Source organism: Polyodon spathula, chromosome 9, assembly GCF_017654505.1.
Source record: "Polyodon spathula isolate WHYD16114869_AA chromosome 9, ASM1765450v1, whole genome shotgun sequence".
In the NCBI taxonomy this organism is placed as follows: domain Eukaryota; kingdom Metazoa; phylum Chordata; class Actinopteri; order Acipenseriformes; family Polyodontidae; genus Polyodon; species Polyodon spathula.
Genome location: NC_054542.1, coordinates 9,186,906 through 9,331,084, shown reverse-complemented (window position 1 = coordinate 9,331,084; position 144,179 = coordinate 9,186,906). Strand labels below are relative to the sequence as shown.

The following is a 144,179-nucleotide window of genomic DNA, read 5'->3' as shown; positions in this document are numbered from 1 at the left end:
TTGAAGTAGCTATGCAGTAAGATGTGGCACTGTTTGAGAGGTCGGAAATTAAAATCAAGTTTAGAAGTGTGAGACCTTACAGTGCTGCCATCTGAAAATACAACTCCCTGAGTTTGCTGTTTGAAATATGTACCACATTTAAGACATAGCAATATTTCCTTAGCATCCCCCACCCGCCTCTTTATTCAGAGCAATAAAATCAAGATCAGCAGTTTTACACAACTCATTTAAATGTCTGAATTAGATTACTAAGTTCACGGTCACTTTTTTGGTCTGTACACAGTAGTCATTCCCATTTATTTATACCTGAACGGTATGGGCAACTGCTAACTCCTGAATGGTTCCATCGATTCCTTTATTACATTTCAAGGTAGCTAACAATTAGTAGGTACTGTATAACTATAAACCAGCCTAAATACTAATGTACAATCTCTGTTCCTGAAATACCAGCCAATAACTACGTGTAAAAATGCTATAATTCTATATCAGTGATGTTTGAGCAGTAATTATTTATATGCTCCTAGATTTATTCTTTGGCTGTTAGCGATTCATTGTGCAGATTGAGACAGGAGTTGTTTGAGGTCAATACATAACCTAAAGCTAACAGATAGATGTGACAGTCTGCTGAGCCTACTTGAAGCCTTGCACTATAAATGTTTACTGATTAACCAATACAGTTGAACACAAAATAAATTGCTAGCGATTATGGACTGGACTGGTAAATAGCGAGTCAAAGTGGTTTATAATTCCTGATAATTTCTAACATAGAGTGTCAGTCTTTATGTAAGTGGCTGCACATTTTTGACATAGTCAGACAGACCGATACCTTCACATGTTTTAAGAAGGATACTTACTTTTGCTCTTGCTTCTCGTGATGCCTCAGCTTCAGCAGCCATTGCTCTCTGCATAGACTGTGGGAGTTTGACATCCTTTAGCTCGACTCTCTCCACTTTGATGCCCCACTCCTTTGATGCATCATATAACACATGCTGGATTGGAAAAACAAACGGTGTTACATAGGTCAGTTGCGTAGACACAAAATACATGCATAAGGCAGAATGTCTTTGTGTGAGCCCTATACTACCATGCTATATTCCCTTATATCCCTGTGAGATTGATTGGTCCTGGACTCAGGCGGTTCTGAAGATTTGAACATTAAAAACTTTTTGAATTTCGGTTTTCACCTCCATCTGGTCAGCCATCTCCTCTCTTTCTGTAAGGATCTCCGAGAGGTTATTTGTTCCCAGCATGTTTCTTAGTGTTGTTTGAGCAAGCATTTGTGTGGCCATGTCAGCATTCTCCACCTTTGTGATGGCAACTGTGGGATTGAAAGTGCGGTACTACATCACACCATCCACCATTATAGTAACAGAGTCTCTTGTTAAAACCTATGAAAAAAACAAGCAAACAAAACACTGTTAGAAAAGCAGTTTCATTACACTCAAACATTTGTATCTTTCCATTTCCACCAAGTTAATTTATCCTGTATGCCACAAGAGGGTGCTCATGCCCTGCAAGACAGGATTTTTAATTTTTTTTTTTTTTTTTTTTTATTTGCCAATAGTAAACCTATGTGTGATTCTCCGAAAAATAATCTGAGGGGAAACATTAGAAGTCTATATTAGTCTAATTTTGTGTTGTGTTTATTAAGACATATATTCCCCAAATGCTTGTTTGAGTGACTGTAGAAAACAATATTGTCATCAATATACAGTGGCAAAAAGTTTTGTGGTCTGACGAAACTAAAATGGAACTTTATGGCCTAAATGCAAAGTGTTTTGTTTCATGCAAACCTAACACAGCACATCACCCAGGTAACACCATCTCTACTGTGAAGCATGGTGGTGGCAGCATCATGTTATGGGGATGTTTCTCATAGGCAGGGACTGGGGCACTTATCAGGATAGAAGGGAAAATGAATGGAGCAAAGTATATAGAAGTCCTTGAGGAAAACCTGCTGCCCTCTGCAAGAAAGCTGAAACTGGGACAGAAGTTCACCTTTCAGCATGACAATGACCCAAAGCACACAGCCAAAGCTGCAATGGGGTGGCTAAAGAAATAAAAAGTAAATGTCCTTGAGTGGCCCAGTCAGAGCCCCGACCTAAATCTAATCGAAAAGTTGTGGCTTGAAGATTGCTGTCCATCAACACTCCCCAACTTGACAGAGCTTGAACAGTTTTGTAAAGAAGGATGGTCAAATATTGCCAAATCTAGGTGTACAAAGTTGACACAACAAATTGAGAAAAAATTTAAAGGGGGTGTAGACTTTCTATAGGCATATATATATATATATATATATATATATATATATATATATATATATATATATATATATATATATATATATATATATTTTTTTTTTTTTTTTTTTTTTTTTTTTCTGTTAATTGCTTTTGTTAAAAAAAATATTTCAAGAAATTAGATGGTGGAAAACTACAAGTCTGTTCTCCGGAATGAAACAAGCACCTGCCAAACAGTTTTCACATTTTATTTTATAGAAAAATCATGATTATCTGACTTTACAATAAACATGATTTTTAAAGGTATGAAGAAAAAAAAATCATGCGAGTCAAAGTGTTTGAGTAAAATTCTCAGTTATGACTCACACATTTTCAATGTGTTTGCGTTCATTCTCAGAAGTGCAAGATTGAAATAACCACAGCTATTTTTTGTTTACTAACTACTATGGAAAAAAAAAATACCATCAGCAATACAAGTTTACCACAATGTGATCATCTTGCGTATAGGAAAATGCAATACACATTAGGGAAATATAATGGAATTATTTTGTTAGTTCTCTCTAATACATATTTATGACCTGAAACCTTCATAAGTGATTTCCCATTCCAGAAAAAAAAATGGTGGAAATGACACTATAAAAAATACCCTGTCTTAATGTTCTACCTGTTACTTCTCTTAAAAGACATGAATGTAACTATTTTATATGAATGGAAATAAAAAAAAAGCTTACTTCCTGAGGAGGTATATTAAATGACACTGTCCTCAAGTCAACACGACGGAATGTGTCTATGCAAGGAATGATCCAGAAGATACCTAAAAGGGATATAAATATAAACTACACGTTTTTAATAATTCAAGAACATATTGAAGAAAATATTTTGTTGTTGTTTATAAATCATGTTGTCATCATTCTAGCCTTGACCCATATGTGAAGGGCTGGAGCATATAACATAATTTAAACCAAGACTTTTTACCGGATAAAAGCAATATATATGGTGTTCAGTTGAAAATGCAGACGTTAGGCAGTTAAGCAGGAGTGATGATGTGAGCCTCACCTGTTTGTTGAGCCTCACCTATGTTTGTAGGTTTTAATGTTCTGTGCCTCTCTTGCTTCAAGCTATATTTAACAAAATAGTCGTTTTTAAAAAAAATGTGGCCATTTATAAAATGCATACCTGTCCTTTTGCTCCCCCTTTACTAATACGCCCAAGGTGAAAGATGACAGCTCTCTCATACTCCTGTACAACCTGAGAGGAAAAACAAAAGAATGTAAGTCAACTAACACAATACTTGGCAAATGCAATTGCTATTATAATGAGACATTACAAGTACAGTACAATCGAATCTGCTATTTGTACAAGAACCAAACTATCTTACTAAGATTGCATTAATCCAAGGGGTCCCAAGTGGCTCGCCTAGTATTTATGGGAAGACTAGGTTGAGTCATGAGAGCATGGCTTAAATCATGTGGTTCCCTTCTGTGTATGGAAGACAAACTATCTGTTGATATTGTGCTATGTGATGGCTTGGGCTGCTTTGCAGCATCTGGCTCAAGTGTATGACTACAGTATTACAACAGGCAGAGCTGGTATTCTGTATTCATCCAAATTGCAATGCCAAAATCAGTGTAAGCCATGTTCATGTGGAGTCTCCAAAAGCTGTGTGTCACCTCTATGTGTCACTTATGCTGAATTACAGTCCATATGTCACCTATTTCACATTACAATCTGATTATATTTTATTAAACTAAACTATAATAATGTATATATAATTTATATTTTTGAGCTGTAACTAAGAAATTTACAATCTAAAACTCGTTTTGAGTGCTTCCGCAAAAAAGCCCTTATTTAGAATCTTGACATCTGTGACGTCACTGGGTGAAAACAAGAACCATAAACTATATCACTATAATTGCCAGATATAAATGGTAAAACAAACCAAATCCAGAAATACACATTTTTGTTTGTTTTATTGCCGTAAATGAACTGCTAGCCGGGGTTAATTACAAGACCAATATTCAGAATTGCCGACCCGCAGGCAAGGGGGTGTGTCGCTTGCATTCCTCATGCCAGCGTGGTTATTTTCTTCTGCTGGAGGTTCAAAACAGTTCGGAATCGGGCCTCAAATCACTTATTCTTCCTCCCCACACTTTCTTTTTTTTTTTTTTTTTTTTTTTTTACAGACTACTCAAAATGCCGGAGAAATTCGTAATGATGGATTTCACAGTCTGACGCCATGTGTATCTCTCAGTTGTTCCTGGTATGTGTTCCCCTAGTAACGTCACGTCCCCTAGTAAACTTTGTGCATCTCGGGGGCAATGTCGGTATTTTCCGTAATTATTGATAGTTTTACGTCTCTCACTGCTCTAAAATTGATCATGGAGATTTAAAGTAAAGTAAACCAAGTACAACCCGAAAGCCAAAAAATGATTTTCTACGTGAGACATGGATTTAATGTATGTGGATTAAAACTGGAAACAGTACTTGACATCTGTGACTACTGTAGAAAAACAAATGTACAGTCACCTTCACCATAGCAGTTTTGTCTTGCTTTAGAGCAGGTGTAATTTAACTGAATGTGACTCACAATGTAGAAGGTGCAATTATGTTCCCTCACCACAGCAATTCCTAGAGCAGGTTACAAAACCCTGGTCAGTAGTCGCTGGTAGTGTGTGATACTACACCAATCTGCACAAGTGCCAATGCAACTTTCCCTGTGGAATCCCCACTTCTTAACTATTTGTAGCATTGTGATAATGACCTCCATTTGCCCAGCCTTTATCCACAGAATCATTCTGAGAATTAATCTACAGTTGTTTTGCAAGGATAAACTAGTTCTTCAGTTTGAATGTTGGAAATAGGAAGCAAAATGCTCTTACCTTAAAACAGAAGAAGATGGATATGGGGAAAGTCACGAGGATCATTAACATGGAAAAGATTACCAGGATCCATCCACAGCAGTCTACACCCCCACCAGTATCTGCTGTATAAAATAAAAAAGCAAACTATCGTGTTTACATGTTTACACTAGCTACAGGACAAAATTACACCATGAGTATGTCTGAAAAAGTTTAAACATTAAACAACAAATTAAAAAACAAACCATTTACTATTGCAACGATTAACCAGAAAATTCATCTCACACACACTCGCTCACACAAAAAATGTATATAAATCTACAGATATACTGTCAATTGAAAAGGTATTAACAACACAGAAATGTTAGGAATGCTGGATATGCCGAGTAAAAGTTCTTATTTATACAAATATTAAGGTTCATTATGAAAAGAATACAGTAGCATTCTACTGTTTTCTCAAACTACTGTTTAATATGTGTGTTTGTTTGGTATTAATACTGTAATATTAATGGCACAGGACATGTCTTACACTTTTGTGGAAAGCTTGTGAATAGGACATTGGTGTGATGAAACAGGTTTTAAGTAAAGTTGTAAATAGCGCACAGTAAAGTTAAAAAAAAACTTGGAGGTATATTTTGAACCAAGCTGACAGAAAAAAACATGATGCAACAGAAAAAAATAAAAAATAGAAAACACTGTTCTAGTTTTGTATGAGCTCCTCACAAGACGTGTAGGTACTTGTGACAGAAATATATATGAGTTTGACCTGTGAGGGTGCTAAGTAGCGAAAGGGGAAGTCTTTGGATGGGCTGGTTAGGAAGTCGGTCAGCCTGGAAGAAGACGAGACTCCGTTGGAGGAACGTATTGACCTGGAGGGTAAACGAGGTAGCAGCTGCAAGTAATAAAGGCAGCTGCAATCGCTTACCAAGGGGTCACCCGTGATAACATAAAAGGGCCGTAAATCTTTTCCTTCGCTTGTTTCAGAGATACAAGGAACTGGAAGGACCGGGAGAGTTTGTGAGAAAAAGAGTTTGTGAGGGTTTTGTTTGTTTTGTCGCTGTTAGTAGTTGTCTTTTGTTTTTGTAAATTCACTAGACGGCTGACACATCTCTGAAGCTGTTCACCTTGGGTCAGCACTACCTGGAACGACACTACACCATAGTCACGACTGAATTGTTATCACCACTATAGCATGTATTGTTTGTACTTCCCCACAAGCACTGAGAGCACTCACTTTGGATTTGTGATTGTGTGTGTGTCTAATTGTGTGTGTTAGTACTGTGATTATTTATGGGACTGCAACCCTTTTTCACCACTGCGCAATACACATTGTTGTGTATTGCAAGCTCTGTATTATTTACTGGCTGGTCATCAGACCATTGGATTATAAAAATAAAAACAAACAATTTCACCTGTACTTTGTTGTCTGTTTGTTCTTGGGATTACTGCACCAGCACCACACCTGATATACACCTGCTACTAATTACCACTTTGCCACAGCACTGTTTCACCATGTTTCTACATTAGGCCAATTTATTTTTCAACCAAACTCTACACAAATGTATTCAATTTATTTAAAGTTATGCATTACATTTGCATTGCATACTAAAAAACCTCAAATCTCGATCTACATAGCACCACCATATGGGTTCAAGTCTATCAGGCCACACTCTTTGTTGCTAGTAACAACTTGCACCACTTAGTTGTTTCAGAACCCAGTTGTAAGCAACTACACTGCCCATACATGTGTCACTTTATTGCTAATGGTGGGCAGTTATATATAATGGTAAAACAATCTTTCATAAATGGGCCACACTTCCAAACCATGTTGGAATGAAATTGGCTTTCATGAACTGCAATTCTATCTCAGGAATCATAGTTAAACAACTGGCAATAGTGAGATTAACGATAGAGGAAAGGGGCATTTTAAATGAATCATATTAGTGCTTTTAACCTTGAAAACTGATAAATAGTATGACATAGCTGAACATATTTTATTGGCTATACAGAACTACACAACATGCTACTAGTGGTAATATAATTTCTATCATACTGTAGATTTACTCAATACTACTCTATCATAATAATAACTGCATTACACTATTATTTCAAGTCAAATTTCTGTTCAGCACTTAAAATATCATGCAAACATTCTGAATGTCACTGATATTTAAAAAAAAAAGCTATTTATAAATAAAGCATAGCAAGCATGTTTCTTGTGAAAGAAACAAATAGCTGTAAAAGTGAAACCATGCAGTGTTCTGAACATTGCAGTAACAGCAGTCAGATGAAACAGTTACCTTGTACTTCCTGATGTCTGTTTTTTCCTTCTGCAACCTCTCTTGCAGTACTAGTCTCCATCTTTGGTTTAATTTTATTAACTGGCATTCACTGTGTAAGTTTATGGTTTTGCTGTTGAAAAAAAAAAACAGTTTAAGAATGGTCATGCCCTTCTTGTACCGAGAGAATGCCACACAGTGGAAGGAAAACATCTACTGTAGTTGCATGGCAACAGTGGCATATCCATTCCTCATGTCACCTAAAAAATGTGAGTAAATATGGCAGAAAACAGGCCCTAACACAAATCTGGTAAACTATATTCTACACTCACACTATTCATATACATGCAGAGTCTAACATATTACACATACTGTGGTATTGCTGATATGTTTTGGAAACAAAAAAATTAATGTTTACAATATTATTGTACTATATGGTCTTGAGGGCTATACTTTTTAGATGTATCTTGTTCTTTAAATGCCCTCAACAATAAAAAACCAAGCCAGTAATAATAAGTTTAAAAATGGTTTAACTTTGAATAGCATTAGAAATTCCCATTCTATGTGTAAATCTATAGACTGTTTTTAACTGTATTACTATTTTTTTTTTGTCTTTTTTTTTGATAATACAATACTGAGGCATATTGTCTAAATAAAATGTCTGGGTAGAGTAGTAATGGTAAACAGTGTGCAATTTTATAACTCATGACTGCAAAACTGGAGAAAACAGGCCAGCTAAGGTCCTGAAAAACAGGATGAAACAATGTGCAGAGTCATTTATGAATGTGTAGGCTGCATGAAACATGACACCTATTCATTAGGACATCTGTATGAAAAGGTAAAAAAAAAACCCTTATATACTAAACAATGAACCTGTATTACCAGTATAGACACTGGGGCATTGAGGTGTTCCCTGTAATAATTAAAATCCAATCCATGTATTGCAATAATATTTTTGAATGTCATACTAAAATGTAAAGAGTTTGTTAACACCATAAAAGGTAGCCAAACATGTGCTAGAAAATATTCTTATCATGGTAAAATTCTGATTCTCAACTTGGAGAAGATGGCCACCAAACATCGTTATGGGACTGTGGCAAAGTGCCCATCCCTATGTGTATTTTTTGTTGTATGTTGTGTGTTCGGTGACTGGAGAACGGGATTGGAGATGGAGGTAAAAATACTAATAATAGTAATAATAGTTTAAAATATCAGCTCACCGTGTTTGTTTAGTGTTAGTCCGTTTTGTTTGTCTCTTTAATTTGGCGAATGTGCAGTGTCCTGTGTTTTTGTTTGTCTTGCAACCTTTTATTTTCTGTCCGTCTGTTCATTATTAAATGCTGAGCGAGACCATTCGCTCAACTTCACCGAACTCCACTCTTTGTTTATTTCCTGGTTCCTGTTTCTGGTCTGACGTCCCCCAATCCAGCCGTCATTGTGACACGTGGTGTCAGAACTGGGATTACCAGCGCCTCCTAGACGCAGACCAGAGCAGGGACTGCAGTTTCTGGGGGAAAAATAAGGGGGAGGCCGTTTTTTTTTGGTGTGTGGGAAAAATAAAAATTAAAAAAAATTAAATAATAATAAAGAAATAGAGAAAAGTAGTGGGAGAGGAAAGGGGCAGCAACAACTGCAGGAGGAGGAGGACACAGAGGAGTTCTGCCTGAAGGCTAGGAACCCAGGGCGATATAACCAGCCGTAGCCGGTGTGCCCCCTCTGTGAACAGCGGCATCACTTTTCCTTCCGCAGTTAAGAAGAGGAGGAACTAGAGCCCAGGAGGGAGGAGACAGAGCCTTTCCCGTCCTCTGAGGAGATGCTGGACTGGGTGTCGGACCCGGAGTGGAGTGGGGAGGACCTCCCACTGGTTGTTGACCTGCTGTGGGCCAGAGACTGGGAACATTGGGAACGCTGGGAACAACATTTCTACCCAGTGCCCTTTGTGAACCCGGCAGCCGTGGTGATCAATTACTTGGCTGCCGATATTGGACTGCCCCAGCAAGTTGCATTCCAAGTGGGAGGAGCCACGTCTACCTGCATCCTCATTGGGCTGAAGGGAGACGACTTGCAGCTCCCATCTCCACCAGCAGAGGAAGAATGCCTGCTGGTTTTGCCTCCAGAGCCAGAGGGAGAGGAGCCGTCTCCAGCGCTAGCCGTCTCCAAAGCCTGCAGCGGGATGATACATAATAAATCCAGCTCGATGGCTGATACTGCTGCTGACATCAGACCCAGAAGTCTTTGGCACAAGTGACACCTTCGATCCACGCTGAAACAGAGAGAGGCGGTCCGACAGCTATGCGCGTATCGTGGTGGAGTCCAGCCAGAGCCCCACATACGTTATGCACTGTGCTAGTGTCAGCCCACTCTTAGCATCATTGATGGTGAGGCCCAGCCTCAGTAGATGCTTTGTCACTAGCGCAGTGTGGGCCACCCCTCCCTCCCATGACTGGGAGCACATCAACAAGTCGTTGAGGTAATTCATCACTCCGACTCCTTGCAGCCGCAAGGGGGCGAGGATAGAGTCTACGCACTTTGAAAATGTACGGGGAGCTAGGGAGAGGCCGAGCGGCAGCACAGAAACTCGTACATGTTGCCCTGAAAGGCGAAGTGGATATATTTCCTGTGCTGTGGACGAATGGGAACATGAAAATACATGTCCTGTAAGTCCACCATGGTGAACTAGTCACCTTGCCGGATAGACTGGAGTGTGTGACGAGTCAGCATATGGAACCCCTTCCGCTTTAGAAACTGGTTTAGAAACCGCAAGTCCAGGATGGGCCGAAAGTCATCGTCCCACTTCGGTACCAGAAAGTATCTCGAGTAGAAACCCTCTCCGAGAGAGGTAGGATCTACGAGACAAATGGATCTACGAGATGAATGGATCTACGAGATGAATGGATCTACGAGACGTCCAGCACGGCCTGATGCGGGTCCTTTACGAACGTAGTCGTGACGCCACGAAAAGGAGGGGATCCCAAGCGAAACTGAAGCGCGTAACTATTGTACGGTTGCGATCACCCACACGTCGGGTCTGAGGCTGCCAGCCTTCAGGGGCCCTGACAGGGCAGCTGAGGCTGGGGCGGGGCTAGCATGGGCAGGTGTCTAGGGTGGAAACCCTGGAACTGCCGTTGCGGTTGTTGCTGTGTGGATTGGCTACGGCCACGTCCACCATGCTGAGGGAGGGTCTTGCCTCTCGTCTGAGATGAGGTCTGTAGGCGGTGCCTAAGGTCACCTGGCGGGGCTGTGGGAACCAGCACCGTCCAGGTGACTGTACGTGTCTGTGCCAGGTCCCTGCAGCTCGACCTCGCCGGAGCGGGAGGAGGGAGTAACGCTGCTACCTGCCTCGACGCCTCACTTTCCCGAAGACTCTGCTGAAGGATCTCCTCCACTGCTGGAACGAAGGTGTGGCCTGGTGATATGGGAGTGTCCAAAAGCACAGTCTTATCAGCGCCAGGCACCCACAGCTCTCTGCGCGCGACCACTAGGCCCGCCAGGCTTAGAAGTCGCAGTTCTGCTGCCACCGGCTCTGGGAGAGGGGCAATACGCAAAATTCCGTCCGGCTATGCAATGAGCATGTTGGACATGTTCGCTAGGCGCGTACTTTGGGCTCCTACCACATAGGCTCTATGGATGTGTGTCTCCGTCATCCTGCAATGCAGGTTAGGGCACATGGGGTCCTTGGGCATACCTCCCACCGGCGAAGCCTTAACCAAGGCCACAATGGTGGAGTCCACAGGGGGAAACCCGTCCAGGCCCAGCTTCTCCGTCCCTTCCAGCGAGGCCGGAGGAGAAGTATGTCTCAATTGTGCCGGCACTGTAGCAGGGTGGTTCTAAGAGGAACACACCTCCTCCATAAAATCGGGGAACACTGGGAAAGGTTGAGCTCGGGGAGCCACATCATTCGGTCGAAAGACGGAACGGCGTGGCTCTGGTTTTGCTTTCCAGGGGAATTACAGGTACGCCGCCGGGCACCCCATAAGCGCGGGCACGGACCTTACCAGTGGTGGCACGATAGTAACAGAGGCAGCCTTGGAATTAGGGGCCATATCAGTCTGGAATTCAGGCTCTGCCTCGACCTCCATATCCGGAGGGAACGCAAACTCACCCCATGAGGCGTCGATGGAAAGCGCGTCCTTGTCTGAGCAGAAAGAGGGGTCAGGGGGCGGCACAGAGATTGTGACCGGCTCACAGTCACACAGGGGTCCACAGCCGAAGCCAGTAGGGCCTGCCTCTCTAAAAGCTCCATCATGCGACTGATCTGAGCTTTCATATCCATAATATCCCGTGCCTGCCAGGACTTTTTCATCCATCTAGCCGGAGGCGATGGGGAGCGGCGGCAGGTAGAGACGGAAGCCTGAACACATCTCCCCGGAGGGGCTCTATGACCTGGCATCGGGAGGTGTGAGTGGGAGGGGCCCGCTACGGGGGACGAAGAACGCGTCTGCATGACTCTTTCCATGTGGCTCACGAGCCGTGCAGATGTCGTAGGCACCATTTAGGGCTGAAGCGGCATGAGTGGGGCCTAGGCACTGCGCACACGTGCTGTGCCTGTCCTCCTGTGGGATATTGGTTCCACCGGGCATGCAGGCATGGAAGCCAGCCCTACCAGCCATAGCGATGGGTTAGCAACCACTGCGCTGTAACACCATGTGCGCTGCATGTGCCGAGCACTGTGGGCACCAGGAATAGCGTGGCACTGGGTAAAAAGCACAGAGTACCGTGTACACCAAGCACCGCGTGTAACGTGCAGCACCAGTCTAATCTGCACCACGTGCACAGAGCACCGCATGCACAGAGCACCGGTCTAATATGTACCGATTACTGTGCGGCATCAGGCATCGCGCACACCGAGTACAGTGCCGCACTGGAGTACTAGGCTATTTATGGGTACAGTAACAGTGGGCACCGTGGTACCGAAGTAGCACAGGCAGAGTCTTGTGCACCGTGGTATTAAAAATATCTGGGCAGCTAGGCACGGTGCCTACCCTGACTGCATGGTCTCATGCCTGAGCACTGCGTAGCATACAACAGGGGGACAGGGCCGAAGCCGCAGTGGTTGAGACTTACATACACAGTAATAAAAACGTTTTTTAAAATACAAAAAACAGTCCAATATTACAGGACAGACAGGGGAGAGCACTGTCTATTGATTTGAGCGACCTACACCAAGGTGAAGGCCCACGTAGCCCGTTTACTTCTCAACTCAACAACGAGGGAAGCCTCGGTGAGGAGTATATAGCCGTTAATGACGAAAGCAACCGTGGAGCGGCTAGCGCTCTACATGAGCACAGGGAAGCGTTCAGCTACAATCAAAACAAGGCCCAACCGCATCCCGCAGGCGGCTGGTGGGCAAACTTGACAACAGGAACAAGGCAAGCCCGGTCCCATGGAGTAATAGCGCTCTCCGAAGTAAGTGCAGGGGAACTAGCAGTAGCTTACGCGACACTTTTTATAAGACAGGGCTCAGTGCAACACAGAGGTCTTACCTTACTAGTGTGAGAAGTGAAAGAGGATTATTCTTCCCCTGCGTGACGGTTAAGACGAGGGAGGCGGGACCGAGGGGGTCACTGGGGGAAGGGGGCCTATCGGCAGTTTTGACATAGGAGCTCAGTGACACCTACCACTAGGCAAGAGTGTATCCCATAACTGTTTGGTGGCCATCTTCGAATTGAAAGGGAACAATGTATTTATGTTTTAAAACAGCACATATCGCACAAATAATACTATTTTCTTTTTAAAATACCGTTGTTTGAACTTGCAACATGACTCCCTTAAAGATCACACAGCCTTAGCCCGCTGTGCCACTGCGCTGTTGAAATGCATGGATGTAAGCTTTAGAAATGAATGCCTAACCAGCTTTCGCTGAAAAATTGAAGGTTCTGCTTGATTCTAGAAATGGTCTTTTTCCTGTTTGTGCCTCCTGCTGAAGAGGGACATCCTCACAGTAGCATATCGCCATTTTCTCTCTCACTTCACTGAGACGGGTCACAGTTTGCTTCGTGCTTTCTTTATCCGAATTTGGCTGATGTGTCGTTTTTTTACTGTCAAATTTAATTAAAAATCTGCCACAACGACCACAAAAAAAAAAAAAAAACAGCTTGGGCCTACCACCAGTGCCCAAGGTGGCATTCACAGCCTGCTGGGGCAAAGGTGTCTGAACACCACCCGGTACCACAAAACAGACAAGTAGGCAGAGGAACAGCCAGCGACAAGGGACCACCGCCGGCCAGGGGGGTAACCGGTTCTTCGGCTGGAGACCGAGGCCAGGGCATAAGAAAGACCCGCCCCCTCCAAAGCTGAAGGGAGACCGCCCCTGAGAGGCCCCTGCTGCCACCAACCCCCGTTACAACCAGACTGACCAAAGGCAATGACAGATGGCAAGGCTGCACCCAGGACTCCTGCAATGAGACACGGATACACTCTACAATTCTGCTTAGGTCCGCCACCCTTCAAGAGAGTGCTCCTCTCCACCGTCGAACCAGCAAGCACGATGCTCCTTCAACAGGAGAGCGACGATCTTTTACAGAAGAACGCTGTGTGCTTGGTAGATCTAATCAATGCCCTCAGCGGCTTTTACTCCAGGTACTTTCTGGTGCCCAAGAGGGACGGTAGTTTCAGACCTATTCTGGACCTCAAGGTCCTCAATTTGTTCCTCAAATAGAGGAAGTTCAATACGTCGACAGCACAGCGTATCCTCCAGTCCGACCAACCAGGCAACTGGTTCACATCGATCGACCTGCAAGACGTTTACTTCCATGTCCCGATCCGTCCCACGCACAGAAAGCATCTGCGCTTCACCTTTCAAGACAACGCATACGAATTCTGCATGCTGCATGCTAGTGTTTCAAAGTGCATGGATGCAGCACTGGCTCCACTCAGGCTGTGGGGTATTCGGATCCTTAATCTGATAAACCCCCAGCCTCCCACAGGCAATTTCCGCCTGGAGGGCTGTGGCCTTACATAAATTACATTATCTTCCAAAGTATAGACAGCACACGCATGGTTCAGGGCTTGAATTCAAGGTAACCCCTGGCCATTAGGACTCAGATTTGATATAAGTCTTACTCAGTATCACACTGGAAGGAGATATCCAGAAAAAAACAAAACATAAAAAACAAGATATGCTTTTCATTTGTTTATATTCTATCATCATTTTTTCTCCAGTGCTTCCCCAACATGTCTACTATACTGGATAAAAATTTGAAACTGATTGAATAAAGGGATCAAATTCTACATGAGTTTTTACAAAGCTAGGCCCAAGGGTCCCTAAACCTTTCCAAAAATGAATATTGTGTAAATCTTTATGGCCAGTCATACACTAGTTTCTTGAGCAAGATCTAAAAGGGAGGTTACCTTCTGGTTTTCAGTACCTGGCTGTATTTTTGTTACTCACTTGCTTGAAAGTATGTAAATGTCAAGAAGCAAAATAATGAGATTTTTTTTTTTCAAAATAAAGTGGTTACACTCATTCAAGCACTGCTGACAGGTGAACATGTGTTGATTATTGGATAAAGGCATCTGCTAAATGTCTACAATAATAATAATAATAATAATAATAATAATAATAATAATAATAATAATAATAATAATAATAATAATGAGATTGCAGACACCTTTGCTGCTCTAAATCAGGCTGCCAGACTGAAAACACCTCAGTTCCTTTCGTCTTTACTTTTATTGACATGTTGCAAACAAAGGAACTGAGTGAGTGATTGTTGGAGCAAGCAGACAGCTTATCTTGAAAGGCTAAGAAACCTACACTGTCTCTAGGTGAGTAGCATCACTCCTTGTAATCATGGAAATATAAAAAAAAGTTTGCTAAACACTCCCATGCAATAATCTAAATCAATGAACATCAATGAGAAAATAATAAAGACGCCCCCCCCCCCCCCCCCCCCCCCCCCCCCCCCCCGCGGATTGTCTGGGGCATAAGAGGTTAACTATCAGGACATTGGCTAGTTTGCGCGCATTCCAAAAGACGCACAGAGGCGCACACAAAACAGGTCATAGATCATGTGACGAAGTTAAGGCTCTCAATACATCAACAGAAGAGCAACTTCGTACAGTCTCAGTCCACAGTGTTCCTGGGGATCAAACTGAATTCTGTGAGCATGCTTGCCTCACTGTCGGAAGACAAGATTCGGTCGATGGAGGCCACACTCTCCCTATTCAGAGAGGACGTTCTCCTACATGTCAAAATATATCAAAAGGTTGTTGGGGTTGATGGCATCCACCTCAAGAATCCTTCCACTAAGGGTGCTGTGAATGCGCCCGCTTCAAGCCTGGGTAAATATGCTCAAAGTGCACCCGGTCCGAGATCGGTACTGGCTGGTGCGAGTTTCCAGACAATGCCAGAAGACACTGGAGTGGTGGCTCTGTCCTGGCAATCTGTGCCTCAGATCTCCCCTCGGATCCCCTCACAGAAGGGAAGTGATCACTACAGATGCCTCCAACCTGGGCTGGGGAGCGGTCTGGAATGGGAGTGGAATAATAGGTCAATGGAAGGGACATTGGCAGCAAGCGCACATAAATGCCCAAGAGCTGCAAACAGTGAACCTGGCATTCTCATTTTCGCCAGCAGTTGGTGCACAAACATGTGCAGGTCTGGACAATAATACAGTGGTAGCCTACATAAACCATCAAGGTGGCTTGCGCTCCCAGGGCCTTCACCACGCAGTGTACAGACTCCTGTCCTGGATGCACAGAAACTTGCGTTCCATCAGGGCGGTTCACCTCCCCGGTGTGGACAACAAAGTAGCAGATCTCCTGTCCAGAAGAGCTCCAGACATCTTGGAATGGAGGCTGCATCCTCAAGTGGTTTCGTACTGCACGAGTCGACCTCTTTGCCACAGCAGTCCACTCATTTCCCCCTATGGTTCTCCATGGAGAGAGACTGGGGACCCCTGGGATAGACGCGCTAGATCACCCCTGGCCAAAGGCGTTCCCTCCGCTACCATTATTACCCCTGTCACTAGAGAGGATCAGGGTGGAGAGAGCACAGGTTTTGATGGTTGCACCCAGATGGCCAAGACGCCCCTGGTTTGCTCTCCTCTCCGACTTGTTGTCGGGTCAGCTGTGGCAGCTCCCGCTGCGCAAGGACCTCCTGAGCCAAGCGGAGGAGTTATTATGGCACCAGCCCAGCTCCAACTCTCGGCCTGGCCGTTGAACAGAGCCGTCTATTCAGACAAGGTTTGCCAGATGCAGTGGTACAAACACTACAGTCTGCTAGGGCGCCGAGCACTAGAGCCCAGTACTCGTACAAATGGAAAGTTTTCCAAGACTGGTGCCTTGCCGAAGGTCACATTCCTGTAACCTGCCCTGTTGAGACGATATTAACCTTGTTACAACACCTGTTTGGCTCAGGAAAATCAGCATCCACTTTGAAGGCATACCTGGCAGCAATATCAGTGTGCCACGACAAAATTGACTCTGTGTCCCCTGGGGCACATTTCCTGGCAGTGCAATTTCTTAAAGGGTCTCGGAGGCTTCGTCCTCCCATGAAAAGTATGGTCCCCAAATGGGATCTCAAACTGGTACTGCGGGTCCTTATAGGTCCCCAAATCGAGCCCATGGAGTCAGCAGAACTGCGCCCTGTTTCATTGAAGGTGGCGTTTTTAATAGCCATTACGAGTACAGCCTGACAAGTAAGTAAGCTTAATGTGCTGTCCATCGATGATACATGTATGGCTTTCACTGGAAATGACTCGCAGGTAACATTAAGAACAAATCCAGCCTTTTTGCCAAAGGTGGTATCTCCATTCCATATTAACCAACCAGTGGTTTTGGAAACTTTCAGACCTCCCCCGCACGAGTCAGAGGAGGACTGTCGACAGCACACGCTATGCCCAGTTTGGGCTCTGCACTATTACCTGGATAGGATAGTGTCCTGGAGACAGTCCAACCAATTGTTTGTCTGCTATGGGTCCCACTCTAGAGGCCAGGCCCTATCGAAGCAACGTCTAATGCACACTGGGTGGCAGATGCTTTATGCTTGGCGTATGAACAGACGGACTCCCCGTTACCGGGGGACATTCTGGCCCAATTCTACCAGGGGCCAGGCAACTTCGTGGGCTTTCCTTCATGGCACCTCCTTAGACGAGTTATGTAATGCTGCTACATGGACAAGTAGTCGGCCACTTGTGCGTTTTTACCGCCTTGATGTTGCAAACCAAGCGAGACCCTCTCTGGGCTCTTTGGTGTTGCAGGCGACATGCCCTTAGGCGTCATGTGAGGCTGTACTGTCGGTAATCTGGAGCCACGACAGCTTTGGTACAGCTTCCCATTCAGTAATGGTTGTCATTCCATTGAAAGGGAACGTTATTATTACCGTATCCCTGGTACCTCCCCCCCATCCCCCTCCACAGGACCCTGATAGGGCAGCTTTTATATATATGCTCAGTGATTGTCGGTCAGAGAGGGCTCTTCCCATTCGGTAATGGTTGTCATTCTCTTTCAGGGAACCAGGGTAATGGCAATAACTCGTTTAATTAAAAATAAAGGAATAATTTATTAGGTAAAAATAAATGATTTTAAAAATACATAGAGGAATAAACACATTTAGAAATAAATATTTTTTAAATAAATGTAGAAATTAATGTTTATATTATAAATGTATAAATAAATTAATAAATAGCAAGCCAGAAAAATATGTCATATTAATTGATTTGGCTGATGCTTTTATCCAGAGCAATTAATTTGTATACCTAACAAATATATATATATATATATATATATATATATATATATATATATATATATATATATATATATATATATATATATAATCAATAAAATAAATTGAATATACAAATAAATAAAAAATGCAATTCTGCAAAACATAAGTGCCTAATTGTGGTTTGAAACTGGAAAATGAATGGTTAGTGTGCACAGGCTGTACAGGAGCGGGCTGGAAATGTCCACTTGAGGAACTACACCGCTCCGCTCCCCCGCTCCATATACAATTAGCTCACTCCGCTCCGCTCACACTCTGGGTGTTCCTGCGCGTGAGACTGTCAGCTGAGACCTTAGTCAGAACTATTGTGTGAGCAGGGGGGCGTGGCCACTGGACAGTGTGTTTGTGTATGTGTGTGTGTTCTGTGATTGGTTGTTAATGTTCTGTCAATGTTCGTTATTAGGCGCGAAGGACCTGCATGGCAGTGCTAGTAGCCTTCATCCTTGCACACAAAAGAAAGATCACGGAATTGTTCCAGTAAAGCGCACCATCGGGTCTGTGATTTTTCATGTGAACAGCACCTGAGAGTGCAAATAACTGTATGGCGGGGCTCTTGTTTGCTAAGAGACAATAACAATGTATCTGTTCATGTTTATCTGTTCAATTCCACCAAACAGGGGCATTTACCCCCCTTTTTATTTACCACTACAGAACTGGTTTTACTTGTTTACAATAACAAATAGTAGATTAAAAACAGCAAAAATGAGCTGATTTACTTTTAATTTATTGATGCCAGCAGCTTTGCTCGTCTTAAATTCCCTGGTCACTGCGCTCTCCAGCTACTCACTACTATTCTCACCTAGCAGAACTTTTCATCTCTGATTCCATTACACCATGCCAGTGCAGTGTGCTGCTCTTTCACTTTTCTATAAGGCACCTGAGACGCACTGTTACGACTGATTTTTTTAAATTGCGATTTCAATAATTGCATAAGTTATAAATATATTTATTTCACGCCTCCACCTGCTGTTTTAATTGTATTTGGATCATGCCAGACTCCACCTGATACATGAGCGCAACAAACTCAGCAATGCGTTATCGACCGTACTTAAAAAAGTAAGTGAAACTGACACATTTGTTATATAAGGTAGGCTAGGTTAGGTAGATGACAGATTCCTAATATTGTGAAGGTGGCTCTTTTGATCAAAAATAAATAGTAATGGTTGCCTACTTATTTTAAATATTACATTTTAAATATTTAGCCATGCTGTTTTGAGATTAGGCCTATACAGTGTATATCTTAGTGGTAATATATTTGTTTTAATTAGTCATGGCCACAAAGGAATCTGTATACTCTCATTTGGCCCTGAGAAAAATATACATAACACCATGACCTGCAATGTCTGGATTGTTTTGTTGGATTTGTAAAAGAATATTCAGAACAAAATCCGCCCATTAAGGAATACCGTCGTGCAACTGTCTGTAACACAAAGCAGCAGAATCAGCAGCATAATGAGCCACAGCCAGCTCGTCAAGAAACACTGAGCAAACTGCCCCTGCCAAAACAAGCCTTGCCAGATGACTTGGAACTCCACATCCTGGTATGCAGTGCACCAACAAAGTCCAAAACTGTTTGGGAAGACATTGTGTGTATCAATAAAGTGCATAATGCTTTACGGAAGTTGAAGGAAATCAATCCTTTCTAAAAAGACATCCTCTTGCCACAAAACTCTGTCAACTTGCTTACTAATCAAAACTTTCAATGTTATTCTGACAGTGAAGATGATGACGATGAAATCACTGTGAAAGGAAACAACCAAGGAAAAACTTCACCCCAAAGAACCTTTGCTACGTAAGGTTCAACCGGCTGAAGCTGTTATTTACCACAATTATACAATGCATCCACTACAATGTGTAAGAAAGAAAGGTACAGCTACTGATCTTTACCAAATGCTTCACATACAGGCTGACACTCTGGAAGACTGGGGGAAATAGACCTACTGTGTTTCTCAGACTTGTACGCTCATGGAATTCATGGAATGCATGCTGAACGGACGCCCTGTTTAAATCCAACAGAGTTTGTCAAAGCTCGGCTTTAGTCATGCCACATGCAATTTAGGCTGAATCAGCAATATATCTTTCGCCTGCAGCATCAGGCCAATCTTTACCAGCTTAACAAAGGACCTGGACTGACCTGGGACAATACATAAAAGAGGTGAAAGGACCAGGGTTTGCAAACATGCCCATCAGTGAACTTGTCGCACGAGATCCTCAGTGCATCTCGGTTCATGCACAACAAGTTTCTTGCAATCCTGCATTTTATCACACACCCAAATGGCCCTCTGGTGAAAGTTACACATTACGTTTGGCACAGAGAGTACCAGGGTCATGGAATGCAGCACTTCCACATGCTTCTTTGGGTGGAAGATGCACCACTTATTGGAGTTTTCTCCAACTCACAAATTGCAAAGTACATTAATCAACATGTCACCTGTACCATTCCAAATGACCTGATGGCACCTGTACTCCGAAACCGTGTCCTGAAATGGCAGCAACATAAATGCAACAAGTACTGTGTAAGATCCAAGAAAATCAAAAACAAGGTGGTGATAGTTTGTTGCTTTGGATTTCCCAGAAAAGAACAAACCGTGGTGGTAATCTGAGATATGGCTGAGGCCATTGCTGGCCGGAAAGCACTCAAACCTCATGGCAGACACTATGATCTACCACGGAGTATTGCAGAAGTCACAACCAATGACTACAATCCAGCCATTTTGCTAGCTTTGGAAGGCAATATGGATATTCACTTTTATGCTATCCTCCTACTTTTCAAGCCATGGAAAGACAGAACAGATCTTCTTCCTGAAGGGTGCCATTCATATTTTGAAGCCTTCCATGCTTGTAGGGATAGCCTTCGAAAAGATATGGCCTACTATGACCAACTACAACAAATAGCTGCACCTGATGAGGAGTTAACAAGACTAGTAGAGCAGAAACAAAAGGGAACAGAGTCTGAAGAGGACACTGAGCTTGAAACAGAAAGACCTGAAAATCGAGTTCACTTAGCTCCTCTGCAGGCTGCAGAGGCAATGGCTGAATTCAGATAGGTGGCGGCACAACCTCTTCTACAAAAAGTAGAAGACATGCTCAAGCATCTTAATAAAGATCAGCTGACAGTGTTTGACCACATTGCCAAAACTTTGCAATAATAAACTGAAACAAACACCCCCACCTATGCAAGGGCTGCTGAGGACCGCCAGTATCCAGTCCTGGTCTTTCTGGTGAAGGGAGAGGCAGCTCCTGCTCCTCTGTGTCTTCTGCCCCATCCCATCTTTCGTGACAATGCCAGCAGCTCTACATGGACAGAGCAGTGCCTGGTGGTGTGACAGGTGTGATCAGGATTCGTATTTGTCAACCAACTTTTCAATATTCTCAGTGCCAGTTAAACTGCATATTAAGTGTACTTGTCTAGAGAAAATAATTAAATTCAATATAACATTTGGGTGGAATTATAGCTCGTTGCTATGCAATGCTCTTGGCAGAGTGGGGTAGGATGATAATGCATTGTTTCATTTCCATCAGCACTTGAGGAATGTTTGACACCTCAAAAAGCATATGTAGTGGGACTTTTCTAGTTATCTGTAGTAATTACCTTTCAATGTGTAATTTAATTTATTTTTATTTATCAATTGTGAATGTGCAGGCATTGTATAGAACTGTGATAAGATCAGTGAGCCCAGTAAATGTTGACTTGTAATATGAGCTGTCTAACTTTGGCGTCTTACTGTCTCTCCCTTTTGAGCAGTAGGTATCATTATGATTTGCATGTAGATTGAATCAAGTTGCCAGGGGAGAGGTTTCGGGAGGGGTAGGGTGTAGAAAGTTAAAGTTAATATGCTTAAGATGAGGGATGGTAGAAAATCAACAATTAAAAAATAAGTAAAGATCTACTTTAAAAGACCCTACTAAATAGAAAGTTGATTCTAAATTACTTTAATAAAAAAGTATTGTCTACCTTATATTTGTAGCAATGCAGATTATTGAAAAATAAGCAGGCCACGAAGCCTTATTTTGACGTGATTTCAGATATTTCTTACAGCTGTGGCTTTTGGTGTGATCAGTATTGAACAGGGTATGTCATCACTCAGCTAGGCTACTTGTGACAAAGAAGGGCTGTGGAAGCTAACATGACTTGTGTAATATTGTTTTAATACTGTATCATGGTACTACATTACAGATCTCATATATTTCTCTATTCTGAACAGCCGTCGTAAATTGGATAATGTTTTCAGCGGAGTACAAGGCAGAATATTGTACAGTGTTCAGAATTAACATGTGGACACTGTGGGTACTGCTGCAAGGATTTTGCCCCCAGATATGTATGTAATGGAAAACGTGGTATTTTGCAGGGGTTCTACAGTAATGTAAAACTCAGTGGCTTCTGCTCTATGGAGAGAGAAGCGGTATACGGCGCTGGTAGAGAGTCGGGCTGATGATACCGCCCACAACAGCAGCAGCAGCACCCGTTATGGCTGCCCCAAAAGCGAGGACGCATAAAAGAAGCAGACCTGGTGGCATTTGAGTGGCTGGCTACCACCGCGTCATGGCCCCGACAGTTCTGGGCAAGTCAGTTGGGACCCTGCCTGATTGGTGAAGCACAGGCAGCACACCAAGCAATGGCTGATGACGACATCACTTAATATGACGGAGAAAACCCATCGGGTGAAGCTCAGGGAGTACAAAAGGTCTCTAAATACACCCCCCAGGGTGGTTGCGCAAAAGCTGTGACCACATGGTACACTGGCTCACCCCCGAGCTAAAAAACAAGTGCACAGATGGGGGAGGCCATTGTAATAGAGAAGTTTTGCCATGTGGTTGGGGCCAAGACCCAAGCATGGATACAGCGCCACAATCCCGAAACCCTGGACCAAGCCGTGAAACTGGCAGAGGATTGAGGACTCCCTGGTGTCAGCCCAGTCCGGGCTGCTCACCGCTCCTGTTCAGCGAAGCATCCAAGCACCACCTCCTCTCTCTATTCCAACACCCCCACCACCGGGACCGGGTCAACGACCTCCTAGACAGCCAGCCCCGTTAGGCAACCTCAAGGTTGTCCCCCAGCTGTGGTAGAGGTGCTTCTCCCCGCCCCGTTGCCTTATCAGCAGCGGGACAAATATCTAACCCCTGTGCCCTCCTTTCTCAAGACAAGGGAGCGGATATTTGCTTGATTTTATTAGGTAGGACTTAATAAAGATGTCAAAATATGTAGCCACATGCCCAGACTGCCAGCGAGTAGCGCCTGGTCGAGTGCGCCACGCCCCTTTGGTCCCACTGCTGATTATTTCCACCTGCTTTGAACGCATTGCAATGAACATAGTCGGCCCTTTGCTACCTTCTGACTCTGGGTATACGCATATATTAGTGGTGGTAGATTATGCAACGAGATACCCGGAGGCAGTTCCATTGAGGTCCACTAGTGCTGCTGCGATAGCCAAAGAACTAGTGCAGATTATGGCGAGAGTAGGGATCCCCAAGGAGATATTGACTGATCATGAAACTAATTTCTTGTCAAACATGTTACAGCAAGTATACAAAATACTAAAAATACATCTCTACAGAACGTCTGTTTATCATCCACAGAGGGGCAGTTTGGTGGAACTCTTTAATCAGACCCTGAAGTTGATGCTGAGACTGTTTGTAAATTAAGAGCAAAAACATTGGGCATCGCTTCTTCCCTACCTCCTTTTTGCAGTGAGAGAGGTGCCGTAGAGTTTGACAGCTCCCTTTGAGCTCTTGTACGGCCGACAGCCTTGCGGCATTCTCGATCTGTCAGTTTGGGGGCAGTCCTGTCCCAAATGGTAAATTGAGTAGAAAATCCCATTTTTAAGAAAAATGCTCCCTTGGGAGCGCAAGTATTCCGTTGTCGATAGTGTGTTTGGCCATGAAATGGGCTACTCACTTTGAGATACTACCTGCTGGGACACTCGTTTGATCTCGTCACTGACCACGCCCCACTCAAGTCATTAAGCACAATGAAGGACAGCAATGCTTTTCACTGAGGAACTGTCTTTGCACCACAGGCACTTAATTCACGGACTGTAGGGACTGTGTCTGTGTTTTGTATGGGTGAGAAAAGACTGGACTTGGTTTTGGGCCAAACCCGTTTGATTTACAGTACAAACAGGAGTGATACATGCCACTGTACCACTTCCATCATTATTATTGTTTACAGGTTTTCCCATAATGCTCTAGTCATAATCATTAATAAACACCCTTGCACCTGTGAATCGTCTCTGTGATTAATCCGCTCAGCACTCACCTACATGTACTCACCACTTTACCACAGCACTGTATAAAACTGAGCTAATTTTGTCAGTGCTTTCTAGTCTATTAACCAGTTTAAACTTATTTCGAAGCAAATTTAAGTATTTTAGTTTCGGCTTTATTGTTAGTGTCAATACTGCCCTACAATAACTACATGATAGCAGACATATTTCATTAAGTGAACATTTATTTAAATGTTTTTGGAATTAAAAGTATAAATTGTGAAATTGCTAAGTGAAAACACCAATTAAAAAACATTTACTTATTCAGCTTGAATAAAGAAAAGAAAATACTAGTTGTCTATTTCCTTTTTCCTTATTCCCTGCGAATAAGGAAATCAACTTTTTTTGGAGGCCACATTCAGAAGAAAGTGGGCAAAGCCTTTGTTGCTGGTGTCACCTGTTTTTTTTTTTTTTTTTTTTTTTTGTATTGCTGATATATAAGATTTTGCCTGGAACACAGACCCTGACTGTGTTTAATATGCAAGGGAAAAAAAAAAAAAAAACATTTCCCTATTCAGCTCAAATAAGGAATAATGAAATACTAGTTGTTTATTTCCTTTTGTCCATGGAACCCGTTTGGCTCAGTTGCCAAGCTGAAATTAGAAATCTCATATTCCTAGAGGTAGAAATACCTTTTTCAGTATTTAAAAGTACAAGGTGTACACGTAGCTTACATTTTTCTACAACTGATTTTCTCTCACAAATTGAATTTTATTTGCCAATAGCACCTCTGATCAGTTCGTCTAGGATTGTGCAAAAGAAAATGTCAAATTGAAACACTTTGTGTTAAAATAGTAATTCCTGCAAAATACAAAACATGAGACTGATTTTCAAATAGGCAATCACAAAATCCTGACAGGTATTATGCATGATATATAATCATACTGTGTAAGCTGCATTCCCCTATTGAAAGTTAGTTTCAGAAAGGGCACACTTTAATAGAGGCCCACTAGCTTGGCATTTGGTTAGCGGGGTCTTTCGTATCCAAGGACCTAGACCAGAGGGATTTGTCTATAGGTTGAAACGTGACTGGAGCCTTTAACACAATAGATACAATAACCCTTCCTGCAAAGCTTTACTAGTAATCTAAGAACTGAGGTGGTGCAACAAATGCCCCATAATGTCCATTATCTTGTTCTCTATGAATTATTTAAGCTCTACTTAGTTATTTATGTGAAGGTATTCATACAGTGTTGGATGTGCATTGTTCTAAATGGCCTTTTACCCATTTAGGAGTATTTGGTTCTATGAGTTCACCCCTTCATTTCATTATAAAAACAATCAATTAACAATAAACCAAGAAACATGAGAATATACTGGCCAACTGAAAATAATTACTGCGCAACATATGAATTATCAACTGCTTTCTCCCTGTGAAATTATACAATATATGTAATAAAAATACCTCCTGATACATGCTTCAGTAATCTTTTGCTATACATTTTTAGAAAGAAATTGCAGATTTATAATTGTGTACTTGTTGAATAATGAAAGGTGAGGCACAATGGTACTGGTTATAATCAGGCACAGCTTAATGTCCACATAGCCAGCACAGCATGTACTGTACCTACCAGAAAAGCAGGTGATAAAATGCTGCATGGTTTTGCAAGGTCAAATTGCATTATGTTATGATGTCTGTTTGCTTTTGAACGAATAAAGGTTGCTTGAAATGGGGGAGCCATTATGTCATTATTTATTTTAGTGCGAAACAACTTCACTGATTGTCAAGCAAATATGAATATCAAGTTATCTTTGTTGATTTAAAGGCGTTGTCCCTTATTATCTGATGCTAAGTACATATTATTCGTTTGAAAAACTGTCAGACTGATGGTTGCTCCTCTGGCCTATGTTTGATGTTAATGGTTATAGGCTTGGCTGCTGGTCCTGCAACTTCAGGGAGAAGTAAGCCATCGCCTAATACAAAAGGAACTGATCCGACGAGGCAATGTCAGCAGGGTGGACCATGATGAAGTCACACACTTCCCCGCCATCATGGGTATTGTTTGCAAATAAAAGGGAGGTTGGGGAGGTGGAGAATGAAGTTGCAACATACAACACATTTAATATAAACCCAATTCAAACTACCTTCATACCATTTTGCTGCCATTAAAAAAATAATATGACAAATGACGATTTCAAATCACTTTCAATGCGGTCTGATAGCGGATGGAAACATGGCATAAGCTATGACTAATTAGTCAACAGGCCAGTACAAAAAAAGTGATGGGGCAGACAAGGCTAGTTTTATACATACTGTATTCATGTTTTTCAAGTTGTCCTTGTAACAAAAACAGCTAACAACATCTGTACATAACACATTTGATGATAATCTAGCACAGGTTTGGCAATGCTGTACCAAAGAAGGCATATTTTGGCACAATCCAGCATAAAAATGCTTTACATTGTAATACTTGTTCTATATCCATTAGCTACTGTTGATCTTGTATGGTCCAAATTCTGCCAGTGTACATACAGTTTTAATACACTTGTAAAAAATTGCGTTAATAGTGTTTTCATTGCTCACTGCAGCTTAATTATTTACTGTGTCCTACATGTCTTGTTAGCATTATATACAAGAAACAGCAATGTTGTCTGTCTGAGAGTGGCATAGCATCATCATAATTATCATATTTGAGATATGATATTTGAGAAAAAAATAATCACATTAATATAAAGCTATAAAATAAATTCATGAACTTTGGAATGGCACCGAACCTTAAACAATAAACGCTGAATCAATCACTTCTTGATTGTGTACAGCGTCCTCTTTACTTTTGCAAACTATATGGTTGTCGTAATGTTCGTCAGATTTACGGCAGGAGCTGTAACTCTGGAAACGAGTAGGAGGGTATGCTGAAGAAGGTGGGGGCGTTGCAGTGCTTTTGCTGCGTAATTGGTGTTATTGTTTAGAATAACAGATAAAAACTATTTATATTTAATTTAACTTAATGTAACCATGTTTAATAACCACAACGAGGCCGACAGGACAATATTTGTAGGGAATTTAGATAGCAGTGTAAAAGAAGAAATACTATTCGAGCTTTTTTTGCAGGTACTGCTGCTGTGTGTGATGTGATGGAGTGCCCAGTGTTAATTTGCTGTGTAAATATGTACCAGAGTAAATAAATGCGTGTTCGGTGCATATATTGTTTGCAAGTTTGAAAGGCGTTTATTGGATGTGAATGCGAATGCAGCTGTCAGAACAACGTGTTTAACCATGTCTAATTTGAATTTGTAGACCCGAATATCGTCATATCTCTAATCTTTATGGAGACCAGCAAGGTGCTGTTTTGTATTTACTTGTATTTTTAAAACCAATTTGCAGTGGATTTTAATATCTAGTCATTTGAACACGTCTTAGTCATACAATTAGCAAGTAATGCATTCAAAGTTTAACTAGTATTCTGAATCAATTAAAAGGATTGAAAATAGAAGTGCAGTCGTTTATAATTCGGATGATTCTTGTGTTCTTGAAATGTGAGGGCTATTGTCTGGTATAGTGCCAGCAGGTGCTATAAGCTTCTCCACACACAAATGCAGGGGAAGACTGACCTGCACACCCCTGCCATTCAGCAAGTAGAGTCTGCCAGTTGTGGCACATTATGATGACATGGTGGACTGGTGTTCAGTGGGGACTATCTTATATCACCAAAGTCAGATTTGAATGTGCAGTAAATAGGTCCCCTGGGTGAAAGGCATAACCCAGTGAATTTGCCTGCTGTCATCCAGCCCTCCAACTTCCATCTTTATAACCTGGGGTTCAGTATCCAGAAATTGAATGCTGACTGTGCTCATACAAAGAAATGTTATAAAAATAATGATGGTCTTGAAAAGGAATTAATTAAAATTAAGTTGCAACTAATATACCCACCATAGGCTGTTAAAACATGTTATTGAGGTGTGTTAGAATAATGTGGGTAAACCTCATCTGGGTTTGTTTATGTTACTTCTAGAACTGCCACCTTTTAAAGATAATGAGGGTTTCAAGTTTAAAACACAATTATTTGGGGTCTAGCCAAGGTTCCCAGAAAAGTGGCATTTAACTGTGCCAAGTGTGACAAGTGTTTAATTTGCTCTGGAGGAGTGAATGTCCATTCTTTGATGACTGCCACATATAATTTCATTCAGGGTAATATGGGGTGGAAATCGGCCACATTGCTTGTTCTTCAGAATGGCTTAATTATGATTGTAATTTGTGCAGTTTTGTAGACAGAAGAACCTGTCAACTGATCACCTGCTTTCAGCCTACTATCAGTTTGACTAATCCAAGTCTGCCATCTGTCATATGCAGGGCAGAAGCAGCTTCGAATACTGCAATGTTATGGATACCATTAGCATAGGAGTGCAAGCCATGGTTTTAAAATCAATTTTCTAACCTGATACTTGCACTAGCAGTGCTGTATTATCACTGGCCCCTCCCCTTTCTGTTGAAAATCACTTGGCTGTTTTATTTTGTACTTCAGTTTGGATTAGGCAGATATTTTAAAGACAGCGCAACAGATGAAAAGTTGCATCTGCTTCCTGGTACCCATCACGTCATGTGTTATAGTTCAAACTCAATCCAGCGAAGCAGCAATCGGACCGTGTGATTTGCAGGAAAAATACCAGGATACAGAAGTTATAGATAGCAGCTAGATCTATAGATTTATAGCCTTGCATTTTCAAAAATACGTGAATCTGTAATGCAAGAGTTAGCCCAGTAACATTGAAATGTCTTTGTGATACTAGTTACAAGATACAGGACCTATCAGCTTCAGCTACTGCAGACTACGTTTTCCAACTGTTCAGCTGGACACGAAAAAAAAAAAAAAATAATGGAAAACCTGGACAGGCTGAATCCCTAAATCTGTAAAGCTGTAGAACAGCTACCTGTAAACAGAAAAAGCATCTGTAGATGGGCATGTTGATACAACTGACAGCTGGATCTCTTGTAAGTTGGGTATTAGAAATATACTTGACAAGTGTATTGATGAGGCATTGTGCATGTCTGCTTTCTTTGCTATGACTATAATTCCAGAATTGACATTTTGATGCCTGAATGTTATTTATATAATAACATTGGATAACTTCTACTGAAGAAGTATAGGATTGTTAATTCATATTAATGCAATTTGTTTATCTCAAAGAATGTAGCCATAGTGAATAGATTATCTGCATATGTGACAATACAATTTCGTTTGCACCTATAATTGCTTTTTGTCACTTTTTTTTTTTTATTATTATTTTTAGGCTGGACCTTTGACCAGAGTTACCATTGCAAAAGATAAGGATGGAAAACAGAAATCATATGGCTTTGTTTGCTATAAGCACAGAGAGGCTGTGCCTTACGCCATAGCTTTGCTGAATGGAATCCGTTTGTACGGAAGACCAATCAAGCTCCAGTACAGATTTGGTGGGTTATTTTTGTATGTTATTATGTGTTGAACCAGTATTTTTTTATATTATCATGATCCAACTGACATCCTCTGAATTATCCTTGTGGTTGGCAGGGACAAGGAGGTCTGTAGTTCTTTTAAAATAATATATTATATATATATATATTATATATATATATATATATATTATAGTATATATATATGTATATTATATAATTATAACACACACACCCACACCCTAACCTATGTCAGGGTCACAGGATAATTAATGAGGCTAGTTTTGGATCCATAGGGAAGATCCATCTGCTGCTCCTTAAGGGAAGGATCCCTTCGGCTGCTCTTTCTCTAATGGATACAGTTTTTTTCATGGGCTCAAAGAGTAGCCTCCATAAAAAACAGATTTAATTATACCTGCTTTAGTTCAAATAAAGTTGCTGAGTCACTCACCTGCATATTGTAATTTTGGTTTCTTTGAATGAGATTTTTAGTAAAGCACCTGACACCTAGTGGCAGAATGTAGTAAACTAATTTTGTTACTTTGAATTAAAAGCTTAATCCAAAATGCCTTTACTCGCCTCCTTAGCAGCTAGAATAATACAGCCTTTTCTCCCCAGCAAGGGTATTACCTGGGAGTCCACTATGCCAAACTGTAAGTCCCACTACTAGAGAGATAGGGATTTAGAAATGTAATGTTTTCCAGTAAGTAACCCTTTAATGGGAGGAGACTACTTCAACTGCGTATGCATCTATAATCTGTACTGTAAAAGGTTGCAGATTAGGTTTTGATATTTAGATTTCAGGTGAAAATCAATAAAACATTCTCCCTGCAATGTATTTGATACTTGAGCAGAATAAAATGTGAACCAAAAAAAAAATCTCTTTTCTTTCTTTTTATAGGCAGCTCCCGTACATCTAATACAGGTAGTTTTTACCCAGGTTCAGACAACAGTCCGTACAGAACTCCTCAAGGCAGTTGTGGGTAGGTGTTACATAATACAAACAACGGGGGCTAATGCGCATCTCTCATCAGTGAACCCATTACAGTACTTACAGTAAACAGCCAGATGTTTAAGGACAATGTGTGAGTGTTATTGAAGCATCCTCTAGTGCTACTTTTGTAACTGACAGACTTATTCCAGAAAACAAAATGTTAATGTTTCAAGGTTTCAGATAAGTAATTCACTCATTTAGGAACCTGTATATTAGTCAGATTGTTTTTACTTTTACAAAACAAATCTGCTAATTTAGCACTGGCATAATTCTCTAGAAGATGCATTCTATAATTTTGGAAAATCGGTATTATCCAATAAATGCAACCACTTTTGTGGCAGTAATTCTACAAAAGTGCTATTGCCACACTGTTAAAACATCATACAGTACCATTTGTGGTACTAATATTGCAGGATTTTATAAGCACTGTAGACAGTGACCTTAACATTAGTGTGTGATCCAATATAGCTGCCATATTGCGGTCAAGTGAATTTTTAGGTTTTAGGCAAACTTTTCTATAATGGGTCCTTTTCACAAAGCTTTCACTCATAAATAAAATAATTATTAATTAGTCATTTAGCAGACTTTTTATATCCGTATCGACTTACAGAGACTAGGGGGTGAATCAACTGCTGCTGCTGCTGAGTCGCTTGCAATAGGACCTTGGTGTTACATCTCATCCAAAGGAAATTTATCTGTTGAAGCCTGGAGTGATATTTTTATTGCCCATAAAAAAAAAAAAAAAAAAAAAAAAAAAAAAAAAACAAGACACTTCAAGGAATGCATGTCCAGTTATTTTTATTTCCCTCTCATAACACAGCTTGACTAAACTCTAGTGCTGTATATTTAACTAAATGTGATATATTTTTTACAGGAATGATGGTTATCCTGAGGTTTCTCTGTTCCCAACTCCTCCGTTCACAGCCAACACCTGTGTATCACAAGAGTACTTCTACTGGCAGCATATGGTATGTTACCCAACGTCAAGCCTCTTGTATTGTACAATATTAAGAAGTTGCTGGATAATGCCACAGTGGCAAGGCAGGCTGTAAAGTAGATGTATTCCAGTTGTGTATTGTGGTAGTTGACCATTTTACATGTGATATATTTATACAAGACAGCACATTGCATCTCTGTTTTTAGTAACTTGAACAAAGTATCATCCGCTATAACAGAGCTCAATTCTGGAGAGCATAAGTTCAAAAGAGATCCTACAATAGACCAAGGATGTGTGATACTTGTGCCAAGCATAGCAGTTGCAATTCAGCTATAAGTCATTTCAATAATTGGCAATAATTAAACTGCTCCCGTATGCAACTAAGTTGTTTCTTACTAGTTGTAAACATTCATTGTTTCCCAAATGCTTCAAAATAGGGTCCTAATGGTTTGTTTCAAAGAATCACTACCCCCTATTCCTAAAATGAACAAGGTAGTTCAAGATTATTGCTAATCTGGCTCTAAAATGTGTTTAAATATTTTGTGTGACAGTGGTTAATCATTTAACCATTCCTATAAATGTTCACAGTTTTAAAGTACTGTAATAGACAATGTGTCATAATAGTCTTACTTATTACCATGACAACACTTTGCATTAATTCAGGGGTTTCATGATAGGTTAAGGGCACTTTTACACCTAGTTCTTTTGACCCTTTGATGCAGATTGAAGTGCATTTTGGTTTGCTTGGAAGTGGACTCGGTACATTTGCCACTTTGCTCCTCTTCAGTTTTTTGCACTGTGAAACCAAACATACTCCAGTTAACTTGGAAATGAACCATTCCAAACAGCGAAGCAAATTGTGGAAGTGACATACTCCGGCAAGCACCAAGGAAAGTGACTCGCCACTGTCACACATACGCAACACAGGGCTGGTCAAAACCTACACACACACACAATACAATGACACATACATACCAGACAAGAACACCATAATGTCACATGTACACAACAGCACATCACTAAAACATACCGTGGGGCTGATTTACTAACTGGGTTATTCAGTGAAATTACACAAATTCCTGTGCTATTGCAGCATGTACATTCTTTAAGCCTAATAGCAAAACTGTCACATTAATACTGGTTAAATTTTTTTTTTTCTAGCCAGTAGGCTATTGTTTGGTGTTCATAGGTCTTTATTTTCTCAATTAAACAAAAAAGCATGAAATACAGTAAACTCCAGGTAACTCAGCACTCAAAGGGAAAACAATGTGAGAAGTTATCCGTCTGTATCAATAAATGCACTTCCTGTCAATACAAACAACAATGCCTATGTTGCCTTAAAAGAAAATGACAGCAGTCTGCTTTTTTCTTTTCTTCATTGCAACTTTCTATTGCCTCGGTTCGAGTTTACAAACAGCTTCATTTCCAAACAATCTGAGTGGGTTAGCGTCCTTACATTAAACATAATAACTTATGTGACGTTTGTCTGAAATAAATGCAGCAAATCGAGATCATGGCTCCATCAAATATGCCACTTGCTTTTTCTTATCTGTTCTGTTCCACCTTTCAACTTATATATAAGTATAATATGTACTTAATATATATATATATTTGAAAGTAATGTCAAAAAAACATTTTTGTGACAAACATCAGTTCAAAGCGTTATATATTTACCATAACCTACATATTTCTTATTGCATAGCTACTCTGTTATAAACAGAAGATAAGAAGAACATAATCCTCTCCAAATAAACAATTACATATGAACACTTTATTATTAAGCACTAAGGGGAACGTTGTTATTATTGGTATGCACATTCCACAGTAAGACGTACAACAAATGTAACACGTGCAACCTTTCTACATTTGGATATAACAATGAAAATGAAACGCTGAACAATTAAGTAGACAGTAAAACGTTAATAAATGTTAAATTATTAACAAAGCGCTTCATCTGTCACACATACATTTACAGCTTGCTTTCTGTGTACCAGTGGCATAGTTTACATTGCATTTATTTATACAATTATTTTAATCCATTAAAACCCTGAATAGATCAAATGTTTCCCCTGTAAATCCATTTCAAATATTTGAAGTAGAAAACAAAATACAATGAGTGCTCTTTAAAAAGCCAGACATGTAGCATCACCAAACCTGCGAGAATACAGTAATGTTACTTTTTAAGCAATTATTAAATATAATGAAAGCTAGTAAATTACTTACCATTTCCTCGCCTCTGCTCCACCTCGCATGATAAGGCGCCTGGGCTTGCTGCTGAATATTGCAACTATAAAGTCGTATTCCAAAGAATCACACAGGTCTGTAAAATGACAGGAGAGACAGCATGTTCAAGCAACTTGTCAGCATTGAGGCTTACTCAGCTGGTTTAATCCTGATCACGGTGGAGAAGAGCCTTAAAAGTGCATACATATTTGGAAAGATAATCAAGTGCCAATCATTTCAAACTTAAATTAGGGTTAGATCCTTTTTCCACCACAGTTGATTTGCTCTTTATTTGTTGAACGAAAACTAAAAACTACAGCTTCATCCATGTTAAGAACAAGTTTACGAAAGAGAGGAGGCCATTCGGCCCATCTTGCTCGTTTAGTTGTTAGTAGCTTATTGATCCCAGAATCTCATCAAGCAGCTTCTTGAAGGATCCCAGGATGTCAGCTTCAACAACATTACTGGGGAGTTGGTTCCAGACTCTCACAATTATCTGTGTAAAAAAGTGCCTCCTATGTTCTGTTCTGATTGCCCCTTTATCTAATCTCCATTTGTGACCCCTGGTCCTTGTTTCTTTTTTCAGTTGGAAAAAGTCCCTTAGGTCGATATTGTCAATACCTTTTAGAATTTTGAATGCTTGAATCAGATTGCCATGCAGTCTTATTTGTTCAAAAATAGTAGTGTGTGTGTGTGTGTGTGTGTGTGTGTGTGTGTATATATATATATATATATATATATATATATATATATATATATATATATATATATATATATATATATATATATATATGTCTCTAGGCGCACTGTTTAAGAACGTCCAAATGTTAATAACTGAGACATATCATAATAGTTCAGTGATATCATGTAGAACCTGGAGTCCGTTGACAACAATTGACATCCACACAACATGTCAGAAATACAAAACAATCGTTTATTTAAGGGAAAAAGGGGTGCACAACTAATCTAATATTACAGAAAGGAAAGGCTATTAGTTAGAGATATGCGTGAATAGTAATATGCAGTTCGTTGATTCCATAGTCAAATGATTACAATGACCATAACATCCTTAACATACATGGTTAATATACTAATATTGAATATGTCTTATCACAGAAAGTGTCTACTTTGCATTAGTATTTTCAGTACCCATTTCTCGTGGTAATCGATCATGTCAGTATGCACGAGAATTAATTCAACTTCCCATTCAAAACGGAATCCAACATTCCACTACCTAATTTAGCAAATTAGTTTTACCATGTTAATTTAGCTTAGATGTGATGTATCAGACTAATAATGTTATTAACCTCAGTTGATTATATATTCAAATTAACTCAAGTGGGGCAGCAATGAACTTCTCTGCATTTACAAGGCAACTCCTGCGGTCGAGAAGATAAGCCATATGTCCAGTATTTAGTTTACGACTCTTTTTAAAAGCATTCTTAGTCAATGGGGAAGTTGGAGACCAGAAACCAAGAAGACACAGAGAATGGTTTAAGACTCCCCCCTGTATATTCCAATTCAGTTACTTTCATGCACAGAATTATATGATGACCCCCCCCTTCTGACGCTACACTACCACTGCAACACCAGCAGATTTGAAATGTAATTATATTTTATCCTGTGTCTTGGTGCCACAACAGGCTTAGGTTTGAGCACCAATATCATGCTGTCACATCTTGCATTGTCCTGGTCACAACAATTAAAGAAGATAATATAGAAATAGGTACTCTTCAAACTATACCAGTTAAACTCTTTTGTGGGTTATTCTTCAGTAGTGAGGCAGAATGCATCTTGACTTGTACAACTAACCACTTCACTATATGTACAGTGAACTCTGCTTAATTCAAATCTCTGGGGACCATACAAATAGTTTGAGATGTGCAAAATTTGAATTAAACAAATTATGTAAATTGCCCCATGGTGTGGACATTTAGAGCTATTTCCATAATAAATGTGCAGAACTAAAACACAGACGCTACTGTATTTTACCTTGATGTTTTTATTTATTTTTTCTTTCTGAAGTCAATGAAATAATCACACATTTCTATTTAAAGTGCAGCATTAATTATTCATGAATTATGTGATATTGCATAAAAAGCACCAATGCAATTACTTACGATTGCTACATAACATCCTACTAGCTACTATACTGCAGCCTAACTAGTCTTATTCAGAAACACTTTATAAAAAAGATATGTAACAGTAACAGTTTTAAACTGTATCCGGTACTGTTACTACAGTAGTACTTTCCCTAACAAAAGATCCAAGTTGAACACCAAAACTACAATACTGTACAAAGAGCATTTTCCCGATGTAGTTGAAGCTGAATACAGTTTTGCTCTTAAAATAATAAAGTATTTTGGGGGGCCGCACCAAACGTCCTTGCAGGCTGCACTTTGGGAATCCTTGACCTAGAGAGAAGGGTGGTTGAAGAGGAAGGTGAAGAAGAGGAGGTTTTCACAATGTTTAGTGTAAAGGGGCTGTTCCTAAAGTTGCACCAGTAACTGTTGTTGTGTATATAAATGGTAGAGATGTGAAGTTTGAGTGGGATACAGGATGCAGCATAACACTAATGAATTGGATTGAATATGCAACTGGGTGGAAAGGAAATAGTGCACCAGAATTAAATAAAGCACAAATCCACCTAAAGACATATACAGGTGAAAGCGTGGATGTCCTGGGAGTTGCTGAGGTGACCGTGAAGTAAAAAGAAACTGATCAAAACATTGCCACTTAAAGTTGTTGCAGGCAGAGGACCCAATCTGCTAAGAAGAGACTGGCTAGATGGGATTCCCCTGGGTTGGAGAGAAGTACACCATACCAAGCCAGGGGATAGCGAAATACTACAGGAGGTGCTGATTAGGTATGAACATGTATTCAGAGATGAGTTAGGTATGATGCAGGGCACCAAAGCCAAGATTTATGTGGATTCTAATGTTTCACCACAGTTTTTTAAGCTAAGATCTGTGCCGTATGCGATGAAAACAAAAGTTGAGTCAGAAATAGACAGACTTCTGAAAGAAAAAATAATTGAACCAGTAGATTTCTCTCAGTGGGCTGTGCCCATAGTTCCTGTTGTAAAACCAGATGGATCCATTAGAAATTGTTGACAAGCTGACAGCAAATAGAGTGTTGTCCCTGTAATAATACCCCATTCCAAGAATTGAGAATTTGTTCGCAACTTTGTCAGGTGGGCAGCAGTTCACTAAGTTAGATATCAGTCATACATATCAACAAATAGTGCTTGAAATGAGTCTAAAAAGTATGTGACTGTAAACACACGTAAAGGCTTGTTTACATATAATCACCTACCTTTTGGAGTTTCATTTGCACCCGCTACCTTCCAGAGAACCATGGAAGGCCTGTTACAAGACATTCCCAATGTAGCCTTGTATCTGGATGATGTCCTTGTAACAGGCATCACTCTTGAGGAGTACCTGCGGAGTCTGGAAGAAGTGCTGAGGAGGCTGAAAAAAGTTGGCCTAAGCTGCATCTACACTGGACAGAGCAACACAAGCAAAGTTGCCGAATGTCAATCCACACCAGACGCGACTTGGAAACGATCCAGAAGACTGGAAATAAATTCATGACCCCGCCCCTGCATTCCGATTGGACATACTAGAGATGGGCTGTCCCATTACAAAAGAGGCCTTGTTTGGTTACCACCACCCTGACCCTGTATAGATCAGAGTTATTGAACATCCCTATATAGCCAATAGTTTTATTGGTCATTATTAGTAGTAGTAATTGTACGGTTGTAGTTGTAGCCCGGTATATCAGCAGCTGTCAGAGGACAGCTGGACAATAGTAGTTTATTTTTATGCAACTTGCATAAGCTGAAAGAAAATGTCTCGGTGCTGATAAATGCTCCACCAGCAAGCCACCCAGGCATTGTCTTTCTTCTAGATGTCTTTGTAGTTGTTCAATTTACAATCATATAATAATGAATACTGTTGTGCCTCATAAATTAAGTTTTGGTCACCCACGATTAACTTGTTTTGAGGCGTGACGTGTTTTGAGGCATGTGTTTGACATGTATCAAGGGTGTTTAACTTTGCTTCTGATTGGTCAGTTTCATTCCAGTCGCACGATGAAAAAAAAATAAACAGGTTCTATTTTAGCGAAGCGAAATGTTCTCAATGCAACGTCGCTCACTGCTTGTGTTGATACTCCCATTTCACTGCCGTGGTTTCTAAATTATTCATGTCCAGTGTGGGTGGAGCTTTATGATTAAAAAGAAGTGTATTTTCCTAGAAAAAGAAGTGGTGTATTTGGGTCACAAAGTTGACGCCCACAGACTCCATCCACTAAAGGGAAAAGTAGTTCAAGAGGCTCCTGCCCCAACCAGTGTAACTGAGTTGATGACATATTTAGGATTGCTGAATTATTACAATACATTCTTGCATAATCTTTTAACAGTTTTAGCACCTATGCATATGTTATTGAGTAATATGTTATTGTATTTGAGTAAAGTGGAATTGGGCTGAAGAACAAAAAACTTTTGAGAGCTCCAAAGAACTAATCCAATCTTCTCAAGTGTTAGACCACTACTCCACCAACAGGGAATTAATCTTGTCATGCGATGTGTCACCGTACAGAGTAGGTGCTGTCTTATAAAAGGCATCAAACGAGAGAGTAGAAGGACAATTGCTAATGATGAATCGCTTGGACATACTGCCTGCAAGTACCATGCAGATCAAGCAATGGACTGGGAAGGATCTTTTGTTGTAGGGTGGCCCAAGGTAAACAAAAGAACAAAGTTTGTACCTTACCACACTACAAGATTGGAACCGAGTGTCGAAGAAGGGTGTGTCTTGTGGAGAACCAGGGTGAACATTCCCATACAAGGCCGTGAATCCATTCTTAAGCAGTTGAATTAAGCGCACTCAGGTATCACCAGGATGAAGGGTTTAGCTCGAAGTTATGTGTGGTGGCCTAAAATGAACATTGACATTGAAATAAAGTGCAAACATGTGTGATGTGTCAACAGAAAAACACCTGCCAGGGCTCCATTGCTCCCATGGGAGTGGCTGGAACAGCCATGGAAAAGAATTCATATTGATTACGCTGGTCCATTTTTAGGAAAAATGCTCCTAGTACTGGTTGATGCTCATTTGAAGTGGATAGATGTGTACCCCATGAATACGTCAACCACTACTATTGAGAAGCTAAGACAGAGTTTCAGTATCCATGGATTACCACAAATGTTAGTATCTGACAATGGAAGTTGTTTCATGAGTATTGAGTTTCAAAACTTCATGAAACAAAACGGTATCACTCATGTGACTTCTGCTCCATATCATCCATCGTCAGACGGATTAGCTGAGTGGGCCGTTCATGCGTTTAAAGAAGGATTCCAGAAAATGCCAGGAGACACTATTGAAGTTAAAGTGTCAAGGTTCTTGTTTAGTTATTGTATCGCACCACAATCTACAACACAGTTGTTGTCGGCAGAAGTGCTTGTGGGAAGAAAATGAAGGTCATTAGATCTCATATACCCAAACATAAAGGGGAAAATACAAAATAAACAAATGAAGCAAAAAAGAAAACCACGACAAACATACAAAACTGAGGACTTTCTCACCAGGAGATAAAGTCTATACCCAAATTTTTGGCTTGGACCAAACTGGATTCCTGCTGTTATTCAAAGATTGTTGCTTGAGCATTAAAACCTGGATTATTGTTATTCCCACAGTATCACACTTTGGATGATGAGCCAGACACCCCTTCAGATGATCTATTGGCAGCTATTGATCTATGGCAGCTATTGATGTGTTGCTCCTGTTTTTAATATCTCATGTTTTAGATTGTTACATATTGCTGTGGAAGAAATCACTAGGGGACAAATCATCTAATGTCTCTGTGAAGAAGTGGAAAAGCCTGCAACCTGCTCTCCACCACAATCACGTCAACCGGAGGCATGAAACCATTAGAGACTCGTACATTGGTGTTTTTAAGTAGATAAATAGAATGTTTATTCTGTAGCACAGGATACAAACAGTAATTAACACAGCTTCACAGAATACAAATTGCAGGCAAACCGCTTCAGACACAGGTACAAGCTATCCGTTTTCTTTCCTCTCCCCTAGCACTACTATTGCTGCCACTTATTTACTGTGTGACATTGGCTTCAGAACATGTAAGCTCTCTAAATGATCCTGCTAGTTAAGATGTTTAAACTGCATAAGTCATGGCGCCTGATGAACAGACAAATTGGCACCTCCTAAAACTGACTCCCACGAAACCGCTGTGCTTATATATGTGGTACAACTCCACCAACTAATACACATATAGTTTACTTGTAGCATGTAACTCTACATGTGTACTATTGTATATTTTATACAAAAATAAATTCTTAATAACAATAACAATAGCAAAAATAAATTATATTTAAAAAAACAAACAAAAAACAAAACAAAAAAAACTTTAAGCCATCTTCCGGGTAAGCTTTTGTTTATTTTAAACAGTGACGGTTTTCCATTACTATCGCCAGCAAAGTTGGTATGCCCTGTAGGCGAACAGGATTTATTTACGTATCAACACACATCGAACAACTCAGGTGACACTACCAGCAATGGTAGCGTGTGACGTACATACAACACAGTGTAGAAAAACTTTGGTGAGATCTACAATGTATGAACTAATGTTCTTTGTTGAATAATAAACTCACTCCAGGTACTAGCCTGGCTGTCGGATGTCATGATTTAAAAAAAAAATAGATCAGCTATTACCATTTAAACATATGGTAATCAGAATGATTAAGCAAATAATCCATAAAATTCAATATTTTATTTTTGAATGGTGCTAACAGACAACCTAATACATTACTCTGCTATTAACTTGCTGAGCAGGGTGATACAGTGTTGTACTTAAAATAAATAAATAAAATACAAAATTATAATAATAATAATACAATAGCAAAACTGGGATGATTAACAATTTTGCTTTTCCAACCAGGACAAAAATTGAAGGCTGAAAACTGTGACAACCCTCGTTTTCCTGGGATGTCTGGTAATCCTAATGTAGCTGTGTGTCACCCCCCCCATACCCCCACCCCAACCAGAGACATTTTTAGTTTTTTGAACTACTTGTTTCCTAAGAATATGAACTTAATTGTGAAATGTTTACTTCCTAGTGAGGTTACCAGGTATAGTTTATTTCCAATATGCAAAAGTGCTGAGTCCAGCAGTTGTTCACATTGAATTTGAGCAAGTGAACCAGACTTGGTGCATTTGCCAAACGGACCAAAACCACCTCTTTAGGTGGACTCGGTATAGTTCATTTCCCAAGAGGACTTTATCACCAACCGTAGAGTGTGGACCAAACACTCTAAACAGACCTATTGTGAACACAACTTAAAAGCAAATACCGAGTTCATTTTTTAGCCAATCTTGTTTTGTAGGGGCCGTGATGCTCTGAAAGTCATTTTGTGTTTTTGATCTTGCCTTGCTGTGAGCAATGCTGAAATAAAGCTCCTTCACTGCACTAATGGAGTACTTTGTCAGACACTACAAACAGACCACTACTAGTCAAGCATATGCTTAAACGGTTCAAAATGCTGAAGAATGCACCATTTTAATCCCCTTTTTCAAACTGTCCCCCAGAGGATCTTTTGGAAGTTTTGAATACTTTTTTCTAGTTTCATCATAGGCTACATATTTTTTTACAAAGCACTTTTCTTACATCTTTTTCCATAATTACTGTACTTGCTCTTTAATTAATTTCTCACCCCCACTTGAACTGATCTGATTATATTTCTTTTTTATCACAGTTACAAAAACATTGACTTTATTATATATATGACTTTATTCTGTTCCTCACATCTTTTATTTAAAAACAGTTATCTTTGTAATTATTGATTTATTCTGATTTGTATTTCAATGTTTCCCTACATATTTGATTTTGAAAAAAGTACAAGTGTAAGTATACATTTTCTGAATCTGCATAAAATGAGGATTTCAGGAATGCTAAGGCAACCTTCCCCTGAAAGGCTTCTTACCCATAGTGCAGTTGGTGGCATCCTTTGTAATATCATTATAGTTTCAAATTGTTTAGAGATACCAAACATGTGCTTATTTCTACATGATGTAGGTCCTCTCTGAACACTATAAACACTATATACAATGGAAGCATACAGTGAAATGTTCTGATCATATGACCAGATATCCCAAAAGCCTTGGCATCATTGTAAAGTTCAGAGTGACTAAAAACATAGTTTATTTGCGTTTGAATGAGCTAATTCCCAAATTCACAATTTATTTGTGACACGGACTGCAAAGGCGTTCATTATACAAGTTGTGCAAAAACTTTACCATAAAAACTTTATGGATGTGACAGTCTGCTTTATTAAAAACATAATAATTTTAAATCACTAAAATATTGTCCCTTTTTCTCAGGAAAATGTTATTAGTAATTATGTGTCACACACCCATAGAATCAATATGTGACATACTTACAAATATGTAACTACAATAGACAGTAACTTTGGCTTTAAAGAAAGAGATAAAAAGTCTGAAACTGGGAAATGCAGCAACAATTGCGACTGGAAATGCAGCAACAATTGCGACTGGAAATGCAGCAACAATTGCGACTGTTGGAAACATGGTTTCAAAAGTTCTTTAAAAATTGGTACAATTGTAAGTGCCGCAATTGTCTGCAGCTTTCTTACATCTCATTATTACATTTGAGAACCCTGATTTGGACTATCTCCACCTTTTTGCAAATGTATGCAGGAGATCCATAATTACATATTCATCTATGTTTGAACCGCAAACAGAAACTGCTGCCGCAAAGCATTCCCTAAAAAGTCGCAAATAGCACTGCACCTCTAGTTCATTTCACCCAAGACAGTTTCCAACTACTGCGACAGGCGCAACACTTTACTAAACCTACCCCTTCATCTTTATAATTGCAATACTGGCATACCATAAAAGTCACAGCAAGACACATTTATATTTTTTTCAACAAATGCTAATGTTTCCTTCAAAGCCCCCAACCTATGAACAGAGATAATTGTTTCCTGTCAACCACATGGATGGTCGTGAGCTTGAACTGCTGTGTCTCATTGTTTAAATATATCCATTTTACCAATATAGCCATAGTGTAATACAGTTGTTCAAGGTTGATAATGTCTAGCCATGGGGTTGAATGGGACATTGTTAACCTCCTGACTGTGATCTTAACAGAGTTGAATACCCTCTAATCAGGGTTTGTTTGTTTAAAATTTGAACTTGAATTATCATAACAATATCGGCATAGATGTGTATTAAAATGTAATATACTTATTGCTCTAATGTTATATTTCTACACTATTTAAAGGATACATGTTTATTATAGGGCGGCACAGTGGCGTAGTGGTTAGCACTGCTGCCTCATTCTGCCTCATGTTTATTATGGTTTTTCTTTTTTCTAGGCATCAGGTTATGCAGCCCAGCAGTGTTCCTTGGATTCTCATATGGCTCAGCAGCAGTATTACCTCACTAATGCAGTGACCCAGCAAGCCACAATGATGCCCATGCCTGTGTTCCAAAGTGCCGTGCAGGACATCAGAGCTGGCCCCAGTTATGTTATCTGGGAGAACCTACAGCATAAGGGAAATGAAATGAAGCAAAATGAAGGACAGTTGGAAAATGACAGTGAGAGAAGTAGAGAGAGACGTCATAAAAAGAGTCGTGTTTCCAAACACGAGTACAGAAAGCATAAGACCAAGCAGAAATCAAGCTGATCTGTTTGGATTTGCAACTCTGTCTTTAAACACTGCACCTTATTTTGTAAGGCATATGAAATCTTTAATGAATGCACTGTTGTAATGAATGATATCAAGTTAGACAGCTTGCACAAAGCCAAGTCCAAAAAATATTATTTTTTTTTAATGTCTTCTTTGACTAACAAAATGCTTAGAGACCCTGCTTGTAAATGCATTTACACCTTTACATGTCAGCATGCAAGTGTTTCAAATGGGTGAATGGGTTATCATCTGTTGTTTTTTTTTTATATATAGATGACGTTAGTAGGGTGAATTGTAATGTTTCACTTTATTATTCTTGTAACTCTATACTTAAGTACAAATATATTGTCACATCCCATATTGATGGTTTGTTACATTTTGGCATTTAAAGAACATTTGTTTTTAAGATTTATTTTTAAAAAATGTGAAGTTAATTCATACAAATTTGTTTAACCGATTTGAGGGGAATACTGTTTTGGCAGTAAAATATTCTGTAAATAAGTTGTTTGTAATTTGGTGTTACTGGGCAGCAAATCTAAAGAGAGAGAGAGAGACTGTAGAACAGTATCCCTGCACAATATGCAGGGTGGGGCACAATGGATGTAGGATTCAATAGAACAGTTGGATCTGGACCAATGGCCCTTTATCCTCAAAGTATAAATGATTAACTTCAGAAATCCTTTCTAATCACATACATTGTACTGTCATTCAGTAGAAGAAAACTAATTTCCTTGGATTATGTTATACAATTTTTTACAGGATGCTATTATGACTGGGAATAATTTGTTTCAACTTGTATTTTAGAAATGCAGCTGGAGTGTATCTGGTTGCATAATATGTATTGTCATGGAAAGTGTTTAGCAGCAGGGTGCTAAGAATGTGTTATTTAATACATATATTCATCAAATTGAAAGAGATTTATTTTATTTCATTTTTTATTGCATATTTTAAGTTTTGAAAACACAAGTGTGTGTGTGTGTGTGTGTGTGTGTGTGTGTGTGTGTGTGTGTGTGTATATATATATATATATATATATATATATATATATATATATATATATATATATATAACATGCATAATATTTGCAGCATTTATCAGTAAAATATATACCAACTGTACAGTAAGTGGGCACCACTAAATCTGATGGTTAATAATAGCTGTAGCTTTTATTTGATTGTCTGGGCATACACAGTTGCAAATAAACATGGATCTATCCATTTTAAGGCTACAAAGAACAGTACTTGCTTTATTTATCAAGCGTACTGCAAGCTCAAATTCTACTATACAAAACTCCAACAATCTTGAATTCTGTTCAGCTATTGAGGGTTTTCATGTGACGTCACATTTTCGCCGCCGCCACATTGGCGGTCAAAAAGCGAGGCATATCAATGTGTCAATGGCGGATTATTCATTTTATTATTATTATTAAGTTAAACACGCTTAATTGTATAGCCGATTTTTCATAAAAAGACGTATTTAATACAGATATACATTTCTACAGCAAAAAAGTAATATATTTTAAGTGTGGAACGCTAATAATAATAATAATAATAATAATAATAATAATAATAATAATAATAATAATAAATATGTGGATTTAAATTTGAATCAGCACAGTCATTAACTATTAGCTATATTTCCATGTTTTTAATAGTGTAGTTTCGAATTTCGCGATTTGTAATTACTAAAAACATTACTTATTTTGTTAGAGTAAGTGTTCCGTACTGGGGGGAAGAGACCTAGGATCAGTCTGTTTATCATTGTTAGTTGCTGAGTTTTCATAGCTGCATGTCTGCCTTGTGCAAACGTTAATCTGTATTTCAATATTGAAAAAAAAGCGAGTAAACGGAACAACTGTACATGCTGTCTGTTTTCATCTTTGTATAGGTACAAATCGTGTTTTGTCGTGTTGTTTGAGCTAGCGATACAGTCGGTTTCCTAACAGTAACATTCCCTACCATGGCCTTGATAACATTGAACTACTTCTTGTCTAAATGCCAGACAATCGGGATGTTTACCTATCCTGAGATTATGTACTTATAAATATCGGTACTTTCATATGCCTTCACCTGGGAAGCTGTGTAGAGGTCATGGCTCTTAAAGTGCTGTAAAGTGTTGTAAAGCACCGGCCGTGCACAATAGGGATGACAAACTCCACGAATCTGGCACTTATCTCTATATCTTTTCAATTCCTGACACTGGAGGTGAGAAGTGTGTTCTGTGGCAAGTAACTCGCACTGTAGTGTGGAAGATACGGAATTTGCATGAGCTGCTACCACTGTTTTGACCGCCAGTATGGACGGTCAATACCTGAATTTATTTAAAATGTAATTTGAAAGTAGAGAAAAAACGCCGACGAGCACCACTCTCATTGGACGCCACACTGTACTGCATCATATGAGGAGCGTGTGCCAATCTATTCTTTGCACAATCCTGCTGTAACAAGGAATTACTGTATCGGCACATGACATTAGGCTGGAAACAACACATAAGGAATAATACGTGTGTAGGTGATCAGAATTGCTTTAATTAAATAAAATACATACCGTAGATGCGTGAGATTTGATTTGCATTACTGGATTTACTGGCAAAAAATGTAAACAAGCGATTTCGCATTGTACAGTAACAAGGACTGACGAGGAAGTCTTGACTATAGGGTCCTGTCATTATTTCCTAATCGTATTGTTCTCACGCAACCAAACTGGCGACATCATCTTTGTTTAGAAATGGCTCGCACGAGAAACAGTGTATTGGAAACAAGGTAAGGAAGGTGAATCAGACGTGTTTATTATTATTATTATTATTATTATTATTATTATTATTATTATTATTGGAGTTGTTAGGATAACTTCTAAATTTGCTATTTAATAGTGAGATTTCTTAAACTAATGCATTCTTGCTGCGTTTTAACATAAATATATACTTGTCATGAAATGTACAGTAGTTGTCAGGATTAAAATAAGATACACGGTGTATCCTTAACATTACTATTTCCACTGACTGGCTGATCGCTATTTCAGTCACAGTACAGTACTGAAATCGGTTTTTGTAATGCATTCATCTAAATGAGATGTTGTTAACTCAGTTACACCTGGTGGAGATTACAATCTCCTAGGCGATAAAGCGAGAGTCGGTCATGCCGGGTAAGGGTTGGCAGTTTTAGGAACACGGGGATTGTGTCAATGGAGCATGCATTGGAGATACAGTGGTACAATAGCAGTGCCAGTGGGTACAGATACTGTACAATGTATGCAATATAAGGTTGTCAACCATGCCGAATTTTACAATTATATTTAATATGTATAATTGCTAATGGCAACATTGTTTAAATTCACTGTCACTGTCAGGAAAGAGCTCCTGAAATTTGGCTGAATGTGGTGTTTTTTTTTTCTCTTTGTTCTTCTAGAACCTTAACCCTGAAAGGAAAGTTTCTATTTTCAGCAGGGTGACATACTGGTGGTTCAACAGGTAAGGATCTCCACTCCAATCCAGTCAGCATTCAGTTTTGTATTATTTTATAAGACATTTAAAAATTGCAAATCAGTGGTGTATTCTTTTAAAAGCCTTTTACAACATGACAAGTAAGGTTTTTCTTTTTTTATCAGAAAGAACACATTTACATAGGTGACAACTTGAGCTAGAGTGTGTGAAATTAAGCTCACAGGAGAACCTGGCATGGCTCAAACTGCAATATTAATATTGTCTCTGTTCTTACTACACACCGGAGAAGATAACCTTAATCTCCTCAGTACAAGTGTTGCTTTTGCATTTGCTGAGCCCTCTCAAAATAGAATACAAGTGTGTTTAATTTTCCTTGCAGTGTTATAACTTTAGGTTATAAGAGAGCATTGCAGAGAGAAGACCTCTTTGAATTAAATGATGAAGACTCATCTTACACTGTATGCCCCAGCTTTGAGAAACAGTGGAGGAAAGAAATTATTGGGCCAACTGAGGTAATTGCAGTCATGCTGTCAATTTTTACCTAGTGAGACACCAAGTTAATTTGAAGTAAGTAACGTTGTGCTCGAACACTACAAAACCATCAGGAAACAACTCATTTCCAAGTAGGAGCAGTGGGTGTGCGCATACATTGCCTGGCCACTTCATTAGACCCTGTCTACTTGGCTGAATTTGACACCGTCACCGTGTGGGGCGTGTTCTCCTGGTATACTCTGGATCTCTTGATTACTGTGGAAGGCCATGAACACTAACCAGGTTATTAACACACAATATTGAGAGTAACAGCATCTGAGAATATATGATGGTGCCATCAGTACACATGTATGTCACACATATTTACATGTACATACTGCTGATAGGCTGTAGGCGATCTACATTTTGGTGATACTGGTTTTATTTTGCATTTACTGCAGTTGGAACATATGTCTGTAGCTTACTTACATGTTTTCATTTTGATTCTTTATCTGAAATTCTGACATTTTCAAGTAAGAAAGGGTTATTGAGTGCTTGTGAGGCAAAACAAAGCAGTAAAAGGCTGACTAGAGCTGCGACAGAGAAGAACTAGAGCATCCAGCTGTGACAGTATTCACATTGTGTAACATTTATTAAACCAGGTACCAACAGAAGACGAGGAAAGCCTTTTGGGAAAAGAAAAAAAGCATAAGCCCTCTTTGCTTCGTGCTATATGGCAGACATTTAGATGGCTTCTTATTCAGATTGCACTTCTGAAAGTGTTGGCAGATTCTCTGGCTTTTATCAGCCCTCAGATACTCAAGGGTGATATTTCATTCAAATGTTTATATATATATATATATATATATATATATATATATATATATATATATATGGATGTACACAAACATTTAAGTGATTATAAAATAATGTATCGTAAACTGCTAGTTAAAATGCGTGAATATTTAATTGTGGCGTATACCCTTTTAGTGTTGGATTGTAGATTAACAGTGCTAAGTAAATTATAAGACAGATGTGTGCAGAAACCACTAACTGTAGTTTGTGTACTCGTGTCCCTCTTTTAAGGCTCATCATTGCTTTCTGTGACAATCAGCCCATGTTTGATTGGAATGGTTCTACCTATGCAATTGCCCTTCTTGTGGCTGCTGCCTCTCACACCGTTGTGCTCCAGATTTACCAACGCTTCAACATGCTGACTGCAGCTAAGATCAAAACTGCTGTGACTGGGGTGGTGTACAAGAAGGTGAGAATATTTCTAGTCCTGAGGCATCACGCAACAGTATGACCTCTTTTTTGTGGGGCATTGCATATCAACAGTCAAAAGCATTAAAAAATATATATTGATAAGCTCTTAAGTTTACATTTAGCAGTGCTGCATTGGTAAATTTCAATTTGTTTTTAACCAGCTTTATTAAACGCTGTGCCTTAGTGCAGTGAGATGTGCAGCAAACTGGATTTCTGCACTTTATAATTCACTTGACTAAGTTAAGGAAGGCAGATGGTTGAGATGATTGACATCCAACTTGCTGACTTTCCTCAAGATCGAACAAGAAATTGAATGTTATCGCATGATCTACTAAATCTGTTACAGCCTGTAGCAAAATTCATTTTAATTCAATATAGTTTTCACGTTGCATCTGAAGAAATGCATTGCTCTAAAAGATGACTGTTAGGTCTTTTTTTAGTGAAATCCAAAAGTCAGAACTGCTTTATACAAGTAGTGTTCACTGTAGGGCAGGGATGAGCAACGCTGGCCCCTCCAGACCAGGGGTCTTATTACAAAAGCATCTTAAGTGACATTCTTATCTTCTCTTCAGAGACAGAATGTCCAAACTGAAATTTAGGAGAGTTGATATTACAGAAAATGCTCTCCTAACTTATTACAGAACATTCCTAACTTGGTCATTGTTAGTTTGCAAGATCTGAACACACCATGCAAAAAAACAAAAGAGAAGAATTGGTGTTGTACATGTATTATTGTTGTTATGCTTTAGATTTGTATTGCACAAATAATTTTTGCATTTAGGTTGCATTATATACAGAATATTTTATAGTGAACCATAATGATCCATTATATTGGGATGTGCACCTATAACAGTAAGCTACATGTAACGGCTAGATCTAGCCCCACCTGCCTTGAGAGAAGTGTTATGTACGGGACAGCATGGAGTTGGAGTTAGATGAGCTCACAAGTTACTGTCGGTGATTATGATAATTGATATTTGAATCTTTACTGAGTAATAAGATACGAAGTATCCTGTGTTGATTCTGTCATGTTATTATATTACACAGTGAGACGCTCCATTGAACTATAACCGGCCGCTCATATATGTAATGTAACTCGAAAAATACAACTTTGGTCTCTTTAATGTACACAATTATATTACACACTTTCTTTCACACCGGAGGCACAAACATCGTAGTACTTTAATTATGTTTAGCTTTACTTTAGCCTGTGAGATTGTTATGTGTTGGCATTCCTAATTAAAACAAAATTGTGTAATGACTGAAATTGAATAAGTATTGCTTACCGATATTTATTTATTGTTAACTAGATTTTATTGTAGGTTTTTTCTGCTATCAAAACCTTACTCTCTTCCCTAGTAAAATTTAGATCCCTGAGTTTCTTTGCCACAACTGAATCGAGTTTAGACGCCATAACTTAAAAACAGGTGTATTCTGGTGACAGTTCCCTGAAGCTCGATCTGCAACCTGCCCTGTTCAGACTCGTTTACAGATAAGATTGGCGTTAGATAGGTAGGATAGGAGGAGACACTTAGGAAATTGTAGACATTACTGACTCAGGAAATGCTCCTTTCCTAGCCATGAAAGATAACATAAAAAAGCAGGTTAGGAAATTGTTCTGTAATGCGGCCCCAGGTCTTTGATGAAACTTTGTTCGGAATGACCTCAAGTTGCTAACAATGTCATTATATCTGTTAAACCTGTTGTAGAATGGCTCTCCAGGACCGGAGTTGCCCCTGTATATAGTTTCAGTACTGTCAATTTGATTGACATTTGCCTTAATAATTCATTAGATAAAGAGCCTTGTGTTTACCTTCTAGCACAACTTCCTGTGCTGATAGCAGATTTGTTTATCACAATCAAAGCCTAGATATGAAAAATTTGGACGCTTTCCAACGGTTGTCCATGGCGTCTAAAATAGAATGTGTTCTATGGCTGTCCAATGTTAATTTTCTTATATAACCAATGTATATATAAAAATATACATACATATGGCAATTTTGTTTGTGGTGTTCAAAATAAAACAGCTTGAAAGGTCACAGCACACAGGTAGATACATATAGTGTCCAAATAGCAGGTTCCAGAAATATAGTAGACAGAAAAAGACTAGAAAACAGATACAGCTTTTTTATCTACAGATTGCAGGAAATAAAACAAATACAGTGCTCCCCCTTTATAAGGCAGCCCGTTATACAGCAGAATAGGTTATAAGGCGGTACGGTCATGGCTCCCATTTGCCCCATAATGCCATCACACTAACACTGGTAACACAGTCTCTTAACTATGGCTCTTGACTCCAGAGTTATAAAGGGGGAGCACTGTATATCCAATTGCATATATGGGTTTATTTTTTTCTTGATTTATCCACATTGTTCTAGACAGCTGTATTCAGGCAAAAAAACAGACACATAAGCAAACATAATGCTTTTGAATATACTGCCAAAAAGGAACCCATTTAGTTTGCAGTGAGAAGCACAACATGGATGTTTTGAGTATGGGGTGTCTAGCAATGTCACAACTTCATAAGCGATTCTCCAGCTATATGCAAAAATGTGACATATTGAGAGATGGATCAATAGACTGACAGATACATCCCTATATCCCCAGAGTCTCATATTAATTTATGCTAAACAATGTTCACATCAAGTTTCATGACATTTGGACAAACAGTTCTTCAGATATATGGAAAATGTGGAAGCATGACATACGTACATAAAACTGCTTCCCCTTCAATACTCTTTGCACAGGATTTAATACATGTAGTCAAGGGAATTGGAAAATAGCCTGCATTCTTGATTTGTTTTAACTTAAAAGGGGGGTGCATTATTACCAACTGCTTGGTTTATTGTTTTGATGTCATTAATTATTTTAAAAAACAATACTATACTGTGCTTTACAGTGTTGTCCTTTGAACATTGCTCAGTTTGTAGCCAACCTTGATTAAGACAAGTAGAAAAGAGCTTGTGCCAATAGACATCTAGCCTAACATATTTCATAATTGTAACTCCATACTGTAGGGTCGGTCATAAATATTTTGATTGTACATTCTGTGATAACTAAAGTAGTAGTTAATACCAATATTTGAGCAACAAGACTCTGAACCATGATTTAAAACATCATGAAAATATAAGTGACAGGGATTTGTCATTGTAATGAAATTAAATGAAAATATTACTTGTTTTAGGCCTTAAACCTGGCAAACTGCTCTCGAAGGCAGTTCACGACTGGTGAAGTTGTGAATTTAATATCGGCGGACGCCCAGCAGCTGATGGATCTGGCTGTGAACCTGAACCTGCTTTGGTCAGCACCATTCCAGATCCTGTTGGCAGTCTTCTTCCTGTGGCAAGATCTGGGCCCATCAGTGCTGGCTGGTGTTGCGGTTCTAGTGCTTGTCATACCATTGAATGCTGCGGTGGCTTCCAGAATGAAACAGCTGAAGGTAAGTGTAAGAAAAAACATAACATACAGTGTACAGGGTTTGTTACCAACATGGATCCTTTACAATGCATGAAAGGATGGCCTCACCTTTACTGAAATTCTGTATTATATTGTAATTTAAATTCTTTTTAAATTACAAAACAATTACAAAAAAAAAATTATGTTTGCCAAGCTCCCATTTTTATTTGATTGGTTTCATTGTGAGTTTGAAAAAAAAAGGTCTTTGGACAAGAACGAATGATCAATGTTTTAATGTTGGCATACAAACAGACTTGTTTTTTCATTGTTAAAAATAAGGAAAAATAAGGAAAAAACAAAATCATTATATTAGCATTAACCCTCACCTTGGGTTCTTGGGTTAGGTAATAGCTGTAGATATCAGAATACATGGGGAACCATTCAGATCCAACATAACTGTATTCTCGTTTAGAAAACATCTATTTTATTGATTTATTCATACTTGTTCTCAACAACAGAAAAGTCAAATGAAGACCAAGGACCGACGTGTTAAACTGCTAAATGAAATTTTGCATGGAATTAAGGTACAGTAACATAACAATATCTGAATAGTTATTTTGATTTCCTTCTGAAATAGAATCTGATATGTTTGGTATTTTATGTCATTTGTTGATTAAATCATCTAATTTGCACCATTATTAATAGTAAAACACTGGACCAAACACAGGAGTAAAGGCACTCCTGTCCAGCTATGCTGGCTTATACCCATTCACCTGCTAAAAATGGTCATTCAAAAATCCTGATGTATTTGCCATGCTGATGTTTTTTTATTAGCAAATCATTGAGCTAATCTGTTTATTTCTAACAATGTTTAACTTATTTCCACCATGTTTTGTCTGCAACAAGTTGGAAATAAGAAAGATACTGATATAATAACATTCAAAAGATGTAAGTTTCTATTTGGATGCTGTTGTTTGTTTAGATTCTGAAGCTGTATGCATGGGAGCCATCATTTCTTCAGAAGGTAGTGGACATTCGAGAAAGCGAAATGGAGGTGCTGAAATCTTCAGGATACTTGACTGCCTTTTCCATGCTGATGTTAACCTGTGTCCCTTTTTTGGTAGGGAACATTTTAAAGCTGTGCTTAATTTTTTAATCTTAATGTATTTTTTTCAAATTGAAGTACTGTAGATCTGTTTTATTTTAACAAATGTAAATGATGACTGCTTGAACAAGAATTTCCAAGCTTTCAGAACACTGTTTAGTTTTAACTGTATACTATAGCCTGATGTACACTGTTTGAAAGATGAGGGGAAGGTAAAACAACCTATATTTATTATTTGTGTGCTAAGAAACCAGTGCAATTAATATACGACTAGAGCACAGTAAGTGATAGTTAATGTACCTGACTGTGGGTATACTGTCTTGTTATTTATTCCATTTACTCTTTCTTTGCAGGTTTCCTTGGCAACGTTTGGAGTCTTTGTATTGGCAGATGATGGGAATGTTTTAACTGCATCCAGAGTTTTTACATCAATCTCCTTGTTTAATATTTTGAGATTGCCACTGTTTGACCTACCTACTGTAATTTCATCGGTTGTTCAGGTACAAACACATCCATATTCATGGGGAGCTGTCTTCACAGTAAATAACAGGAGACTAGTGGGTTATTCAGTTTGTGTAGAGCACTCTGATTTGTGTATACAGAGCTAAATTATTCATCTGTGATTGAGTGTAGTTGGATATAACCTTGCATTTTATTACAATAAAATTGCTTTATGCTCTACAAACATGGGTATAAATTAAATACTGTATTTATGTAATCTCCTAGACAAAGGTATCTCTCAGTCGACTGGAGAACTTCCTCAGTGGAGAAGAACTTAAACTGCGAGATGTTCAGACTGAGTACCTTGGAGGTAAGTAGGAATTTGGAGAAGAATCATTTTTTGATTTTCACTTTAATGTATTTTGAGAGCAGGTTTACAGTTGATTTGTATGTTAAAAAAATAAAAATAAAAATATGCTTCATACGTTTATAATAATGTGTTTATTGTGTCTATGTAGTGTTTATGCCTGACATGCACACTTTTATAATGGATAACTACTGTATGGCATATTTTGCTTTGCAGTTAATTCAGAGCGGTAAAATAAGGCCTTCACATTATGATATTTATTGTACTTTACAATAAATATCATAATGTGAAGGCCTGACAATAAGAGCTTTGATTACTTTTTGCAAATGAACAAATATTCTAATATTTGTTTGACTTTTGAACAGATAACCAAACATGAAAATAACATGTTAGTCTCAGCACTATTATGAATAGAGTTGTCTGTCGCCTATCCAGCTGCGGTGGGACCAGAGTATGGGTGGATATGTAAAAAGTCAGATAAATGAATCCTATTTTAAATACCATTATACACAGCTGGAACAATTGTTTAGAAAGATACAGGGTAGCCACCTGCCATTTCAGCGCATGCATTCACTGCTGAGTGACAGGCAGGAGATCGAGACAGAGGTTGAATTTGATACACTCCGCAGGTGTACAGGATTTATTTACATATCCACACACTGAACTGAGTTCATACAACCCAGTGCAGTGTTCCAGATCTTTCTTTTCCTGTCAGCAATAATCACTCCCAGAATTTCATCAGCAGGAATAATTTTAAATTTCCCATAAACTGCAGCAGTACAGTTTTGTGGCAATAAAATAAGTCAGGATTTACCCTGACTTTTATATTTTTGTAGTCTTTTGTAGATTAATTCCTTTGAATAAACTTTAGTCACTACTGGTATAAAATCTTCAAGGGGTTTCACACCGTTTTTATTCTGTACCTTAAATTACTATAAACACACTAAATTACTATTGCACACTGTTATATAACATACTAATCATGCATCATAACAAAATGTATTTAGTTTGTTTATTTTGCAACTTTTGCAGTGGTTTTGCAATATAAAAACATTGCACTAAAACAGAATATATCAGTATAATTTGTCTCAGCCCTATAGTGATTTTCATTTAAAAAAAAAAAATAATAATAATCACATACATTTTCAAGTTTCCCTTCTCAATTAAAAGGTATAGTCCATAACAGTTGTAACAAGGGAGGAATAATATATATATATATATATATATATATATATATATATATATATATATATATATATATATATATATATATATATATATATATATATATATATATTTAAATGGAGTGTATGGTATAGACTAGTAGTGTAACAATTCCATTACTTTGTTATCATACATGTTTGTGTACTGGCATAATCTGCATTTCATTAGACTCTTCCACAGATAAAATGAAAGTTTCTAATTATATACCTGTATACCATTTGCTCTGATCAGTACACATGGCACAGTATACTGTAATTTGTTTCAACTTTCCAAACTTCCACGGCTGTAAAACGAATCCTCCATATTTTTGGGAGGTTGTAAATGGCTGTTTTTTAGTCGAATTACAACAGTACGCCCCTTATCTGGAGCACTGACAGCGTACGAAAACTTTGGTGGGATCTACAGTCTCTGCACTAATCTTGTCTGTTCAATAATAAACAAACGCCGTCTTACTGATGGATTACTGTATATTGTAATGCTGCCATCTTTATGAGAGAGGTTAAAATAATGTTTTTTTGTTTTTTTTTTCTATAGGCCATGCTGTAGGATTCACTGGAGCTTCCTTTCGTTGGGATAAAACTGGACGTCCAGCTTTAAGAGAGTAAGTGGGAGTAAAAGTGAGACCAGCAATAATGTCAGTAACATCAGTGGTAAGAAGATGTCATTTAAACCATTAGTATTCAGTAATTTAAAATGTCCAGATACCTATAGCGGTATTCAGCTGGGTGCTGTAATATGAGGTTCAAAAAGCTGACAAGTGGTCTGTGAATTTACCTTGGGAGCAATCCTCCTGTTGATAAAATATCAAACTGAAACACCCACAATAAGTAGTGAGTACTTTTTTTTTTTTATTTTTAGTCTGAATATGAAAATACCAGATGGATCTCTGGTTGCAGTGGTGGGCCAGGTTGGTGCTGGAAAATCATCCCTTTTGTCTTCTATCCTTGGGGAGATGGAAAAGGTTGAAGGCCTCGTCCAGAGAAAGGTCAGCTTTAGTACTAGGCTGTGCATTTCCCTATAATTCTCTACAATTCAGCTAAATATTCTAATAATCTTGACCCTTCAGTGTTTGGTTTATGTCATAATTGATGTACTGTCACGTTTTTTTAACAATCTTGATGTAGACACTTTATACAGTTCTATTGATTATCCAAATTGAAATTCTTGTTATTCAAATGGCTGCCTGGCACCAGCCGTGCTGGGTGCAGCAATGGTTTTTTGCAATATTGTCATAAAAACACTGCACTAGCCAAATATTTGATCTCCATAGCTTATATTTACTGTACATTACAGTGTACAGTTAAAGGACGTAGAGCTAACAAAACAGTTCCAATGCAGCATGTAATAGAGTTATAGGATGGTAAACTTCTGTGTAGCCGGTTACAACAACACATGTAAATGAGTAAGCCTGGGTTAGTCCCCTTCTACTTATGCCAGTATAAGGGCTCTAAATTGGCAAAAAAAAATAGGCAAGGCCAAAAGTTCCATCAGTTCATTATATTTGTTCTGGGTACCAAGGCCACTAAACCTCTGTCAAGGCCCAAGTGTTGTATACTTTTGCAAAGGGTTCATATATAAAACTAATTATTGGCTTCAGAAAGAAACAATGCGGTATAACTTAATATTAACTATTTATTTGTTCAGAAAGCTGTGTTTTTATTTTGGCAAATGCTTTTTTTTTTCAGGACTTTTTTCTGAAATATTTTTTTCCCCCGCTGATGTGACTTAACCCCCATAATTCACTTAACCATGTTATTGTTTGGATCAAGCACTTCCTGATTTGCTGTGTACAGGCGTCTCTAGTTGCAGAGGTGGAAAGGGCACTGCGGCCATAATTGCTGTGAACAGACATACATGTTAATGGGTATTGCGGCAATTGAGAAAGGCACTCATGGCAATTGCTGCATGTCCACCATTAATTTCGAGCCCTGCAAATGCCCTCAGACTTTTGCCGTCCTATAAACCTGTAATATATGCCTTTCTATTTTCAACTAAGAATATTAAAATATTAAATATTTGACATACCTATTAATTTGATTGTATTTTCAAAGAAGATACCAGGATTTGTTTGTTGTCTTACATTTTTGTATTACTGTGTTGCTTGTTGATAGTAATGAGCTGATTTGCTTTCAATGTACAGGGTTTGGTGGCATATGTTTCCCAGCAGGCTTGGATTCAGAATGCCACCTTACAAGAAAATATTCTTTTTGGCTCAGAAATGAATGAGAAGCTGTACCACGCAGTTTTGGAGGCATGCTGTCTCCTCCCTGACCTTGAACTTCTGCAAGATGGGGACCAAACAGAAATTGGAGAGAGGGTTAGTATGGAAAGAAAATTATATCAGATATTTTTTTTTGTGATATTAAACCCTTAAAATGCAACTTAGTATCTGTAGGACATATCTGAGTTACTGTAGTCTTTTCAGTCTAGTTAGATTTCAGTAACAAAAACAGCCCTGTATTGCTTTTCAGGCAAAGTCTTTCTAAAACATTTAACAGAAATAACAAGAAATACAATCTTAACCTACAGAGCACAGCTAGTTAGTTCTGCATAATTCTTAGCAAACCCCCTGTTTTACAGTAATGTCAACACAACTATGTGTCATAGGATTAGCTGTAAATAGGAGTTTATGTGCTTTTTCTGCCTATGGTGATAGGGAGTGAATCTGAGCGGTGGGCAGAAGCAAAGAGTGAGCCTGGCGAGGGCTGTTTACAGTGGCGCTGACATTTACCTGCTGGATGATCCCTTGTCAGCTGTTGATGTGCATGTTGGAAGACAACTTTTGGACCGAGTGATTGGACCCACTGGACTTATAAACAGCAAAGTATGTGGGGGAAACACGATCTTGAAATACTGTATAAAACCTAGTTAAAAAATAATCCTGCAGATATGTTTTTTCACTTATTGATAGGGTACAAATATAATAGACTCCTTAAAAATGGTGAATGAAACATACAAATGGTCCTAATGACAAACGTTTTTAAAAGATTTTGTTAAAAGATTTTGACAGTTTAGGAATAAGGGTATCTCACATGAGACAGTTCTGTTTCTAGAAATGATTCAAATCACTGTTTTTTATTCTCACAAGGCGAGGCACCTGCGATGTTGACACATCAACTTTCTTTGCCACGGCTGCATATAATCGGTGCGGCTCAGTGAACATTAAGCTTACATTTGTAGATGTTTGTTTAGTGGATGGCAGGTCATGATGATGTACTTTCTCATGTTTCTGATTACAGGACTGTATTTTGAACGGTTTGTTAAAGGTCTATACTGTAAGACATACTCATTTTTCTGATGACTCAAGGGATCATTCATGAGACAGATGTTACCACAGACTTCCACTCCCAAACTCCCTGAAAGGAGAATTAGAAGCTGTAAATCCGTGCCCATGGTGGCCCTACACGCTGTTGCTAGAATCATGGAAGGTTTTTCTAACCACCGTAAGACACAAGATTGAGCACACACTGAAAACAGGCTCTGTGTTTTTTAGACATGCATTTTAGTGACCCACAGCCCTGCAGTGTTACCTCTTGCTGACATGATAGTGGTGATGGAAGATGGCAAGATAATTGAGATGGGATCCTATCAGAAACTACTGTCTGACAGGCAGAAGTTTGCAGAATTCCTTGACATTTATTGCCAAGAAACTAAAGGCAGCTGCTCCAGTGCTGAAGGTATGTGTGTTTTGTATTAAATTTAGATTCTGTAGTGAATATAAAGGTAAAATGAAAATAAATAACTTCACTGCTTAGCTAATGTATTCTTCTGAAGAACCATGGCATGACTGGGTGTTGTGAGGCCTATGGCATTATGCCTTATAACATCCACAGCCGTTGTGATATTTCAGAATATCACAACACCCTGTTGTACCATAATTCTTAAATGTCTAACATACACTTTTTTTCTTTACCGAAAATACAGAAAAACTGAAAAGCAGCACATTCTTAAGAGAAATATCGAAAGGGTAAGTCTGAACAGACATGTAGTTAAGAGTAGACACGGATTCATTATTTTCCATTTATTATACAGGTATAATACTGTACAGACACTACAGTTTTATGTTTGTATAATGCAGAAGTGGATCTAGGATATGGTAACTTTTTTATACTAATAACACTAATTAAAAAGTAAGTACCCTTTTAATACATTTTACACTGCCAGTACTAATGTATGGTGTTTACAGTAATTCTGAGTGGTTATGGGTTCTGTTGCTTCTATGGATTATGGGTTCTGTTGTTCTACTCATTTTCCTCTAAATCTGTCTTTACCTGGCCTTGAGCTTGTCTAGAGTAGCAGTCTGGCACTGAACAGCCTTCCTCATTCCATTCAAATCACATGACAAGGGGACCTTTCAACTCTGCTAGTCACACCTACTAGATCATTTGAATGGTATGAAGCAGGCTGTTTGTCCCAGAACTTAGGAACCCTCAGAGAAGCTCAAAGAAAGGAGTAAAAGCATATTTACAGACACGTGATGATAGCTTATTATTGGAGCAACCTAACCTAGAAACGTTGTGAATGAAACCAATCACCATATAGCAGTAAAGGAAATATAAAATCCCATTTGAATGACATTTTAAGCTACATATTTACAGGTGTATGTTACATTCATTTGACCATAATAATATTATTAATAATAATAATAACAACAACAATAATAATAATATACTATACTACTACTAATAATAATAATAATAATAATAATAATAATAATAATAATAATAATAATAATAATAAACAACTGTTTGAGCAACATTTGAGGATACTGTGTATTTGTTTTAGCTAAAGAAAAAGTTGAGCGTTTATACTAATTATTATTTCACTAAAACAGTTTGTTCTGAGTTCTCTATTTTTATTTATTTTTTATTCCAGGCGCTCTCAAGAAAAGCAAGCCCAGCGTGTAATGAATAAGGAAAAAGTTGCAACTGGAAATGTATGTAAAATAAATTCTCCTTCCCTTGTTCTCAGCACATTAAAGCATATACAAACATATCTTGACTTTTGTATAGATAGAAGCTTCCAGAAATGTAATGGAGGCATAGATATGAGTGAATAGAAGTAAAATACCTTTAGTAGTATCACCAGCAGTCTAATGTACAGGACAATAGAAATTTGCAACAAGTGTATAGTACACTTGATTCAGCAATATTAAGTAGTGTAGAATGCAATAAGTCAAGGGGTTTCACTAATATGCTTATTATTGCTGTATAGGAAGTAAAGGCATTTGTCACTATGGGAAAACCCTTATATAAGTTGTATCAACCAAGAAAACAAGCTGACCAAGTGTAGCATGTGTTTTAATTGTTATTTGTAGCATATTTTGAAAACTGGTATTTCTTTTGATACTCCTGTATGTTTTTTGATTTTGTAAAGCATTAGTGTAAGTAAGGTCTTGTCTTGCTTTTTAGGAGTTAAACTACACAAACACAATGTGGCACAATGAGTTACTAAAGCATTGTCTTAATATAGACCTATAATCCAGTTTATTTAGTAGATTCATAGATTAAAAAAAACAAAAAAAAACATGCTATTTGCTTTATGCCTCACATTTCAGTGGAAAATCCATTCCTTGCAGAATAATTTTAAGTAATACAAATGTACTTTCTGCATGCATGGATTAATGAATATCCAATTACCAAGGTCTCCCCATCTCAATTCTTCTGACACCCTTTATGTATTTTCATTTTGAACGATTATTCTGCCGTGAGCACATAATAGCATAAAACCTGCATGTATAAATGAGACCTTACACTGTGGTGAGAGACAGTCTTTGTGATACCTACAGACAATATCACATATTTACATTCACTGCAGTTATTTTATCTGAATTGGGGGTCCCAATTCGAAATTGTGTTTAAAATGGGACCCCCAAACAAGAAAAGGTTTGAGAATCTCTGCTTTGTCAATGTGTACGGTGTGCTGTGTCTGCTAACGTGATCATATTTCAAAACTGAACCTCATGAAATGATTTAGCACAGACTATGGAGAGTATCAGAATCTAGGAGTTGCACAGCCCTTGCTCATTTTCTTTACCCTTTTTTCAGGTTAAAGGATCTGTTATCAAGAAGTACCTACAATCCTTTAGATGGCTGTGGGTTCTTCTCACCTTAGGTGCCTATTTAGGCCAGAATATCATTTCAGTGGGACAGAACTGGCTACTTAGCACTTGGACATCAGAGGCCAAACAGGTTCAGGACCTGACTGAATGGAAGGATCTCAGGAACTCGAGACTCGCCATCTATGGGCTAATGGGTCTCATGCAAGGTAAATTGTATTTGGTTTTGATTAAAAACAGCCATTATATGTATTTTGGAATGGTCTGGGACATCACACAAGCAGTTGTAACAGTCTAATATCAAAAACTGTGGTCTACCTATTGCCAATCACCTTTTCAAATAGTGTTTGTAATCAGTTTGTTAGTGTACGTATACAGCATTTAGCATTAATTGCTTGTAATTAAATGTACTGTAAATGGATGAGTAGAGACGTGAACATTTCACCGCTGAATTTATTCAAACTGACTTACCAAATAAGGGCTGCACTTAAATTGATCTAAAGAATAAGTAAGTTATTAACACAAAAAAAAAATAGCTAAATAAATTGCGATAGAAATTGGGGCGATTAAATGATAAACCATTTTATCGTTGGGTCGGGGGGCGGTAGTATCTAAAAATGTGAAAAGCAGACTGTGACAAAAGTCTGCACTCCCTTGTACTTTTTTCATACTTAGTGGAAGCACCTTTGGCAGCAAATACAGCTGTGAGTCTGTTGGGATAGGTCTCTACCTACTTTGCACACCTAGATTTGGCAATATTAGACCATTGTTCTTTACAAAACTGTTCAAGCTCTGTGCCTTGGGGAGCACTGATGGACAACAATCTTCAAGTAATGCCACATATTTTTGATTGAATTTAGGTCGGGGCTCTGACTGGGCCACTCAAGGACATTTACCTTTTTGTTCCTTAGCCACTCCAGTGTAGCTTTGGCTGTGTGCTTTGGGCCGTTGTCATGCTGAAAGGTGAACTTCCGTCCCAATTTCAGCTTTCTTGCAGAGGGCAGCAGGTTTTCATCAAGGACTTTTTCTGTGCTTTGCTCCATTAATTTTCCCTTCTAACCTGGAAGGTGTATGGCACCACCAGACCCTGCCGATGAGAAACATCCCCATAACATGATGCTGTCACCACCATGCTTCACAGTAGGAATGGTGTTCTTTGGGTGATGAGCTGTGTTTGGTTTGTGCCAAATATAATGCTTTGCATTTAGGCCAAAAAGTTCCATTTTAGTTTTGTCAGACCACAAAATGTTTTGCTACATGGCTACAGAATCTCCTGAGTGTTTGTTTAAAAACTTCAAACGGGATTCAAGGTGGGCTTTCTTGAGTAAAATACAGGCAAGATTTGTGGAGTGCTTGGGATATTGTTGTCACATGCACACTTTGACCAGTCTTGGCCATAAAAGTCTGTAGCTCTTGCAAAGTTGCCATTGGCCTCTTGGTAACCTCTCTGATCAGTCTCCTCCTTGCTTGGTCATCCAGTTTGGAGGGACATCCTGATCTAGGCAGGGTCTTGGTGGTGCCATACACCTTTCACTTTTTAATAATCGTCTTGACCGTGCTCCAGAGATATTCAAGGCCTTTGATATTTTTGTATACCCATCCCCTGATCTGTGCCTTTCAACAACTTTGTCCCGAGTTCTTTTGAAAGCGCCTTGGCGCTCATGGTTGAGTCTTTGCTGTGAAATGCACTACCCAGCAGAGGGAACCTACAGGAACTGCTGAAATTATCCTGAAATCATGTGAATCACAACACCAGTGGAGGCCATTTAACTTGGTGTGTGATTTTGAAGGCAATTGGTTAAGCCTGAGCTAATTTAGGGTTGCTATTACAAGGGGGGTGGACACTTATCCAACCAAGCTATTTTATTTTTTTTTATTTTTTATTAAATTTCTACAAATTTCTAGAATATTTTTTTTTCTCTTGGAAGTTGTGGGGTAGGATGTGTAGATAAATGAAAAAAAAAAACTTTTAATGCATTTTAATTCTAGGCTATAAGGCAACAAAAGGTGAACATTTTGAAAGGGGGTGTAGACTTTCTACCTGCATGCACTTTAAAAGAAAAGAAACACAGAAAAATGATTACTGTAAAATATTTTTAAAAACCTGACAGCGGTTCATACTTAGCAATGAGAATACAATATTTTGCGGAATTATGTAGCGATATTAAAAAAAAAAAAAAAAAATATATATATATATATATATATATATATATATATATATATATCTATATATATATATATTATATATAATATATATATATATAATTGCGCCAAAATTGACGATGATGATTTTGATAAATGATTTCTATAAGTGGCTTGTTGATCATGGAGAAGGCAAAATTATTGTACCAACAAATGTATCCAGTCAGAGGTGAGGTAGATTTCAATGCACATACTAGGAACATTTTAGTTTAAACAGAGCAGAGTGTTAAGTTTAGCATTTTTCCCATGAATAGTATGCTTGTAAAGCCTTTCAAACCATAATAATGCATTACTGTGCTACTATTTGTCAGATTATGGGTGTAGACAGCATGTGTACACATGTATTAGAACCATTTAAAAACTCATTTTCAGATACGGACATTTCAGACTTACAAACAACCTCCATTCCCAAGGTGTTCATAACTCTGAGGTTCTACTGTTTTTTTTTTTTTTTTTTTTTTCAGAATCTGCCATCTTCGATTACTTCAGAATTATGAAATAACATAAATATATAAATGAAAACATAATATTAGCAGTAGTATGACAGTTGGTTTATTAAAATAGACAGAAGCATTAAATGCAGTAGATTTCAAGATAATTTTGTGTAATTATCTCTGTGGAAAAACTAGACAACCTCAAGTTACAGGAAGATCCTAAAGTTATTTTACACTGTAACATGTTCAGTGCATATTACATTTTAACAATGCTACTGGGTTTGTCTCTGATATTAATGAGACTTGTAACAACCTATATGTTAGCCATTACTAGCAGTCTAGTATTTGGACAAATAAAAAGCTGGTGGGTTTCATATAAGGGTTTCTAAACAGTGCAGTCTGTAAAGAGCCTGGTAGTCTGCTCTACCAATACATTTACCACCTGCTCCGCATAAAACACTACTGGGGCAGTTTTTATACATTTTGTTTGGATATTGCACAGAAAAGGGGCTCCAAATGTTGATGAAGCATTTTCAGGAGAAAATAATCCAGGAGACGCTTCACAGTAGAATTTAGAACTAATCTTTTTTGGGATATAATTTCCATCTGTGTAGGCTCTCTACAGGCTAATGAGGGACTGTTTCCATGAGACAGTAGGCCATTATAATTACATTGATAACCTGGTTAGAAATTTCAATATTAATTATAATTTGGGGTTGTAACAGGGAGCGATCTGTGCTGACTCTGCTGGCGTGTTCACAGGCTGCAGGAAGAGGGCGGCAGTCGTCCAACAACCGCCTGTGAGTCATGGCAGTGACACGGGGAGGTGGGAAAGTGGGTGTGTGGACTTTCCCCCTCTCTGAATGGCTGAGAGGCACGTCTTGGGAGATTGTTAGCCCTATAAATTAACGCTCTGTTGTTTCCTCAGATCTGCCCTTTTAAACGCGTAGAGTGCGCGGAAACGCTGGTCCACGACCGAACGGAACGGAACGGAGGTTCAGAGCGAGACAGTGAGGGAGGGGAACCCTTGGGCAGATCCCTGAATAAGGATAGCTGAGCAGGCTAGGTAGCTGGCAGCGTGGGACGGTGATCCGGGTCGCACGGGCAGCGGCGACCGGGATATTGCTGCAGAGTGCAGCACCTTTTCTTTGTAGTTTTGTTACTGTTTTATTTTCCCTGTTTCTTTGTGCCTTCGATTTTTGAATTATTGTTTTGAAGCACCTGCGAGTGCGCCTGAACTGTTTACCCTTGCTTGGTATTCCCGTGGTTCTGTTTACCATAGTTGGTAAGCAGACCACGGACCAACAGCGCCCTCTGCGGGCTAAAGAAACCCAACGCGCCCCTGAAATAAAACTGGGCACCTGTGTGGTGTTTTCAATTACACCTGTCTGTCTCCTGGTCAGTGAATTACCCACACCCCTTCCACAGGGGTGTTTATTATATCCAGTCTTATTATATTGTATCCAAGACGTTTTTACAATATTTCCTACTTGTGATCTCTGTAATCATTATGAGGGAGCTGTTTCTTTTTATTATATAGCTTGTGTTCAGGTATGTCTAGTTGACTGCAGGTCCTTATAGGAGTGCAACCGTTATAATCAGTTTTCTTACCTTGTATTATATTATAGTGGGGCAGGTAATCAGACGTTTCATATCTTTCTAAAGAACTGCTGGTCTCTTTTTGATAACCTATTTTAACAGGTTTTTGAGCTGGGGGGTAAATGGAGTCTACCAAATCAGAAATAAACAATTCAGACATTTCATTCAGGGACTTGTACTTACTAAATAATTCTTACCTGTCGTACAATTCCATAGCTGTCAATGTGCAGTTGTGAAAGAAACACATACATCTTGTCTCTTTATTTTAAAACAAGCTGTATGAGACTACTGTTATACTGTTTGCTAGCCATACTTTTAGTTATGTTCGCACTTCCGTGGTCATTTTCTCTGTAAGGTGGAATTCTCCAAACTCCTTTAACACTTTCATTCCTGCTATTAAAAACCGCCTGCTTCCCCTAATGGTTGACATGCTTTTCAGGTAGTGAAACAGACTACCTGAAAAAAGACATGCAGACTGATAACTTTATTCTAGTGTAGCTATAATAACCAAATGCAATCTTTTAAAATTAAAACCCAGTACAGGTTTGCTATAAAAATGTCTTTCAAAACTACGTTTGAGTGACTGGAACAGCACAACAGGTAATGCTGATGGAATTATTGTTAGCTACTACACAGGTTTTTTCTTATTCGTTTCAGAATTGTCATTGTTGTTTTTTACTTGTTCTTCAATGTGACATGTTGGCAACTTTTTTTCATAGGTTTGCTGGTATGTTGCGGTGCTTATGTCTTGACCAGAGGGAGTTTGCATGCCTCTCGGATTCTGCATCACCAGATGCTCGACAGCATTCTTCATCTTCCTCTTCTGTTCTTCGAGACAACCCCTATGGGTCAGGTCATCAGCAGGTTCACTAAGGTAAACAGAGAAAACACTTTCTGTCATTCCACGAACTACCATCATACCAAAGGAAGGACACAAACATAAAATGGTTAGAGTCATTTGAATCTATGTGAAATGTGAGTAATGAATCTGACTAGGTTTGGAAGCGGAGATACTTGGATTCTCTCTGATGTCTTTATGTTTTACTCCATTGTCAGTTGTTGAAGAGTTACAGGTACAGAACATGCATTGCTTTACCTTTGCTGTATTTGTTTTGTACATATCGTAGCACTAAATTTATGAACATAGTCCCAATTGTTTTTATATTTTTATAGTGTATCCAGATCATGGTCCCTCCTGTAACAACACTGCTAGTTTTCTGTTCCCACAAAAGCCATTCATTTCAATGAGAGCTTTCGCATTGTGGCATGATCTGATTACACTATGAAGCTTAAGAACCTTTTCTCCAAGCCTCTTTATTTTATTTTGATCTTGTAGTTGTCCAGACTTTTATAGTTTTACTTAACCGTACGTTTTTGAAAAGAAAATGTATGAATTTCTCTAATTCTAAATTGTTTAAAAGGCTGCTAGTTTGTTAGCGAAGTTATGGTAAAAGGTATAAGCTTTTGAGAACTGAAAGACCATATGTCCCTTGCAGTATTAGCAGTGTTATTGAGCCTATTTATTCCCGAGGCGCAATCCAGTCTGTGGAAACTGCACTGTCATAGAGACCACATCCTGGAATACCGCATCTGCTGTTTGCAGTATATAAATACACCTCTAACACTACTGGACCTATTATAAAGAAAGAAATGGATTTATATCAGTCTAATGATTATATCATACATAAAAAGGATAAAAGTGCCTTCTTAGAAAGAACTAATGACACACATTGGTTTCTACAGGATATCTTTACAATTGATGAGCGTTTCCATTATTACCTCCGGACCTGGTTGAACTGTATGTTGGATGTGGTGGGAACCGTACTGATAATTACTGTCGTCACGCCAACTTTTCTGTTGGTTGTCTTGCCATTGGCTGTCCTTTACCTTACTATTCAGGTATGTGAACCCTAGCCTGGAGTAATTTTCGACCCACAATCCGGTTAGATTTTACCCTAAAATATAACTCTTTTGTAGCTGTTTAATACATTTCTCCATAACCCTGTCTTCTACTCAGAAAACAGCCTTGTAGACCAATTTGTTTACTTAGGTTGTTAATACACATACTTAACCTCACTTGGAACCATCTTCCCTATCTCTGTGTGAAGCATATTCAAGGACACATTCTTAACCTTGTTGCTATTTTTAACAAAAGCGATAGTTGAGAAGTATTTTATATACACAGAATACGCAGAAGAAAAATGCAGTGTGGGGAAGTGAAATAAACTACATACTAATCCACAACTAGTGTTAAGAAGGTCAGTGAGTAGGGTCCATTGTTGCTTATATAAAATGCACTGCCTTTTGGAGCGCATGCGCCGGTGGTTTTAAATCTGTCTCGATGCAAGGCTGGGTTCTTGCCTCCAGGGTTCGGTATTTTGGTAACTGCTACTTAGCTTTGGTGCGGTGAAAAGAAGCTATTGGCTTGACAGTGGGAATGGAGGTCACCCATTGAGTCCCACTGGTCAGTAAGTGGGTTGCAGGTTACTGTTTCCTATCATCCTATTATGTCTAAAACCAAGTATAACCATTACCTGTCCAATATAATCCTTAGTATATGTAAGAATTTTTGCTCTTAGTTTGGTTATAGAAATGATACATACGGAATATAAACAAGAAGAATACATTTGTTCATATTATTATTTGTTTATTTAGCAGACTGCTTTTTCCAAGGCGACTTACAGAGATTAAGGTGTATGAACTATCAGCTGCAGGGGCTATTACAACTACGTCTCACTCGAAAGACAGGGCACAAGTGATTTGCTCATGGTCACACAATGAATCAGTAGTTCCTGGTTACAAGCCCTTTTCTTTAACCAGTGGACCACACAGCCTCCTTATGCAGTTAGCCTAATGTTGCGTATTGTTTTTAAAAGGTCCTTGTCAAGAAGCTTGCTGTTTTGCTACATTCTGCACATTTCTGTCTTTCTCAGAGGTATTACATTGCAAGTTCCAGACAGATTCGTCGGTTGGATGGAGCATCCCGCTCCCCTGTGATCTCACACTTTAATGAGACTCTGTTTGGTGTGTCTACAATCCGAGCATATGGATACCAGGACCAGTTCATTAACCAGAACAAACAAGTATTGAATGAAAACCTGCTCTGCTACTATAACAATGTCATTTCAAACAGGTAAGGACAGACCCTTCCCATACAGTGTCTCTGTGAGGCATTGATAACCACTTACAGAACATGAAGACATTGCAGAAGATAAGCAGGCTTTAAAACCCATCTTCTTACCTCATAAGAATTAGCACCATCATCACTGGTACCCTTATTTCTGTGCACTTCTTGCTGCTTCTTGTTTTTTTTTTTTTTTTTTTTTTTAAAGGGATACAATTTTATTTTCAAATACTGTTTCCTGGTAACTTATCCTTTCCTGTACTGCAGCTCAGTTCACAGTTATGGTATAAAATGAAACCACAAAAATATTCAGCACAACCATCATGGGGAATGTGGCAGACAGATCTGAGACCCTGCACTTGTCAATAGTGTGTTGTCCACTGGGATTAATTGTCACAGGGAAGGAATTGTCATGGACCCCCTGGACTATACTCAAACTGTTTTCCAGATGGCTGGCAGTGAGACTGGAGTTTGTTGGAATCCTGATGATATTCTTAGCTGCCATATTCATGGTTTATAATAAAGACAGTATGGATTCTGGAACAGTGGGTTTAGCCATGTCGTATGCTTTAAATGTAAGTATATAAAAAAAAAATAAAAATAATGAAAGCACAGTCCTTCAAAAAGCTTTTTTTTGTTTTGAGACTGCAGTGCCATTACTGGCTTTACTGAGTGAAACCAGCAGTATGACATAAAAATATCATTTCTTACACTATGTATCTGTTTACTTTGTAAGGTGGGGTATTTCATTTAATTTTTCAGTTTTAATTTGACTGCATGCACTAGTATATTTTATATTTATATTTATTTATATTTTAATGGGAAAATATAGGTACATCAGTAAATATAGTTTAACATATATATATTGTAAACTATATTAGTACATTTGCTGGAGATCAGGGGGAATGTTGATAATGCTCATTAAGAGCTGCTTTTAGACAGATGCTCCCTCTTGTGGTCACAGTTAATAATGATTGTATGTTTAAAGCCTGGTCTGCTGACCTTCTGTTCATATCAGTGGTAGGTTATCAAGTATCTGAACTGTATGCTAATAAATATTCCCATACTTTTAACCTGTTTTTTTTTTTTTTTTTTTTTTTCAGATCACTGCAACTTTGAATTTCTGGGTTCGTAAAGCATGTGAAATAGAAACCAATGCTGTGGCTATTGAAAGAGTTTATGAATATGCTGAAATGGAGAAAGAGGTATTTTTTTTTTGATAAATCCTTAGTTTGTTTTTCAGTAAAGCAGTTAGTCTGTATGGAGGTATAGAACATGTAAGAACAACTCGTTATCCCAAACATCATGTCCAATATACTTCTCTTCCCAAGTGAATTCTGTTTTTAACAGTTTTTAATCAATCAGTCGAGTCATGAGGTCATTACCGGTATTATTACTATTATTATTATTTATTATTTGTTTATTTAGCAGACGCCTTTATCCAAGGTGACTTAAAGAGTCTAGGGTGTGTGAACTATGCATCAGCTGCAGAGTCACTTACAACAACGTCTCACCTGAAAGACGGAGCACAAGGAGGTTAAGTGACTTGCTCAGGGTCACACAATGAGTCAGTGACTGAGCCGGGATTTGAACCAGGGACCTCCTGGTTACACGCCCTTTTCTAAAACCACTGGACCACATAGCTTCCTTGTTATTTACCCACATTATGTACTGGTAATGGATGTTTTATATGCAAATAAATATTCAGTTCAAAAGCATTAATATCCTCCACAGCCCTGTTTTATAACATGTATTTCATTAGGTGGCTGTGTATTATCATGAAGCAGGAGTAGCCATACTAATCTTTAATAAAAAACACACACGTTTTAGTTTGTTATATTATTTATGCCATGTTACATTCTTTAAAAGGCTCCTTGGGTCCTATCCAAAAGACCACCTCAAAGATGGCCTAGCCAAGGGATTGTCGAATTCATTAACTATGAAGCTCGATACAAGAAGGACCTGGAGCCTGCTCTGAAAGACATAACATTCCAGACAGTCAGTCAGGAGAAGGTAAGGATCTGGTTTGAAATTGTGATACATTCCTTTATGTAAAGGCATATAGGGTTCTGATAGTTTATATGTTTCATACAAACAGTATAAGATTTTTATTAGTTCATTTGTATTCATAGCATTAAAATATGTTTGGGGATTGTGATGGAGAATGTGTTCCTCTATTACTAATATGGACATTGAATAAACATATCATTAATGTGGACATTGAATAAACGGTTATTGTAATTGGTGGAAAATATAACACATTTATATTTACCTGGGTTCCGGCAACGATCTCCGGGCCCTGTGAAGAATATTGCCTGTAAAAGAATAGTTAGTCGATTAGGTTAAAAGGTCCTGAGCTGAATAGATGGTGTACACACCAACACTGAAGATGTCGCCACGCCACACACATTTATTGTTTTATAAATGTATAGAACTGTTTATCTTAAAATCTAAGGTATGATATTGGTTGCTTCTAACAGCCAAGGAGAATACTGTAAACTATAAGAAATTTTGAATGTGAACAGGCAACAGATTTTAGTTTCATTAATAAAAATAGATACTTTGGAAGAAAGAGACCGCATCTGCTGTGCACATGTAGACCATGGGGTGGGAGTGGACTTTAACCCAATGAATTAACATAAAAATCATTGTATAGGTCTCACTGGCATAAGAGTCACTCCCCCTTTTTGAGACTTCAGTTTTAGGAAAACACTTTTTCTGTGTTTTAAAATACTTTTTTTCAATTGATTTTTTTCCTACATGCTCAACACCGATAAATAAAGAAAGATGCTCAGATTTAGTTTCGAAATAACCCTTGTTTGCAAGTTTCTATTCCATTAATAATTTAATGTTAAAAGAAAAACTTTTAAAAGAAAAGTATTAAAAAGTGCCGCTTCATCAATTAAAAAGCAAAAAAGCATCAATAAACTAAACAGTGCACCATTTAATAACCAGTAAACACAACATTTTAGTGTTGCATACGGTGCAGTACAATTGCATTCAATTTCCAGCTGTACAAATACATACATTTTGTTTTGTTATTTCGGCAAACTCAACAACACACAATTTCAAACCTGTTGAGTAGCATTTTCTTTTTTTCTTCTTAATGTCCTACTTTATCCAGTCTCAAAGTCACCTACATTACTATAGCATTGCAGTTACAACAAACAGACTTGAAAAGTTTACTACTCAGCTTTCTAACCAATGGCTGTTTGGTACGGATCCCAGGGGCGGGTTCAGTTCAAATATTGACAAATCAATGGCTCGGGAGGGTGGGAATAAGGAAATTCATACATACTGACAGCTATTATGTTAACAGTGAAACAGTATAGCTGTGACGTTTTCGAGAGGAGGTCAGTCAAAAGTCTGAAAGCTTGCGTTTATCATTAAAAATGACTAAGGGTATTGAGAGTAAGAAATTAAAACTTTTAATTAGAACAGTGGTTTTGTGTGTCTACCCAGCAATGCAATCTACCTGAATGCCGTAGATCCTGAACAAATAAATCGTGTTGTTGACAGTTAAGTTTGTGTGATACATGTAGTAATCCCATTGTGGCACTGGTACGGTAGTTTAATATTAGACACATCGGTGCATACGTCGCACCAGTGTATTAGTCGCTCCCCACTTTTAAGGGCTCAGCAAAAATGCCTAGGAAATCGACTTATTCAACAGTTTTATGGTAATTGTCATTTTATTAATATAATAGCTACTATAGACAAAATATAAGTTATAGAGTACTGGTAGAAAGAAAATAGATGCATTTAACAATCATGGTTATTTGTACGTTTTTAACAGTTTGGAGAGATTAACTGGGATAATATTTATTTACTTAACCAGGACAGTTACTCATTGAGACTGAGGCCTCATTTACAAGGGTGTCCTGGAAAACAATAAAATGACAATTGCAAAGTAAAAACAACACCATAAAAACATTTGTGGTTCAGACTTAATCAGCAGCATGCAGAAATCAAAGAACACAATAAATAGGACCTATTATTTGTTAATGTGGACTGAAAGAGAAGCATTGGCTGGAGGTTCTAAGCAATTCTCTAATACAATCTAATACAAGATAAAGAAAGATGATCAAATTCCATCTCCATACTACGTTCTATGAGAACACTCAAAAAGAGAGGTGCCAAGCCTTCACAAACCTAAAACACAAAATAATACCAATGAAAAAGCCTATGGTTGATTAGAGCTAGCCTAGTTGTATATACATATGACTATGATGTTTCAAAGGGGAACACTAGAACAAAACTGCCACATGAATTATTCAATACATCTAATTTATGTAGACCTTACAATAAAACTGGTAAATATAATCAGCATAATCTAAAACAGGGAAAATAGTAGCAGTCACTAATGTGCTAGATAGGGAAACAACCGTGTTGTGTCAAAATTAGAATCAATATGTGATTGATGACGGCACCTGTTTTGTACTGTAGATCTGTCAAATGCCAAACTAGCCCTAATAAAATCCTTGTTAAAACAATCAGTGATATCGTTACCCTTAGTATAAGTGCAATCATTAAATGCTACCTGTTTGGGCAGAGCTCAGTACCTTGAATGCTACCATGTAAGGCAGTAAGTAGTTGGTCTGGATAGAGGCCAGAAATAGCTTGTGCCCTGTGATTGTGTCTTTTGATGCAAAATATTAATCCCATATTTTCTTTTCTTTGCTTTTGTTTTGTAAGTAGTTGTTTTTATTCTATGCTGCCACAAAAATAAAGTTTGTTGGTTATTTTCACACTACGTCTGACTGCTGACTCATACCTACCTGCTCCTCAGAAATCCTTACAGGGATATGTATTTAAAGATACCAATTTTTGACAAATATAAAATATAATCAAATCAGTTCTAAAACCTATATTCAATCAAAGCATAGCATAAAATAATGCCTTCCACAGTTGTTCTTTCTACAGTGTAAGGTTAAAATAAGTAACAGTTAAAAAAATAACTTTCACACTTAATATTGACCGGAGGTGTTTATTTGTAATGTGATGAGTTATTCCTAATGAACTAAACAATGCAGCTTGCTTACTTTTCAAATTTGGTAAATAGTTGATTTTTTATTTTTTACAGGTTGGAATTGTTGGAAGAACTGGTGCAGGGAAATCCACCCTAAGTAACTGCTTATTCAGGATCATAGAAGGGGGAAAAGGCATTATTTTAATAGATGGTGTTGACATAGCCAGTATTGGGCTACATGACTTGCGTGGGAAACTCAACATTATTCCACAGGTAAATCATAACAGAAGTGTGAGCACAGCTTTCAGTGCTGTAGTCTACCATCACAGCACTAACTGACACATTGTCTTTACATAGTAACAACAGGCTTGAATAATGATTCCAGAGTGAATAAATAGAAATTAATAAAATGGTTATGCTATCTGGAGAGTGAATGCTATATGAAGCTTGGTTTAAACATTTTAAAGATTGCAATTTTTGCATTAGTTAAGTAGAAGCACTACAGGGCCTTTAGGTCTTTCTGGTAATATATATTTTTGTTGATAAGGTAGGTTATCAGTATCAGACTTTTGGCAGCCCCAAGACAATTTGAGAATCAAACTTAGCACCCCATAATGTGTGTGCTAGCTTAGTTAGTGTAACACGAATACTATTATCAAGGAACAGTCCTATTAGTAGATATTGCATAATTACACAATGTACTTGCATGTTTTCATATAAAATAACTAAAATATTGGAAAGCTTGCAAAGGTATATACAGTTTAACAAAAAATGAAATCTCTTTATATTTACTCTCATTACTCACCCTGTCAGGAAAACCTACACACCAAGCGCAGGCATAGATTCAAATCCAGTTAAAGCTACCCACAGGATTAAATCTGAGGTTCCCCTTAACGCATGCTATGACTTTTATCTCCAGGACCCCATTTTATTCTCGGGGTCCCTCAGGTTGAACCTGGATCCATTGGAAAGGCATTCTGATGCAGAGCTGTGGCAAGCTCTGGAAATATGTTATCTGAAAGACTTTGTGTGCTCATTACCGAAGCAGCTGCACCATGAAGTTTCAGAGGGTGGAGAAAATCTCAGGTAAAAAAAAAAAACAAAAAAAACATGCGAAATGGCTGGTATGAGTCATACCAGGGGTTCAATTCTCAACAGAAAAGTGCAGGTACTCGTATGGACAGCCGGTCCACAATGCATTTATGAATACAAAACAAACCTTAAAGAAAAACGGAAGAAATGTAACCAATTCATCATAAACAAAGAAGGTAGAAATACTGAAAGCATTGTACTCTTCTGCATATATCACTCAGTCATGTACTGTAATATAACACTGACACCTTAAATGATAAGCATTAAGAAATATTACACTATGCAGTAACTGCTGTAGAGACTCAGTTTTTTTTTCAAGATATGTTAAACAAGGGGGATGTTATACAAAATGTGTATAAAGAAAACAATTGTGCTATGAACAAATGATACAAAAAGGTCTAAGTCAAACAATGTGCAATACGGGCTGAAGTACCCCTCTATTTTTAATGTACCAGGCACTACTCTTACAAAATTACTTGGCCATTTCAATCTCTGTTGTATTCTCTGAAATCCTCCCCATACTTTCCAGATACCCTGCATGTTCAAGACTGACCAGATTCAATTCTTTTAGCCTGTCTGCATATGACATGCCTTTTAAGCCCGGAATAATTCTGGTCGCTCTTCTTTGCACTCTTTCTAGAGCAGCAATATCTTTTTTATAGCGAGGTGACCGGAACTGCACACAATATTCAAGATGATGTCTTACTAGTGCATTGTACAGTTTTAACATTACTTCCCTTGATTTAAATTCAACACTTTTCACAATGTATCTGAGCATCCTATTGGCCTTTTTTATAGCTTCCCCACATTGTCTAGATGAAGACATTTCTGAGTCAACAAAAACTCCTAGGTCTTTTTCATAGATTCCTTCTCCAATTTCAGTATCTCCCATATGATATTTATAATGTACATTTTTATTTCCTGCGTGCAGTACCTTACACTTTTCTCTATTAAATGTCATTTGCCATGTGTCTGCCCAGTTCTGAATCTTGTCTAGATCATTTTGAATGACCTTTGCTGCTGCAACAGTGTTTGCCACTCCTCCTACTTTTGTGTCGTCTGCAAATTTAACAAGTTTGCTTACTATACCAGAATCTAAATCATTAATGTAGATTTGGAATAGCAGAGGACCTAATACTGATCCCTGTGGTACACAACTGGTTACCACACTCCAATCTGAGGTTTTTCCTCTAATAAGTATTTTCTGTTTTCTACATGTTAACCACTCCCTAATCTATGTACATGTGTTTCCTTGAATCCCAACTGCGTTCAGTTTGAGAATTAATCTTTTGTGCGGGACTTTGTCAAAAGCTTTCTGGAAATCTAAATAAACCATGTCATATGCTTTGCAATTATCCATTATCGATGTTGCATCCTCAAATAAATCAAGCAAGTTAGTTAGACACGATCTCCCTTTCCTAAAACCATGTTGACTGTCTCCAAGGACCCTGTTACCATATAGGTAATTTTCCATTTTGGATCTTATTATAGTTTCCATAAGTTTGCATATAATAGAAGTCAGGCTTACTGGTCTGTAGTTACCTGGTTCAGTTTTGTTTCCCTTTTTGTGGATCGGTATTACGTTTGCAATTTTCCAGTCTGTCGGTACCACCCCTGTGTCAAGAGACTGCTGCATGATCTTGGTTAGCGGTTTGTAAATTACTTCTTTCATTTCTTTGAGTACTACTGGGAGGATCTCATCCAGCCCAGGGGATTTGTTTATTTTAAGAGCTCCTAGTCCCTTTAACACTTCTGCCTCAGTTATGCTAAAGTTATTTAAAACTGGATAGGAACTGGATGACATGTGGGGCATGTTGTCATTATCTTCCTTTGTAAAAACTTGTGAAAAGTAATCATTTAATATATTTGCTATTTTTTTTTCTTCATCTACGATTTTGCCATTTGTATCTCTTAAACATTTAATCTCCTCTTTGAATGTTCGCTTGCTGTTGTAATATTGGAAAAACATTTTGGAATTGGTTTTAGCTCCCTTAGCAATGTTCATTTCTATTTCTCTCTTGGCCTTTCTAACTTCCTTTTTGACTTGCGTTTGCAGTTCCGTGTACTCTTTCTGTGTACTTTCTTTTTGGTCCTTTTTTAATGCTCTGTAAAGTGCCTTTTTTCGCTGAATATTTTTTTTAATTGATCTATTAAACCATTTTGGCAATTTAGTTTTACATTTAGATTTGTCTACTTTAGGGATATAATTGTTTTGCGCCTCTAGTACTACATTTTTGAAGAACAACCATCCTTCTTCTGTGGGTGTTTTCTCTATTTTACTCCAATCTACTTCTGTTAGTCTCTGTTTCATACCTTCATAGTTTGCTTTTCTAAAATTGTAAACCTTAGCTTTAGTCATTACTTTTGGGGTTTTAAAAAACACTTCAAATGAGACCATGTTGTGGTCTGAGTTTGCCAGTGGTTCTCTGACCTCTGTTTTAGTTATTCTGTCTTCGTTATTTGAAAAGACTAAATCAAGGCATGCCTCCCCTCTAGTCGGCGCCTTGACAAATTGTGTTAGGAAGCAGTCATTTGTCATTTCCACCATTTCTATTTCATCCTTCGTGCTACCCACCAGGTTTTCCCATTTTATCTGGGGGAAGTTGAAATCCCCCATTAGTATGGCTTCTCCTTTGCTACACGCATTTCTAATGTCATTGTATAACAGATTATTGTGCTCACCGTCTGAATCTGGCGGTCTATAGCATGCTCCTATTATTATGCCCTTTGAATTTTTGTCCGTTATTCTGGCCCATATTGATTCGGTTTTATTTTCTTTGTCCAGGTTTAACACCTGGGCTTCAAGACTGTTTCTTATGTATAGCGCTACCCCTCCTCCTCTTCTGTCCTGCCTGTCTTTCTATACAGTGTATACCCACAAATATTATATTCGTCCCCATCACTCTCAGACAACCACGTTTCTGTAACACCTATCACATCATAGTTACCTGTTAGTGCAGTAGCTTCAAGTTCTAGAATTTTGTTTCTGATACTTCTAGCATTTAGATAAATACATTTAATGGTTGTCTTACCTGAGTTGTTGTTCTTGTTTTGTCTCCCTTCTGTTTTTTTGTTGATTTCTCCCCCCTTCCTTTCTAGTTTAAATGCTTCTGAACCCATATCCTACAATATATTAATTGTGCTTCTCTGTTGTGTTTCTGTGTAGATGAATTATACCATGATCTATTCCAGAAAAAGATTAGTATATTTCAGGCAGAAATGTAAAAAAATTATAAAAGTAGACATCAGGTTTTTAAATCCTGGCATTGCAAGCGACAAATTACACATTTTCATAAAGTAAGATCATTTCTGTGGTTTACGTCTGCCTTTATAAACTAGAAAAGAGGGCATTGTGAGATTAGCATACTCTCTTCTCTGGACCTGGTAATGTATTTATATCCTTGTCGCAAATATGAAACTTGTTTTACAGCGTTGGACAACGGCAGCTGATCTGCCTTGCACGTGCCTTATTACGGAAAACAAAAATATTAATCCTAGATGAAGCAACTGCCTCTATCGACATGGAAACTGACAACTTGGTCCAGCTGACCATTCGGAAGGAGTTCTCTGACTGCACCATACTAACTGTAGCTCACAGGTTACATGCAATAATGGACTCGGATAGGTGAGTCAAGGGCATTTCTGTTATAGCATATTCTATACATTGTTTACATTGTTTTGTTCTATATATCACTGTCATTATATAAAAGTTGTCTTTACTAGTGCATTCTTCTTGTGTTGATTCATCTTCTGGTTCTGTTTCTTCACTTACTGAATTAACCCCAATGGCCTCAACAGTGCTCTACCATTAACTTGTCCCCCTGCAACACTTCCCTTAATGGATGAAAATCAATGCTGCTTAAATCAAATGGGGTGCTTTTAACTTTTGCAAAGTGATCCAAAGAAACAAGAAGAATACATTAGTTATGTATTGAAGTCTAAAAATTAAATAATTATCTGGTATGATTCTGTTTAATTGAGTTTATTTTAATACTCAAACTTTTACCACGTCTGAAAGTGATTATATTCGTGACCAATTAGAACAGCCATCAAGTAAAGACCTCCCAATTACTACATCATTTCCTACAACATGTAAATGTGTATATCATTTCTATGTACATGGCAGAGACTTGAACTACTGAATGTTAAAAAAATAATACTGCATAAAATGTACATTTAATAAATTGAAAATTGAAGCTCCTTGTGCATATCTTTTGTGATTATGTAAATAAGAAATCAGTGAGGTGACGCCCACATTAACCTAAAACCCTATCCACACTACTGTAATGCTCTGTTTTAAATGTTTTTAAACTGAGCAATTACCCCCCCTATGTTAATGTGTTACTGTGACTGTCAATGCTTTACTCCTTTATCCTTGTTATCTGTTTAACAACAGTCTTTGTGATTGTGACAAATTATAATGAACTTTTAATGTCAGAAATACAACCCTGTTGCTTTGAAAATAATGTGTTGCTGCACTGCCAGCATTTCACTGTTTACTATTGTAATCCATTTCTCAAAATGCCTTAAAAGGTGCCAGCATGTTGTATATTTCAGTCATCCAATTTTATAGCAAACTGAATTATATAATTGTCTGGAAGATCAGTCACATTGTATTGCAGGACATATTTGAACACTTTTCTAACTGATATTCCATTTTGTTGCAGGGTGCTAGTTCTGGATTCTGGAAGAATTGTAGAGTTTGACTCTCCAAGCAATCTGATCCAGCGAAAGGGTGTTTTCTTTCACATGGTTTCCGAGGCTGGCATAATTCAGAACAAGAAGAGTGACTCTATGAGACATTGGGACTGAAACAGTCACTGGCTTATTTGATGCACTGTAGCATTTTGAGCACCTAAAGCAAAAAAATGACAGATAGTAATTCCAAACTACTGTTCTTTTCAAGTGCAATTAGTAAAAAATAAAATGTAAATCTTAAGTTAGCATTTACTTGGGGTAAAGGTCCTTGTAAAATGATCCCAGTATGCCAAGGTTGTTCATGCTAATTAATTTCAATTAAGGTATTAGTAACTTATCATACTTCCAAAACCATGTAACTTAGATATGCTCATTTACAGTGTTTAGTTTTAAGGAACGCTCAGATATTGTAATACCTGCAGTTATTGACATTTAAAACTTTTAAAAATTATTCTCAATAACTAAAAGGCAATAACAACATATGCATGTAATCAAACAAAAAATAAATACTTATTTTTAAAAAAGCACTCAGCACAAGTAATTGCACATAACCTCCTGTAGGAAGTGTATTATTGCCTCAAGAATAACTGAGCATGGCACATACATGTTTTAAACTGCCCTGACTTGCAGTACAAGACAGTTCAACCTACTATGTAATATTTTATATTCCATTGCCAAACAACCGCTGCTGAACTTACCCAATCCCAAACAAAACTGATAATGAATTCCTCTGGTTTTGAGAAGTCTGCGTAACGCTTGAGTATTTATTGTTGACACACAATATGTGAGTTCAAAAGGCTTTGTTGGGAGAGCTCATGGTATGAGGATGTGTACAGAGCAAAAGGGATAGTGCAGCTGTTTAGTTTTGCTTCCAAGTCTCACTCACATGCTCATTCTCACTTCCTGTATCCCCTGCATAAAGATATATATCAGAACCCTAATTGTCCTAATACACCTTAATACAAACGTACATTCATTCAAGGTGTAGATCCACATTTCAAACATAGTGCAACCAATACAAATTACTGAGTTTCTATCGATTTCTGTTTGCTCCTCTTCATTTTTGGTACTTTACTATTTTTAAAAGATTAAATGCTGGTCCATTTTTGTCAGCAGGAGTGAGTGTGTTTCTCCAAATTCCCTCCCATCAGATCGCACCCTGATGTAGGAGCACCCTTCCCTAATTCTGACAAAAACCCAGTGCACAGCACAGCCTACTCAGGGTCTTTTTATAGTACTGTTTTGAATCTATTAATGATTTAAGGAATATATTGAGGCTTACGAACACCTTGTTAATATGGCATGATCTCCAATTAATACAACTTGCAGTGTGGCATACTGAAGATATGAAGCATGAGGTAAGCGAATGTACCTACACTGAGTAGGTTCAGTCTCCCTTGTAGAATAACTTGATATAGTTATGAAACCAAGTTGTATTAACTAATGTATTCTTGTTGTTTATTTTAGATTCACTTTGTACTATTTTCAGACTTCACATTCTGGTGATTCAGAAGTAATTTGGAGCGTACATTTTAAAAAGAGCTTTGAAACAGACTTTAAAGTTATAAGTGTAAAAATTTGTCAGGATGTTAACAATGAAAAGAAAAAATTACAGGTCTGTTATTTAAATAGTTGTAGCAACACGTGGAGACATACGACGTTCTATTTTTCGGAACCCCGTTACTCTTTAATGAAGGGTCTACGCCTAAAATTTTTTAAAAAAATTTAAATCCTTTGTTTAAAAATCTCCACGGGGTACAAGCATTGTAAGGAATAGCATGGTATGTTAAACTATATTAATAAACATGGCAAACCAGGGGTAACTATGGTTATGCGTAGTATAACCATGGAAGAACCTGATAAAACTGAAAAAAAGAGGTGAACTTTTATAAGGGCACCTACAACTGTCTGTGTCTTGTGGGTATAAAAAATACATCAATAACAAATACCTAGAGCGTTGCAGCAGGACAGGTTACACTGTGGTGTAAGAGATGTACTAGGCATTGTTCTAAGATCTGTGTTGAAGTCACAGGGGTTCTTTAAACTTCTGAGTCACCAGGATGAAATGACTGAAACAGAAAATGATACAAAGTGAATCTAAACAAGAAGAATACAGTACATTAGTTAAGCTATTTCATTCACCTGCCAATTTGGTTTTTGACTGGGTATACAATAATTACCAGTAACAGTGGCATCTCAGGAACACTCAGTCTAGGTGTGGACAGTCACATGGAAAGAAATGGCAAGCTATAAACTAAATATTTCCTCACATGCATACTATTGCATGACTCTGAATTTGTCACCATTCTGAGATAATGTTCAGGAATATATTCATGGATAAATGATGATCCATGATGATACTTTTTGTAAGTTTCTTCCACTTGTTGTACTTTAAGGTAAGCTATAGCACAATAGGATTTTATAGATAACCCATGGATTATATTAGCCAATGACTTCATACATAATACTGGGATACTGTTTCTAAACTGCAATTTGTCAGAACACTGTTAAATCTTATTTTGTTCTTTTATTAAAAATCTAAGCTTTCTTTTGTAATTTAAAATCAGATTTTTACTTACAAATCCCAATGTTGGCTTTACTTATAACTGCCGTTTGGAATTAAAAAACAAAACAAAAACGTTGTATATTGACCCTAAGACAATTTTTTAATTGTTTCTAAATAAACTTACAAAAGGGTTAAAGAGGTCTGTTTCTATTAATAAAGGTAAGGACTGTTTACCTAAAAAATATAAGCTGCTGTGCTTAAGAAAATACAACCTCTTTTTTTTATATAAAATAATGTTGTTTTTTATGTTGAAAAATCTTGCTTAGATCTTTAAAACTGTATATGTAGAATTGTACCTTGAGTTATTCATGGAGTTATTTAAGCCACAGTACAGATCTGATGGTAATGGTGTATATATAAAATAGGTATAAATGTTGTGTGTACTGTACTACGAAAGAACTTGATTTTGTTTTTTTAAACAGATCACGTGAACAAGTTTGATTATAAAATTGCTATGGTAATAGAAAGAAATGATAATAGAATAAAAATGTGTACTATTTTTCTGAAACGCAATTTGAAATGGCTTAAGCATGTTACTTGATAATATCAAATATTAGTTTGCTTCTGACAGTTCAATTTAAACAGATGAAACTAGAAGGTCTTCTTGAAGTAAAAACTGTTTGTATTTTTTTTTTTTTTTTAAATGAAACTTTATTATAAGTGTCATCATTTTTTGTAATCGAACAGTGCAGCTCCTAACAGTCTTTGAGATACTTTCAATGGTAAAATAATGCACTGCAAGTATAAACTTGATATTACTTTATTTGGTACTTACTGTGGTAATCTATAGACTTCCAATTTCATATAAAGACAACATTAATCACAGCCCACTGAATCTCAACTGCTCAAAAACCATGTGAGATGCCAACTTCATATTTTAAATGCAATGGAAACTCCTCATCTACTGGCAGTTACCTAAAGTGGCTGACATATTCATGTAATGTGACTTGGCTTTCTGTATGTTAAAGACTTAATGTAACACCTTGAGATAGTGGCTTTATAGTCAGTACACAACTGTATTCTGTTAAATTTTATTGTGGTAAAAGTACAAGAAAAACTACTCTTTTTTGTGGCAGTAATTTGTACAAAGCTGCTGTTGCCGCAGTCAAAATATCTTATCTTCAAACCGTTTGAGGTGTACTGAAAATACAATGTAGGATAAATGTATTGGTGACCATGTGTGGCAAAGTGGTTTGCAGTATGCAGGTATAGAGGTGATATGGTTACAAAAAAGAAGACAGACAACAAAGTTTGCAATCAAAAAAATGGTTTATTTTTGTAATCCCGGGCTGGTGACCACAAAGAATAATCCCAGGCAATACACATCAATGTGTATTGCACTGTTTAAAACATGGTTTACAGTCTCAAAATAATAAACACAGTATAACACACACAAAGACACACACCTCCACGATCACAAGTCCAGAGTGCTAATGTGCAAGTGGTGAAATAAAATGTATTTGTGTACAGTTGTAAAGTGTTGTCCAGGTTGGTGCTGGCCTTATGCGACAGCTCCCGGTAAGTGTTAGCTGCCTAATAAACAAACAAGTATATAATTAGACATGACAAAACAAACAAAACACTAAACACGGTACAATCTGAGCTCTCCTTTAGCGGTTCGCTTTTAACCATAACAAAGGAACAGATCGCCTAGCCATGTCCCCTTTTGTCCCGTCAGTCACATATCCTACTGCTCAGAGTGGAGCTGAAGGAACACTTGGCTAAATCTACTTTTCCCATTACTCCACCCTCCCAGGAAAAATAATTTGCATTTTGGTGGACTTTCCCTGCACTGTGAATCATAATATACATGAAGGGCTGCAATACCAGATACATAAGAACGTAAGAAAGTTTACAAATGAGAGTAGGCATTCGGTCGGCCAGGGTGTCCTCGGCTCACTGCGCACCAGCGACCCCTGTAGTCTGGCCAGGCACCTAGAGGCTTGCCTGTTAGCTGCCCGGGAGCTGCGTTGTCCTTAAGCTGTAACTCCTGGGTGGCTGCATGATGAATCCGGAGTGTGTAAAGAAGCGGGCAGCTGACGGCACACACTTCGGAGGACAGCGTGTGTTCCTCTTCGCCCCTCCTGAGTCAGCACAGGGGTGATAGCGGTGAGCTGAGCCTAAATAATAGTTGGGCTTTTCAAATTTGGAGAAAATAACAAAAATAATTGGCAACAACTAAATTTATTTAAAAAAATAATAATAATGTAAGCATTGTTGGGTTTGGATAAGCAAATACTGTAACCTTACATTTTGAATAACAGTCCACTCCCCTTGTTAGCTTTAACATGAATAATTTGTAATAGCAATAATATTCCTAACAACTAGTAGTAGTTCCGCTATAGCTGCTGTCTCAGATTTAACTGTTACAAATTTAAACCACTGATGTTAAGTTCAGGACAGTATTTCAACCTCTTGACTGCATTTGAAGCAAGAAACTTTGCTGTTGAATATTGGAGGAAAACCTATTTGTTTCTTTACTTTCTTCTCGCTATAGTCTTGCGGCTTGCATTAAAAAATTACTTTTTAAAATTTGATTTAAACGTTTTCCTATCAATATTAAAGTGTGAATTGCAAATAATAATGTCTCCTCTTGCTTTTATAATGGGCTTTTGGCTGAAAAAGAAACAATGCATTTTCCCACCCTAGATTTCTTCTACTTCTTTCAGCTATTTCAATGTGGCATGCTGTAAGGTTTACAATAACCTCCATCATTGTATAGTTACCTTATGTTACAGTATACGTTACATCCTAGCCTTCTTTATGCGGAGTGGCATTTGAACTCTGTGAATCTTACAAGTCGAATATTTAATAAATCGTTAACTGTTTTAAGACTGGCTTATCAACATAACCCCTTCAGTCCTGATGAGTATTATTTTTAATTTTTATTTTAAACTGTTAAAGTAAAATCTATAGGATATGACAAGACCCTGTCAAGACTTAAAACAAATTACACAGGGGGTGGCTGAAGGTAATATGAGCAACAACAGCAAAAAAAAAAAAAAACTAAACAAAACAAAAAAAGAGGGCAGTTAAAATTGTCAGTTAAAAAACTGAATTTGTTTAAGGACACATATATGTAAATATTTACTGTTATGTTAATGAGCTAGTGGTTAATATTAAATGAATAAAAAAGGTTTAATTTATAACAAAGTGAAAAAAAAAAATGTTCAGCTGAAACTCATGAATCTCCTGGCCATCTTAAGCAAAGGTATTTCTATTTCATATTCTTAGCTTTAAAATAGAGAAACAATCATTAATGAAATAATTAGACCGTGTGCAAAGAGGTTGTTTTTTGTTTTATATATGTGTTATAAAACTAAACAATTAAATTATACATACAGTAGCAAACATGTATACACACAGCAAGAAATCAATAAAAGTGTGCTCCAATTCATAACTTTTGTTGATCACCAGCTCAGCAGCAATTGTTGATTTGCACAGCAGGGATTTGCATTAGGTTAGTATTGCCCCATGTACATAAAGAATAACAGAACATTGATTAATTTCCTTGATTACTATCTGCCAAATGACACTGTAAGTGCTTTTATTACACTTAACAGTTACACAGAACCAGCTCCCATTTAATGTGTAAGCGTTTCCTTTAATATACAACAAAGCTGGTGTTGCATATTATAAACTACAAATAAAAGAGAACTTCCTGTGTATTTGATGTGTTTAGAGAACTGCTGATACTAAACTGATTGATTTGCTTCAGATCCAGATCAATTATTTATTTCTAGACATTGAACTTTTATATTTGAAATTGGCATTACCACCAGGTACCTTGTTCTGTGACCTGCTAAGTATTTAAAGATCTCTCGGTCAAGGTGAGATTCCCACTTTTTATTATTATTATTATTTATTTATTTTGGAAAGAAGTTTGTTTAGTGGTTCAGCCACAATAACTTATGACTTTAGGACTGCTGGACTTTAACTAGTGAAGTTTGCAGGCTGTTTACTGAAAAAGATAAGTCTTTATAAGTTCTTAAGGCTGGAACTAGACCTGAACAAAGTCTAGTAGGTCTTTCCTAAAGAGTATTGGGAATAACTATCTATGAACAACTACTACAGTGGTACTGAGCTATAAAAACAAATGGTGTAGCATTTTATACCTTCATAGTAATTATACTGTGTTTTTTTCTTACTTAACGGTGATAGTTGCTTATAGGAAGACCAGCTGAGGCATTTTTTACAATTCTGCTGCTTATTGTTGATAGTTAAATACTTTTGTTGTACATTTTAATTTGTAACAAAGAGAAAAATCTGTTGAGCTGAAACTTAAGAATCGTCTGCCCGTCTTAAGCGAAGGTATTTCAATTTCATATTTCTTCATTTTAAAATAGAGAAATAATAATTAACTGAATAATTAGACAGTGTAAACAAAGGCTGTTTTTTTCTATAGATTTGTTATAAAACTAAAAAATTACATTATGCATACAGTAGCAAACGTGTGTACATATTATACACATAAATATTACATTAGTGGACCAAACTACTTGTACTGTATGTAGATATTAAAACTTTACAAAGTGTATAATTGTTATAATATATGTATCAGTTAAGGTTTGTATTCTGATTAAATTTTAGTTCTTCAAGAAAGTTGAGATAATAATTGAGTTAAAGTGTAAAATAAAATGGTAATTATATAAGATACCGTAATATTGTTTAACTTCAGCAAATAATTTGCATGTTACCGTACAAACAGTACTTTTCTTTTATGATAGATGAATCATTCTTTTTCAATGTATTCTTAACTGGTACTAAGCGCAGGTAATAAAAGCCACAATTTCACTGAGTAATAAATCTCCATGTAATATTCATTCTAACAACTTCCTGCTTTGGGTAGTGCTGGGTTAAACAGTGCTTTTAAAAATAAGAATAAAACCTCTTGTTGATATTCTATGAAAACGCATGTCATAGTGTGTTTACAATAGCTCATTGGGCACATACATTATGTTATTTAAATAGTGAGCAGATAGGTTTGTTGATTGTTTGAGTAGTATTGTTCCTTGGGATAACAGAATACTGAGCTCAAGTCATGTGATTTCATAAAAATGGCAGGTGCTCAGTATTTGTTATTTGACTTGAGTTAAAATTGCCAAAATGAGTTGATTAAGAATCTGTATAAATAGCCATTCGAAAAATACTTTTTTAATTAACGCATGAACAGCGAAAGATATGACCATGCCCCACTTGAGTAATGAAGATCACCTGGTTACTATGAGCATGATTGAAGGTGGCCTGTCTGTGAGAGAAGTTGCCCAGAGAATGAGATGTTCTGCTTTAACAATCAGCAGACTAGTCCAGAGAAACCAGGAAACCGGCTCTGTGAGGGACAGGCGACGTCCTGGAAGGAAGATGGTCACCACACCGGCATAGGACCATAATGCTGACTGTTGTGTTGTTCAAGCCAACCAGTGGGGCAGTGGAAGTTTGATGATGTGGGAAGAGCCTAGTATTTCTGCTTAGCGCACATTTTTATATTATTCCATTTACAAAACTTTAGGGGCCGATGCACAGACAGTAATTAAAGTTACTTGTTACTATGTTAGCATGTGTGCTATAGGTTTCAAATATAGTAAATGGTAATGTGCGTGACATGTCTAATTTGTGCTTAACGTTATTGATTCACTTCAGATACAAATCAATTTGTTATCTAAAGAGTGATGAAATTATATCATTTGTATTTGTTGTTACAACCAGGCACCAAGTTCTGTGACCTGCTAAATAAGCAGTCATTACAACTCATTAGTGTTTAAAAACAATGCATTTCTGGTTAGCACTCAGGCCTGGCACGACAGCAAATGAAAGATTTACAGTATTGATTTTTTTTTAATAAATTCATAGTTATATATTTATAGAGAACTACTATCGTGTGATTGTTTGAATTGTGTAACAAGTAAACCATGTCAACACTGACAGCAGGCATGATTTACTGTGAAATAAAACCAATACCACATATTATAGCCTATATAAATACATTTACTCTTTTTCCAAGCTATTATCAATGCTGACGTGAAGTGCAAGAAGTTCATTGACAGAGAAGATGTATACTGATTCAAAAAACTGCACAGTCAAGAGCAGATTCTCTTCCTGCGAAATTCTTTTGTCTGCCCTTTTCATAGCTTCAGTGATAGTCTGTGCTGGCTTGATAGCAATCACATGGCTTTCACTTCAACAGTCCCCAGTAGGTAAGCTGTGCTGTTTTTATTTTGTTTTTTATCATTTAATTTTTTTATAAAGACCAAAGTGAAGTTTCTAAAACATAGAAATATTATAATTTTCCTGAATATCTTTTCCATTTGTTATGGTTCTATTAGCCCTTCCAGGTCATTTTAGGGGCCAGGGAGTCTGGATCATTATCAGGTTTGCCAAGGGCCCTTCCTTTGAATCAAAGGTGTCAGCTTACTGCTTACACTGGTGTTGTGTAGTTCCTGAATAAATTACACTGATTAAGGAACATAAGGACCATCGGAAGACTAGTCAGTGTCTCTGAAATTGTAGTAATTGCTTAGATTAGTTATCTGTCTATATTGTTAAAATAAGGCAATATGACTTACATGCTGATAGGATGTTTGAGAAGGCTGATGAAAAAGTATAATACTTGGGCAATATTGTGGAAGAAAGTTATATAAAGGATATATTGTGGAAGAAAGTAAATATTGAGGATGAAAGGAAGAAAAAATTATATTTGTGTGAAACATATACTTAACTATGCTAAACACATGTTATATAACTGAAAATATATTATTTTCCAGTAATAAAGCCTTATGGTGAAGCTTGATTTGTCAGCAAAAAGACCCCTGTTTATGCCTTTCAAGATCAAACTATCTAACATCTCGCAGACCACGTGCACAGGCAAAGTAGTTGCCATAAATGTTTTCATTGCTAAGAGGCTCTACTTTCATTTTCAGAGGATCAAATCAAAAGCAATGGAACTGAAGTATTTTTTAGAGGGAAATTCAAAATTCTCACAGGAGCCATCTTTAGTGAAAAGCTTCAGAACATGTCTTCAGTGGAGTTCAAATCCCTTGCTTTTGATATTGAACATATGGTATGTATACATTCGATATATTATTGACTTACAGATCCTCAAATGTTGCTGTTTGTTTAATTCTAGAGTATGTTTGTGACCTAGAAGAACCACAGGATAAAGGGGTTATGCTAAAGAATAACAGAAACATCTACAAAATAAACATTTATAGTTTCAGAATATCATTATTGAATTCTGGTCTACTAAGTTATTGACACAAACATAATAACACTAATAAAACAGCCATTGGATTTTAAACACAACTAAAATGTTTCCATTAATATATTTCAGGTATCAAATATTTACTTACAAAGTAGTTTGAAGAGTAAGTACAAGGCCTGTGTTGTTTTATATTTCAGGTAAGACTGCTTCCTTTTGATTCAAATAGAGGTCATGCATTGCCAAACTTTCTTGGAAGTTTAAATTTTTGTTCATGTCCTGGTTAGGACATGAACAAAAAGAGAGTAAGGGGCATCTCTTAGAGAGTAAGAGGCATCTCTTGCTTCTAGACAAATAACTTAAACATTTTAAAAGTTTTTTTTAAAGGCAGATTACTATCAGATCAGTTCTTTAAGAATGTAAATAATTCTTTACATATTTCTTTTACAATAAGTATGGATCTTACAACTGCCAGCCTTATAGTTCTAGCCCTATGAGAAAGTGCAATCAAACTGTAATGTTACAACTTACTTCCAAGTCTCTAACTTACCTTTCTGAATTATAAACATACCTTACAAATCATATGGTATTTAAAACAAATAATTCCTTAGAGATTTAAACTGAGCCTGAGTAAAGTCCTTAAAAAAAAATCTTTCCCACAAGTATTATCTTTTCTAACAAATCCGTGACTCACACTGACTGTAGTCAAGGGCTTTCAACAAACAGATTTGCAAAGCACTTTGACAGAGTCCTGTGGTGTCTTTTTAAGTTTTTAACTTGATGGCAATGAAGAGATTAGCATAAAGATATGAGGCTAATACCTGAAGTACATTTATTTTTTTTGTGAACTGGTATTAATTGTGTTCATTTCAATGCTTTCTAGAAATGGAAGTGTGGTGGCCACATTTAAGCTGCATTTCACAGAGTCTGTACCTAGTGAGGACGTGACACGAGAACTAATAAATGGTATTGAAGAAAATAAAGGAGGTGTAATGGGAGCATTTACTGTTGACAATGAAAGCATTGAGGTTGGAAGTAAGTAGACAGATTCAAGGCAAGACTCTCAATGTGCATAATATGTTGAAACAATAACATATAAACACTTCAGGGTTTTACTGTATTCCTTCATTAAACACATCTTTTTCTGCCTACTTTTTATCACACCTGTTGTAAAATACCAGCATGGAGAAATACGTACTGGATAAAGAAGTGGTTCTCATTTGTGGTCATGCTGTGGACCTGGTTCACATTCAATACAGATGAACCTTGCTTAGGTTACAACTGAGTTATGGTGTGTTTTACACTTACAACTCACACTGCACTGGCTTAAGTTTGATCAGATTAAAAGATCCACCCGCTTACACTTAAGCACAGACTTAGACTGGCTCTGGTGTGCATGTCCGATGATGTCATATCGACCACCTCGTGTGCAGACACTTCCCCTCCCCGAAACACAGAGGCCAGAGTGTTTAAATCAACAACAAGCCTGTCATTTGTGTCACTTGTGTGTTTCTTCTTCAAGGTGGTCGTTCCATGCTAATTAAGATTTAATTTTCAATTAGAAGTGGAGCAAAGTATTGAAAACTTGCATAGCGGACATTTAAAGAAACGGTTTATTTTCTTACCCATGACATTTTTTTTTTTTTTTTTTTTTCTGTTCAACAAAAGCTAAACTTGTTCGTTTGATAGCTAAAAAGAAACATGCGCGACTTTCAGTTGTGTAGCTTGTCCTTTGGCTTGAGACATTTTATTATGGTAACATTAAGTTTGAACTGTTGTTTTGACAGCTCTAGGAGAACTAACGACAAGCAAGCCATTACCTACACCAGGTAAGTTGTTTGGTAGTTATTACTCCTATAGTGCTCAGTACAGTATGTTATCAAGTCAGGCCCTTTACACTGTATGTTTATGTCTCCTTTTAAGAAGCTTTGGTCCTTATTAAAAAAGGTTCCTGACACAATCAAATATATAGTACCAGTGTTCAGGATTTGATAATATGTTTAATGGTATTTCCAGATGTATTCTCCATTACTGTAAATTTTCTTTTTAGTTGTATCACTCAAAATAGCATTTCCTACAGATGGTAATGCTAATAGTTCACATTAATTGTGCTCTGTAAAAGACTAAAAACTTAACAGAAATTAATAGCATTGTGTACTAGATTTGAGTTACACAGCACATCAGGAATATTTGTTGCATCAACTCTTCTTCTGTGTTGTCTCAGGTTATTGGTGAACTCCTGATAAAGTAAACCCTGCTTATTGGCACCAACGGTTTGACTGTAATTATAATTATATTAATGATACAGGAAAATAAATGGATTTGGATTTGTAAGATGTATACATTGGCTATAGAGAGAATAACAAAGCAGTTTTTTTTTTTTTTTTATGGCATGGCATCAATTATTTACAGTGGACTCAAATTCGCTTGGTTTCACTTTGCAAATGTATTGAGCTGGACTCTATTCCCCTTGTTTGCTACAAATTCTGTTCTGATTCTTGAGGTTTCATACCTGCCCAAACGAACCAAACTCTGAATTGCATCATTCAAACAAACTAGGTGTGAACATGCCCTAACTACCTACATTTCCATGCAAATATATAGTTTTGCAATTAATCAATTATGTTGAGATGATAATGACACTGATACAGGTATTAATATAAATGTTTGTTTTTTTAGTTTCATTTAAGGAAATCTTCCTAAGTGATGTTAACTGAGTTAATTTTTGTATTACTTTTAGTGCAGTGTTTACCTGGTTATGAGCGATGTGCTGATTATATGACATGTGTACCTCAAATGTTGCTATGCGATGGAGTTAACAATTGTCAAGATGGCTCTGACGAGAATCTGAAACGTTGCGGTAAGTGTTTAACAAAACATACTCTCCAAAATACAAAATGAAATTAAAATAGCTAAAAAAAAAATAGAGCATAATCAAGAATCAATTGAATTAACCTAGTCATATATTGTGGAATCTAGGTTTGTACATGTGGAATCACTCAGTAAAAGAATGTCTTCTAAGGCATTCTTACTGCTTTGCCAATGTGGGTGGCTTATCAAATACAAGGGCTATGTACAGTTCATATGAAGGAATCCTGACATTATTAACGGTTTCACAAAACAGCATTGGTTCTAATCCCAGGGGCAGGGCTGTGTAATTTCATTGCTTGTCATGTGGAATACCAGTACTTGTGGTACACATTTGGACTTCTTTTAGGATCTAAGCTTGCATTATTATTATTATTATTATTATTATTATTATTATTATTATTATTATTATTATTATTATGTACAGTTTTGCCAAAAACATCTTACTTACTGATTAGTGCATATTGTTTAAAACTGTCCTGTTGTCTTTGAATTATCACTACAAGATTAGGATATAGCTAGGATTTAGCACAAAAACTCACACCAGAACATTCTCAGATGGTACTGACAGATATCAATTATTTATAAAACTACATAGGATATGAACTTAATAATGATGTATTTATAGTAACTGGGAAATCAGGCTGTTTCCTCATGAGTCACAGTATGAAGTTTTCACCAGCTCCTTTGGCAGCTCCTTTGAAAATAGACAGACATGAGCTGCTGTGATGCTGTACTACTTAAATGGGGATTTGTGAAAATCAATAGCACTTGGATAGCTTCTATTGACCTGCTGATTTAATTCCATCTGGAATTCACCTTTTATTGGCAGGACAATGGCCTGGATTTTCTAGTGTAGTACCATATGCCGTGTTTTAAAATAGATATGCATGTAACATGCTTCTTTTCAAACTGGACACGTGATACCTATTTAATGACTTGAAGTGCACAACAGGCAAGAGTGGTGGAATTATTTTGTTAGCAAGAATACCTTTTTGAAAGGATTATGTTTTAAAATTATCCTAATTCTTTTAATGTTTGTATTCAAACATCAGTGGTAATAAATAAGCTGGGAATACATTTCTCAATTTGTGTTCGGTTATGATCATCATAGCGTTTCTGTTTAAAAACATAATTGTGTATTGTGGGAACAGAAAAGAGTAAGCACCGTTGCAGAAGGAAGAACGATTTGGATACACTAAGACTCTTATAAGAGAAATTGTCTTTCTCATGATGCCTGCTCTTGAGTAAAAGTGAAGATTCCCCAGGTGAATATGACAGTCACAGTAATATAATATCCAAGAGTACACAGATGTGAACCCTTCCTGGTACAACACATACAGAATAAATTCAAGTTGAATGTTACATGATTATTTGCTGAGAGAACTGAGTGCATTTACGCTATTTACTGAAAAAATGGTTCAATGATCATACTGTATGTATTGATCTTTTCATATGACCACATTAAAATTGTTCATTCCACAGAGGCTAAAACATCATACAATGTGCATTTGGAACATGATAAAGTATTGGCTCGGTTAATGGTTTTAATGTTTTCTCTGCATAGCAACACCTTGTGATGGACAGTTCCTCCTGAATGGGCCTATGGGGTCTTTCCACTCTGTTAATTTCCCTTTGCCATACGATTCTGACGTTTTCTGCCGATGGATCATACGGTAAGCAATTCTGTCCATTAATCCATTATTTGGAATGATGGACGTGCAATAAAAGTGACTGGTCCTCAAAAATGAACTTGAACTTGTATGAGCACTGTAATTTGGCATTGTTTAGTCTTTATCTTTGTCTCTATTTAAGCTTTAAATAATGCACTGCACTAAAAAACCCAGACTGGATTTTAAAAGCATGACAAGAATATGCTCTCTATTGCTACCTTTAGATGAGATTGGGGAAAAAACAATTTTCGTATTTTAGAAAGTAGACTACCTGGCTTGAAATGCCCACTATATATTCCAGATCCTGCTGCTGTTCAAAGTAAAATACTGTTCGATTTGTCCAACACTGCCTGGTGATAGAAGTATACAAAACATCCTTAACTTACAGGCTGATGTCTATATAATGAGTATACAGTATATCGGATACACCATGAATGTTTCATGAAGGTTTGTAGTTAATCCATGAAGGATCGATCCCCTGAAGGGTTTATTTAGGGCTATCCTCAGGAACATACATTAAGTATTCTGTTTATACTGTATAGCAAGTACAGTGTAAAAAAGAAAGCATGTTTAACCCCAATTAAACACCTTTTTCTTAGTTCAAGCTCTCCATCTGCTTATCAATGTGGCGTAATTTGAAACAGTGAGATTCACCCAGTTATAATAAATGCAAGAGTCAAAAAGCAGATCCTGTGAAAATAAACAGTCACACGGCAGCACCAAATATAATAAAAATAGCTTCAATGCTAGATCTCTCTGGACTTATATAAAATAACATGTAAGATGTGACACTATGAAGATAACTTCAATCTTTTGTTTTTGTTCCAGCATTCAGAAAGGACTTTCCATTAAAATAAATTTCCCTGCATTTGTAACAGAAGAAATAACAGATGTTTTGAATCTGTATGAAGGCACTGGTCAAGACAAAGTTCTGATGTGTAAGTCGTGAGTAAATGTAGTATGACATTGAGTATGACTGATGAGAGGAGACGTCTTCGATTCACCTTCGAACCGAGTTCTTTGGTTCATGACTCTACCATTTACATACACAACAGTGCATCCACTTAACATTATGTAATACAATCTTGTTGTTGGTAAGATTGTTGGTTAGATTAACTTTGTAATATTTTAACACTGTATTGGGTGTAAGAAATACTACTTAGAAAACAGTTTAATATTACTGTCATTTATATGTAAACTACACTGGTACAATATAAAACATACCAATATGTTTTAAAAAATGCAACGTGATCTTTTTCTTTATTTTTGTATTATTATTTCAGATTCACTGTCTGGTTCTACTCCAGGATCTGTAAGGATAATGTCAAGTGAAGCAACTGCAGAATTTCTTTCAGATGATATCAACAATTTCAGAGGCTTTAATGCAACATATGAAGCAGAAAACATCAGTAATCTTACCAGTAAGTAATCACTACTACTTAAATGTTTTTTTTGTGTGTGTGTGTGTTTTAAGGCACAAGGCACCCTCAAAAGTATTAGAGATTTTAGTATGGATGATCAAGTCTGTTTATATATATATATATATATATATATATATATATATATATATATATATGTTTTTTTTAAGATACTGTATGATTATTCACAAACAATACAAAACAATATCTCTTAAGTGTATTTTATAGCACAGATTGGTATTTAAAAAAAAAAAAAAAAACATGACAAACCAGGGTAAACTAATTTTAATGTATTCATAACCATGGGAAAATCATGGAAAAACTGCAAAAACACTGAAATAATACCCTGGTTAATTTTTAGAAGAGTACTATGAAAAAAAAAAAGATTATATATAGTATTTTTAACTGATTTCTGTTATTTAGCATATGTTTAACATATTTAAATATATTTCATAGGTCTCTGCTTAAATTAAAGCTCAATTCATGATCTACTCCCAACATACACACATCAACCCTAACTAGTTAAGGAAACTCACTGCTGTGTCAGTAGATACTACTGTTTATCGACAAGCATCATTTACAAAAGACTGGATAACTAGCTCATGAAAAACCCATGTTACAGATGAAAGGAAGATCAATTGTTCTTTTGAAGAAGGCTGGTGTTACTGGAGACAAGACCCCAAGGATAATGGAGAATGGATGAGATTAAATGGGCCGACATTTCCACCATTTTCCGGACCAAATTTTGATCATACGTTTATGAACGAATCAGGTGAAAAGCATATACATTTTTGACCCTAGAATATTTTTCGCAATTGAGATTGAGGTACAGATTGTGACATATTTTGTGAAATTTTAATGATATAAACTGTAAACATTGCTAGATAAACAGCTATAAATAATCTCTGTATTAAAATATGCTTGCTTAAATCACAGATTATCTGTCAACCAATTGTAAAACATTATAGAGAAATAAAATTTAAAAAATGCTCAAAATTATGCTTTTATAAAGACACTGCTTGTGACCAGTCAGCTATTCGCAAGTATAATAAATACAGTATGACAGGGATGCACGACACAGGATAAAACAACTACCCTATCTGTCCAAATTAACACATTGTGCAGCCCCCCAAACACACAGAAACATTGTTGATAACAACAGCATTCGATCATCTTCAATTTCTCTTATATGTTTTGCAAATTTCCATGTTCTCTACCTCTATGTCTGTATTTTTTTAAAGGTAGTTTTATTTTAACTTAATCTTATTATGTTTTAATGCTGCATGCTTTCCTTCGGTTGCAGGGTTTTACCTGAGCACTCCTACAGGGTTTGGAAAACAAGCAAGAAGTTTTAGACTGTACAGTCTCCCTTTAGCTGCTACAATCCAGCCATATTGTCTAAGTTTCTGGTAAGAAATATGAAAAAACAGCAAAAATATATATGTGTTTTTGCAAAACGCCCTGACATGTTTGTACTTATAAATCAGTGTTACATTTCCCATACTTTTTTATGATGAACTATCTGATTGGTTCTGAACTCCTTTGCTCCAATGTATGCTTTTCTCTATAGCTCTCTATACCTGGCTTTCACTGGGGCTTAGCATATCCTAATTAGATTGCACGAACTTCCCCTTTAAGAGACAAATCATGTTAGACTGTCCTTTCAACTTGGTTGGCGCTCCTGCTCAATAGTACAGCAAGTTAATGCAGGTGGGCCTGACTGTTGACTGCTGGTCTTCTACAGATCCTGGTATGTATCTTGTATAAACTGGGAAGCTTGTGTGGCAAAATAAGATTTGTGTGGTGATTTTGTGAGTCAGGCTGAAGGAACTGTCAATGTGTAAGTTACATATTATACTGTGTAAGTTACTTAATAGCAGCTGGATTTGAATCCAGGCCTCCGAAAACGAAAGGCAAGCGATATTTTACATAATTGCCTCTTTAAAGGGTACATGTGGAAAACAGAGAGGAATGACAATAATTTAATTGATTAATTAATTTTGGGTTTAGGTACCACATGTATGGCACTGATGTCTACAAATTGAGAGTTAATATCTCAAATGCACAGAGCTTGCCGAAAATCATTTTTAAAAAAGAAGGAAACTATGGTGACAGCTGGCATTATGGACAGATCACGTTAAATGAGACTGCAGATTTTACAGTAAGTATTTGTTTACAGTGATATAATAAGATTTAGGTATTGTCTGGTTTAAAGTTACATCTTGTGCTTTTTAGAATAGAATAGGTTAGACCAACATAGTCTAATGCCACCACAGCTGTGAATCAGCAGGGTCTTCACCATCCATATGATACAGGTGTCAGAATATAGTAAAAATCACAGCACACTAAACTACAGGAGAAACACAAAGGTCCTTTTTTTAAATGTTTTTCTTCCTGAGCTGTATTTGAAGGCTCCTACGGCTGCAAGGAGTTGCAGGAGCAGGCCGCAACTCCTTGCGTCACTACAGTTAAATTGGATTGTCAACAAAGTACACTGTGGAAGAATGTCGTAAATAGACACCAAAGAATTATAAGTGAGTATGAAACTGAATATTAAAAAAAAACTACAGCTTTGAGAAAATAACCATCCTCAAATGGTATGCTTTTCAGGTTGTTTTTGAAGCACAAAAGAACGTAGGCCTGAGAAATGATATAGCAATTGATGACATTGGACTGACAAACGGCAGCTGTGTAGAAGGTGTTTACCCAGAACCCACTCCTGTTCCTACACCTACAACCCTGCCTCCACAACCCAGTATGTCACTCACTGTTTTTAGTAATAGTCTTCTGGTGCTCATTTGACTTGAGGTGACAACTCATCTATCCTGATAAAACTGTTTTTTCACTATTTCAGTATTTGTTATGAGATTCTATGCTGCGGATGTAGGTTGTGGCGATTTACCTTTGAACTAATACCTGTAATGTGGGATGTGATGTCACTGTCAGTAATATGTATGTTGCAATAACTTATTTGTTGTCTTTGTATGTGGCAATACCCTTTTTCTTTTAATGTATATGCAGGCTAATATTCCATTTCATTATTAACTATTTAACATGTGCAATTTAATTATTGTAGCGGACTGTGGTGGACCTTTTGAACTCTGGGATTCAAACTCAACATTTAGTTCAGCCAATTACCCCAGAAATTATATGAACAATGCATTCTGTAAGTTCTACTCTAAATTTGAACTTTTTTATACTGGCGTGTTTTGCTAAAATAATACTTACAGGTATTTTTTTTTATTTTTTTGACCTTAGTATTTGTATTAAATTATTTTTATGACTGTGTACACCATAACACTGTGTGTTGGCGTTTCTAGTCTATAATAACAGGGAACCTGTAAATTAATTAGAGTCATACACTAGCAAAGGTGTGCCTCTCTTTTCCTGAGATTAACACCCACGGGGCAATTGTGTAAAGGCTAAACTATAACACTTATCACTGGCTCAGTTACTTGACTGTAAATAAGTGTTTACTGTAAACTATAAAATCAGTGTTCTGCTATTTACAGATTGGAAATACAGGAAATTAAATAACTATTCCTGTTATGTGAGAATGGATGTTTTGTTTTAATGTGTCAGGCGTATACATTACTGATACTATAATTCATAGTGTTGAAATTAACGAAGATTAGAAATAGGCTAAAGGCTAATAGTTGCTATTAATTATGACAAAATCTTACTTTGCTCTGTTTTATCAGGTGTTTGGTATCTAAATGCAGACGAGGGTGAAAACATCAAGCTGCATTTCTTGGACTTTGACTTGGAATCTATTTATGATGTTGTTGAAGTGAGAGATGGGAGAGGAGATCATTCTTTGCTGTTAGGTAAGTACAGCATTAGGAACTCTATTCACAAAGTTTAAACTATGACTAATTTAAAGTTTTTTTTTTATTATTATTATTCATGAAACTATAGTCCATTACAGTATCATAAAAAATATCAGTTTACCGGTATGCAGAAGACACACACAATACTGGCTTTTTCTAAAATGTGAATATTTTTAATACATTTTACACTGATAGGTAAAAAAAATTGGAGAATGGCCTAAGTAGATCACAGTGCGTTAAGCCAGCTGCAATGTTCAACTCGAAACTGGCGTGTCTTGTCCGGTGATGAAGGTTTCTGTGATCTGGGCCACTGTAGCAGGTCTGTTACTTGACACAACTGCGGGCCTTAATTTGTCAAAAAAACCCGGGACCTCTTGCACTAAAGCATAAAGCCGATACCGCTGTACAAAAGGAACCCGGCACCTTTTCAGAAGTGGACGCAGGTACCCCAGCACGCACTCGTCGGACTGTAGCCTGGTTAACAAGTCCGAGGCGGACTTGAGGCTGGCAGGAGAGAGTGTAGTGTGCACGGGGGAAGGCAGCAGCAGGGCTGGTAGGTGATTTAATCATGACCATCACAATACAAAGACATATGCCTTCTGTACCTCTTGCATAGGCGAGGCCGCTCCTGGCCGAGTACAGCGGTATTGTCGCCATACCGCTTCATGCGAGAAGTCAGGCAGGGACAAGCCCCGGGAGGCGCGCGTCCCTCCGCCTGTGTGTGGATTGCCTCGCCTTGTGTGAGGAACCTACTTGCGGGAACCGAGATCGCTATGTGATCATTTAAACCACTGGTGTATTTAAACTTCTCAGAGAGGGAAATTCCTTTTTTAGTTAATGAATGTAAGAGTTAAAAAAAGTCACTGTCCATTTATATAATTAAAATATATTATAAATATATATATTCCTATATCTGAAAAGTGGAAATCATCTGCATATGTATTAATTTTACCATGACCATCTTTACATATATATAAATTGTAAGATATAATAGAAAAGTATATTTGATAAAACATCACAAACTTAAAATGGCAAAAGGAAGGACATTTGAGGAAAACAAATCACAAACTTAAAATGTTGAATGTATTTATTTTTTCAATAATAGATGTGTATACAGGAAAAACATCTTTTCAGGATGTGTACTCCACAACAAACCACATGACAGTGCTCTTCACTACAGACAAGTCAACAACCAGAAAGGGGTTTCTGGCAAATTTCACAACTGGTTATAACCTTGGCAAGCCAGGTATGTTTAACTGATGTTTACCTTTTAGCCCTTAAAGCGTAAGTAGCAGGGTTCTGAAAAATATAACGTTACACATCCCCACGTGTGCAACAACTGTTTAAATAACGCACCTGTAATTTTTCTTTTCATTGTTAACATCCGGACCATTTTTTACACTTATTACTTTAAAGTCTGTTTCAAACTGGCTGCTCTAGTGCACTGGGGTTTGAGATCTGTCCTCTAAATCACTACAGGAAGAGCGATAAAAAAAAAAAAAACATAACAAGTGCTCTGGCTTTTCTGTTCTGTACCTCATCATGGATCATTATTGCTGTGTTACCTGTTTGACAAAGTGCACAATAATCCTTATACTATTAGCGCACCAGAGCGCACATTTTGAAAAGAGCTTTGAAACAGACTTTAAAGTGTAAAAAGTTGTCAGGATGTTAGCAATGAAAAGAAAAATTACAGGTACACTATTGAAGCAGTTGTAGCAAATGTTGGGACGTGTAACCCTGCTACTTACTCTTTAAGCAATAACTACAGGGCTTTTTTTTTTTGTAATTGTAAAGGCTATAATCTGTGACTTGTATTAGGCTATAAAGAATATGTGCTATTAGAAACCTCATGGTTTACCAGTTTCTAATCACCAAAAACCCATGAGTATAGAACATTACTGTGGTAGTTTACTTTGACTGTATGGTAACTGAGTAATGGACAGCAATGTAGATTTCACAGCATATTTATCCCATTAAGTACCAAATTATTTTTCTTTGAAAAAATAAAAACACAAGCTGTATTTATGGAATTTGAGATGTAAATGCAAAGAAGGACAATGGCACTTAAGGGGTTCTTGAACTTAATGCAGTTGTGACCAGGTGGAAAATCTGAAAAGTTCCTGAAATACCCTGAGAACTGCACAGTTTTAACTTTTTAACATGATAACAAAACAAACAAACAAAAAACTCCAACCATGCTAACTTGAAGCACTGGAAAGGTTAACAGTAGATATTGTGACATTGAGTAAGTACATTAAAATAAATCAATACTCAAGACACTCATTACTGGTGCTGCTGATTCCTGTTAAAGTGTTGTCAGGGCTTACTCAAAACATCCTGTGTTGGAGGGTGCCCATTTCCACACTCTACAAACAATAAAACGGTATGATGCCCTCCAAAAATCATGGCACATCCCTACATTTCATTTTGGTTACAAAATAAAAACAATACATTTTATTCAAGTACACATCTGTAATACAACCAACACACAAAAAATATGTTTCTACAGTGTACTTTAGTAATTTTTTCACACTTAGATGCTGGATTCCTTGATATACCCCCTTTGGCTTTGATTGCAATTTTAGAGTAGACTATTTTTTCAGCAAAATATATTGTAAAAATACATGCCTAGAATATGCATATGAATATGAATAGTACACTTCCAATGACCTATAGATAACATGCAGTAAAATACCACAACATTTCAAGCAGCTTTTTCCAAAAGAGAATTCCAAAAGTAAAATAACACCCACCTCATGTCATCCATTCCATTTCGGTTCTAAATGCTACTTGAGAGCAATGTTTACATTATATTTACAATTACCTTTGTTCCGTTCAAGAAATCTGTTTACCTACTCACTGTGGGGGTTTAAATTAAACAGTTAAAATCAAAGAATAGGAAATGGTTATTGACATTGCAGCTGGGTAAATGGCACTCGCTTCATTCAGCTTCACCCTGGGGAATTTCAGTGAGTGATTCTGACTTTAATTTCGTTAATCTGGATTTCACATTTTCCTGACACCTTTTAGAATTAAATCAGGCTGTTAAGTTTATAAATGCAAACCAACATTAAACACAGCTGTTAATAAGTTTTACTAAAAATGTAACTCTACTAGGATATTTGTCTATATCGGGATTGGGGTTTAACCTCCAGGAAATAGTTTAGATTACTGCATAGTCATGCAGTTAGGCTCATGTGCTTATGTTTATTAAGGGTGCATCTACCTGTATATGCAAAATAAGAGATAAAGTAAATTAGAAACATTAGGCCCTGAATCCTGTTTTCACAACATAGTGTATCATGCTGTTGAAATTAAAATATTGTACAGTAAATATTCACAGTAATTAGCTACATCTTTCATTTGCATCGTGGTGCTTATATCTGTGTGATGCATTCATACCCTGAAATGATGTATAGGCAATACTTGAAACCAAAAGAGCATCTGCACTTGCACAGAATACAGCATATCTACATGTCTAAACCTTGGTTTATAAAAATCTGTCTTGCGATATGTTAAAACACCTCCCGTGACATATTACAGTTTGCACTGTAGCCTCTCGAGTCCTTAACAATGATACATATTCATAGCAGCAATATGGCACATACTGTATACATAGTGACCACTCATAGCACTATCAACGAGTAACCTTTGACATGGTCACGATTCTCTGCCAAACATACATAATCACATCAGAAAGAAAATAAGTGAGTTTTCCAAAAATGCTAAAAACACAAAACTGAGCAATATCTCCACTACAAAAATTCATTCAGCATGCAACGATTCCCTAATTAGGTTGTTTCTGCTGTTCTGTTGTTTTAAGAATCTTGTTCTTCAAGTGATTTCCAGTGCTCCTCTGGAGAATGTATTGCAAACGACAGCCTCTGTGATGGTCACCCAGATTGCCCTGATGTCTCAGATGAATCTAACTGTGGTGAGCATTTTTGTCAAAAATGATCCTATATATATATTTAACATGGAAACAGGTACCAATGTATTAGGATGGGTGCATCTCACCTCAGTACTTGGTGACAGTCTTGCACAACTCCCTACACACTTTACTGTGCAATACAGTTTGCTTACTGTCACGGTTTATTTTAACTAACGTGCCTTCTCCCTTATAGTCACTTAACTAGTAAGAAATGTTCTTTCTGAGCATTGCAGGCCAGTCATGGACTTATTTAGTGTTTTCTATATAAAGCACTTTTTTCTATTCCTGGTTAGTACAGGAACAGCAGTGAATGACATTTGATATGCTGTCATTCATTATTTCTTCTCTTTCCAGTACTTCTGCAAAATGGCACTCAACCCACCAATGGGAAAGTGCAGCTCATGCTGCAGAGTGAGTGGTATACAGTTTGTGCTGAATACTGGACCAGCCAGCTCTCAGAGTTCATGTGTCAATATCTAGGCTTTGGGTGAGATATTCTTATGCAGATTATTAAACACTACAGGGCATGTAATGTTCATATTTATTCTTATTTGTTAATGGTTTTATTGAAGCAGTAACTGAAAGAGCATAACTAGTGTACAAGGAGATAAGTCTCCAAGTAGAGCAAACGTGATTCAGTAATAGAGTATACTGAGTCCTGGAATAAATAAAAAGTTAGTTATGCAAGAGACCTGCTTGAATATACTTTCTTTTGACTTCCTATCAAATCCAGTTACCCAAAAACTATTAACCCGAATAGTAGCACCTTGTCACACACTTAATTCAGACTAAGCTTAGAACTCTAAAACTCATTATAATGCTATGATTAACCACTTATATTCTGGCTGTAAATATGGGTTATCTTTGGTTATTTGGTGCAGTCTTAGATTATTTGATAGGATATTTCAGACATATATCTGTTGCCAGCCAACATGAAGTCCAAAACCCAAATGACCAAAATGATGCACACAATTTGGGTCACTCAGCTTACAGTAAATACTGGTTTGGCATCCTCTTTGGTACTGTGAGAGCTGTTAAGAGCATAAAAGCATGAATGAAAAATAACACGAATTTATGAAAAAAAAAATATATATATGTTTTTTAGGAATGGGAATGCAACCCTGGTTCAATGTCCTGATACTGGAGACACCTTTGTAACATTGAGACAAACAGAAAATGGTAGTATAGTGCTCACTCCAAGGTAATTATGGCATTGTATTAATAATAGTAATACTGTATACATTATTAAAACCAAAACTTGAGCTTGTTACATGGCAAGTAAAGTCATAGTCAATTTAATTTTGTTAGCAAATATACTTAAATCAACAATAGATGTTAGGGTTAGGGTATATCACAGCGCTATGTAATTTGATAGGGAAATGCTGATGGAGAGTACAACTTGAATCGTGTATATTTCAAAAGTTTCTTTCTTAGTAGAAAGAGCAATTCCAGAGCAGTTATGGCTGTACCTTCACACAATGAGGCATACATGGCACCCTCTGCGTGAGGGAGACCCAGCACTGAATGGCAGGGGGTCAGGATTGAGACGTGCTCCCAGCAATATGAGGGAAAGCTTGTATGGGTCCTGATGGACCAGTGACTGACTAGCCAATGCCATTGTCACTCGCCTGTTATTAACACTAAATTCACAAAAAAGAGACAACATTAGAAATAAGCAGAACAATTACACACAATAAGTAGTGACATACAGAAGCCCGCCAGCAGTTTATTTGTTGTCAGAAAACAATTCCATGGATATGCCTGCAACTTATTTTTTTTTTGCTGAAATTTCACTTTCTACCACTTGATGGCAGCAATATGCCATTCATAGCATTGGCTCGCCAGCTCTTTCAGCATCTGCTGACAAAAAGCAAAAATAAAAATGCAAACACTTGCTGTATACAGCATGTTTTTTGTGGTTCTTAAAAAGCAACCCTGTAATCTGTAAATCTTTCTGTTGCAAGATCAGCAGATCTGACAGTCTGACAGATGGCTATGTAGGCTCTTCTGTGTTCAATGCTGTTTCTAATTTATTCTCGAATCTCTGTATATTTTAAATGTATCTGTATAATAATAATAATAATAATAATAATAATAATAATAATAATAATAATAATAATAATAATCAGTATCAGTGTAAATGCAAGTCTTGCATTGTGGGAATAGAGTTAAAAAATACTTGTTGTTGACAATACTGATAAGGTACATAATAAAGATCAATAATAGATTTTAAGTACGTCAGCAAGATACTTTGACATCATGACTGCAAAAACAAAATTAGAGCCAGCATAAAAAATTAAACACATAGGCAAATATTTGGTCATCCTGCATAAAAATAGCAAATGTGTCAATGTTTTAGCTAATGCTTTCAAAAGTGTTAAAGGCATTAGCCAAAATGGAGCTGTTCTTTAATAAAACTATGCGGCAAAAACATGTTTAAACATTCAAACACATATAAACTACTTTACGGAATGTTGCAACAGGGAATTAATACAGCGGCTGGATTTTTTGATTGAATTAACCTCTCAATCTTAAACGCTGGTGTTTTCTCAAGTAGAAGTTTCTTACTGTTTACCTCAGCGTTATTATTCTAAATTACCTTAACGTCTATCAGTTTGGGCATGTGTCCAGTTTTATGTGTACTTGGGTAATTGAGTCAGTTTATAGTACTGTACTGTTACTACAGGTTACATTTGTCAATAGTCCATCAGTCTTGAATTGCGTTATTAAAATCAAATACAGTTCTATGGCAATTTTCTTAAAGAGAGAACTCCCCATTAGCCTTTAACAAATGAACCCCAATTATCTAAAAGCCGCTGGAGAGCTGCCCATCTTATGAACAGAAGTTGCATTTACTAGATTAAATGGGTTTGGGATGAGAGAGGAGGTTTCAGGGGGATTCTAAGGGGCAAATGCCAAACAATGGGATTGAACATTTACTTAACGCTAGGACGACAGAGTAGTGCCACTATGGGACTGTATTTAAAACACATTTCTTTTTCTTTTCAGTGATCAATGTGCAAATGGATCTGTTGTATATCTAAGATGCACCAACAAGCGTAAGTCAGGTTATCCATAGCCAATTTATTTAACATCTTTCTTGATGCTGTTTACATTTATCTGGGTTATTCTATAGAAAACACAAGCTTCTGGACATTCTGTTAAAAATGCAAACTAACAAATACAGTAACAGGCAAGCAAACTGACAATAGCATAACAAAAAGTTACAGATGCAAATGCAAAAGCACACTTGAAACATTTGCAACACAATTTTGGCTAAACTGAAGGTGCAATAAAGAATAATTAGTATATTTTCTTATTTTCAGTAGATACAAAACTTTACAGTCATTTTACATTTTTTAGAGATGTTAAAGTTTACCAGAGTAATTTTGCAGTTTCTCCATGCTTTTTTAATGGTTATAATAGGCAAGTACCATAGTTTACAATGGTTTACCATATATATATTTTTTAAATATGCTTTACCATACCTCTCTGGGCTCTGCGTTGTGCTTAATTACACTTTGCTATGCTTTTACTATGGTAAACTTTGTAATAATGTCAAAATATATAACGAATCATGTCACTCTGGACTGTTTGTGTGATTTGCATCTGCAGAACATCTATCTCATGGGATTGATTTGTTTGTTGTTATAGATCAACTGGGGGTTCACTGTCTACCATCTAATGTTGCTTTCTGTATTACAGAATATTCCCATATGTGTTTGTCAAAGCTCCTCTCAACTGCATTGCTGTTTTTACTATAGCTAGGACTGTATCTGGGGACTATTATTTCCCCAGAGGTAGTCAAAATGTAAAATGTTCACTAATGAAAAAAATGAACCTAGAGGCAACAACACAAAAGTGGTTTAATTTGAACCAGCATACAATTTCAACAACTAGCAGCAACAACACAAAAGTGGTTTCAACTAATGAAACAATTCCATGAATCTTTCCTGTCATGCATTTACATGCACTCTTCAATATGCACTTTCAAAAGAAACGCGCTGTAGGTAACATCTTTCTTTCAGGTTGTCTTTTGCTGTTTCTTTTCTTCGGTCGGTTCACTTTCAAATAATGACTGGCTGTAAAACATCATTATAAACCTCACAGATCTTCATCAGGTTCTGATTAGAGTGGTCATTATCCTACAGTAGATGTCCTTTAAAAGCTAACAGGACTTGTAACTTGTCAGAACTAGAACAGCCTTCACACAACATTCTTAGCACGGAATAAAGAATTGTAGTACACCAAAAAAACACAAATTTGAATTTGCCAGTGATTTATTTATTTTCTTTTTTTTATTTTTTAAAGCTTGTGGAACTAGAATGGTATTGCATAAGACAGATGTGAAAATTGTTGGTGGAGAGAATGCTAAGCAAGGGGCTTGGCCTTGGATAGTTTCCCTCCATTTCAAAGGACAACATGCTTGTGGTGCTGCTCTTGTTAGCAATGAGTGGCTGGTGTCAGCAGGTCACTGTGTTTATGGGTAAATACTTTTTTTATGACTTTAAAATATGTTTTAATCTTCTTCTAACCCAAAACTCTCACTTGAACCCAATTCGTAATGTAGAAATGAGCTAGAATATTGTATCAGACCTTTGCACTCTCAATACCTGTAACAGCTGTCCAGAGCTCTTTAGAAGGTATAGAAGACAATAGTATCTGGCGCCTTACAAAAATATTTTCAGAATCAGAATGGAGAGAAAACATGAACATAAAGATATACAGTAGAGGCCAGGCAATCTATTTTGGTAACTATGATTCATAAAACACAATTCAATATAAAATAATATTTGAAACAAATGGAACTGTAAATTATTATTTTTAGGAGAAATGTTCATCCTTCAGATTGGGAAGCAGTCATTGGTCTTCACACACAGCTCAATTTAACATACCCACAGACTGCAATCCACCGGATTGACCGCATTGTGATGAACCCTCAGTACAACAAGAGAACAAAGGACAGTGACATCACCATGATGCACCTGGAACATAAAGTGAACTTTACAGGTATAATAGAGAGTCTCTTCTTCTGACTGACGTAACAAAGAACACTTGATTCATCTAACAGCACCAGAACCCTAATCTGAACCATGTGCTGTACAATTCTAATATAATTCACTGCAGATTGTACTTGATTGCTTAAAGGGGTTACCATGGTAGCAAGGCAATTTTCTTTTGTGTGTCATTTGCCTTATTTGAAAAAAATACATGAAGAATAATTCCTAGCAATGGTTATGCTAGTGTTGACCTCTTTCAGGGTTGCACTTTGTACTGTTTGTTTTCTGCAAATCTATGAGGATGTGACTTTGATCACACACATATCACTGATCTTATACACATTGATCTTTTATAAATGACATGTCGGGGGTTTCATTTGCATAACAAACTAATTGGTTTTATAAGGGATACTCCATTTACAACTCAATGTGGCCTAAATGCAGCAGCTAATTGTATAGCCACTGTACCTCTGCTCTCGCCTGTTATTACAAAATCCTAAAACACTGCAAATTACACACACACACACACACACACACACACACACACACACACACACACAAAAAGATCTGTATTTGCTTGTTGTGAATTACAGCTATAAGTGTTTGGTAGCAGGGAGAAAAACACAAATTGTAGAATCAAATGATGTATTATGTATGTGTGTGTGTGTGTGTGTGTGTGTGTGTGTGTGTGTATATATATATATATATATATATATATATATATATATATATATATATATATATATATATATATATATATATATATATATATATTAGTGCTCCCTCACTATAAGGCTCTCGGTTATAAAGTGCCTTAGATTAATGCTCCTACAGTATGTCCCCCAATTCCCTATACTAGTCATTCATGCAATATTTCTACAGTAGATACAGTACCGGTGTTCAAACTGTAAATAACTTCTCAGTCTAACTTCTGTTTCTGTCTCCCTTTTGATAGACTATCATAACTGAAAAAAAGCTGCGCTGGCACTTTATACACTGACATCTTATTCAGCATTTGTTTTATAACTACATAAATGTTAGGCCTACTACATGGTTATCTTTCCTAATGTATTTACTTTTTTTGCTGCGAACATAAATAATTCATGGAAAGTTATATTTTTGCTCCATTGTATTATAGAGAGGGAGTTATTTTATTTTGTACTTTAATCAGAAGTGTGTTGTGAGTCTGGCGGCGCCCCCGACCCCCTCCACCGTTTAAAATCCTCTTCGGTTATAACTCTCATGTTGTGTGACCCCCCCAGACCTGCGTTATAGCGAGGGAGCACTGTATATATAAATAATGCAGGATTTGTTTTTGCCCCCTTTTTTCAGTGGGCACAACTTATATTATGGGTCTACATACCACCACCACCCCCCACCCCCAATTAATACATTTCATAATTAGCATACTTTTATTATTTGTTTTATCAAGTATAAACTATCAGTGTCGTATCAGTGATATCATGAGGCAAGTACATCATGGAAGAGGAGGCATTGGTTTCATTTCAGCTCCTCCTACATGGCACAAAGCAGCCTCAGCTTAATGCAGGAAGCTGGTAGTCAATGAAGTGCGTAAAGGCAGTTTCCTAGGCCAACCAGGGAGAGTAGACGAGACGGGAGAGTATGGAATAACGCATGATTGGCTGGTGAGATCGATGGCCAGTGGAACAGAGCAGGATCAGTTTCCTCATCAGGTTAATATATGATGTTCTCCCATCACCACAGAACCTTAATCTATGGGTAGGAGAGGATCTGTGGTGTCCTTTGTTTTCATTGACACCTACATTAAGGCACATTTTGACAGGATGTAAGGTGGGTCTTAGCCAAGGATGGTTTACTTGGCTTCATAACCAGGTGCTGCAATGTTTGGCCTTAGAATTGAAAGATGAGAAGTGCAGTATGACCAACAGGTTGTCACCAATACCAGCAATATATGACACACAAAGAACAACATTCCTCTGTCCAGGGGAGCAACCTCCAAGAAAAGGTATTAAAAGAAAAACTTGTCTGGGACAATTGGAAGCTGTTAGGGACTGGAAAATGCTGTCAGATGTTGGATAACAGCTAATTTTCCCACCTGAGATTGCCACCACTAACCATTGACCTGATATTGTCTTGTGGTCTGGATCAGCATGCCTTGTTCACCTGGTAGAGTTAAGTGCCATGGGAAGATGCTGTGGATGAGATGAAAGGAAGAAACTTCGGTACGATCAACTAGCTGCTGAAGCGGAAACGTGAGGATGGACAGTCCAGGTTTACCCAGTGGAGGTGGGTTGTTGAGTGTGGCACACTCCACAACCCAGTTTCTCAGAGACATCGTATTCAGTGGTCAAGAGTTGCGATGCACAGTGAAGAACTTATCTGAATTAGCAGAGAGGAGCAGCAACTGGCACTGGTTGAGATGAAAAGATTCTAGTTCGATGGAAAGGAAGGTAAATAAGCTGGGCTTAGCTGAGTGGGGGGTGGAGGGGGGGGGTGATGCTGGGATGCCAGAATCGCTGTCGAGCCCTCTTAAAGTGTAGTGGGCTAGTCAACAAAACAAAGAGGATGGAAGGTGCCCACTTGAAGACCCCAGAGAAGTACCATACTCGGCTCAGTCCAGGCGGTTGTCATGCTGATGCGCTAGGTAGGCAAAATAGGTTGATCCCTGGAGCCAGCATTACATTTCAGCCATCAACACCAGGCAGGAGGATATCTACATCATAAGATGGAAGGAAACACAGATGGATCAGTTTACAATAAAATAAGCCATGTCTTAGTTGGTGCTTATCTTGGAAAAAGCTGAGTCCAATATCAACATGAAGTTTTAACACCTACTTAATTTTTTTTCTACAGATTACATTCAGCCAATATGTCTTCCAGAAAAGGAGCAGATGTTTAAACCAGGAACGAAATGTTTCATTGCTGGATGGGGTAAAGTTTTAGAGCAAGGTATGTAATTACTGTGCTACTTAAATCTGTGGCAGTAATCTGTTAAAGATGGTCATTGTCTCCATGAATTAGTACTTAATGCTTTAAATGCCAGTACATGTGGCACAAACACACATACCACCGTCATGCTTTTCTAAAATCAATTATAAATCATGTGTCTTCTCAAGAAGTGCATGTTTTTTGTTTGTTGCTTGGTTAAGGGTTTAACAGCTTTTAATTTTGCTATTTACATTGTTTGTACATTTTGTAAATACAGTATATCTACATGTAATAGTTTAACTATATTTTCCTTATTACCAGGATCTGTTGCAAATATCTTGCAAGAAGCAGGGATCCCCCTAATTACAAATGAACAGTGTCAGCAGCAGTTGCCTGAATATAATATTACACAAAGAATGATGTGTGCGGGCTATGAACAAGGAGGTGTAGACTCCTGCCAGGTATGGTTCCTAAAGTGTGTATTGCTGTAATAGATCTTTGGGTAAGTAAAATGCCCAGAGGATAATTGTGGTATTACCTTTGACTCTCAATTGAGGTCTTCCAGAACCTTCTATACCGTAATGTATGTACATATAGTTGTTGATTGCATATTTCTTGTTACTGTTTCAGGGAGACTCAGGTGGACCCCTAATGTGCCAGGAAGATGCCAGGTGGATATTAGCAGGGGTGACTTCTTTTGGGTATGGGTGTGCTAGACCCCAGCGTCCAGGTGCATATGTCCGTGTCACACAGTTTGTTGATTGGATACACAATATTCTTAACTAATCACTAAGGATTCACAATCATTCTTGTCATCAATCTGCATCAAAGTAGTTAGTTTACCATACTTATAAAACAAACTAAAATTTAATTCACATTAAGTTTTGGGCCTTAAAATACACCCCAAAGACAGCTCTGAAGGAATGAGAGGTGGAATTGTGAAATGGACACAGATCTCTAAAAAGCATTTAAATATCTTTCAGAATTGTCAACTGAAGTGTGGTCCATACACCTCTTATTGAAAGTGTTATGACAGTTTTCCTATTTGTTGTCCAACTCCTATGAAACCCAGTTTGATGAATGTTATTCTAAACAATACTGAACCTTTATACCACCTATTGACAGCTTTTGACTTTGAGAGTTTGCAAAAACACTGCACAAGACTTGCAAATACCTACACTTTTTGCTATTATCTGTGCTTTCAAAGGAGGATTTTCTTATCTTTTGAAAGACCAACATGTATAACCAAGGATTAATTAGAACTTCTCAGTGACTTTGAAAGAAGATTTATGTTTGCATAGGTTAAGGTTAAAGTTAACTAATAGAAACTTATGTTATATATGCAATATTCAACCTGTCTGTACGTCTTTAATCAACTCCTGTTTTTTGAGAAAATTCATGTCTATGGGCGGTATTCACAAATACATCAATTATTTTATTTTGGCGTTACAATTTGAAATGCCCACTGATGCATAACTTGTTGATTTGACTGATGATAAATGGTGATCTGTCAATTTGGGCCCATCAGTCGCTTTGACCAGTAGTAGTGCCTGATGCATGAAGAGATGAACTATCCCCAGATAATCCCCCCCCCCCCCCCCCAACTCCTAGGGAGTGCAGGCCAGTGCAGTGCAGTGCTCCATCGGGGTCCCTAGCCAGGCCAGCAACTCAGTGCTAACAGGATTTGCGCGTTCGACTCACGCCGTAATCAATGTGGCTGTAAAATCTCCTGATTTTTGTAGAATCTAACTCGTGGCTTCGGCCTTGTATGAGAGGAGGGGAGGGGGAGTGTGTGAAAATAACTGAAATTAAAATAACTGATTTTTTCCTATTTTAAATTGTGCATTCTGCCTTACAGAAACCAGTGGTTTAAAACCAACACTCAATTTTGTGAAAATCAACACATACCCAAATACATGTATGACTCATGTGTTACAATGTCATTATCTCATCCTCAGGTGCACATAGTAAACTCCAATGAATGTCCAATAGCATAGCATGTATTACTTAGACTCAACAACATATCACATACTATAGCTTCTAACAGAGAGGGAGACAGTTTTGTCCAAGTTAATTTGTCGAAACCTGTAGTGTTAACGACAGTATTAAGTGGCCTGCTTCACAGAGAGGCACTGTGCCTTTAAACATTTTACCTTTGGTATCTCATCTTAGACAGGGGGCCGTTGCCATTATTATTTCATGCCCAGTTGCTTTGTCAAAAACCACACAGGTCCCCCCATTTCATAAGTCCAGATTTAAAATTCAGCTTTTCAATTGCATTTCTGAGACATTAGCATTTTGACTGTAATTTTTCATATATCTCACAATCTTGACAGCATTATTGTAACATATTAAAAGTTATAACAACATACTATTAATAATACGCATGTTTCTTTACTGCAGTTTTCACAGGGTACTTAATGGGGCTTCGTATTTCGAGTGTGGTACAAATGATCACTGTACCAGGCATTATCTGACAAAACAAAATAACACAAAGCTGTTTCTTCAAGACACATAGTACTGCTTGATGATAGGAACACAACGTTTGTTTAGAGAACTAAAGAAATGTGTACTATATATTTAAGGCATATTTATAATGTTCTATATATAACCAAATTGCCAAAAGCAGAAGTGCCAGTATATGATGTCTTTTACATTAATATTTAATTTTCCATGAACATGACATTCTATTTTTATTTGTATTAGGTTGAACTGATAACACTTTACTTACTAAGATGGTGAATAAAAAAATAGACGTAACCATTTCAACAAGACGGTTTGAAATATGACACTTAAAGCTTACACTAAGTCAGCTTTGATGCCACTTTCTGGTACTGTCTCATACATGCTATATGGTCGGGACAGTCCCAATTTCCTAGCAAATGTCCCGCGTCCCTATGAATAGGAAGAAAGTCGCGATATTTACACACAGCAAAAATTCATTTATTCTGCACAGTGGAGTTAGTGAAAACCACACGCTGAGCTCTTTATGCGGCTGACACATCTGCTGATATACTTACCGGTATACAAAGGTAAGACCGCTTCACTGTGTCTGTGTTTACTGTCATGCTGGTCATGCAGTGTTTAGTTGAGGGGATACGTCATAGGGGACGAGCGTACGGTTGAACAGTTTCCAAACGTTGGCAAGTATGCTGTCTTGGCAAGGAGGCATTGTGTTCTTGTATACTGTTGACAGATTTATGATACCATGTGCAAATTAATATCCTGGATCTTAACCACTTTTTTTCTTTTTTTTCTAACCCCAAAATCATAAAAACATGATCAATCATGTGAACCAGTAAAATGTTAGAGTGTTGAAAATGTATAAATATAATTGTATGCTATAATAAAAGCTGTGGCATTGACCAAGGGCAATCAGATTTCAAATGAGTTTTCTTTAATATGGTGCAAGCACATATACACCTATACATATGTTTATTTCTATTTACAATATAGTTGCAGATTAAATGAAGCTGGAAACTGTTATATCAATTATTGTAAGTACTGTACATAAAACCTGAATGAACCATCACCAACACTGAACATGTGTGGCTGTTCCAGACAGGTGGCGCCTCTCTCTTTCAGTTGTATAAAATAAAAGAAAATGGATTCTGAGGGTTACTGGCATAAAGGGTGCAACATACTGTATAAAGTATACACTACATTATACATTAAATGTCAATTTCTGAGTAATATTTAATCACATATCAAATATAACACCAAGAAGAACACACCCTTGACAGCATCATGCAGCTGCCCTATTGCATATGACATGTTCAGTCTGTCACCAACAAGCAGTTCCCAGTGTCAGATCTTTCACTTTTTTGACAAATGCGCGAGAATCTTGTTTTATGCTCATTTGAATCAAATTGGTCTGAAACATTTCTTCTAAAACCACTATTGAAGACATAGTCGAGACTCAGAAGAGAAATACATGACAATTTAAGTGAAAGCTCAACAGGAAATTGCACATATGTATTTATCTGAAAATGGTCATATTCACCTTTAAACTATGTGCAATAAAATTCATCCTATGTGTTGATTTTCTCCATTGAAGTCAAGCACGTTGTGAGGAAAACGACACCGGACAGAATTTATTATTCAGTGGTTAAAAAAAAAGAAAATCTTCAAACAATTAATTTTCTTGTATTTCAGTTTAAATATATCTCTCTGTAAATGCTCAGAAGGAAACATGACTCTCAAGCATTTTTCAGAGAGGTGAAAGAGACATAAGCGAGCAGCACATTTTCAGTCTGGTTTTTGCCTGTTTTTTCACTACATGTCCTTCAAGCATTAGTTGTGATGTAGCAATTCTACAAGAAAACATAACTTGAGTAGATGACAAGATGTGTAATGTCAACAAGTTTAAAAAGTTCTAATTTCCTTCCAATTAACGTTTGCAAACGCAAATAAAAATGAAATCTGGAAATTATTGTTATGCGGTACCAAAGAAAAAACAATATTTAGTTAAAAGAATATTCGGATATGTGCTTTCTTCATTCCTAACACACTGAGGTGTAGCTTTGACATTTTAGGAGACAAATACAATCCACACAGTATAGAATAGAATGTCATCCTGACCAGACCCACACACCCCCTAGCAAGTAACTAACTGTTTACTATTGTTAAGGGTTTTGGATATTTTCCCTTCAGACAAGAAGTTGATCAAGATAATACACTATTATCCAGGTGAACCATAACTGTCAAGTGTTTCTCCTCTCCGCATTCACAGTTCTTTCCTTAGCTTGCATTTATTCAACTGTACTGTATATTCCAGAATCTTATTTTTATGTGAAGCAATTCCAAGCTGCCGGGCAGTGATGAGGAAAGTCAACGTACAGTGTTTTCAAGATCATATGCTAGTTAAACTTCCATGCCGTTGTCTTTCTTCTGGCTCTTTGAAATCCAAAGTGTTGAGTGGTCTGGGTTGGTTTTGGTTCGTGGTTTGCTGTAGAATAAGAACATGTGCAATATTTATTTTTAAATACCTGGAAAGTTATTAACCTAGTAAGCAGCAATCCCCACAAGAGTTCTGGAGAACTGAAGGGCAGTGCATGCCTTCCAATTCCACAGCCAAGCTAATTCCCTCTTTACTCCCAGGAGCTCTGCAGTTTGGCAATCTACCGGCTCCTGGAGAACAAAGCCCAGCCCTGCAGGTGTCCGCTTTGAGCTCGCTGGGCATCTGGCTAATAGGGTCTGCTGTAGTGCAGTGAGAAGAAACATCAGAAGCGTCACACCGCCATTATGACTCACCTCTGCACACCATGCACTCATTTATCCCTTTTAAAACAAAATACAATATAAAATACATTTCACTTGCTTTTGATAAAAACATAACATGACTTGGAAACATTTTGAGATCAAATGTAAACCTGTCTCACCTGACTGTTATATGTTAGTGTGTGTGTAGATACAACACACTTACCTATAATTAACTGCAATATAACTTTAGTGACTGTTTTGAAAAAAAATAAATAAATACAAGGTATCTTTTAAAAATATACACTATAACCAAACACCTACACAGAGGTTTCCAGAAGTATTTACACCTTAATATTTTTACAAAGCAAAATACATCAGTTCACTTTGAAATTAATACCATGAAGAAATATACATATTATGATACTATCAATAACCAAGACTAAAGAATGCCCTTAGTAAGTTCCATCACAATTGGACAAGCAGATCTCCAGTAACAATATAACTGGGGCTTCTGTTTTTTTGGGTTTTATTAATTGTATTTTTCAGTGCTTATTTTTATTTTCAAGTTTTATGTAAAACATTTTTTTTTCGGGACTTTTGTTTTTGATATACTGTATGAAATTAGTGTAACCCTTTGCTGTCTTCCACAACAAAATCCCTATGGTCACGGGTACATTCGTCTGGGGTTTTTGTGTGTAGGCAGTTTTGTACATTTTGCCACAATTCTGTTTTGAATCATCCGTATCTTAACTGTAGTACAGCTTTAAATCCCACTGACAAGCCTCCATCCTGATTGTAATCTCGTTTTAAATCTCGCAAGCGGACTCTCCAATAGAAGTGTAGGAATGTGCTCTCACTCAGTAGTTGATACTACTAGATAGACACAAGTCAGGAAGGCGGGACATTGCCCAGCAGCACTGGGAAATGTATTTATTATTTTTGTACTAGGTTTTCTTTTTCTAATGGGAAAGGGGTAAAGTCAACGTGAATTGATTAACCATTTCCACAGTTTTTCCTGCTGTTTTTTGGTGTTTATTGGCTATCCACCAATATCATCTTTTTTGTATCGGGGGTGTTTAATCAAGTTTTTTCAGTTAAAACCAAAAATCAGAAGCCCTAAATATAACAGGCAGTCTCCAGATTAAGACAATACATTAACTGGTTCAAAAGATGGTCAAAAAACATCTCTAGATACAGTATATACACAACTCTCAGGTGACATTCATATAGACCATATCTGGACTCATGTAATGTATGTACACCCATCTCCAAATAACCCTGTCGCCAGGTACATGAATCCACACTTAGAGATTGTTACACTACATCATGGTTACAATAGTGAGGTCACTTACCTTTTGCTTAACATTTGGAAACAGCAGGTCCCTGATGCCACTAGTATCAACAGCAGCAACGGTATGGTTGGAATAATAACGTAAATAAGAAGTAAACCTAAAAAAAAGGATGACATTTATCTTCAAAAAATCTATTAAAAAAAATAATGAATACAGAGTTATAGATGTTCACATCCTGACAAGTCAGTAGTAACATTATCATTTAATTTAAAAAAAAAAAAAAATATATATATATATATATATATATATATATATTATATATATATATATATATATATATATATATATATATATATATATCAAAGACAGTAGTAATTAGGGTTGTCACCTGGCCCCATAATTCTAGAACACTGCAAGACAGAACAGGATTTTGAAGTTGCCTTTAAACTGAAGAAAATCAGTCCGTGAATTGAGCCCTAAACCTTTACTAAATTGATTCTGTTGATTAATTATCTCGAGGCAGCAGGACAATAATAGCTTTTAACAAATTAAATAAATAAGCATGTACCATTATCAAGATTTATTTATTTTTTTAAATAGTTTTAAATATATATATATTTTAAAGTTTCTTTATAGTTTCTAATTGTATATCACCTTCTCCTGCTCAAATCATTAATATTGACCAGCTGTTCACTATTCCTGACTCCAGACAGCGTGAACACCTGATCAATGTTATTATTTAATTGGGAGAGTCAGTGTAAATCAGGGCTATATATTACTAATTAACAGGATATAAATAGCAACTTTTAAATATTGAGAACTGAAATATTAATTTTGCAAAATAAAAAAGTATCTTGTTATTTTGTAAGATTTGTATTATCAGAATGATTCGGATAGCTAAGAAGCAGTATAAATTAAGCAGGTGTTTAGCGCTCAATTCACATGTTTATGTCTATCTGTTTAAGGGCAACTTAAAAACCCTGTCCCATCCCAAAGTGTTGCAGAATTATGGGGCCAGGTGGCAGCCCTAGTAGTAATAGACATGAAAATGTGTCAGACTGGTCTGAAATATATACTAATGATTCTGAAAGTGATGTCTACCTCATAGTAACGTTCTTTTTAGCTCAGACTTTACCTGAGGATCCTGAAACATTAACATGTTGGGCATCTTCCTCGGGCTTGCTGGGTGGATCATTCTTTGCAGGTGTGTTGGTTGGTGAAGTTTCTAAAACACAAAATGAAAGCAATAATAACAAGAAATACAATTACAAAGATTTGTATTATTATTATTGGCATCCTTGTAGCTTTAAAATTCTGATTTTCAAAGCCTACATATTTGCAACATACCTAAAGCTTGGTATACAACCATCTTAAACCACCTTAATACATGAGAAAAGCCAAATTCGTAACAATATGGATTCAGATGTGGGCTTTGACCCTTTACATAAATATTTCAAACGATATCATAACATTTTACATGTACATTAAAAGGTGCTGCTTACCAAGTTTGAGTATATACAACTATGACCAAAAGTTTTGCATCACCTATTTATATTATTTTGATAATTTATTTAACATGATCAAATCAAAGAAACTACAAATAATATCGCCAGAGTTTACTGGAAGCCATAATAGTAGTACAGTATTTCATGTTCGATTTGGTCTTTTTGTTGTGTTACACTTTAGATTAAGGTGCTGCTTATTTTTTTATATATAAATATATAATATATGCTTAATAACTATGTTATAAAGTGTTACTAAAGCATTGTATATGGTTTATAACCATGCAATAGCATAGACAGAATTACATTTAAACATCCCAAAGTACAATAGGTGGCTAAAAACTGTCCCCTTTATAAAACTAATTCTGTCTATGGCTGTTGCATGGTTATAAACCATATATAATGCTTTATTAACACTGTATAACATGGTTGTTAAGTGTATGTTATATATTTATAAAACATGTATTAAAACATTAATAAGCAGCACCTTAATATAAAGTGTTACCTTTTTTTGTTAAGTATATTGAAAACTACAAACCGGTATGTGTTGACGTAATATTATTCAGAAGGATTCATTTGACTTTATGAAACGAAAGTTAATTCTATAGAAGTGATTCATTTGACTTTATGAATTAAAAGTTACTAACGAAAACAACAAAAAAAGTAATTCTATAGGGTGATATATATAGACACACACATACATAGACACACACACACACGGATGCATTGAATAGAACCATTCTACAGATTGAACATGACAAGCAACCATTCCTCCTTACCATAGTCTGGCTCTGCTCTGTCTCCTAATTCTTTCTCCAAGATGCTTTCTTTATAGGAAGATAAATTCAATGCATCATTTCAGTATCAGTAATATGGCAGATGTGGTGTTGCATAGGCTTAAATTCCTCTGTATTGTAGGCACTACATTTGATCTGTTTTGCGGCAGGTGAATGCAAGCAGATCAAATGAGGGCTGGGGCATTTTTTGTCCATTATAGCTTAATTCAAGACACCTATGAGCCTTAGGGCCCAATACAGGTCATTTTTTTGCTGGTGTTGGTACCATTTGTGTCTTAATATCAGTGCTAATAGCCTTCTTCAGCTAATAATCTAACACACAAAGGTCCATCTGTGCACTTGAATTTGTGCTATTAACACATTTTCTTAATAGCACTTTTGAACATATTTGAGGGGTTCCTGTGTTAATTATAAAATCCCTGCAATTCACTGAGATGCAGGACACTTATTAGCACCTTCACAATGGAATGTTATTAAGACAAGGAGAAGTCCACTTTAAAAAAATGAGGTATTAATCCATTGTTATACACAGGAATAGTAGGAAGATGTTTGCCACTCTTTGGTTACAAAGCACCCACCAGAGAGCAAGAATTAGGCAGGAGAAATCCTGTCGGCCCCATATCAGATGGCGTGTTTGTTAAAAGGTTTCGCCTTACACGGCAGGCAATGTCAGAGTTATGTGAGAAGCTTAGACCCAAATTGGAACCTCCAGCCAGGCTATCACGTGCTGTTTCTGTTGAGGATAAGGTTTTATCCCAGTTTGAAATAGCCAATTGTATTTTAGGCTCAACTCACTGCTACCGCCCCCGTGCTGTCCTCTGAAACGTGGGTCAGCTAACTGCTTCTTTTCACTCTGCAGGCCCGCCATGTAGCCAATCCAGCGCTACAGCATTGGAGGACAGTGCAGCTCTCTGCATCTTATAGGCAAGACCGCAGGCGGCTGGCCAGTCTACAGGGGTCACTGGTGTGCGGTGAGCCGAGGACACCCTGGCCGACCTAAGCCCTCCACATCAGGCGTCGCTCGGCCAATTGTGTGCTGCCCCCTGGGAACTCCTGTCCACGGTCGACGGTGGAATAGCCTGGTCCATTTACAAATGCCCATCATGAACAAAAATAGTTTGTACTTAGTACAGTCTAACCACTTAATTGTATAACCTACTTCATATGAATATTTATTCACTTACACAGAGTACACATTAATCAGGCTAGTGATCTGCAATTTCAATGCTTATTACAAAGTATTACTGAACCGGTAACAAAATGCATTATGATATTAATTGTTTCTGTGAGGCTTCACTTAATTCAGGGAAACAATTAATTATTTCACTTAAATAAGAAAACACAGAACCATGAGTTTATAACATATTTTATTTAGATGTACAGTTAATGAATGGTAAGCAGTGCACAGTAATGCACATTCACAAAATCCCTCCTTTGACTTTCAAGAATGACTTGGTAATAATTGTAACATAAATGCTGTATGTACGTCGCAGACAATTTACTATGTTAATTCTGAAAAGTTTTTTTTTGTCTCTTCCCACAGCTACATGTAATTTTAGCCTATTTGAAAATTGAACAGACATTATTATATATAGCCTTACCAAACGTTGTGTAAAGCACATCATTACCAGTGTGCCCCTCCCCCGTGTGTATTTTATGTTTATATATAGCGTGTGGTGTATTAATGTTGGTGTATAGATATTGGTGCACGGGATATAAATGGGTCTGTGTAGCACGAGTGATTTTAAAATATATAGTTGTATTCAGGCAAGGGGATTGCACAATTATTCACGTGAGATAAAGTATGTAATAATATGTGAGCACGGGGATTGCACAAATTGGTTCACGTGCTGGGATTCAAGTGAATAATTAATTAATAATTGAATCCTGGCACAGCTGTATATATAAATGCACGAGTAACTCACTCAGGGTTGGGTGTACAGTGAAGAGGTACGCGGGAGAGAGAAGGAGAGTAATTATAAAAGTAGAAATAACAATTGTTAGCATGCTGGCTTTTAAACCATCACGATACTTGTTGTTTGTTGTCTGTCTGTTTTGGCCACCGCCCCGTTTAGTTTGCTTGTTCAGTGTTTTTTGTGTTTGTTAAACCTTTTTATTTTTGTTTATTTAATAAGCAAGCTGAGCACCATTGCACCTCAGTTTCATCTGCAGTTGCTGTGTATCTTGCATTCATTTCCTGGACTGACGTCACACCTCCAGCCAGCCTGTTCACAATGCCCAATTACATCAGTTCACAATGTACATGCTCAGTTGACTGTATTAAAAGTGTTACCACTATACAGTAAAACAGGAAAATACACTTACAACATTACACTTAAAGGAGGTAAATTTAATGATGCAGCACTTGCAATGGTTTTGGATTTGGGAATGCAATACACTTAGGCAGGATATACACTTAAACTATATAAAGTACACTTAAGTGGGATAGACTCTATAACAGGTAGGGTTACATGTAGTTAAACTCATTTATATGGACTTATTTATTTTTTGATAATTCACTGATTGTGAAAATACAGCGTTTCTAAAAGACTGACATAGCATTTACAATTGTTAGTTCAGGTAAGTATTTAAATATTCAGGAACATTTGTTTTTAGACCGTAAAATGCCATTAAATATGCCATTTTTTTCAGTGGAAAAAAACAGCCCAACTCATGACAAGCAACATAGGGTTATATATTATAATCCTATTGCATTCCCATACTGCAAATATGCACCCACCCAATGTATAACTATGATGGGATATTGGTTCTTAATTTTACCCCACACCTTTTCTATTCACTGTTAAAATCATACTTCTGCCCTTCGTAAGGATTTTCTTAATATTTAAAAATGCATTCATTAATTTATCTTGAATAGGGACAATCCCTGGAATAGAATTCATGTGTAATGAATTAATTATCTCAGATCAATTAAAAGCCTCTCAGTGCCTCTTGGCACGGTCACACGCTTCAGCAGAAAATAGAGGATGTTGTTAACATTTATGGCCTAGATATAAACATGCTCACAGATTTCCAAAACAAAAAACTGTGGATCAGACACTTTTTCTGTCTTATGCAACAGCTTCTACAGCTTGTTTTATGTGAGGTGTACAAATATTACAATGCTAAAAGTTCAGTACATCAAGTATTCTTTATAAAGCATGTCCTCATCGCTATTCAACCAGAGCATTGCATTTCATGCACGAGAGGGCTTACATTTTGGAATGGCATTGGGAAAGATGAGGAACTAGGGACCAGGCAATAAAGCAGCTGCACAGTGTGTGTGTTTCACTCATAGTTAGATGAAAAAGTCTAGTAATCATTTCTATTGCTGCCCATAAGTTTTAAGTTTTTAGTTTTTTCTTTAAAAAAAATCTGATATGGGGACACAAGGGCTGCTCCATAATTACATACAATGCTGTCTTGGTCCACATTTTTTAAAAACAAAGGCTGAGTTTGTAACATAAAAAATGAGTGCCGGTGTGTAGCAGGAGGAGATGCGCTGTGCTGACTATGCTGGCGTGTTCAGAGTGCTGCAGGAAGAGGACAATAACCACCTGTGAGTCATGGTAGTGACACTGGGAGGTGGGAAAGGGTGTGTGTGGACTTTACCTCTCTCTGAATGGCTGGGAGGCAGGTCTTGGGGAGATTGTTAGCCCTATAAGATAATGCTTTACTGTTTCCTCAGGTCTGCCCTTTTAGACGCTCTGAATGTACGGAAGCGATGGTCGAGGACAGAGAACAAGCTGGGAGAAAATAAACAACCCAAAAGCAAGACAGTGATAGTGGGGAACCCTTGGGCAGACCCCCGAAATATTGTTTAGAGCAGGCAGGGAGCTGCTAGTGTAGGTCGGTGATCAGGTTCATACGGGTAGCGGCGACCAAGATAACGCTGCCAAGTGCAGCACCTTTTATTTGTAGTTTTATTACTGTTTTGTTTTCCTTTTTCCTTTCGGCGTCTGTTTTCATTATTATTTTGAGCACCTGCGAGTGCGCCCGCAGTTAATTTATTTAACAGCTTTGGTATTCCTGTGGTGCTGTCTATCATTGTTGATAGACAGGCCACGGGCAACAGTGCCCTCTGCGGGTAAAAAGAGTGTACTTGTAGAAAATAAAACTGGGCACCGGTGTGGTGTTTCAAGTACATCTGTTCTGTCTCCCGTGTCAGTGAATTACCCACTACCCTTCCACAAGGTGATAGACAGCAATCAGCATCATTTAGCAGATACTCATGAGAACAAAGCAGCATTTGTACAAGGCCAACAGTGCCACAGGCACACAGCCTCAAATGCAAAGCAAGTGTATCCAGCACAGGCAGTTATGAGGTAAATGTAGCCGCCACTGATTAATTGTAATATTCCCACAAACAAACAAAAACACAGGTGGTTTTGCTTTGACTCCCTATGACTTAACATCACACCCTGGTGAGAGGAAGTTTAGCTACTGTGTGCCAGGGCTCTGGAATTCCCTGCCAACTGCATTCAGGGAGGTTAAACTCATTATTAGTTTTTAAAGTTGGAATGTCTGGAGGGAAAGCCAAATTCATCTTTTCCGGAGTGCTAGGCAAATTTTTGCATTCCTGCTGAAAAGTCCGGGCCGATACATATCATTTCCTAAGGATAGTAGCATAACTGATGTTGGCTGAGGCTTTTCCAAACAACTCTGTTTCATGCTGAGTGACCTCAGCCATAAGGACTCTCAGCTCCTTCTCAGAAAACCTTTCTTTTCTGTGTGCCAAGAGGACTTTGCTGTCCTTCCTCTTTTTTTTTTTTTTGGTTTGTATTGTCATGCTCTGTACTCCTAACTCCGTCAGTAGCACCAGAAGTATCGGGGTCTTCAGTACCACAGATTCACAGAAGAAGAGACCTACATTCTGCATGGTTATACAGATGGGATATTTATTAAAATTATTGTTTTACAGGGACAGAACAGTATTGCTGATATTGTTATTGACCTCAGCTATAAAACAATTAGAACCCACTCACTTAATAAATTAGAGTAATACACATACAGTATTACTGTAGGAATATTTTTGGTCTGTTTGATTGACCTGTGCTGGGGTGCGGGGGGAGTCAGGGAAGATACAAAAATCTTACCCCAGTTCAGATTCACAAGTGCAATAAGGGTAGTTTTCTTGCTTTTCATGGAAACACTAAAATCTGTATTTAGTCACATTAAAATGAAGCTGCAGTATATGTACTGTACCTGGTTCGTACTTGCAGATAAAGTTATGCTTCATGTTGCATCTGTCATCATTCCACTGGTAAAGATATGGACCTCCGAGTCCATGCTGTGCAGTTGGCTGGTGGTACATCACTACACACGCTTCCCCGCCACAGGAAGGCTCATCGTAATACCAGTTTCTAACATGAAAATAATGGATACACTAAAGCACTTAGAGCTAACAAAACTGTTCCAGCAAATCTAAGGCTGCATTCACACTGGGTGTGTTTCAAACGGACTCGGTCTGGTTAGGTTAATTTGAAACCGTGTATCAGTGTGCTTGCTGTTCACACTTATCTGCGACCAAAGGGACCAAGTTTGTTTGGATGCGAGCTAAAGTTTTTTGTCCTTTTCCATTTTTCAGTACCAAGTTCGTTTGTGTTCAGAATGCAGTTCTCAAGTGCACTTGGTTTGTTTATATGGTCTGTGAACCGGATGTTTACAATATCCATTTTGAGGCATATTGAAAGATGTCAGCTATTGATGTATTGTTCCAGTTTTGAATAGTGCATGTTTTAGATTCGTACATATTGCTGTGGAAGAAACCACTGGGGGAGCACTTCTCTAATTTAATGAATGCATTTATTGAATGCCTATAGTTCTGCTACTGTGAGCATAGCACAAAGGAATTCGAGAAAAGACTGAATATATTTGACTATTTTTCTGATTATTGTCCAGTTTGGCTTGGATTTTGGTGTCTGACCAAATTTCTATCAGTGCTTCAGTTTATTGCACTGTCCATGAGTTTAGGATTACCATATTTCCACAGTGAAAAACTGGGAGTTTTTTTCTTCAATTCACTGACGTTGTAAATACTGAAACCGCTACAATAACTGTATATAATAACACAATAATAATCAGAATGATTAAACAAATAATCCATAAGGTTATTTATTTTATTTTTGAATGGCTCTAACACAACATAATATATTGCTTTGCTATTAGCTTGCTGAGCACACCCATACAAAACTGGGACAATAGCAAAACTGAGATGATTAAAAATTTCCCGACCGGGACAAAAAATTAAGACCGAACTGTGACCATCCCAGTTTTCCCAGGATGTCTGGTACTGTAGTTCCGAGATATTTTTAGTTTTTTGCTCTACTTGTTTCTTCAGAATATGAACTAAACTATGCTTGAAATGTTTACTAAATCAGGATACCTTGTATAGTTAGTTTCTGATGTGCAAAAGGACAGAGTCCAGCAGTTGTTCACATTGAGGTTTAGCATGTGAACCAGACTTGGTGTGTTTGGCTAACAGCCGAGACCACCTGTTTAGCTGGACTCGGTTCATTTCCCAAGCGGACTTCGTTGTTCACATTTCATACAAAACGTACCGAGCAGTACAGAGTGTGGACTAAACCCTCTAAATGAACCCAGTGTGAACACAGCCTAATACATCCTGCTTTTCAGGCCTCACGTTATCTTATTTAAAGATTTGTGTATTTTACTTTTTAATAGTATTTTTTCAAAGCTTTCAGTGATGAAAATGTATATCACTCCTATCAAATATCTAAATGCTACACTTCCACATCCTTGCAGAAACGCAGCCAACACTTGTCAGGAAACTTAATTATTTGTTACTAATACATGAAGTCTAACACTGACGCTTGGAGATCAAATGCATATTCAAACATACATATGTTCGTATGCCATATTTCACAGATTTCTCCATATATGTGGAAAAACACTTATGCAATTGTCATGGAACTTGGTATTAACAGGATCAAGTATACATTATTCATAGTATCAGAAATAGGGAGGTGTCCTTATGTATTGTACTTGTTAACAGGTAATGTGAATCAAAATGCAAAAATTCTTTGAGTTTCAGTTCTTGTAATGGAAGGAATAAGAGAAATTCAGTATGTTGTTTTTTTAGATTCTTCTTAAGAACAATTTATTTAAAAAAAACAAATACTCTACCATATATTGTTTACCATAGTGTGTGTGGCTTTCATTTAGGAAAATGTAAGATCTACAAAGTGATGGAATTACATAGTAGATAAGCATTCCTTAAAAAAAGGTCCTACATTGTGAAATAATTAAACATTTCAAATCTGTGTACACAAGGATTCAAATGCTCTTTTTTTGTAAATTGATCGTGGAAATAACTACATAAAAGCAGGTTATTTAACAATGCAATCCAACTAAACCTTATAAAAACATATAAATCACCTATCTTGCTTATCAAATAACCTTGAAACTACATCTTATCTTACCTGAACTCTGAGACACTTCCGTCTGTCCACTTGTAGAGGTCTGGACAGCCAGTGAAAGTGTTATGTCCATGTCCTTCCCCATTTCTTGTCAGTCCAATCCAGAAGTCTCCATCAAAAACCCTTGAGCCTGACAGCGTCAGGTCCTGTAAGAGTTTTTCTATAAGCCTCTGCTCAGCCTCACTATCTATGCTTAGAAGGGCCCCACCATCAATCTCACAGGCATTCCGGGCCTCTTTGAAGGCTACCCTGCTTGACATATCTGGGAAATAGGCAATCTTGTAACATGGGTGCTTTGGTCCACCATAACACACAGTCTGACCTGAAATAAGTAAGAAAAAAAATATTTACCAAATGCACAAAATAGGGATGTGTGATTTAAACTAAATAACTGAAACTGAAAAAGAATGGCAACAGTATTTATTCAATATTGACAAATGCTCTTTTCTGGCAACCTGCACACCACTTGGTCTCAGGCAACACCCCTTTTTAATATATTTGTTTTTACAGAAGTACAATCCAAATACTGGTTTCTCACTCCTTACTATACTGAATCACAGGAGTCAGACTCCAGCTCATTGTGCATGTTACAGTACAAGAAGATATTTTATGTGTTATTGGTGCACATTTAAAAAAAAACAGTGTTTTGTTTATTTGCAAATAATCTGCATGAAAATTCAGCTTCAGGATCAGCCAAAACAAAAGAGAAAGGGCACAACTCCAGTGGAGACTTGAACTATCTCAAAAAGGGAAGAGATCATGACACATCCCAAGAAATCCACATGTGGCTCTTTCTCTTTGAAATAAATGAATCATAATATCATTTAATATTGGATTCATGTAAATGCATGAAGGTAGAAAGGTAAAGGGGTAGGTTTAGAAATAGTTAAACATATAATTATGAAGAGGTTCATAATAAGTAAGGACTTAAGACATTTAGACACTTTAAGAAGGCAAGAAAGCTTTGTCAGTTTCTCTTTAACTTTATTGCCCCAACATTCTTTCCGATGGAATCATTAAGATTAACGATGGCCCTTTAAATTCTTTTAAGTTTTAAGTTCTCAACAACTCCATTGGGAAAGACGTGCATGGCCTGAAGCTGACCCAATTTTACAAATGCAATTACAAAGATACTCGGCTTCACGGCTCCACTTATAAACTGAAGTCTAGAGCCAGGAATGGAAAATGAGCTAAATAAATATATCTCTGGAATACATTTAATTAACAACTGATATATCCGATTCTCAACCATATGATTTGTGCTTGAATTTATTTAATACTGAATTATACTGAATTTATTTAACCAGGAGAATATCCATTTCCACAGAACAACACAAACATATAGTCACAAAGCAGCACATTACAATACCAAATCAGTCCATATTAAAGTAATACATTAATCCATAAAAAAGAGGTCAAGGTGTTTGTACAAAGCTCAGTTGCAATTGACTACTTCAACACATAGAATCCATAATGAATGAATGGCAATGAATGAATGATGATGATTTCAATTGCAGATGATTTATGAACTGTGAATGGCGCTCAGGGCCCAATGACTGATGGGCACTCAGGGCCTGAGTGAAAGATAAATTTGGCCGGCGGTCTCGTCTGTAGGTGTCCAATTGCTACCTACACATGCTACCTGGCCAGCCGGAAAAAAATGAACAGTTACATGCATCCCAGTGCCGCAGATAGGAAGTGGCTGTGGCCACCTCCCCCCCAAAACAATGAGGCCTCCAAACCACGAATGAATAATAATAAAAAATTAACGCTCTCCACAGTGGCACTCTGCCACCTATCCCCCAAATATTGAATTTAATGAAAATCAGCAGCTGAAATTCCGAGGGAGAGAGCCCAGCCTCTCAACCTGACCACTCACCCCGCAGAACTACTAAATACGAACCGCTCAGAACCGAAAAACCCTACTCACAGTCCTTCCTCCAGGCTCTAAGAGGTCAACTCCCGTTTCAGCTTCCCAGCACTTGATTGAGCAAAAAGAAGCAACATAGAAGAATAAAACACAGAGCTTTTATGCGCTTGCTGGTGACGTGTTGGTTAGGGGTGGATTCTCCTTTGCAGAAAAGCAACCAAGTTTACAATTCCAAGTCCAACACTGATCTACTGCAAGCTTCCTTTTTGTGTAAGTCTGTGATGGGGTACACCCCATCCCTGTGTGTATTTGGTTTATTTTGTATTATTATTATTATTATTATTATTATTATTATTATTATTATTATTAGTAGTAGTAGTAGTAGTCGTAGTAGTAGTAGTATTAAAATGTATGTATTTTTGCATTGTTGTTTTAGGTCGGCAGGGAAAGGTTAATTGCCTCCCCTGCCAAATCAGTTCACATGTAGAATGTGCCTGTGACTGACTGAATGACTGACATGCAATCGAGCTCAGGCACAGCTGCATAAAAGAGGCAGGAACCTCTCAGGCTGGGTTGGGGTTTTAGAAGAGGCATGTAAGTGAAAGATATCAATAACAATTGCTACTCGTGCTGGCTTTAAAACAGCATGTTACTTATTTCTGTGTTTATCGTTGTGTTTCTATTTGTTTTGACCATCATGCCTTTTGTTTTATTCAGTGCGTGTTTTGTGTTATAACCTTTTATTTATAATTAAATACACGCTATCGCACTTCACCTCGCAGTACAGTGTCTGTCAATTCCTGGTCTGATGTCACTCACAAGCCATCCTGGTCACAAAGCCATTCAGACTTTGCAAACTATTGATCATGAGTTCTAATAAAACAAACCAGTCAACTCAGTAACTCAGACTCTACCATTAGAAAAAAGTAATCCCCACTGTACAATATCAGCATTTATTTTTTGACATTTTTTAAAAATTGTCTTGTGTGCTTTAGCATTTTGAAAAGACAACACACTTCCCACTTGTTTTTTTTTTTCTTTTCTGAAAAAAAAGGTTTTCTACTTAGTATTAATACAGCTTATGCAAGTAAACGCATCACATTTTTGGCAGAATAGAAATCAATAGAATTCAACATCCTTTAAATTATAAGCTCATACTTATTACATCTAATAGTGAAACTCGTTTACCTGCATAGGCCAATTTGACCTATAAACAGCTGTCACTAGGAGTGTGTGTGTGTGTGTGTGTGTGTGTGTTTCCAAAGGAAGGGGCAGTAATTACTAATAGGTTAACAATACATAACAATGTACACAGTCCTATTGTTCACATTTCTATTCATACATTTTGATGATGCATGTAAAAGCTGTGTAAAAATATAATGCGTTCTGGGCTAATACCTAAGATTAATCTACTGACTGTTAAATGTCTAATAACAAGATTAGTTCCCAGCACACAAGGTACTTTAAGTAATTGCCTCTGCCCAGATTGCATTATCATCACTTGGTGCTCTTTATGATATCACTGGTTGCTTGGGAGCTCAGAAGAAACCTCAGCAGTTTCTATCTTCCTGTAAAGCAAGAAGGAACACTATCATTGAGTGAGTATCACTGAGTACATTATGTGGATCTAATCAATTAAAACACAGGGTGTTTGATACATTTTAAATCAGCATGCACTGTATGTAAGAAAGCTTTGAGACACCTAGGTGTGAAAGGCACTATAATAAATTAAAGTTATTATTATTTATTATTATTATTATTTATTATTATTATTATTATTATTATTATTATTTAGAAAAAGTGAGACAAAATGTACTTTTACAGTAGAAAAGGGATTTAACTGGTCTTCATAAAATTATATTTTAGTTGTATGCTGATTTCTCTCCCAGCTGTATAAGTTTCTGTTTTTTTTGTAGTTGTACAAATCTGTCTTTATCTTGTCTTACTGTTTTTATATCATCAAACATGTGAATTGACTGGCTCTTTCTGATGTTGCCAAAAGCATGCTCCTGAAGTTTTGATGTGTTAAGCATACTGGCAACTGCTCAAATCTAAATAACAGCGTACTGAAGATGCCCTTATGCACTGCCCTGAACCACGATAGCAAACCTGCAACACCAGGGAACACGGAGTAAGGAAAAAAAACTGGACTAAAGAATAAAGACCAAGGCTACAGATGTGTTAGTGGCAAGCAGAATTCAGAAGAAGGGCTATAGTTGGGAGCCATAGTTATATAATGGCAGTGTTGTGTGAGGCACTGCTAGCTAAGAATTCTGTCCCATAGGTAAGATGTGATGAAGTTAAAAGCTCTATAACCACAAATGCAGAGGAGCCCGGCTCTTTCGCATAGTGGTTAAGATGCTCGCTTGTGGTGTGCAGGCTCACCAGTTAACACAAAGCCTCTGCCCTCTGACAATTTAATTGCATTCATTTTTATATTTTTTTAATAAATGCCAAGCCATAGCTTGATTTTTTGACAACATTTTACAGCACTGGGGAAACACCCCACCAACCATATATACATGGTCATGTTTTTGAAGCTATGAATAAAAAATCAATAATTACAAAACCCCAGTGATAGTCAAGAGCATGTGTATAATACATTATATACCTAATACATGTGAAAGAAATACTTTTATTTAATAAACCTGTATATAGTGTTACTCATAAAAAAATAGCCAAATCTTAACTTACAGTCTTCATTCAATATGCTTTGCCCCATTAGAATGCCTCCCTCACATTCTACCACCAGTTCCTTCTGGACTGATGTACACCAGAATAAAGCAATGCTATTTTCCTCCATTATACTGCCACCCTCACTGTCCGCCATATGCCAATGGTACCTGTTTGGTACCTGTCCGATAGTTGGCAGTATAATAAGTGAGATTTGCAAAAGACTACTGGTTTGAGTGTGTGGAAAAGAGGATATGTTTTTAGGGATTTATTTTTTTGAAATCACCAGGGATTACTCACAGACCACAAGGATGTTTGGGAACCTCTTAGTAGTGAAAATCCTATTGTAATGGATACCTTTGTACTTTTAATTAATGGAAAGCCTACTTAACTGATGTGTTCCTATTCATATTTCAGCAGGTAACTGGTTAATACTATTGCATTACTATGAGAGAAAGGGAATCTTCTCTAAGGTTCTAATATGCATCTGTCCTTCTTACAACCAGCAGGCTAGGCTGAGCTGCCTCTTAAACACCACAATTAATCTGTTTTAAAGGTGTTGCTTCTTGGAGCATTGCACAGTGAATATATGATAACACATTACATCATTACATATTTAATAGACAGAATGTCATGTAAGCAGAAAAGTGATACTATTAGATGAGCAAAATGTTTTTAGGGGAAACATTGAAATGATCTTTACAAATAATAACTGATTTACTATATTTTGCCACTGACCACAACGTGTTAATAATAATAATAATAATAATATATAATAATAATAATAATAATAATAATAATAATAATAATAAAGCAAGACCTTTTGATTGAATCATTGGATGGCTGAGAGAGCAGCAGCAAGAAAATAGTAATTTGGGGTGTTGAATTTGAGTTTGCTGAAGTTTATTTGTGAAAATGCTGAAAAACTCAGACAACTTTTTGAAGTTAGGTTTGGTAACTTCTAAAATAATAATCAGCATGTGCAGTCATTTAAGCGAGTGGTTATTTAAAAAAAAAACATTTCTTATTAATGAGACGAGAGCCTTTTATTTCCCAAAACCTATAAAACAACTTTTGTCACTGCTAGGTAGAACTGTGTTAACCTTTGAATGAATGTATAAATAAGACCTGAAGATTTTGAGATAGTTACACAGTATTTAACAGATGACCAGCTTTGAAACATAACTGCACAGATTCTACTATTTAAAAGGGTGGCAGCAATTGTCTGCACTGCCAAAAGGAAACAAAGCAGAATGTATAAATAAGACTTGAAGATTTTGAGATAGTTACACAATATTTAACAGATGACCAGCTTTAAAACATAACTGCACAGATTCTACTATTTAAAAGGGTGGCAGCAATTGTCTGCACTGCCAAGAGGAAACAAAGCAGATTTGAAGAAAACTTGTCTAAATGCAAATAATATGTTCTAAACTGCAGAACCTGTTTTCAATTGAAATAAATATAATTTTAAAAGTGCTTTTTTTTTTAAAAGCGTACTGCAGTTGTTTTTTTTTTTATTATTTTTAACATTTTTTTTATCCCGTTAACACTTCACAAAATATCACAAACCACAAAATAAACAGTGAGTCATAATACTGGAGTGTTTTAAAAATTCTAACGTTCATGTTGCTTGTTTTCTTAACATTTTCTTATTATGTGTTTCACTTTTTCACAATAAAACTTGATTTATTTTGATGCCCCTGATTTAGCTTAATATTTAGCTACATTTCTTTTCCTTATTCTACTTTGCTTACAAATTATATAATAGCTGATGGGTACATGCATTTTTTACTTGCCCTTATTTACCATTCCTTCCCTTCTATATGTTTACTATACTTGGTAATCAATTTGTTATGAGTTAGAGACACCCTTGCACAACCTGGTTAAGCTTTTAGATGTGGTCAGCTATGTAAAGAGAACAATCAACCCTATTGTGCACTTAAAACCCCGTTGTGCATTTAAAAGGTACATCTTTATTTTCCAAACCTACATAACATGAAAAGGGCTCAGCTATTTACTTGTACAGTAAGGGAAACATATTGAAAGAGTGAGAATGCACCAGGTTCATCTTCATTTCTAATCAACTTTTCTGGATTACATTTGCAACTGTATAGTAATATAATAGATTTAAAACTGTTATAGTAAGAATGGCAGTTTTCTGGTATATGGTAAGTGTACTGACAAACAAAAACTAGAACCCCTAAATCTTACTTACTTCCCCTTTGAAACACTAATAATGCATTTGCTCTTTCATAGGTAAATGCTTATTCACTCCAATTTAGAACTTCTAACTATTAGTGCCAGTACATTCAAAATAGGTCAAGATCGTGCAGTGTAAGTATAGGTGCCACTTTACAGCAGTAGAATCCTAATTTAACCATCAAACAAAGAATTAAAAAAAGCAAAAAAAAAAACTATTAAACTACTGAATTCTATGCAAGTAGTATAACACATACACAACAACAGGCTGCATATTATTGTAGATACATTTACATTTCTGTGAGAATTACCCCAAACCGCTTCAAAATATAACAAAACCCCTTTTTACAATAGTTATTCTTGTCACCTAGCTTTGGGAAAGCTTCACTAAGTTGATTGAGTGTTGAAAAAGACAAAAGCATGAATCACTTACCGCTAACAACTCTTGTCTCAAAGCTACTTTGAACTATTAAAATCACCCCCCAAAATACTGTGAACATCTTCAGCTCCATGTCCATCTTCACAGGATCTAAAAGCACAGCAAATAAACGAAAGGAAAGAAATAGAAAGAGTGCAACAAAGCAGAACAGTGTATAGTCCAGAGATCAGTTCACATAGGCCAGTCTTTTAGTTTTACTGAAGAACATTTTTAGTTCCAATCCAGCTAATTCTTTACTGTCTGTATGGTACAAGCACTTGAGCAATCTTCCTGGCATGCTGTGTGTTTTATACCAGGCTCCTGTGACACTCTAATTACCAGCCCCTCTGGCTATTGATTTCTGCAGATCTGCTAGAGATTCACAGCAGTAAATAAAACAGCTTAGTGAACTCACTGCACAGTTCATATGCTTCAACAGAGGTCCTTGTTTCTTATATTTCTGTTATACCCATTTCATGCAACTACTTGGCTATTCAGAAACTCTGTCTTAAATTAAACATACATTTAAGGGTGTTGTGTCTGATAAGATGGAGTTCAAAAACGTTATTATAAAATGTTTCAATATGTTTCAATGTTTCAAAGCTTTTGATACAGTAAACAAGGCAGCACCATAATATATATTTCTTAAAGAGAGCTATGAATTTAGGGGCTGTGTCAGCGTTGCTTTAGTGTTACAGTAGTTTGTTTGGCCCTCACCGTGAATTAGAGAATGATTTAAATAGGTTGTGTCCACCAACAGTTAAAATGACTATTGGTAAATGCAGCGTTTTCTTATAACATGGGGGAAATGTTCAAATGTGTCAAATCATTTTACTGACAACTAAACATCTGTATAACTGTGTTGTCAACACAAACTAGCTTTTTTGTTTAATTCCTCTATGGGAGTTAGTACTTTATAGTATAATGATAAAGCATTATCTGAATTTACATATAATAATACATCATTATTTAAATTTAATGCTTAAAGAATGTGCATAGCAATTTTGCTGCACAGCTTGAGTTCGCATGTATCAAGCTTCTTGTACTTTGTTGGTTCCTGGCGTCTCAGTAGTCAATTGTGAATATAATAGTTACTGTAGAGAAAGGATTATAGAAATGCTGGGACAGCCAATTGTAGCCTGCCTGGGAATTGCTAGAAACACATGATCAATAAGATTTTGTTTAAACTAAAAGTTGAATCCACTCACTCACTTGCTTTGTTTGTTTGTGAATGGTGAATAAGAGTCAGGATTCTTAGGCTTTCTTTGCGATGCAACCTAACCTACCAATTTGCCTATCTGTCCTCCACATTTTTGAAAGGTAAGTCTATATAATAAATGCAATATAATAGTACCTTCAACAAGTCATTAATCTGAACACGGACATGTACCAAATGGGTTGTGTTATCTAAATCTGTTTGTTACAAATTAGTTTTTAATATTTAGCAATATATTTGATTTCCACAAAGGAACCATAAATAACTGTTGGTCTTTTTCCTGTGTTATAGATTGCCACACCTTTCTATCTCAGCTAGGTCTCCACTGCATGCTTTGTTTCCAATGTAGGTTGACGCCACAGGTTGCTCATATTAATATCTGAATAGCAAGCTTTGAGAAATGTGATATTATTGGTGGTATGGTAGTTCAGGTCATTTGTAAGCTTTGGTTATTAGGTTAATGGACCATGAAGTTCTGATTGGCATCCAGCACTATCACTCAACAAAGTAACTCAGCTATATGAATATTCCTCGGGTAACCAATGATAAGAAAGTGTTTACATGAAAGGATATAGAAGAAAGTCAGTCGAGTGGATTGAAAGAAATGAAGATCAAAACAGGTGGTAAAAAAGCCCTGAGCCATTTATTGTTACCATGGGAACTATAAGGAGTAGATTCACTAAAGTGTTGAGCCTGTCACAATAGTCGCAAAACAGTTGCAAACGAGTCAAAAGTCTTGGTTGAAATGTACTAGACAGGCGCAATGCTATTTGCGACTTTTTAGGGAATGCTTTTGCGGCTGCTGTTTCTGTTTGCGTTTCAAGCGTAGATAAATATGTAATTATGAGCGCTCCTGCATAAATTCTCAAATAGGGAGTGGAGATAGTGCAAATCAGGGTTCTCAAATGTTATGATGAGATGTAAGAAAGCTGCAGACAATAGTCGCAAATGTTTCTATTTGTGCTCAATGGATTTTTGAGGAGAACAGCCAAATACCTATTTTTCCCTAAAAGAAGTGTGTACTTACAAGCTTTGAAATCAAATTTCTATGACACTTCTGGTTTCCCCAATGTGTTGGGAGCAATAAACCGCACACATGTGCTGCTAACCCCTCCAGCTCATTCTGAACATATGTATAGGAACAGGAAACACACCTATTCTATTAATGTGCAGGTGGTTTGTAATTGGGCACAATTTAGCACTGCAGCACTGACTAACTTAAATAAAAACTGACAGTATACATTTGGCTTATAGGCGACTCACGATAATATGAATTAGTGGTATAATGCAAAATGTATTGCTGGTCCCTTGAAATTTGTATTAAAGAGAATTGATTGTCCTCCTGTAAGTATTATAACTTGTCAATGCAGCATCATAATCCATTCTGTGTTAATTGTCTTGGCTGCCAAGTTAATAATAATAATAATAATAATAATAATAATAATAATAATAATAATAATAATAATAATAATAATAATAATTTAAAAAACACTAAAATAATTAATTTTGTGTTAATATACTGTAGCCTACAGGCTAAAGTAAAAAGAAAGTGCACTAGGTGTTCATTTGATTTTACTACTGTACTGTATACTGCATAGGCCTGCTGTACAGATTTATATATTTTTTCATAATGTAATGTATAGCCTATTCAAAACACGTTGGTGATATTTCATCACAATGATTTATACATGTAAAATACATTAAGCACTGTAAATGTATGTGTGTGTGTGTGCGATTTTATTGCATATTTTTAAACCCGACACCTCCTAATGTCCAACAAACATATTCGGTTTAGCGAGGTGCTACTGTATGATTATGAAAAGCTTTTTGATAGAAACATTTTTCTTTTATTTGGGGTGAAGGTGGGGGCCCCACTATAGATTTGGATGTGATTAAACTGCCTTTCAAATATATAGTATTAGTATTACAATAAGTAAAATGAAGATGAACAGAATGCATTGTACAGATGACGTTTACATTTAACAAAAACAATGTTATTTTGATTCTTGCACCCTTGCATGTATAGACGTTATCCTTCAGACACCCTCTGCTGCTTCAAAACACAACTCAACTGCTGCTATTTATTTGAACAATGTCGCACGACTCTCACAATGTATGCTAGAGATCTCGCTAAGAAGACGCAACAAATATTTAAATTAGCTGTTTTCGTAAACATATTTTCTCTTAGTACATACAACAGAAATATTTACTTTGTTAAGTGTCGCAATGAAAATGCAAATTGCAGTATGTTTGCGCTGCGACTGGCCCGTCTTAGTGCACTTAGTTAAGATTTTTTTTTTTTTTACTGTCAGTCAATAGTCAATGTAGATCTGCTCTACTTCCACGTCCAAGTGAAACTGCAACACAGTTGGATTTAGATACCGTATACAAGCAGCACAAGGTAATTTGTAAGGTTTTTGTCTGTAAAAACATTTTAAGGAATTACTCAGTAGAAAAGATAAGAGGAGGAGTCATGTGGCAGAGGGTGTCCTCAGGTGTATCACAGGGAAAATATAAACAGACCTTTTCACAGTTGCCTATGCAGTTGTGTGTGGCAGGGTTCTGGCTTAAAGTAACTGTGGAGAAGTTTAGAAATTCAAATCAAGTGGAGATTATTGTTCTGTTCTCCATTCTAACAACCATCATATATTCTGTCATGTGCTGGTTTTAAACCTTACCCTGTCAACTTAAAATGTGACTTTGCCAGGTTTGTGTTTTTTTTCAGAGCAGTTCTATTGAGATGAACCATTAAACCAGTCAGAATCCTTACTTCACTGTAGCTTTCTGGTCCCTGCACAGTAGTATCCTTGACCATGTATTTACACTGGAACCCTGTGTGTGAAGTGCATGTATTTACACTGGAACCATGTGTGTCAAGTGCATGTATTTACACTGGAACCCTGTGTGTGAAGTGCATGTATTTACACTGGAACCCTGTGTGTGAAGTGCATGTGTTGTGTTCTGCGGTAAACATATTTTGCCACCTTTCAACAAACTGTAACTGTTGGCTGTCTGGCAAGTGCTTTCTCAGTGAATGTGAAGTGCTTTGAGACACTGCTTGATGAGAAAGGCGTAATATAAATGTATATCCCTTCTAACCTTATGTAGTTTATTGATGTAGGGCATTTCTTTATGATCTCTGCACAGTCAGCCCATTCCAGTTAGTGCCCCAACACAAAGTTGTTCAAGCTGTCTTTTTGTAATGTATCTACAATGGGAGGTGAAAGGAAGGCTTAGAGCCATGCAGATAGTTTATTTTTGAATGCAGTGCTAAACAGGTTCTATTAGTGGTGATAGCTTATATTTAGGAAAGCAATCGCACCAATCAGATGATTCTTATCTTCATAGTAATAATTGTGCAATTAGAATGACTCTCTTACAGAACAGACTGCCTTCTAATACTGTAGTACACAATGAAATAGCTTCTGAGTACAATAGCAAAACCTATTTTATCTGTGATATCATCTGCTATTATAGAATGTACACAATAGGGTAAACGAGAGAAAAATAACTCTAGCTTGTGGCTACTACCAAAGATATTCCAATACTTGCTGCATTATGATTACCAATTAAGCGGTCACAGAAGATCCTTCCATTTAATCATTGATTTAGATTTTGATTCCCAGGTTACCTGCAACCATGGCTCTGATGCCTGTTAACTATGCTATTATATGCACAGACACAAAGAGAGCTATTACTTCATTTGCAGGCCTCTATTGATCAGTTATATCTCACAGTGAATACCACTTGTAGGTGTTCAGTAACTACACTAAGGCATTTTATGACATGTTTTCAATATTTTCTTTGGTGCTCTGAATTGTAAAAGATATTAAAGTCTTCTGACATGGTGAAAAAAAGATACACATACAGTAAGTTGATTTCCAAGTTTTTTTTTTTTTTTTTTTTTTTTCGCTTGATTGTTATATTTATTATTGACCAAAACTTACAACTAAATTTCTTGGATACTAGTACATAAATGAGTCTGTGTTACAGTCTGAATACAATGTCAACTACAGTTTAAATACATTGGTACATGCATACCAAAATGAGTGTGTATTCATCAAAAGTACTCATGATTCCAAGGTTGTACTGGTTTTCCGTTCAGGTAAATGAATAAACTATATAAATCATAGCAAACTAGGACATGAAAGATTAAGAGGGTACGTAACCAGTTATTCTTACTAAAAGGATTCCTGCTTATTTGATTGTAATGAATTTATCACATTGTTCTCTTATTAAATTACAAAAACGGCATTAGAATTATCACAGCGCCTACCCCCTCCCAATTAAACCATTATAAAAATGACCATTTGTAGAGCATGAGGGCAGTGGAGACATTGCAAATTAGGTGGTGTTAAAATCGGGAAGCATTGATACTTTCATTTAATTTTAGCTTGCTGATCATTTTTTTCCAAGTTCATGTTCTATGCATTGATCTCACTAGTTATTGCAGGTGTGTTTTGATTATTTTTTGGGGTCCCCGAAGGCAAAAGAAAGGGCCTAGGAACTGGGACCATTGATGCCTGTGGAAAGTAGTCCATATTTTCCAGGTGAACAATTCTTTTGGCTAGAATTGGTCTTGGGTCAGAGACTTATTATCAATATTCATAACTCATTTGTTAACATTAATTCATGTATTTATTTTTGTTGCAGGGCAGCAGCCCTTTTGCTGTAAATAGTGTGTGTGTGAGAATATAAGGTTGGCAGGGATGGGATTAAATCTATCCCTGCCAGCAATTACAGGTGTGGCCATTCCCCAATTAGGTAATTGGGGCTGATTGGGTACTGGGTACTGGGTACTGGGTAGGCTGTATTGTTTTGTTTGAATCTTTATTTTGGTGCTTATGACATGTTTATTTGTTCCTGTGTTTTTTTGTTTTGTTTTGTTTGTTTTTTTTTAATAAAGTGTGCAACAGCTCTTTTAAACTGCAGCTTTTTGTCTCTGTGTTTATTTCAGCCTGGGCCGTGAAGGTACCTTGTGTGATGGGGTGTATGTGTGTGACAGAATTTAAAGGCATTAGGACCTTGGGAAGTGGTGGTTGGCGAGCATTCTGGCCACAAGTTACATTTGGAGCAAAATGGCCGCCAGTGTCCAAACAAATTGAGAACAGGTGAAATCAATTAGGCTGCCACAGGCGGGTATAAAAGGCAGATGATTTTTGAAAAGGGGTTGCTGGGTTGAAGACCAGGAAAGACAGACAGAGTGGGGAGAGTGTTTTGTTTGGTATGAGGTAAAAGGCTTAGCCTTCCTCATTTTAGTAGTTTATCATTTTGTATTAGTTAGTGCTCGGGGAGAGCTATGTGTTGTGTTTGTTTATTTTGGTTGCTTCCACTCACCTGACTGAACAATAAAAGTGCGCAAAATGTGCTCAACTATAAATTCTGAGTGTGCTTCCTATATCGTGGAAACCTGGAAATAGGTGTGCTTAGTGTCCTGACATCCTGACCACAGGGGCACTTTACCACACCTGTCATAATGTTAATAATTTGTTCCTAGAGAAAGTATAGAGAAGAAGGAACAGATGCACTTCAGTCACATGCTAACATCACTAACTGTGCTTTTGGGAAATGAGTTTAAAAATTGTTTGTAAAAGCTGTATTGGCAGGTGCTGATTTTTTAAAACAAATAGGCAATATATTCTGCCATTTCAGAAATGAAGCGGAAATTAGTTTGAAAACACAGAAAGTGGAGACTGCCTGACTTAAAGAAAACACAATGCACTGGTACTGTGTAGATGATAGCAGCTAAAAGCTAGAGTGATTGGAAAGCAATCTCTTGAAGAACATAAACCAAACTCTAATGGATTTGACACGGCCTTGTTTTTTTCATTCAGAGCAGACTTGGTATTAAAAATGATTGGTCCTATTTCGTATCCTGTAGGGTTCTTTTTTTAATCATAGATCAGGAATAATTTAGTGCAATGCAATTAAATCTGGATCGCTAACAATCTTGACCTTCTTCTTTGGTTTCCTGTTTTCAGTACAATCACTGCTAGCTTCAAGTGGTTACACAGTTCTCACTGACAGTAGCACCTGGCATTAATTTCACTTTCCAAACAGTTTAGTTCAGAAATGACTACACATGTAAACTGCAAGCTAAATCATAAAATATTGGGACAGCCACCATGTTTTTTCAACTATTTTGCAAATATTTTAACAGAGTGTGGCAGTGTGCCCCGCCCCTGTGCATATTTTTTGTGTTATATGGTGTATGCATGGTGTTAATGTTGGTGTATTGTAGTTGGTACAGGGGATATAATACGGGTTACGAGCACAAGTGTTTAAAATGTATATTCGTATTTAGGCACGAGGATTGCATAGCACTTCATGTGCAGGTAAAATTTAATAATATGTGAGCACGGGGAATTGCACTAAATAAATTCACGTGCTGTTGTCCCGAGACTCCAATTGTCGTACGAGAGGACTCCCACAATACTTGTTTGGTTCATCCACTTTGTTTGTCTGTCTATCTACTTTGGCCAACGCGCCGTTTTGTTTGTTCGTCGTGTGTTTTCTGTTTTGTTCAATCTTTTGTTTTGAAATAAACCGGCACAAACAAGCGCCTTCATCATTTCACCTCAGTACTGTGTGTGTTTCTTTCTGGCCTGACGTCACCCCTCAGCCAGCCCTTTCACACTGAGCCTACTGCCTCTCCTGGTTGCCAGGGCAACCGCCTCTTGTCATCGTCTGCTAACGTTCTGTTGAGTCAGGCTGTTCACAATCAACACAAATAATGCACTTCTCCATGCCACCTTTCTGCACAGGGCACAGCTGTCTGAAGTTTATTTTTATTGCACTTGCCAACCAGGCATTGGCATCTCCTGCGGCTCAATGGGGTTGGCAGCTTCAGTTGTGGGTACATGCTTTGCAGTCTCCCTCAGTTCCAAATGCTTCTTGTGAAGTTCCTGTGCTAACTGTAAAATATATTCTCTCCTTGGTAAATTCTACTCCGTGCAGTCTTTGTAGAGTACACAGGAGTTGATGGCTGCTAGATCCAATACATTGTAAAACACCTGAACAGACCACCGTCGGAAGCCAGCTTTCATGGAATACTTCTGTGCCATCTGATCCAAAACATCAACTCCATATTTTGTTGCATAGCAAAACTTTAAAATAACTTTTTTATTTATTTTTACAGGTCCTGATGCTAATTGATTGACCAAAGCAGCACAGTTGACAAGCAGGCGCCACCCTTCAAAAGGCTGATTGAAAATAATAGACTGTCAGTCATTCAGTCAGGCAGAGAGTAGAGACTAATCTGACTACAGTTAAACACATTACAGACTGGTAAATAAAAACAATAAAGTAGTATACCGTTCTGTATAATAAAAATGCAAGCGTTTTCTGTGTGGCTGTCAATGTGACTGCTCCTGGGGCTTTTAGGTATAATGTAATATATCGCCTTTATTTCTGCACTCCGGAGTTTCATGCTTTGTGAGAATATTTAATACATATGGACAGAAAGGTACATGAAAGCGCCCCATATGTGTTACACGACTGGAGAAAATGACATTTTAAAACCAAAAACCACCAAAATGACTGCCCTGGGGCTTCTAGTGTTAACAACTATGTATTGTAACCTTAGGCAACATACCTAAATAAATAACAATATATAAAGAAAGATTTTTTCCCGTTGCCAATATAGAGTAAAATATCAATAGTCTACCACAGGTTGCTAATAAACATAACAAACATTCGTAAACATGTGTATATAGTTTTGTTAACCACACATAGTAATTTCTTTTAAAAGAAAACATTCACACAAAACTATAAATCATTTGTGTAGGCTATATAAAATCATAGACCACAATACATATACAGTGCCGTGAAAAAGTATTTGCCCCCTGTCAGATTTTCTGCATTTTTGCATGTTTTTCACATTGAATTTGGTCAGATCTATTTATGGGTTGTAGTAGTATATAGAGGGAGTCTGAGAGAAAAAATGACACCAAAGTTTGGTGCTTCTTTCAAGGTAATCAAACATGCAATCTTCAGGAGTGAAAAAATAATTGCCCCCCCCCAGTTAACTCAACCCAATTAAAGGGATAATTATGGTCAGCTGTTTGATTACTTTGGTGAACAATCAGGCCTTATTTGGGGCAGCCCTGCCCAATATAAAGCTGACTAACTTTGGCCCTTACCATCAAAGTGAAATTGTCAGCACACAGGTTCTAGTGGCACGATCTCATGCCACGATCAAAAGAAATTCCTGAAGACCTCTGGAAAAAAAGTTGTTGATGCCTATCAGTCTGGAAAAGGTTACAAAACCATTTCTAAGGGTCTGGGGCTCCACCGAACCACAGTCAGAACCATATTGTCCAAATGGAGAAAGTTTGGGACAGTAGTTAATCTTCCCAGGAGTGGCCGTCCTGACAAAATCTCTCCAAGAACAAGGTGTAAAATCGTCCAGGAAGTCACAAAGAACCCTAGAACAACATCCAGGGATCTGTTGATAACTCCACCATCAGAAAGACACTGGGCAAAAATGGGTTTCATGGCAGAGTAGCAAGGCGATGTTGAGATGTTATGGCAGGATCTGAAACAAGCAGTTTATGCTCGAAAACCCACAAATGTCACTCAGTTCTGCATGAAGGAGTGGGCCAAAATTCCTCCACCACGCTGTGAGAGACTGATCAATAACTACAGGAAGTGTTTGGTTGCAG

The 144,179-nt window shown here is 37.3% G+C and overlaps 4 protein-coding genes and 1 pseudogene across 6 annotated transcripts; 3 read left to right on the top strand and 2 right to left on the bottom strand.

Moving 5' to 3' along the window:
- LOC121321275 overlaps positions 1 to 3,167 on the bottom strand; it is a 3,648-nt pseudogene extending 481 nt beyond the window's left edge.
- Positions 3,168 to 27,212: 24,045 nt separating this feature from the next.
- Positions 27,213 to 44,487, top strand: LOC121321039 (splicing regulator RBM11-like). Of its 2 annotated transcripts, XM_041259946.1 has the most exons (6): positions 27,213 to 27,421; positions 29,098 to 29,299; positions 29,599 to 29,761; positions 30,642 to 30,723; positions 31,609 to 31,702; positions 43,310 to 44,487. In XM_041259946.1, the coding sequence occupies exons 2-6, from the start codon at positions 29,264 to 29,266 to the stop codon at positions 43,619 to 43,621; spliced, it is 687 nt and encodes a 228-aa protein (XP_041115880.1). In that variant the 5' UTR covers positions 27,213 to 27,421; positions 29,098 to 29,263; the 3' UTR covers positions 43,622 to 44,487. The 2 variants fall into 2 exon arrangements, with proteins under 2 accessions (XP_041115880.1, XP_041115881.1); XM_041259947.1 differs by lacking the exon at positions 27,213 to 27,421 and having other exon boundaries at positions 28,597 to 29,299.
- A 1,814-nt stretch (positions 44,488 to 46,301) lies between these two features.
- Positions 46,302 to 81,107, top strand: LOC121321273 (multidrug resistance-associated protein 1-like; the record flags this gene model as incomplete). Its single annotated transcript, XM_041260174.1, has 28 exons — positions 46,302 to 46,385; positions 47,031 to 47,092; positions 47,445 to 47,577; positions 48,199 to 48,359; positions 48,623 to 48,800; positions 51,987 to 52,241; positions 52,717 to 52,782; positions 53,181 to 53,318; positions 53,657 to 53,803; positions 54,030 to 54,114; positions 55,870 to 55,936; positions 56,194 to 56,320; positions 57,476 to 57,652; positions 57,992 to 58,159; positions 58,829 to 59,012; positions 59,260 to 59,302; positions 60,211 to 60,271; positions 61,383 to 61,602; positions 66,348 to 66,502; positions 67,372 to 67,527; positions 68,562 to 68,761; positions 69,201 to 69,327; positions 69,856 to 69,957; positions 70,622 to 70,765; positions 73,836 to 73,994; positions 74,641 to 74,807; positions 78,244 to 78,438; positions 79,481 to 81,107. Coding segments are annotated over 28 exons (3,906 nt in total), but the record flags the coding sequence as incomplete, so codon positions are not given.
- A 7,019-nt stretch (positions 81,108 to 88,126) lies between these two features.
- On the top strand, positions 88,127 to 112,074 carry LOC121321272 (enteropeptidase-like). The gene is made up of 22 exons (XM_041260173.1): positions 88,127 to 88,271; positions 91,060 to 91,101; positions 92,013 to 92,132; positions 93,708 to 93,816; positions 94,642 to 94,751; positions 95,097 to 95,234; positions 95,854 to 96,003; positions 96,535 to 96,640; positions 97,242 to 97,392; positions 97,842 to 97,986; positions 98,308 to 98,397; positions 98,933 to 99,058; positions 100,167 to 100,307; positions 102,888 to 102,998; positions 103,350 to 103,482; positions 104,101 to 104,196; positions 106,005 to 106,054; positions 107,307 to 107,481; positions 107,824 to 108,005; positions 110,831 to 110,926; positions 111,227 to 111,366; positions 111,536 to 112,074. Exons 1-22 carry the CDS (start codon positions 88,127 to 88,129, stop codon positions 111,689 to 111,691), a joined length of 2,712 nt encoding a protein of 903 aa, XP_041116107.1. The 3' UTR covers positions 111,692 to 112,074.
- Positions 112,075 to 114,974: 2,900 nt separating this feature from the next.
- On the bottom strand, positions 114,975 to 134,558 carry LOC121320982 (chondrolectin-like). 2 transcript variants are annotated; one of them, XM_041259849.1, is made up of 7 exons: positions 134,316 to 134,558; positions 127,141 to 127,459; positions 124,904 to 125,061; positions 119,681 to 119,728; positions 118,535 to 118,624; positions 117,460 to 117,556; positions 114,975 to 115,853 (listed from the first exon to the last, which is right to left on the bottom strand). In XM_041259849.1, the coding sequence occupies exons 1-7, from the start codon at positions 134,398 to 134,400 to the stop codon at positions 115,769 to 115,771; spliced, it is 882 nt and encodes a 293-aa protein (XP_041115783.1). In that variant the 5' UTR covers positions 134,401 to 134,558; the 3' UTR covers positions 114,975 to 115,768. The 2 variants fall into 2 exon arrangements, with proteins under 2 accessions (XP_041115783.1, XP_041115784.1); XM_041259850.1 differs by lacking the exon at positions 119,681 to 119,728.
- Positions 134,559 to 144,179: the final 9,621 nt, after the last annotated feature.

What these genes read in the sequence shown, in the direction of transcription:
- LOC121321039 (XM_041259946.1), top strand. Translation starts at nt 29,264, where the DNA reads ATGGGCATGTTGATACAACTGACAGCTGGATCTCTT. An exon ending in AACTGACAGCTGGATCTCTT is followed by an intron (nt 29,300 to 29,598) that starts GTAAGTTGGGTA and finishes TATTATTTTTAG; the next exon opens with GCTGGACCTTTGACCAGAGT. An exon ending in CAAGCTCCAGTACAGATTTG is followed by an intron (nt 29,762 to 30,641) that starts GTGGGTTATTTT and finishes TTCTTTTTATAG; the next exon opens with GCAGCTCCCGTACATCTAAT.
- LOC121321272 (XM_041260173.1), top strand. Translation starts at nt 88,127, where the DNA reads ATGTATACTGATTCAAAAAACTGCACAGTCAAGAGCAGATTCTCTTCC. An exon ending in AGATCATTCTTTGCTGTTAG is followed by an intron (nt 99,059 to 100,166) that starts GTAAGTACAGCA and finishes TTTCAATAATAG; the next exon opens with ATGTGTATACAGGAAAAACA. An exon ending in AGTATAGTGCTCACTCCAAG is followed by an intron (nt 104,197 to 106,004) that starts GTAATTATGGCA and finishes TTTTCTTTTCAG; the next exon opens with TGATCAATGTGCAAATGGAT.
- LOC121320982 (XM_041259849.1), bottom strand. Translation starts at nt 134,400, where the DNA reads ATGGACATGGAGCTGAAGATGTTCACAGTATTTTGGGGGGTGATTTTA. An exon ending in GGAAGTGTCTCAGAGTTCAG is followed by an intron (nt 125,062 to 127,140) that starts GTAAGATAAGAT and finishes TTTTCATGTTAG; the next exon opens with AAACTGGTATTACGATGAGC. An exon ending in TAATGTTTCAGGATCCTCAG is followed by an intron (nt 117,557 to 118,534) that starts GTAAAGTCTGAG and finishes CCTTTTTTTTAG; the next exon opens with GTTTACTTCTTATTTACGTT.